A 124,782-nucleotide genomic window follows, 5' to 3' on the forward strand; every position below is an offset into this window, starting at 1 on the left:
AGGCTGTCTGAAGAGCCTATGGCAGGACCAATGAGCCTGCTGTGAGGAAGAGCAAGGGCTACTTGGTAAAGACAGGACAGGGGTCCCAGAAAGTGCGCAGCTCTAGCACTGAGCTGAGCCTCAGGAGATGAGGAAACACAGGCTGGGACTGAAGGTGGATGCAGGGCCATCTGATGGTTAGTGACAGGACTTTGAGGAGACGCGGTTTGCTTCTAGACTGGGAGGACATGCTAGAGGCCGTAGAAGCCAGACCGTGGGACAATGCAGAGGGTCATACCAGATTTAACCTGTGAGGGTGGAAGGAACTGGAGTATTTTTGGTCTGGGCAGGGGCAGTGTTTGTTGGGGACACATGGGTGAGAGACAATCCAGGCTTGGTTTTTCGTTATAGCTAGGTGTAACAAGCCAGAAGCTGGCTTATGGAAAGGGTGATCATAACTATGGTATAATATGATGCTGGTGGAGGGTGAGGTATGTAGGTGCCGTGTGTTCATGTGCTTGCCCTTGGTGGTATTATACCGTGTGGATCCAGCGACAATGGTGTGGCTTCTCCACAGAGCGCCCGCTACACTTTGCGGAGAAGGTGCTGCCCATTGTGCACGGGCTGGGCATCGACAGCCACCTGGTGGTGAAGAAGCACCAGTCCATGGAGGCCATGCTGTTGTATCTGGGTAAGTAGGACCTGTAGGGGATGTAGGGTGGACAGGGCAGGACCTGGTGCCCCAGGGTGGAACAGCTCAGATGGAGGGAACTGGGGGGGCTTTCATGGAGGCTGGGACATGACGTGGGGCCCTGAGGTTGGTAGGTGGGGTAGTATAGCCCATGCCCACTCCAGTCCTCCCCTAGCCAGCCGTGTGGGGGACACCAAGCATGGCATGATGAAGTTCCGGGAAGACCGAAGCCTCCTGGGTCTGGGGCTGCCCTCGGGTGGCTTCCACGATCGCTACTTCATTCTCAACAGCAGCTGCCTGCGACTCTATAAGGAGGTTCGGGTAAGCCCTGTGATAGACACTTGTGTCCCACGTGTGCTCAGACACCATATGCAAACATTGCGTTGGCACTCATGGTCTCCAAGAGTGCAGTCCCCATCTGAGGGTCTCGGCAACACAATGGCTGACAATAGCTGTGTATTCTGCTGTGGCCCCATGAGGCCTGGGAGTGAATGGGATTGCCATGACATCATACACATGCTCCCATATTGTGTCCGTGGTTTGTCTCAGCTCTCACAAGCATATGTTCCGTGACAACAGTCCTAAGCTGTGGCCATGCGTCCTTTGCCCCTCCTAGGACACAGCCCTCCTGACATACCCTACCCACATGCCAGGTGTTGTGCTAGACCAGACCCCTTGGGACCGCCATCTTACACACACACACACACACACACACACACACACACACGCCCTGCCTGTACCCCCTCCCCTTTCCCTTTGCATCACCTACATAACCTGTTCTGGCTTTAGACTGGGCTGATGCCCTTCATAACCCTGCTCCTCTATCAAACAGAGCCAAAGGCCATGGAGCGGGGCCCCCGAGACCGTGAGTAGCTGTGGGCCAGCTGCTTTGCCTTACACCAGCTGGGCCCAGGCAAGCCGGGTAGAGTTTAGGGATGATCAGAGCTCCCAGTTCTCCCCAAGCATGGTTCCCTATCCTCTTTCCAGTGGCCACTGGCCCTACCCCGGAGTACACCTGAACTCCACTTTTCATTCCTAGCCCCAAACTAAGAGCTTTTCTGCAAGATAGGGTCTCTAGTTGGTGTGATACTAGAATTTTCCATAGTACATGGAGAAGACATTTTGGAGCCAGCAATAAAGACCCAAGTTTGTATTAAAATTGTTTCACTTGCTCTGCTGCTCTCAGAGCTGCCCCCCTCCAAACCCAAAGAGCTGCAGCTGTCTGATGCCCTTGACAGAGCAAGAGGCTGTAAGACTTTCTTCATCAGGGAGGGATGTGCCCATCTAGCCTCCTTAGTTAGTGGCCAGCTTTCTTTGGCCACCCAAAGGGGCCCTCCACTTTCCTCTTGAGGCTGCCCAGCCTGTAACTTCTGCCAGGGGTGGGGTGGGGGGGTTGCCCCTGGCTCAGGTTCAGCTGAGAATCTACTTTCCATGGTACCCTTAGGGCACATGGAGTGTGGGTGGTTATGCGGAAGAAAGGAGGAGGTGCGATGCCAAGCATAGTGTTCTAGCCTGAGGTCCTGCAGTGATTTGAGCACAATCTCCAGCCCTTTCTAGTCCCTTGCATCCCCTGAGCGCATGTGAACAGATTTGCTGCCATGGAGGATCCATCATTTGGTGAAGCATCTCCTCTCTGTGTCTTTGCACATTGTTCCTCTGCTCATGAGGCCCAGCAAGCACCTCCATTTGTCTTTTTCTCCTTACGGGTTCTTACATTCACTTCTGAGCCTGATCACTCCCGCAGTCAGTCCAGCATGGTTCTAAGACGTTATCTCTCCTGGCCATCCTAGAGGTGCTTCCTTAGTCTGGCAGGGCAGAGTGAAGCCATCTGTGTGGGTAGAAGGGGAGAGGGGTGCTTGAGACACCTTGAAAGGCAGCTGTTGCTCTCTTGGCATGGAGAGAGGGGCCAGGTCTGCTGGCTGTTGAGCTGGACTTAGCACTAGGCCTACTTTCTAGAGGAGGAAGTCACCTTTTTCCAGGGTGAGAAAGGGCAGAGGGGCTGGCTCAAGGGACTTTGCTCACTGGGGTCTAGGATGAAGGTCATTGTGTTAGGGTTTGAAAATTCTGGCTTGCATCCTGGCAGGTTAGAGCTCCAGGGTATAGCCAGGAGGCTGTCATTGTAAGCAGGCAATGCTGTCAGCACTGCAGGGCCTCTGCCTGGCAGAACTAGCCCATGTGGCTAGGCCACTGAAGTACTGGTGATTCTGACATCAGTTGGTTCATGGGGCCACAGGAAAGACTATTTGAAATTAGGGTAGTCTCATACAAGCAGACTCTGTGGCCTCTCAGTCCCTACCCCAAGACCTTCTGTTGTCTAGACCTTGGAGCACGTGAGAAAGGCATATTCTAGAAAAATCATGGCACCAGCGTGCAGTACCATGAGCATAAATTTTATTCCTTGCCCATGACCTTGGATATCAGCGGAGCCCGAACCCGGGACTGCTTGGAAGTGCAAGTCCTATAGGGAGAGTCTTGGTGCCTCTGCCTCCTACCCTCTCAGACCTGAAGTATGTGTTTTCGGGACTGCTGTGCACTGCTGTGCACTCCATTCCTTCTTCTGCCTCCTTGTGTTCAAGTTGACTTTTTCAGTGTCTCAGTTTTGTCTCTGCCTGTTGGGGAGCAGGTCTTCCTCCCTGCGTTCCGCCCATATCCCGTTTTCTACCACAACCTTAGCTTCCCTGTCCACCCCGTTTCTTGATTCCCACACCTGTAGCCAGGTGAGTTCCAGGATCTTTGGAAGATGTTGTGATTGTTGAGTGAGGTGCTCTCTAGAGAGGAGTTGGGGCTCCTTCCTGAGGCCCTGGATCATACAGGAGCTCTGGCCATATCCCTGAGGTGACACAGAAGGACCCTCTGGTTCCCAGCCAGATCATCCTCTCTCCTGCAGAGGAGCCATGCCTGGGGACAGCTGGGAGCAATGATGGGGACCCAGGTGGGGATGGCTCAGTTTTGGAGCCCCAGTTGCATACTCTTCCCCTACTGCCCTTCCTGATGCCCTGCTGGCTGCAGGGGTGCCTGATACGGGGAGGGCTCTAAGCAGAGGGCTCCCAGAACAGGAGGAAGGTCATTGACCTTCAAGCAGAAGGTCACTGCTCCTATCCCCTCCCCTCTGCCTTTGAGCCAGCCTGCTTCATCCAAGCCCAGACCCATATATGCAGAGGTGGGGCCCAGGCAAGTGTTTCAGTAATCTGGTTCCCCACCCTGGTGTATGGGTCTTTTGCTTCCTGTCTCAGACCACTGGGAATTCCTCCCTCTGGCCTATCATACAGAACAGCCATTAAGCTTCAGCTTGAGACATTGGCCTTCTGAAGGGGCCAAAGTGATAGCGATTGCTGGCCCCCAAGCTTCGATTCACAGTCAACCCTGGAGCCTCTGTGGGTTGGGAGGAAGAGTAACCTGCTTCCACGTGTTGTGGAGGAGGGCATTCAGATTGCCTTCCAGCTGGTGGCGGTGTCCGGCCTCTGCTGTGAGCCAGGTAGCAGGGGCTGGGAATGGTCACCCTGGCCCTCCCAGCAGGAACGCTACCTTGAGGACTGAGGGTTGACTGTCTGACGCTGCTGCAGAGAGTGGCGCCTGTGGCTGGACAATGAACAGGAAGGGCTTTCGTGAGAAAGCTTCCTGGACCGCCTGGGTGCTGGGGTGGGGGAGGGCAGTGTGCCTGCAGAAGAGCCACTCCCCCACTGTACCCACCTGACTGATGAAGTGTCCTCCCAGAGTCACCGGCCTGAGAGGGAGTGGCCAGTCAAGAGCCTCAGAGTCTACCTGGGTGTAAAGAAGAAACTGCGGCCACCTACTTGGTAAGCCAGGCCTGTGGCTAAGACCAGTAGAAGGCAGAGCTGGGGTTAAGCTGTATGGGTGCTCGGGCTCTTCTTGGCCAGTAGCATCACCCGGGCATACCACAGAAGCACAGATTGTCAGGTGTTACCTTGGACCTCCTAGTTTGGGGTTCTGTGAATAGGGCCCAGGACTCAGTGTCTCCTCAGATGTTTGGGTAACAGTGCTTGTTCATGTTTGAGAATCGCTGGTCTGCTTTGTTGAGAATGAGTGTATGAGGTATCTTGGGGCAGGCTTATGTGTGTGTGACGCTGCCACTGAGCCCCTGACTGCATTTGCCCACGCATGCTCACATGGAAGCCAGAGCAGGACTTGGGGTGTCCGCCTCCCTCACTCTCTGTGTCATTGCCTTGAGACAGGGTCTCACTGAAGCTCAGCATCTGGGCTAGGCTGGCTGGCCAGCATGCTTTGGGGATCCACCTGCCTGTCTCTGCCCCCCATTGCTGGGGTTATAGACACCCATAGTCATACCCATCTTTTTATGTGATTGCAAGGTTTCATGCTTGCAGAACAGGTGTCTCTCCAACCCTGCGTATATTGTTTCAGTAAGTCGAAAAGTGATGCATGCCACTGTGGCTGTTAAGCACTGCAGTCATGTGACTTCGTTTTCTAATTTTCTCCTCATCTGTTGGCTGTGTCTGGTTGACTCTGGCTCTTGAGTAAGCTTGGGCAGGCATCAGTACAATTGGGTGGTTTTTTGGGTTTTGGTGCTGAGGGTTGAACTCAGTATCTCCACCATGCTAGGCACACAGCATCCTCATCTCAGGCCCAGGGTTGGGGTGGGGAGGGCGAGAGAGGTGGTGGCCTCAGTGTGCTGCGCCAGGGGAAGCCTCGGCTCTGCCTCAGCTCTGCCCAGGTCTTGGCAAGTGTCAAGTGGCAGCTTCTCTGGTTCTTGTTTGCAGCTGGGGCTTCACGGTGGTGCATGAGACGGAGAAGCACGAGAAGCAGCAGTGGTGAGTGGTGAGCCAGGGCCCCGCTCTGAGGCTGGGCAGGAGATGGGCAGGAGATGGGGCTGGCAGAGGCTCTGGGCAGTAACCCAACTTGTGCCTTCCACAGGTACCTCTGCTGTGACACGCAGATGGAACTCCGGGAGTGGTTTGCCACCTTCCTCTCTGTACAGGTACCAGGTGCAGGGGCTTCTCCAGAGGCTGCACCAGGGAGAGTGCCAGCAGCAGAGATGGCATCATAGGAACTAGGTCTCTGGACACAGGGAGATTCACATGGAGAGGAGTGGCAAGGGCAGAGGAAACAGCATATCTAGATGCCTATGGGTAAAAAAGATAAGGAAGAAAGCATTAGTTTGGGGGCCTCACAGTTCCACAGGGTTAGAGTCTCTGATTGCTGTGGTACCTCATGTATAAGCAGAGGAGAGAGAAAGAGAGAGGGACAGAGAGAGAGGGAGGGAGGGAGGGAGGGAGGGAGGGAGAGAGAGAGAGAGAGAGAGAGAGAGAGAGAGAGAGAGAGCAAGCTAACTGGAAGTGGCATAGACTTTTGAAACTTAAAAGCCTCTCCCCCAGTGACATACCTCCTCCAGCAAAGCCACACCTCCTAATCCCAAACAGTTCCACCAACTGGGGATCAAGCATTTGATATGAGCCTATAGGGGCCATTCTCACTCAAATGACCATATTCAACACTTGCAAGGGGAGAAGCCCGGCGTGCCAGAGGTTGGCCTGCATTGGTCAGCAGCAGATTGTAAGAGCTTTGAGACCACACTCAGGAAGCTGAAGTAGACCTGGAGTTTCGAGTGAGCGAGAGTGGTTGTGTAGGAGTGGCTCCCTCAGCACCTGCGGGCCACACCCACGCTGCAGGGGTTGGGGGACCACCCCTGAGCCAGAGCAAGGCCAGAGGCTGCTTAGACGGAAACAGATGAGTTAGAACAGATGTTCTACAGAATTCAGAACTGTTTAGGGAGAAGAGATTCAAAACTACCAGGGCTCTGGGCTGAACTCTTTCTCTGCAGTTATATTATTTTAACTGGGAGCTTCCTGATAGTCAAAGCTTAAATGGAAACAATGGTTTCTGCAGTTCTTGGTTGGTGAGAAGGGGAGGCACGGACAGTATCTTCTGGGGGAAATGATTTTCTTGATGTTGCATTCTTCGGGAGGCTTGTGGATCCAGACTTGGGAGTCATTGAGTAATCTGGCTGACTGGTTTGTGCTGGGATACAGTCATCTGCAAACAGCTGCTTCTCATCAGCCTCAAAGCGGAGGGCGCCAGCTCAGATCCTAGCTGGAGGCTTTTCCGAGAAGGGTGGGTGGATCAGAAGCCAAGCCTGCAAACTGAGATGTGGCCCAGACCCTAGCACTCCTTTCCTGATTGTTCCCTAGCACGAAGGCCTGGTATGGCCCTCAGAGCCCTCTCGAGTGTCCCGGGCAGTGCCCGAGGTCCGGATGGGCAGTGTATCGCTGATCCCTCTGCGTGGCAGTGAAAATGAGATGCGCCGGAGTGTGGCGGCCTTCACTGCCGATCCCCTTTCTGTAAGTGGCTCTGGGCCCTATGGGCCCTATGGGCCCTGTGGGGTGGGGGGTGGGGGGAGGAGGGAGGGGAGACCTGGTTGGGTTCCTGCCTTCACTTCCCCAATTTCTCTCAGAGCTCCTCTAGTCCCTTCCCTAGGTTTCTGGGGCCCCCTCTGGCCCTGGGAACCCCAGCTGCTAACATTTCCGCATCTACTCTGTTGCTAGCTGGTCCCTTTTACTGTCACAAAGCACTTATAGGATCTGGGCTTCTCCGCTCCTGCAGCTCCTCCGTCATGTCTGAGCTCTGGAACACCGTCACTGCCTCCTGGAAGCCTTCCTGTTGAGACACCTGCGTGCTCTGCATGCTTGGTGTGAGCCAGTGAAACACACGGGGAAGCCATACCTTCATCCCAGCATCCTGACTGCAACACAGGCTCCTTGGCTGGGCAGCGCGGGGCTGGCAATGAGATTTTCCTGGGAGGAGTGGGGCCCTCCCCTGCTCCCTCCCCTGCTCCCCATCCCCTCCCCTGCTCTCCATCCAGTCATGCAGTGCTCCTGGCCTATCTTGCTTACCCAGGGTCACTCTCCTTGAGTTTGTGGAGTTGGAGAGATGGGCAGAAATCAGGACCTCTGCCAGAGGGGCTGGAGGGCTTGGGATCCCGCAGGGAAGGGGCTCATCTGGGAGGGAGCCTATCCCCTTTCCATAGGCTGCTACTCTGAAGGAACTCCTAGGAGTCCAGGAGGGAGCTCTCGGGAAGCTTTACAAGCTGAAAGCTGGACTTGGGGATGTCAGCCCACTTCTGGTGTATGCTGCGGGGAGGCCCAGGCTGTGGCTGTCTGCTACCCTTCCCCGACTTTGAATACTTTTTTGATAATATAAATATATCTGTATATTTTACACTGTGGTGCTAGGGCCTGCAGTCGTCTGGGGGGTTGGCATCTTGGGCTAAGGGCACAGCTGGTTGTGAAGCTACAGGTCAGTGCTGGCGCTCTGGAGCCCGGAGCCTGAGTTCTGCTCTCTGCATGTTGAGGTCAGTGCTGGCGCTCTGGAGCCCGGAGCCTGTCTTCTCTCTGCGTGTTGAGGTCAGTGCTGGCGTGCTTGCTGAGCTGTCTGCTCTCCCTGTCCCAGCAGAGGCTGACCTGGCCCTCACCTATTTTGTCACTGTACAGGACAAGCCTGAGCCCCCATTCCTGCAGCCGTCTGAGCTGGGGCCTAGATCTGTATGCCGATGGCACAGCACAGCCCCTCTTAGCTCCTGCTGGAGATAGGAGAGCACAGCTCACAGACAGAGGCTTTGCTGAACTAGGAAGGTGGACTTCCTGTCCCTGGGCGCCATGCAGATGTCTCCAGAGTAGAGCCTGCCTCTCACAGGGAGTTGCCCTCCAAGGAAACTGTCTACCTGCAGAGGAGGTAACCAGCTATTCAAAGACAAACTGGAGACCCCCGGGAAGGTGTTACCATCTTGTCTCAGTGGCCTAGTGCTGGCGTTCTGTCCCGAGCCTTGAAAGGGGCTGAGCAGAGTGTCGTCCCCTCAGTGGGAAACTGGATGCTGTGAGCTTTGTACATCTGGACGTGGGTTGCTGTGGGTCTCATTTCTCAGGAAGGGGTGGGGTGTTTATCAGGAGACAGCCCTGCTGACCTGTTTCACAGCTGACCCAAAGTCTCCATCGCTTTGTCCTTGTGGAGCTGTTTCAGGCCATTCGACCATGCCCTCCAGGCGGGACAGGGCCCAAGATCTCCTTAGAATTCCTCCCTAGATTTGATGTATTTATTGTTCACCACAGTAAGGCAATGCAACAAGAGGTGCCCTCTGCTGGGCTGACCCTGTCATTACCCTAGCTTAGGGACTAGCTGAAGGAGCTGCATCCAGCCACTAGGGGGCGATCATGGACTGCTCATGGTTGCTCATTTTGAACAGGGTCTGTGTAAACACCCCTCCCCCCCTCGAGTGATGGTCCTGGCTCTGTCTTTGTTTTGCTGCCAGCTGGACCACTCAGCCCTGCCCCTGGCTGGGCCGAGGACCAGTGATATGCTGTCAGATAGCATAGTAAAAGTGCTTTGGCCTTAGGCTCTGGACGTGGGAGGAGGTAGAAGCCCTTTACCCAGTGCCTGCTGTGAGTCTGATCTTGAATCTAGAGAAAGATTCACTGCCTGACACTAGAGCCTCAGCAGTGATTTGTAAAGCAGGGGCCAGTGCCAGAAGGGAGGGCCGTGCTTGTACTTGTGTCTTTGGGTTGCTTGGGGTAGGAAGAGCCTGGATGTATGGGGCAGGGAGCTTGGAGGAGGAAGGGCTTCCTGAGGAGTATGGGTCCTAGGGAGGAGGACAGGGGAGGGGACCCTGAGAGGGAAGGTAGGTCACAGGTTGGAGGAGACGTGGAAATTCTTACCGGGTCCTTTGCTCATGCTGCTGTCTGTCCACAGTTCTGCTCTGGAAAGCGTGGCTGTGTGGGCAGACATCTCCTTAAGAGTCTGTGTGGCTATGGAAGTTGCTTAGGCCTCTGATCTGGGTTTTTCTGTGTCCTTTGGAGCTACCTACTAGCAGGTTCCTAGGAGGATTGAGTGAGCGAGTGAGTGTGAATTGCTAGAGCTGTCCCGTGACAGTGCCCCAGATGTGTCTGCAGAGACCTTCAGGCCGGCTGGGAGGAGAGTTTGGGAGGTTTGGGCAGCACTCATTGAATATTTACTGTGTTCTCATTCACCAAGTGCTTGTTGAACACCTGCTGTGTGTGTAGCAGAGGAGTGAGTGGTGTGGGGGAAGAGGGAACCCTTGAGGGGAGGGGATGCTGGGAGGGAGGGGATGCTGGGAGGGAGGGGCCCCCCAAGGGAGCCCAGACAAGTGCGCGTGACCAGCCGCAAGGGCTGGTTGTGGTAGGAGCTTAGCAACCCTGCACACTCCGGAGCCTCACACCCTCATCGCCAGACACCTCAGACACCCCAGGGTCTCCCCTCTGCACCCTGACTATCAGGTCTTAGCTCTGCCACTGAAGGACACATGGCCACACCCCTGTCTAATGAGCCCCTTGTCCCTACCAGAAAAAAACAGCATCATTCCTGCCACTTAGCTACTTAGTGACCTGAATGACCCAGACACTGCTCTGGAACTGTGTGACGATTTTTATCACACACACACACACACACACACACACACACACACACACAGAGAGAGAGAGAGAGAGAGAGAGAGAGAGAGAGAGAGAGAGAGAGAGAGAGAGAGAGAGAGAGACTAGAGAGAGGGAGAGAGAGAAAGAAAGAGAGAGAGAGAGAGGGAGAGAGAGAGAGAGAGCTGCTCAGAATCTCTCTGCCCCTCCTGTCTGGAAGTGCCTTTGGAATATTCTTTCCCAGTATCCACGTTCTATGAAAATATAAGGGGGACTTGTACTCAGCCAGCCAGGGGTGAAGGACTCGCTGGCCCTGGCACATCCCCTCTTCTATGCTACTTTCTGACTGTGGAAATTTCCGCACTTTCTCTGCCCTGGTTACAGCGCCTGCTGTATTTATCACCCTGGAGACCCAGTGACACAGGCACACACAGGCCACATGTACACACTTACGCTCTGCACACGTGTGCCTGCACACCTCAGCTTGCACTGCCATAACTGCAAGTGCAACACACACGCGCGCACACGCACGTGCGCACACACAGCACGTGGAGGAACACCCACACAAAGAGCTCTCTAGGAAAATTGTTCTCCTGCTGCTCCTCGCCCTCTTGTCCTCCCCCCCACCTCCCCCTCTGTTCTGTCCGCCCACCTCCACCCACAGACCATAGAGCTGGGCTGGACGGCACCTCCCACTCCTTGTCAGCTGGGAGGCACTCTGCCTGGTGACTGGAGTGTGGCTCTGTGGCTCTCTTCCCCATCCGGCCCTCCCCCCACCCCCACCCCGCTACTTTCCTGCAATCCTGTCTGTCTTTGCCTTGTGAGTCCCCTCCTTGTCACTGTTTTGACTCTGAAGTGGAAACTGTCATTCTTCCCTGCTTTTGTCTCCAGAGGTTCAAGTTGGGGAACCCCAAGGACTGATCTAGGCAGAGGGATAGACTAGGAGGGTGCCAGGGACCTTCATCTCCAGCTCCTGGTGCCCTCACTGCTCTTGACGAGGGGAGGGTAGTGTGCCTGGCACCATGGAGACCAGTGTCATAGCAACACAATCTGGGTGGGCAGCGCTTCCTCCTCCAGGGTTGGGGGCCATAGAAGGAGCCAGCACAGGCCTGAAGGTGGTGGGCCTTGTGCTGGTGCCCAGTGCTGGCCGCCATATCCTCCTGCACCCTGTCCCAGCTACCCCTCCTTGTCTCCGCGCTAATCCTACCTGGACACTGCAAACACCAACCCAGCAAGTCCTGCTCTTGCTCTTGAGTTTGGTCTTTTATCTTCCACCCATGTTGGTTTACTCAGGGCAGAGAGGGGGTTTAATGTGGATTTGGTCTTCCTGTGAAATCTCCAGCCAGCCCTTAGCCTTGGCAGCGATAAGAGCCCAGCTGACACCTGCTGTCCTGAGGCCTTGTGTGTGCTCTCACTTCACCCTTTGGAGGCCCGTGGTGGCCAGTAAGTGGCCTAGCAAGGACAGATCAGGCTTGAGGCATGGTACCTACCCCAGTAGGTTTCTTTTCTTAACAAAGGGCCAACTGTTTTCATTTGTGTCTTCCATGCTGGAGAAGGTTCCCTGGCAGGTTGTGTGGCTTCATCAGGATCTGGCCTTGGGGTGTCTAGAAACCTGAGAACTAGTTTCCAGGGGTGCGTTGCAGAACCTTCCTCAAGTGGTTAGATCTCGGGAGGCTTTGCAGCACCACAGTGCAGAGACTGACCAGAACCCACAGAGTCCAGGAGGAGGCCTTGGCTGGGTTCTGACCTCTAATCACGTTGCAGTTGCCTTCCTCCTGGCTTTATGTAATCATTCAAATAGAACAGCTGCCTTTATCCCACTGAGTCACACCCCCTCCTTCCCTTCCTCCTCAGGTGTGGAGAGTTGCTCAGGAGAGGTTGAGCAGGCTGAGTAGGAGGCTTGGGGACTCCAGGCAAGGAGGGCCTGGTGTGCTGGATTGGAGGGTGATTTGGAGAGCAAAACCTTAGATTAAGAGTCACAGGTACAGCCCCTGCTGTACCCGTCCTGGTAACCACATTGTGGGTGAGTGCTCCCTTCCTAGGTCTTGAGGTCTATCCACAGCCTTCTTTACTGAGCCTCTGTCTCTACTGGAGGAGAGACAGACATTTATGAAGAGGAGAAAGTAATCTGAGGAACAATGGCTAGGAGTTTCTGATCCGTGGTCCCGCTCTGCCCTTGACATCCTTTAGAACCTGGATATGTCCCTGGCCTGTATAACGAGGGGTTAGGCCTCCTGCCCTGACCTTTCTGACATGATATTAGCCTTGGGCACAGGCACCCAAGGGTCCAGTCCAGCTGCACTGCAGGCTGGCGTCCATCTCAGTCTTCCTCTGCACCACATCTGCTTATCTCCTTCCACAGGGCTGGGCACCCAACACCCTTTGCCTCTCTCCTGACTTTACATCTGTCCCACTGCCTCATCCCCAATAGTAGCAGGAGATAACTACCCCACCCGAGGTCACCAGCCCACCTCTGCCTCTGCCTCCATAGGCAGCTTGCTGCTTTGGGACCTGAAGCCAACCCATGACTCCTCAGCTGTGGACTCTGGACCACCAAAGTTACCTTCCTGGGATGGTGAAGAAGTTGTTGCATCCTAAAGCTGTTCTGTTCTGGGGGCTGTGGTGGCCTTTCACGTCCTTGTCAAAGCAAAGGCTTTGTTTATGGTGGGCCCCATGTTTAGTGCCACCTCTACTGGCATTAAGAGTACATTCTGGGGCTTTCTCGATGGCATACAGAGCTACAAGAGGCAACTGCCTAGCCAGAGGGGGAAATGCATTGTGAGGTGACTCTGAGCTACCAGTTCATCTCTTACCTGCCCTCATGGGTGCCTGTTACCAAGACCCAGGGTACCCTCATTCCATACCCCTGGCCCCAGACTCCATGGTGTCTCAGTTTCCCATAGATTTCATGGCCTGCCAATCACTCCCGTGCCCAGTGGAGAGCATTGCACAGTGCAGCATCAGCCTGCCCCAGCCTCTCCAGCCTCTTGCTCTTACTCACTGCATCAGGATCCTGGACTGAGCTTGGCTCTGATGGGCGCCGCCTCTTTCCTCTCTTCCATCTCTCTCTGGACTTCTCCATCAGCATTCTTCCTTACAACCTTTGGCCTAGAGGCTGGGCTGGGCTGGGACTTTCCTTGAGGAAAGCAGGATTCAGCAGATGAAATGAGAACCTGAATAGGCAGAAAGAGGAGGTGGGGCAAATGGCAAGGTGGGGAGAGGCAGTCAAAAGCAGATTAGCTCCAGGCCCCCATGAGTGCTGGGTGGGGTTGAGCTAGCCCAGAAAGGGTGGGCCAGGATTTGGGATGGTCATTAAAAAAAAGAGGGGAATTCAGGACCCTGAAGGATAAACCAATTATACAAAGAAAAGGAAGAAGGGATTGGAGAGGGGTGGGGCTGCCCCTTTACTACCTGGAGCTAAACGATTGAGAGAGGTCCCTGGGGCCAGGTTGGGGAGCTTGCCTTTGATCCTCAGCTTGGGGTGGAGGGTGGACACAGGAAGGCTTTTGAGGGGGTACAACATGACCACACATGTCAGGAAGCTGCTGCTAGGTGCAGCACAAATGGAGAATGTAGGGGCTGAACTGGATCTGGGAACTGGGGGACGACAAGGAGTAAAGGGGGGATAAAGGAACATGTGAACAAGAGTGGATGTCAAGATCAACAGGCTTCTGGGGATGGGGGTCCAGAGAGCAGAGGGGAGGACAGAGGCCAAGCTGTGACATTCAGTCTAGGGATTGAGAGTTTTGCTGGTACTCCACACGTGGGCAACAGTCAAGTTATTCATTATTTGAATTTCGGGCTAATGCAATGTTCTCAGAAACTATATGGCCTTTGGTGCTCCAAAAGAGGCCTGGGTGAGTTGTTGTGTCTTGGGGGAAGGAGAGTTTGGGGAATTTTGTTAGAAGCATCCACATTGTGGAGGTGAAGATAGGAGGGAGGGAGACAGAGGAGGGGCCACGTGGAAGGTGGGAGGGGACAGCGGCGCAGGAGGAGGCACGGGTTGGCGCTGAGAAGTGGTCTTCTGGGCGAAGAGAAGATTGCTGGAATCGGCATCCTGCAGTTCTCAGGAGGCAAGGAGTGGCGGTGCTGAGGTCAGCCCCAGGAAGACATCCTCCCATCACTTTCGACAGCCACCCTCACTCCCAATGAGCATCCTTCCTCCTCCCACTTGCTTCTACCGCCACCCAGTTAGAAAAACGAAAACAAAACAAAGAAAATAAATCAACAAAACAAATACAAAACCCTAAAACGGTCTCTGCTGACCCTGGTGTGGAGGGCCAGGGCCTTAGAACGCAGCAGCCTTGGTCAGCACGCTGGAGAGCGGCAGTGGGCAGGATCTTAGTGGGTGGGGTCTGAAGCTCGGCGGAAGATCTAAGATCTGAGCGATGGGGGTGGGGGAAAGATGGAGGGACCACACGAGGAGGAGAGTCTTGGGACTATGACACCTCCCCAATCCAGATAGTGCCCTGCAGGAGCCCCTGACCCAGTGTGTGGTGCTGTCACTTCTTGGACTCCATTCATTCAATTTGAACTGTTTACTGGGGAATTCAGAGATGTTCCCCCAAACTTTACAACTCTTTTTGTTTGGGACCTGTGACCTTGTCTTTCATGTGAGAAAATAAATTGGAGCCAGAGAGGTGAAATAACTTCCTTAGGCATATGACAGAGCTGGGATTCGAATCCCATCTGAGCCCTGGAGCTTACTTTAGATCTCCATTGTCCTGGACCTTGACCAGAATAATGGTTCCTGCAAGCCCTGTTCCTGGGGAGCTGTAAGGTGTGGGCTGATAGCTGAATGAGGGGGGACTGTGTTCCCAGGAGACTGCTGTTTCCAGGTGGGAGAGCACCCGCCCCCGAGGTGCCCTCGTTTGAACTCTCTGGTCCTAGCTCCACTGAAGGCTCCTCGGGTCTGTGAGCAGGTTGTGTACACAGGAGAGCTGTAAGAGTCCAGCCTTGGTCCAGGGCCTTGGGGAACATCTTCCCGTCTCACAGGCCTGGAGCAGCAAGGTCCCAGAGGTGGCTGGCTAAGTAGAAAGATACCAGTTCTGAGCTGGCTCAGCTGGCTTTGAACCAGCCTGGCCCCTGCTCCCTCTGGGTGAAAAGTGCTTTCTCCAGAGATTTCAGTGACTTGAGGTTCTATCTTTGGGGTCCCAAAAGGGAAGCAAAAGCTACCTCAAATCCCCCCCTGGCATGCCTCAGGCTATGTGTCTATAATACAAAACTCTGCCTGGATAGGCTACCTGCACGAGCTGGCTCATTCCTGTTCGTCCATGCCTTTAAGCTTGGGTTAGGGCTTCTCTGCTGGGTCCTAGTCTGGGGCCGGTGGCACTCCTCCCAATGACTTGAGAGATATCACTGGTGAGACTCACTGCAGCACCCCCCCCCCACCACCACCACCTTTAAAGACACAACACAGAACCTCCACAGAAATGTTGCCAATTTCCTGTTTGGGTCAGGGTGGCACAAGGGCCAAAGCCAGTTTGAGTCCTAGCTGGTGGGGCTGACCAACAGTGGGTGTTTGTAAATGGAGTCCCCCTCCCCATGCCCTCTTCATGGTGTGGTGCTTTCTCTTCCACACACAAAAGAAGCTCTGCCAGGACAACTGCTTACCTGACCCTTTACTAAACACTCCCTTCTATTGGGCTAAAGCTTTATCCTAAAGAGTTCTGGGAACAGGACAGAGATGCAGTGGGCCTCCCTGATGCTTAGAGATGTGACCACTGAAGATGGGGGAGGGGCAGGTCATAGCCTGGGTACCCACAACTCCTGAAGTTCAAGCATCAACTCCCACAGTGGCCCAGGTAAAGAGTCATCAAAGGCAGGCTCTGGGACAAGGCTGAGGTTACTATGTTAGGGTGCCCAGGAGGGATGGCAGCTGATTCTGCAGCAGAGGACAATGATGTGTTCCCACCCCGAGGGATGAGTCTGGGTTGTGTCCCCCTCTCCCTGGAGTACCCAGTATCATCCCTGCCCTCATAGCTTTGTTTCTTTCTCTGTGTGTCTCTGCATGTTTTTCTGGTCTCTGTATTTTCATCTTGATCTCTCTGAGGTGCAGCTCCTTCTCTCTTTATATGCTTCTCTCTCTGTCCATGTACCCTGTATCTCTCAGTCTCTCCATGTGTGTGTGTGTGTGTGTGTGTGTGTGTGTGTCTCCCCTCTTACTCTCCCTTTCTGTCTGGGCCTCTCTCTGTTCCTCCTCCATGCTCCCTCCCCCTTCTGCATTATCAGACTTGCTCTAGCCTCCTCCCATAGCCAGCCTAGCAGCAGAGGCAGTAGCAGCCTGAGAGGCAGGCGGAGCAGAAGCCGGCAAGGCAGCAGAGCTGGATCCGGTGCTGAGTCCAGGCAGAGTCAAGAACCAGCCATTGCACTTGCTTCCTGTGCCTGCTGGGAGTGCCCCAGCAAGAACTCCGGACAGGGCGGAGGGAGCAGGGCGAGGTGCCACTTTAGTCTGGCTGGGGAGGCAGATGATGAGGAGTGATGGGGCAGGCATGTGGCCACTCCATCCTCTGCAGGAGCCAGCAGTACCCGGCAGCGCGACCGGCTGAGCCGTGAGTACTAGCAAGGGAGTCTGGGGTCTCGATAAGCAGCAATGACAGGTACCACCGATGGGGCCAGGAAAGTCCCTCTAGGAACTGAGGTTGACATGGAGCTCAGCCACGTGGGAGGATCCTTTCTGCTGGGACCTGGCTGCAGGAATGCAACCTAGTTAGGGGTCTCTGTGCAAGGGAGGGATGCCTGGCATCCACTCATGAGGTGATGAAGCTAGGGTCCTAAAGACACGTTCCTGGCTGGGGGGATGGGTGGTGAGGAGCCTGAACTATGCTTGGGGTGGGGTGCTGGAGTTTGACCAAGGAGTTTTTGGGAGCTCTGGTGGCTGAGATAGGATGGTTCAGCACCCTGGAGAAGAACCATCTCTGTCAGGAGTGTGTCTATGGGGTGTGGTATGTGTGAGAAAGATAGAATAAGGATATGTATGAATAAGTGGTCCCAGAACAAGAGAGGACCAGGGGTTATTGGTAATGTGCTTCATAGAACCAGGAACTAAGGGTTCTGGATATTACATACAACTTTACCTCAAATCATCTGTCCCAGGATAGGTAGAGTCATTGAGCAACAGCTTTGGGCTCCACTGTGAGAGGTGGCAGACAGATGACAGTGTATTTGTGTGTGTGCATGACCTGTGGAGCGTTAGGGATATCCTGGGTGTAGAGAGGTCTTGCGGGTTCTGGGGTACCTGGAGTTGGATGTGGTTTGTGAACACCAGCGTGTGACTGTGGGAGGAGCCTGCCTGTGTCTGAGTGTGAGCACAGGCTGGTGTGTGTATAAGGTGGTATGCATGTCAAGTCGTTCGCATATTGCCCGCATACTAACATGTATGCTCTGTCTGAATGACTCAGGAAGTGTGTTGTTTGCTTGCTTGAGCGTGCATTCACATCTGTGTGTTATGCTGGAATAACTGCTTTTAAAGTATGTGTAGGTGGAGCTGTGTGTTTGCCTAAGTGTTCTGGTGTGGGTGTGTGATCATGGGCCTGGTGTGTCTGAATATGTATGCATCTTGGTCTTTGTGTGATTGGTATACATGTGTGTGCCTATTTATGTCCATTTATATGTGTAAGTTTCTTTTCTTTGATGGTTGAATACACAGTGGGGCACTTTGGCCTACCCATGGAGAGAGGGGGTGGCTGAATGTGTGACCACCTCTGTGAGTCCAAGACACTTCATTCTATACCCTGTGGAGAGATGCAGAAAAGAAATAGGCAATAATGGCCCTGCCCTCTGGGGCCTCTTAAGCCTCACAGACACAAAATAGCTTAAGAATAACGAAGCAATAAAGAGCAGCATAAGCTAACAGGTGGGTGCATCCTGGGAATGGCTAAACAAAGCCTGTGAGGTGTGATTGGACCGAAGAACAGGGAGGAAGCTGTGTGTGTGTGTGTGTGTGTGTGTGTGTGTCTGTGTGTGTCTGTGTGTGATGGGAAATGGATGGGGTAGGCAGAAATCACATCTTGCAAAACTTTGAACTATAAATTCCTTGGGCTTTGTCTGGGGACTCCAAGAGAGCTGTGGAAAGTTTTATGCAGGGGAGGGATATGAATATTTGGGCAGAGAAGGGATATGATTATATTTGGGTTAGAAACCTGCTTCAATGGCACTGTTGAGGCTAAGCTTGTTTAGGGAGCTGGGTCCAGAAAAGGAGAGCAGGGACCAGGCCAATTCAAGGAGCCATAAGGCCTGGGACCAAGTCAGCTAAGTCAGCAAGCGGCAGATGAGCATGGAACTGAGAAAGAAAAAGAGAGAGAGAGAGAGAGAGAGAGAGAGAGAGAGAGAGAGAGAGAGAGAGAAATAAGGTGCCTGGTGGCAGAAATCAGTTGCCTCTTGCTGGCAACTGGACCTCAGCAGCCTGGTGGCCTTCTCCTTTGGACTGACCTAGAAGCTCCTGGCTGCTGTGGGTTAGCTCATCTGGGAGTAAACTGCTTTATGCGCCCTACAGCCTAGCCCCAGCTCCCCCTGCCCACTAAGCAGCTCCTGCCACTCTTCCTGCTTCCCACTCCAGCTCTTGTCCCCAGAGACAGCTGATGGCTTATCTGGGATCTAGCCAAATGGTGATGGGGGGGCAGAACTCCCATCAGTATCCCACTCAGTCTTAATGGACTGGAGTCTCACTCACGGAGAGACTTCTGCCAGGCTTGTGTTTCCCAGCTTCTGCTGCTTGGGCCTATAAAATATAAACCCTCAGCCTGGTTCCTTCACTCATTCATTCATCAACAGGGACTCCTGAGCCTGCTTTGTACCTATGACCTGGTCATTAGAGACACTGACCCAGTCCTCACACTCAGAGCATGCTCAGTGTGAGAGAGACTGGAGTGGAAACTGACACCACCCTGTTCCAGAGCTGTGTGGGGAAGAGTCTGAGAAAGACAAGTTTGACTGGGCTCCGAAGGCTGCTCCCAGGAAGGAGCAGCAGAAACAATGTGTACAGATTGTAGGGTATGGGAGTTTCAGTGTAGTAAGGGACAGAAAGGACATGGAAAGAGGTAAACAGAGCCAAAGGGGTCAGCTTTTGTGGGGTCTCCAATGTCACCTCCATGAGCATAGCTAGGGAAAGGTTTTCAGATAGATTGTCTCTCCTAGGGAGCCCTCGTAGACTGTCACTTCCCTCTCTACCCATAACCCACCCTGCAGTTTTGATTGAGAATGTGGCTCAAATGCAGCCTTGTGACGGCCCTGTGAGGCCTTAACCCACACCGACCAAGGAGTTCCTTAATGGCAGATTGCCCCATCACCCCACCCTACTCTACAAGGTGTCTTCTCCAAATCTTGGGTGCCACAGCATTCTGTAGCAGTGCTACAGCTTCCGACTTGCACACCCCCAAAGACACTCATCCAGAGCAACCCAAAGTTTTTACTCTGGGGACTTGGCTTTATGTCCATTCCGCATGCTTGGGTCATTGTCCTGATCCTAAGCTGGTGCATGCATGGACATTTATGGTCTAGGAGGAGCAATATCCCTGGTGGAGTGAGGGAAGTGAGCAGTGAGCTGAGTGGAGGGCCCTAACTCACTCTTCTTTAGAAACCGTGATAAAGAAACAAGCATGGCCTGGAAGGGAGTGAGGATAGACAATAAGAAGAACTTCCCACCACCACAGAGGGGTTGTAGAGTTTCCTGGCTGAGTGAATGGGCCGATGGAGAAGGAAGTGTCCCAGGATGGGAAAGAACTGGAGTTAAGTCTTTATCTGCCTTTGGTCCTCCCTCCGGTGACCAGAATCAGCCAGAGAGAGAGAGATGGGACTGAGTGATGGAGGACCATTCATTCATTCATTCACTCATTTCCTGGTAATGGTCCCCAGCTGAGCATTGCGTTCCTAAGAAGGAGATGGACCGAGCCAATGGCCATGATGGAAGGAGGAGCCACCTCCCCTACCTGTGCCAAGGCCATTGGTGCAGCCTTGGAAGGAAGAGCAGACCTGAGAAGAGAGCACACAGGGGGCAAAGGCTGTGGTTCAGAGTAACCTAAGTATGAAGTGCATTCTGGGAGGGAAACACAGAAAGAGGAGCAAGGGATCAAGGCTAGACTACAGGTAGCACTTACAGCCATGAAGGTGGCTCTGACATGTAAACACTCTTGTAAATGGGTGACATTTTTGGTTGCTCCTAGTGCCCCTGTCCAGGGCCTGTCAGAGGACTCCATACGGGTTGGGAATGGGTGTTCAGAAAATAAGCAGAGACCCTAGAAATGAGGGCAAGTCAGTGTTTGAAGAATGTGAGCCCTGCCAGAAAGGGGCATGCAAATGAATGCAAAGCAATATGCAAATCAGCCTGTTGTGTGGGGCAGTTTAGACTTTGAGAACAAGATGTCACCTGCTTCCACGCTGGCTTCCCCTTCCCTCTGCCCCAAACCCAGGCAGGCAGTGGCCTCATCTCTGACCCACAAGACTACGGCCTCCAAGGGTCAGTACCCAATGCTCTTGGGATGCTGATATATTTAGCAAAGGGGATCTTTTCACACCTTTGTCTCCCATTGCTCAGCTGCCACTCCCTGGGAAAGGCCAGCTCCCTAGGGATGCGACCCACTTCTTGAAGTCCCTGCGGTCACCCTCTCATTGCCCTTTGTTTGAGGCAGCTGGAACTTGGTGAAAAACTAGGAATCTGTGTCTGCTATCTGAGTGGGTCCGTAAGAGTGCTCCTGAAGTACGTGAAGCCTGGGACTTCTGGTGTTCCTCATGGTGACTCCAGGTCAAGAAAGGAGCTTCGAAGGCAGGGCCCCGGGAAAGTTGCTCAGCTTCACTCTGATCTCAGACTGTGTGTGAGCAATAATCTTCCTGTCCTCACAGCATAGCTATGGAAAAATCTAGAAGCACAGAAGTAGCGCTAGGAATACAGCGAATGTTCATGCAGAGGCCGCTGCTGCCACTGTGGAACACCCACGCTCACCTACACTTTTAGACCACGGCTAGGAGCCCAGAGAGTGTCAGCGTGTGGGAAGACAGGAGGCGGTGGGTGTGGTGAGGCACACATATGCTCCGTGGGCAGATGGAGTGTCTGATGGACATATGACCACCTTGCGGGGCTGCACCTGCCTGGCCTGAAGAGAGTACAATGGAAGAAAAGGCTCACTGAGGAAGGGTTAAGCCTATGGCCACACCCATGGCAGCCTATGAGTCATTCTGGGAATTGTAGTTTGGTGTGAGTTTGCAGTAAGTATAATTTGTCCAGCCTCCTTCAAGCCAAATCTACACCCTGCTGCTGAGGCTGGCTGTTGGCAGGCCCTAGTAGGAGTTGGGGGTTGGGGAGCTCAGAGATAAAGTAGCCTTTACCCTTTCCTTGCTCCCTGCCAGCTTCCTGTGTGCTGGAGTGTGGGGGTAGGAGCAGGGATCAAAGGATTAAGTCATAATGAGAACTCATTGCACATGCACGAGGAAGTTTACAGCTGCCTGAGCCTGGTTTCCACAGCTATGATCTTCTTTAATCCCCTCCACAAACCCAAGAGGCTGCTGTTTTCTGAATGAGGATGCAGAGGATTTAAGAAGGGACTGAATTGTGCACCAGGATGGGTGGAGCCAGGCTAGGAGCACAGGGTCCTCAGGCCCCCAAAGTTCCTGCTCTTTTCATGAGTTATTGGACCAGACAGCAAAATCCTTGCCTTGAAGAACAGGAAAGATATGGGTAACTCAAGTTAGAGATGAAGCATCGCAGCAGAGGACAGGGCAACAAGAGCTACCTGGGGCAATGAAAGCAAGAACTGCATTCTGTGGGACAGAAGGCGGGTGGGGGGCCGAGAGGTAGGCGGCCCAGGCTTAAAGACCTGACCTCAAGCGGAGAGTCTGCGGATGTGATCCACCAGGACTCCCCTCTCGCGTCCCAAGGGTTTTGAGTGAAGGTCAGACATGGTCAGTGTTGAGCTTTGGGAAAGCCTTGACTGGATAGCTTGAGCGGACAGACCAAGGCTGCCTGTCTGGAGCTTCTGAAGCACCCAGCACTTTGTTTCTCTTCCCCTTTTCTCCCCAGGCTGGAGAGTGATATGTACACCAGAGCTGTGCTACAGTGTCACACAGACCCAGCAGGGGGCGTTACATACTCCATTCCACCCTGGTCTGGGATGTTGGATGGGCCAGGACGGAAGCGCGAGCAAGGGGCTTAGACGGTGGAGAGTCTAACCCAGTGTTCCCCACTTCCTTACAAATGTAGTGAGGGGTGAGGACAGAGAACAGTTGGGACCTCGAATAGCAGGGCCAGACATGCTGGAGGAATGAAGGAGGCTCAGAGATGAATAAGGTTCCCCTCACAGTTCCGGGTCTGGCTGTTGGGAAATGGGCTTAGGGTGACCGTGCACTTAGGTTTAGGTTTTTATTCTATTTATTATATCACTTGAAGTTTGTCTGATGCAGAATGATATTAGCTGGTGTGCGTGTGTGTGTGTGTGTATGTGTGTGTGTGTGTGTGTGTGTGTGTAACAAACCCAGAGGAAGCTGCCACTAGAGGCCAGCCTTCCAGCAGGAAAGGATTGAACTTGAATCTGAAGGGGCAAATAAACGATGGGAAAACAAAGTCCAGAGAGGGCAGAGACTCGCCCATGTCACACAGCTGATCTCAGAGTTGGTAGCAAAACTAGGTCCAGCCTTCACATGCCTGCTCTCACACTGGCTTTGGCCTTCTGGGTGTTTCCTGAGGGTACCCATATGCCCATAGTTGGCTGCCATCAGACTGAGAACTTCTTCCTGCCCTGCCTGGGAGGGGGCTGTTGAGAAATGTTCTTAGTATCCAGTCTTGAGCTCTGTACCCGACTGTGCCGCCTCCCCGAGCCTTTCCGCCATCTTTTTTTTTATTTTTAATTTTTTTAAATGTTTTTCGAGACAGGGTTTCCCTGTAGTTTCTAGAGCCTGTCCTGGAACTAGCTCTTGTAGACCAGGCTGGCCTCGAACTCACAGAGATCCGCCTGCCTCTGCCTCCCGAGTGCTGGGATTAAAGGCGTGCGCCACCACCGCCGGGCCCTTCCCGCCATCTTTGATGATGACCAGGGTACTCTACCTGTGTCCTTCACCCAGGCCATCGAGATGGATCAGATGGTCCTTGCCCTGCCCTGTGAGCAATGGAGTGGTTGACCAAGATGCTTCCTGCACAGTGACACTGGGGTTGACCTCGGTTCGACAGGGATGGGGTGACAGGTGCAGGGCTCTGGGGCAGGAGAAAAAGTGTGGTGATAGAGAGGTAGACATGGAATCCTCGCTCCCATCAGGAAGTAGGGGGAGGCCTCAGTGAGGTCAGGTGACGTTATTCTGGGCTTATGTGCTTTAGGAGGTCAGAAAGGGGGTGTGAGGTAAGAAGTCCCCCTGAGGAGTGGTTGAAGACATGTAAGGTGCCTAAATAGGTCAGAGGGGTCATTCCAGCACTACCCTGGCTTACAGACCTGAGCTGCAATCTTGTTTCTTTGATACCCCCAATCCTCCTTTAGGGACAGCCCTCCCTGCTTCATGCTGCCTGCACTTTCCACTCTCGTGACACCCATCAAACTTTACTAATGGACCACTCTCCCCAACTCCGGGAACAAAGTTGGGTCACTGCTCTTCATCTCTTGATTTACACTGTGATCCCTGAAAAGCCAAGTCCATACTAAGTTCTCTCTTGGAGAGCTTCCCCCTAGCATGAGATCTCCATCCTTGTCCTGAGCCCCGGCTTTGGGCCGTTTTGGGAGATGAGTCAGTAAGGGTGGTTCCCTCGTGATGCTGAAGGGTTAGGGACTCCAACCTAGCCTTCTCACCACTGCCACACACCAGTGGGAAAGCACTTTTGGCTTCTGGTGGGCCTTGAGCCTTGACTCATTATTAGCGATAATTAACTATTTTCAGCCCCACTCAGTGTTTGTCACTAGGTGCTGTTGTGGGCAGCAGGGTTCTTTAGTTGCAACACCTCTTGATCAGCTCATTCCTCTAGCTCCAGCTGATGAACTAGATATCACGGTCACAAACACACAAGGCACAGAGACCCAGACAGTCCAGGCCTAGGAACACAAACCCCGACACAGGTTCTCAAAAGATGCCGTTCTTTCTACATGAAGAAGCTCACATCGCACCATGCACATGGCAGTCATGGCTTTATGGTGCAACAGACACAGGCTCGGCTCAGACTGATCTAGAACCAGGAGAAGTAGAACAACCAGAAACATCCATGGACACAGTGCAGGCTCACCGACCCAAACAGCATGGGTGGGATTCAGCTCATGCATGCTGCACCCCAGGAAATCACTCATGCTTGGCCTGGACATGGCACTACCAAAGTCAGACTCAGTCACTTGGTTCCCACGGTGGCTCCCACCACTAGGGAACAGACCATTCCGGTTAGTGGAAAACTTTCCTTGATGATCCCTGTCCTTTACTCTGATATTGGTCTCCCCTCTTTCAGGGAGCTTCCCAAGACTTGATAGGACATGCACAAGCACACATGTACACACACATGGCTTGATTGGCTTGCTTTTGGAAAGGCCTTGTGTAGGTGACCACTGCTGTTGTAAACTCATGGGCCTCGTCACGTCTAGAGACAGCATTCACAGCGTTCCTCCCCAGCCTCCGGCTCTTACTTCTTTCCTGCATTCTTTTTTTCTCCATGTTCTTGGGCCTTGGGGGTGGGTGTTGTTAGAGGCCCCATTTAGGGCTAAGCAGTTACAGCCACTTCCTTTTGGCACTTTACAGTTATGTGTCCCTACACTAAAGGAAAGCCTCTCTGACCGAGGCTGGGAGCAACACAAATCTATAGGTATAAGCATAAATATTTAGACGGCAGCTTGATAATATGCTCACTTAACAAAACAGCTATACTAGGTTGTTCCCTGTGGCCTCTGACCTCCCCAACCATGGGCTTTTGAACAAGTTATACAGTGTCAAACATGAATGCCCTACTGTGGAGCTGGCCTCAAGGCCGTCAGAAAGCAGTTGGCTACCCCATAACACCCATGCCAATATGCACCAGAGGCCACATCTTGCCTGGCAAATTGATGTTGTAGCGTGCAGCGTCTGTGCTAAGTACACTATTGATATCTTTTCTCCCCAAGTGGCCTGTATCTGAATACATTCTGGCAGTGTGAGAGCTAGCCAACAGGGAGAAAGCTTCCCAGTCTGTTCTAGGTCAATTTCTCTATGTCCTGTAACCAAAATGTGTGCTGTCCTCAGCAGTAGGATCTCAACCAAGAGAAATGGTAATACCCTGTGATGTTCTGGGGGTTCTGGGGCCTCCCTGACCAAAAAAATCAAAGGTGGTACCCCAGGCCTGGTTCTAAGATTTTAACTTAATTATCACTATCTTTTGGGAACAGGATTGTTCACGGATGTAGGGTTCCTTCATTCAACACCCACCCCCACCCCCTTCTGAGATAGGCTCACACTCTGTAGCCCTGACTGGTCTAGAACCAGCTATGTAGACTGGACTGGCCTTGAACTCACAGAGATCCGTCTGCCTCTGCCTCCTGAGTTCTGAGATGAAAGGCGTGCACCATCACCCCTGGCATCAAACTCCTTAAAAACATAGGGACAGAAGATGACGCAGCAGTTCAGAGCACCTGCTGCTCTTGCAGAGAACCTGGGTTCTGTTCCCAGCACTCACATGCTGACTCATAACCATCTGTCACTCCAGTTCCAGGGGATCTGTTACTGTCTTCTGGTCTCTGTGGGCATCATGCATACACACAGTGCACATTCATACATGCAAGAAAAATACTCATATACACATAAAATAAACAATTTCCAAAATTATATTTTTAAATTAACTTATAAAATCCCAGGTTTCTGTAAAGTTGTTCCAATTCTTCCTTAGTTTCGTTACCCCAGCCCCACCTTCTCCTTACCCCCATACCCTCTTAAACCTTTCATCCCCAGTATTCCCCTCTTCTTCAATATGAAATATTTTCTTAATCCCTCCCTCCATGAAGGCCTCCTTCCCTCTTGTGGCCCTTACTTAGTAAGATCTTTTTCGTGCTCCCCTCCCCACAAACCTTGATGGTATCATTAACTATTCCCACATCACTTTTGTCAAGTTTAGGGTGAGGGATTTTTGTTGTCCCTCCCCCCCCATGAGATAGTGACAATAGGCATGAACAGCCCCTTAGAACCAGGAACTGGACAGAGGCTAATCTGAAGGGGATGAGTCACTAACAGCATCAAGGGCCCCTGCTGCTTAGGGCCCAGAAGGCAGTGGATCCACAATGTCCTTGTTCTCTTAGCCGCTGAGTTTCTTTTATGTTTTCCCCAGGCTTGCTGCCGAGCCCAGTTCCCTCCTTCCCAAGCTGGCCTTGCCTCTCACCAGGGCTCTGAGCTTACACATGCTCACTGAGTATGCTTGGGCTCCCCTCTCCTCTTCCCTCCCTTCCACACCCCTTCTCCTTGTCCTCTCTTCTGCTCTCTCCCCAACCCTCCTCATCTGCTCACACTTTTCCTTCTATTATTTTTATTTGGCTTGGGCCAGCGTCTTTCTCTATAGCTCAGGCTGGCCTTGAGCTCACAATCTGTCTCCATCTCCCTCAGTTCTGGTATTACAGGCAGGCACTACCACATTCAGCTTCTAAACCCAGGGACGTGCATTCTGCCAAGCCACAGGCTCAGAGAGCGTGTCCTCCACAGGCAGCTTCCTAAGGCCTGTAATTTACAGCCTCCAGGGGGAGCGGTGGGAGGTGGTCCCTGGCACATCTTAGTGGCAGACCACCTTTGTTCCTGCACCTGTAGAAGAGCAGGCTGGCGGCACCCGCCTCGTTAGGGCGGCTGTGAGGGTGCAGTGAGACCGCGGGTAATGTGCCTGGCACCACTTGGGCTCCCTTGTGGGCTGTGCAGAGTGGAAAATGAGCTAATGAGACCAAGTATGTGCAGGTGCACACAGGAGGTGCCCGTCGACCTCGGCAATTGGTGTGGAGCAAACCAAACATCTCCACCATGAGTACCCACTAAGCACACACAAGCTTCTCAGTCGTGCCCAGTCTCAGCAAAGCTGTTCCTGCTGTGGAGGCCTGGAGCGTGGGGATGGGACTTCCCTTTTTAAATGTTTAAAGCATGTCTTTTTTTTGAGGTATAACTTACATATAATAAAACCTCTAATTTAAAGAATGTAACGAATTTTAATACATCTGTAGTCATGTAATCACCAATGAAATCAAGAACAATTTTTAAAAAGATTTATTTTTATGTTATGTGTATCAGTGTTTGCTTGCACATATACAAGTGTACCACATATGTACGTGGTGCTTGCAGAGATCAAAAGTTCCCCTGGAACTGGAGTTCCAGGTGGTTGTGAGCCACCACTTAGGTCCTGGGAAGCAAACTCAGGTCCTTTGCGAGAGCAGCAAGCACTCTACAGAGCCATCTCGTTATCCTCTGAATGTTCCCTTGTGCCCTCTGAACTGAACTGTGTGTGTCCGTATGTCTGTGCACCTCTCCCTCTGTATATCTCTGTGTGTCTGGGTTTTCCTTGTACGACAACTCTGTCACATAAATCAAGGCTGCCTGCTGTGTGCTGGGCAGTGCTGGAGAACCAATCACCCTCCCTCGACCTGGATTTCTGCTGCTGGACAAGGAGGGCAGGCAGTGTAATGCATACTTAGGGTGTGGATCACGATGGCAAGTCAGAAAGGCGTAAGGAATAGCGTGTGCACTCCACAGCTGTTCTCTAGGGCTCTGGTGGCCACATGTGGGCCCAGATTAGAGTGGGACCAAGTATAGCTCTGCTTCCACCACAGGGGCCACCAGCCCCGTTCTTTGGATACCAATTCCCTGAAAAGAAGGGGGCCACTTTTGCTCCTCGGTTCTAGAACCAAATATTAAAGCAATTATGTAACTAGCAATAAATTACTTAAAGTAGTGACTCACTCAGCTTAATTAGAGCAAGAGCAGGGAGGGATTAAGGTATTTTTAGAGTGCACACCTCACTCCCCATGCAGGGTAGGGGAAGGCCTAGTGCAAAGTGGGGGTGGATTAGGGCTAGGATGCCTGGAAGCACCTCAGGTGATGAAACCTGATCCCCCACCCGGCTGAGTCCCTAACAAAGAGCGGGGGCTGTCTGTGCAGGAGGCTTTCAGGTCAGATTCAAGCATCCTTGCAGTGGACTCCATGACCGCAGGGCAGGGCTGTGTCTGACCCCTCTTCACTCAGAGGCAGACATATCTTGATTTTAAGACTTTTGATGGTCAGTAGCTCTGTACCTTGGCAAGCCCCTTTGTCACCCCAAGGTTTTCCGTTTCCCACTGTAAAATGGGGTGCATTTTCTACTTGACTTGAGTGCATATTGTAAGGTCAGTGTGTGTGTGTGTGGGGGGGTGGGTGTGTGTGTGAAAGAGAGAGGAGAGAGAGAGACCCAAGTGTTGACTCCATCAGATCCAAGCCTCCAAAGAACAGAATCAGATCTGCTTTGTTACTACTGTTTCGTGGGCTCATTATAGAATTGTACATCCTAGGTGCTCAATAAAAGCCTGTGTGACTGCATTCTGGTTTTGTACACATTCTTCTGCTCCAAATAGATTCTTTCTTATTGATTTATTGATTAGTTAGTATTGCATGTATGTGGGGAGATGTGCCACATTCTGCATGTAGAGGTTAGAGGGTAACCTTGTAGCATTGCTTCTGTCTGCTACCTTCTATGTGGTTTCCAAGAATCAAACTCAGGTCGTCATGTTTAAGCAGAAAGAGACTTTACCAGCTGAGCTGTCTCTTTAGCCCCTTCCCGAGGTTTTGGGAATGCAACAAGTGGAGATCACATGGGGGCCGCATGTGTGGGAGCCTGGCCTCGGTTCTCTGGGCTGAGAACTAACTGGCCGATGCCAATCCATCAGCAATCCACTTCCAAGGTAGATTTCTGGTGAGGACAGGCTAGGAGGGTTCAGAACCACGGACAGCTCCCACCTGCACTCCTGAACCTGATCACCTGGTTGCTCCCAGCAGCGTACCTGAGGTGGGAAGATCTCCACCACTCATGGTAGGAGAAGGAGGAGCCCCAGTCCAGTACCCTATTATGGGTACTTTCTCAAACTCAGGATATATGAGAGTAGTTAGGGCATCCTGACTCGGAGAGAGGGAACATCAGGCTCTTGTAAAGGGGGTAATAATTTTGACCATACATGTTCTCTGAATTAAATGAGTAACGTTTTAATAGTCATCCATTGGAAACTGGGCATAACATATGACCTTGCTTTTTCTCTTCCTCTGTCAGCCTCAGTGACATACCGAGAACACATCCTTTGCCTTATTCAGTGGTGTAGGTACCCAATCACAGATGCTGAGGCAGCAAGGTTCCCACCACCACCTTCATTGAACTAAGTTGGACTGAGCTAGATATAAAGTAGACGCCACAGTAGACTGGAGAAATTCTGTGTTCCTCTTCACCTGGGTTTGTAGGGGCAAGGGGAGGACACAGCTGGACTGGGGTGGAGTTTAATGCATGCCCTCCCCAAAGCCTGGAGTTCTGATTGGCTCTGATCAGCATTCCTCACACCTCATGGGCTTTGCAAAGCTCAGGAGATGAATTTGTGATGACAGCATTCAGCATTGCTATGACAACCATGGTATTAGCCTCCATTGGTGCAGAGGCCGAGGCCAAAGACCCTGTTGGCCCTGGACCTTTGTAATTCTGTGTTTGGCAGAGGCTATAGCTCGAGGGGCAGCAGAGGAGGGGGATAGAGCCTGGGCCAGGGCATGGGGATGGGCTAGAGTTGGTGAAGATCGTGAAAGCCGGAGGGACCTTGGCCACAGTTATGGCTTTCATCTTTTTCATTCCTACCTCACCTGCCATTTCTCTTCCTTCTACTTTCTTTGAGCCCCTGAACTAGATGCCTCGACCTTGTCTGCATTCTGGGAGCTGAGTGAGATGGAGGGACATCCTGTTGAGAGATCTGGAAAGGTGTGTGGTGCCCAAAGGAGGGTCTAGTTGAACTATGCCAGCACCTTGCTGGGAAAGGGGTACTTTTGAGAGGAAACTATGATCCAGAGGTGGAACATGGAGGGATGAGGAGCAGCCTGAAGGTAGGGTGTGGAGTAGAGAGCCCAGGAAAGTTCACAGAAGGGAAGCGGTGAGCAATTTACAGTTTGTAGCATGGAAAGGGACCATGTAGATTTTCACTGTTGCTTGCTTAATTTTTAAATGGGAGGGTTTGTTTGAGAGATGGAAAGATGATTCCCAGAGGCAGAAAGTGACTTGTCCAAGCTTGCTTAGATTACTAGCGGTAGACAGCCTTTTAGGCTACACTGGGCTCCAGTTGGGAGCTCTTGCCCCAGTCTTGTTGACCACCATTTCCCCAGGTAACTGTTACCTCCTTAGGCTTGGCAGGATTTATGGGTCATTTTGCTCTTGGTTTGAATAAAATTTGCATAGATTAGGTCTGTGCTGAGGGCCTTTCCTGCCTGTGTCAGCCTGGGGTCAGGCTGGGTTTGTAGATGGTGACAGCAGGGCATCCAAGGCAAGGTCTGGAATTCAGAGCATTTGAATCCTGAATGGTCAGGAAGGGGCAAGGGCCAGAAATGGAGCCTGGTGTGGTGGTGCATGCTTTTTGTCCCAGCATTCAGGAGGCAGAAGTTGGGGTCTGTGAGTTTGAGGTCAGTCTGGTCTACACAGGGTGTTCCAAAATAGCCACCATTATATAGAAAATCCCCATCTCAAAACAAACAAACAAACAAACAAACAAGCAAAAGAAAACACCCCACTTTGGGTCTTTGGGATGCCAGCTCAGGACCTATGCGCTCTCTCCTTCCTTGATTACTCCTGGGACCTTTGACTAAACTGGTCATTTGTAGGAGATGAAGGTGGCCCTGTGCTCCTTACACTCACTCTCCTTATAGTTCTTTCTGGACCCTGACCTGATATTGAGCCGAGAGAGTACAGAAAGAGTCCTTTTGCCCTATTGTCCTGATGAAAAAACCGAGCTTTCAAGGTAACAATGCCTCATTGTGGGTTACACCACAGCAGGGGCTGGGTTGGGCTTGGCTTTCCAACCCTGGTTTGTCTCCACTTTCGCCACCTTACAGCTCTCTTTTCCCTCCCCCATCCACTGTGTAGCATTCTGGGCCTGCCAGCCTTGATGGATGGCCCTCAACTCAGCTTCACTCCCATTCCTTTCTGGATACTGGGCTGTGAGCCTTCTAATCACTGGTCTTGCCTGGTGCCTCCTGAGCCATTCATCCCCTACAGCCTTGCTTTTAGCACAGGTTTGTGTTGTTTTGTTTTGTTTTTCAGGAGGATGCATAGCAAGTTCTCTTTTGTAGTTGGGCCCCAGTTTAGAAGAACTAGTACTTAAGGAACATTGCCTACACCCCTTTGCTTGGGTGTTAGAAGATCTTCATGGGCCTCTTAAGGGTACCTATGCATGTGTACCAACCTACATACATAGCCACACTAATAAAAGCTTTTGTGTATCAAAAATATATGTCAACAACGTGGCTGAACTTCACGTGTGTAGACTAATCATTATCCCTTCTATACAGATAAGGAAACTGAGGCTCAGACAGGCTAGGTAACACGGATAACACATATATGTAAGAAACAGAGGAGGCAGGATTTGAACCCATACCTGCACAGCTAACATCTTGTGTTCACAACTCCTGCTCTTCCAGTTTGTTTGTGCATACATGTGCGTGTTCATATGTGAGCTTGTCTACCGCATTGGCCCTTGGTCCTGAGTAGTGAGAGTATTAAGCTGTAGAGGAGAATGAGGTCTGCTCATTGTTCCAGGCTGACCCTAGGCTCTCAACCTGGCGGGACACTGACTGACTGTTGGCGGGGTGGCCGGGGGGGGGGCTTCTTTATGGACAAGGCCACCTGCAAAGCAGCAGGAGAGGAGGCCTGGAGACAGATCGATCATCCCTTCAGCTTCGCCTTCCAGGAACTGCGGCCCAGGGGAAGCTGGCGCCATGGGTCGATTTTCTGGATTGTGGCCCAGATTCAGTGTAGGGTGTGTGGGGTGGAGCTGCTGCCCCACCCACCCCAACTACAGAGGGGAAAATAACCTCCCAGTTCCCAAATCTCTTTGACACCTGCGGCTCCATGGCTCACCTTGCCTCAAAGGCAGCTTTTGGGGGCAGGGGTGGGGGGAAGCCATGAGGTCTACCTGACTGTGGTAACGGGGAGGGGCACTGCAGGGAGATGGGGCCAGCACAACTGGGGGACACAGAGTAGGCCCCTAATCAGTCTTTATCTTGGTCCTCCTCCAGGAGTTTGTAAAAGAGGGAGACTGACGGAACATATGGGTGCCTCCTGAGTGCACCATGCTTCCAGAGAAGTCTGTCAGTGCCTCCACAATACTAATTAGAGAAACATTACCACAGGTCCTGGTAAAGGTTAGACTCTGATAGGGAATAGCTAATTACTGTCACATCCTGAGGAGATAGGACTCTCCCCAGGGAGTAGTAGTGGCCTTAGGCAGGGCTTGCCTTCTCCTTCCTGGGAGGCACCATGAGCAGACAGGGTCATCCCCTTCCTGGACGTCCCTACTAAGACTGCCCAGGCTCCTCCACTTGCATCGGCTTCCTAAGACTTGGATTTGAGACCTGACTCAGTGCCTGCTGGCTACTGAGGAGGTTAAGGCAAATGGCTTCCCTTTAGAGGTTCAGTTTCCTGTACCTATACCCCAGGCACAAGGTGGACTAAATGAGATGCTCCCCGCCAGGTGCTTGCCCCAGGAGGTCAAGCTACTTTGCCTTCCCTGGCCACAGTCTGAGGGGGGCAGCTGTGTTTGTTCCTCTATAGCTGCCGCCTTGCCCACCGTCCCCAGTGCCCTGCAAGAGTCTGTAGTAGAGGAAAGAAGGACGCAGGAGGTCTGTCTCATTTTAGTCTATGCCTTCTCGTTCAGCCTGTAGGGAGAAGCGCCTGCCTTGTCTGGAAGCCTCGGGAGGCGCAGACACAGGCAGGGTCCACAAGCCTGACTGCCGGCTGTTTCTGATACTGCTGTGCTGTGTCCCGACATGGACAGGACAGACACGGGCTGGTCAGTGTCCTTGCTGAGGGTTTGTGTCTAGATGAGTCTGTGTTCAGGGAGAGACGGTAGCGAAGTGGCAGCAAGAGGCTGTTGACGTCTGTGTGACCTTTGGGCAGATGGAGAAGGAAAAACCCAGGACTGGGGCCAGCTCAGGACTCTGCTGGCCTCAGTGCCCTTATCCTCGTATTTCTGCCATCTTGTCCCCACTGCTGTCTGCTCTGCCTCCCAGTCTGGTCCTCACTGGCCTCTCTGTCCCCAGCTCTCTCTTCCTTTATTACTGTCACTATATTGCCTCCTGCCTCTGCTCTGTCGTGAGTCCATCCGTCTCTGTCACTCCTCAGAGATTCTCTCCCACTCTGGCATTCAGACCCAGAGCTGTGAAAGCTGGTGCCTCTCCATCACTGGCCTCTGTCTCTGTGTCAATGTGTTTGCGTCTGCTGCCCACACCCGTCTTCCTGACCATGCCTCTGCCTTTGAGTCCCTGGATTCCTTTTGTCAGGCTCTGCATGTTTCTCAGCTCTAATCTTTGGGTCTTGTCTCTTGGGTTCTGTGTAGGCTTCACCTCTCTGCCTCCTTCCTCCCCTTACAAGCCCTGCACAGTGGCAGGTCCAAGCCTCCAGCTTGAGAGTGGATGTAGTCTGCTCTCTTGCTGGCTGCCTCTGAAACCTCGACAATGCCCTCTGCCTCACATCATGCCTTGTTGCTAGGCCTTGGGTTGGCAGCACCTGGCTTCCATAGCGACGGGTGCTTAGAAACCAAACACCACATCTCTCAGTCCCAGTACGGGAGTCTATCGAGTGACTTTGGATCAATCAGGAAGTGTGGATGCTTCCAGCTCAGGAAAGCAAGAGAAGAAAGGATCATTGCCTTTACCTTCCAGAGCCTGGGGACCACTGGGGTAGGAGCAGGAGGGTGCCAGGTGGGAGGCCTTTGTCTCTTCTCCCAGAAGCCAGTTTGCCCCATGGAACAGGTGCTTGAGAGCGGGAGACAGCTGCTTTTAGCTGGCTCTTCCATCATTCCTAGCTGTGTGAATTTAGACAGTGATCTCAGTCCCACTGATTGTAAAATGGCACCGTAAAGATGAAACAAGCGTTGGCCTGTGGTCACTGGGGTCCTTTTCTTCCATTTTTAACTGGCAAAGAAGAGCAAAGGTTCCCAGGCATGGGAGATGGTGCAGGGTGATCAGAAAGAACCAAGAGTCATATCTGGAGATAGTCCTGCTATAGAAGCACCACAAAGGAGGGACTTGGCCTACTAGCGGTGATGGCGGGGCTTGCCAGGTGCAAAGCTTAGCTCGAACAAATTCTCTTCAGCCTTCAAGGCTCAGTGGAGAGCCAAATGTGAAAACTATTCTCACTCCTTGTCACTGGGCCCCACGAATATGGCATTGACTGGTTCTTCCTGTCAAGATCTTATAGAGGCCACCATGGCCACATAACCTAAATCCTGGGCTATAAACTTTACCGAAAGCCCCACATTGTCATGGTAGTTAGGAAAAGCCGAGTGTCGGGATGAGAGAGATTGATCCTGTCCTCACTTTCTCCTCCTACCAGGCATGCCTTTAAAACTAAGAACTATAGCCAGGTGGTGGTGCACGCCTTTAATTCCAGCACTCGGGCAGAGGCAGGCGGATCTCTGTGAGTTTGAGGCCAGCCTGGTCTACAATAGCTAGTTCCAGGACTGGCTCCAAAGCAACAGAGAGAAACCCTGTCTCGAAAAACCAAAAGAAAAAGAAAAAGAAAAAAAATCTAAGAACTAAGAACTATATGGGGCCGTGGGATGGGGAGTGAGGAGCCAGGGTGGGCTTTGAGGAAGCCAAGACCAGCAGTTCTATGCCAGCTGGGCATTGGATTAAATCTCTTGTGCCTTACCCATGGACACTGATCCTGCCAGGGAACTGTGAAGCCTGCTGGAGAAGGAAGACAATGACAGTGTGTGCCTGGCTCTGTGCCTGGCTCGTGAGTTCTCTGCATGACCTGAGGAACCATCTGATCCCCTGCCTGGGAAATGAGAAAGGATTGTTGGTGCTTATTGGAGTGGGGAGGCTGGGCTGACTCACACTGGCCCCGTTCCTTCCTTGACCCCTTAGTCTAGGGCTTCCCATAGCTCTCAGCACTGCCTGAGAGGGGTGTCATTTCTAAGGGCCTCTTTAGAACTCTGAGGACTCCAGGGCTTTGAATTCATAGAGTGAACAGTACAAACATTGAAATTTTCTTAGAACACGAGGCTGTGCAAGTCCTTGGAACCTTGAAGCCATAGACCGAGGCCTGCTGAAAGGTTTCTCAGTTGTCTGAGAACGGGATTTTGGATCTCTGTGGCTTGTATTGTCTTGCCTCAGTTTCCCAAATAGAATCTTCTCTGAAAAAACACATGGAAGGGTGTGTATGGATGAGGGACAGGTTGTCACCTGTGTGACACCTTGGGAGCAACTATGTAGATGGGGTTGTACAGGCTATGGACAGCCACCTCAGTTGAGAACCAGCCTGTCCAGCCAACATTCTTGCAGCTTAGCTTCAGAAAGCCATATCTTACGTGGTCCTCTCCTGGGGAAGGAGTCAGAACAGTCCCCTGTTGTAGGAGGGAGGAGAAGGAAGGGGGCCTTGTCTTCGTCTGCATGGACAGGGATGTGGTGAGGGTGAGCTTAGTAGGGCTTAGTGATGGGCAGGAGGTTCAATAAAGGGTTAAGTGAGAAGGCAATGGAGTCCAGGGGAGATTGTCCAAGGATTTCTCTTGGCTGCCTCTGTACTTCTGTCAGGTTCCCAAGACAATGGGTGGAGTTGGGTACCTGATAGGTCAGAGCTGAGAGCTCCTTCTTCCCTCGACTGTCCATGGACAGACGATGGAATTACTCCAAAGGGGTCTGCCTCCTCTCCTGCCTGGCCACTTCCCGATTCCCTTGGGAAGCTGGACCTCAGGAGAGCCAGGTGACATGTGATGCTCTAAGGGAGCGGCCATCTCTCCCACACAGCTGGGAGCTCCCTGGGAGGATGCAAGCAGGGGTGGAACGGCTAGGAAGAGTGAGTTAGAAAGATGGTCCAGATGTTCCAATGGGAGGAGAAGGCAGCCTAGAGGGTTCTGGGGGCGACTGGACTTTGTGTAGTTTATTCAAGCAGCCCATCTTCCAGACGACCCTGAATCTCATAGAGGGGCTGTCATACCCTGGGTTCTGCTGTGCCCAGACTGCTTGGCCATGAGTTTTTGTCTCTGCCTCAAGGAACCGTATCTGACTGGAGTGGCACATGGGGACGCAGAGCTCAGCAAGTCTCACTGAGGAAGGATGAACAGACTGGGAAAAATCCTACCCAGTTCCTGGATGTGATTTTGAGCAATACTAGACCAAGCCTTGTTCTTGAAACTGAGGTCACTATAGTGAGCAAAACAAAGAGCCCCATCATAGGAGCTGACGGCATAGTGGGGGAGGGGCACAGCCCCTCCACAGTTAAAGGAAAGGCAGAAGGCAGGGGGCACCACAGGGCACAGCTTCACCTGGGCTTGGCAGGGATTCCAGCTCAAAAGCAAGGCATCCTCTATGTCCTGTGGGCAGCAGGGATTCCTGAGTGAGACCAAGGTTGAGTTGGATAGGAGAGATGACCACAGCAGGGTGGACACTGGCACTGGCGAGACAGAGGCACTGAGATCTGCAGGTGTATGTGCATGTGTGTGTATGTGTGTGTGTGTGTGTGTGTGTGTCTGTCTGTGTGTTGTGTGTATGTGAGTGTGAGTGTGCGTGTGTGTGTGTCTCTCTGTGTGTTGTGCGTATGTGAGTATGTGAGTGTGCATGTGTGTGTGTGTGTGTGTGTGTGTGTGTGTGCAGCAACTCCGAGAATGTGTACCTGAGTCTGTGGAAAGGCTGATAGTGCTTGGGAGTGTAGGGGTGTGTGTGGGGGACCCCAGAGCAACTTTGTGTAGAGGAAGGCTTGTGTGGTTTATGGATGATAGAGAGAAGATAGTAAGATTTTGGGGGTCTCAGCTGGGGTGATATAAGCTAGCAGATTCATGGGTTCCCTTCTTCACGGAAGACCACCTGCTGCAAACAAAGCAAATGTGGATGCAAATGACATGGAAATGGATGAGACTTGTGGCCGACCCACCCCAAGTGTCAATCATACATTCCCAGCACTTGTCTGTGATCAGATCCTCTTTCTGCAGGAGCTGCTCTACATCTGCAGCCATAGCCAATGGACACACAGACCTGGACATGGAATCCCTTCTGTCAGGCATGAACTACAGATACATACACACGTGGACACACATTTGTACATACATGCTTTCACTTTACACTTGTATATATACACAAATGAACACATGCAGGCATGTAGACATACATGCTTGTACACAGACATTTATTTTTATACACACATACTCCTGTGGATAACACATGCATAACCATATAGATATATACACAGAATATATGTCAGGTATATAAGGTAGAAGTATCATCCCTTTGCAATAGTTTCCTGCTTTTGTACACACTATGCTTACCCACCTGGATGCAGAGCTTCACATCATGCACACGTACACATGCACACACGCACGCGCACACACACACACCATCCATGTGGCTAGGAAAGAAAATAATAAAGCTTGAGGTATCTTCTTTTAGCTCATGGGCTCTGTCCCAGGTCATAGCAAGACAGTTTCTCTGTTGAGGAAGCGCCTGTGTTGGCAGCTGGTCCTTGTATACTGTCGTTGGCCTGGCACACCTGGGCAGGAAAGTAGCTTTCTGCCTTTCTATGTCTGATTGGGTCTGACCTTCATTCACCTCAACCTCCTGGGCCCTCAAGAGATCCAGGCCAACTTGGTTACTCTTGAGAAGTCTGAGACAAGGGTCAGAGCCCTGCCTGGGTTACCCAGGGAGCTGTCATTTGAACCTGTGCCTCCATTGTCTGGCCACAGCCCGCAGAAATAGATCATGACTGGCAGCAGGCAGGCCCGTGATGCAGGTCCTGGAGATAGGAGTAGATATGGGTTCGATAGAAGGTCCGTCAGGGTCAATTCTGGGAGATGAAGAGATGTTGGAATGGAAACCACCTTCTGACTTAACTAGACTCCTCTGAGCGCTTCCCATTGACCTGTGGAGCCCCAGCAATCCCTGCCCTTACTTGTGGGAGCGCTGAAAAGTTAGAAGGCAAGAAGTGGTATCCACTTGGGTCATCTTGGGGGATACTTCTCAGCGGGTGAGAGTTTTCTGCCTCTGACTGGGGAGCACTGCTTTTTAAATTTATTTATTTACTTTTTAATTATGTGTATATGTGTGTTGGGGGATATGCAATGGGTACAGGTGTTTAAGGAGGCCATTTTTTAAGATTCCCTGAAGCTGGAGTTAACAACCTGAAATGGGTCCTGGGAATGGAACTCAGGTCCTCTGGTACATGCTCTTAACTGCTAACCCATCTTTCCAGCCCCAAGAGCTGCTTCATCCTCAGTACCTAGCACGGAATAAGTTCTCAACCAATGTTTGGCCATAAGTAAGTGAAGAGACTCATCATCTTCACAGGCAACTTGACCTTGGGAGGGCCTTGAACAGCGATGGAGAAGGGGCTGGGTAAAGTTTGAGGGGAAGCCACTAGCTCTGGATGGGAGAGGAGGTAAACATGGCCATACTGAAAGTCCAAATGCCACCCTGGAGTCTGGAAGCCTAGGGAAGAGGTATGTGTGGGCAGTGCTAGAGTAGCTATGCTTGTGCCATTGTTCTGCAGGCACCGAGGCTCATTCAAAATGCTAAAAACACTGAATGTGAACTCTGTGTGGCTCCTTGACCACCTGAACCCTAGGAATGGCTACGTATCTGGGAGCTCCATTTTTTTTAAATGTACAACATGAGGCTAAATCAACACCTCAGGCGTAGGTCCTGGGTACATACAGGTCCCAGGCACTGTCAGCACTACGGACACAAGGCAGTGCAGTCCCATAAGAGGCTGAGGTCAGGGGGGCCCAGGGTGACAAGCTATCAGCTGAGTCACCTTTTCCTTAAATATACTGTCTATGACAGGGGTTTGGAGGAACACCGTGTATGGCTGAGTGGGGCCTAAGGTAGGGAGATAAGAAAGAAGACTGCACTCTTGGACACATACCCAAAAGATGCTCAGTTATACTACAAGGACATTTGTTCAACTATGTGCATAGCAGCTTTATTTGTAATAGCCAGAACCTGGAAACAACCTAAAGGCCCTTCAACCAAAGAATGGATTAAAACATGTGGCACATTTACACATTAGAGTACTACTTAGTGGCAAAAGCAAACAAACAAACAAACAAACAACAACAAAACAATGACATCTTGAAATTTGCATGCAAATGGATGTAACTAAAAAAAATTCATCCTGAGGTAACCCAGACCCAGAAGATGAATATGGTATGTATTCACTCATCAGTGGATACTAGCTGTAAAGCAAAGGATATTGAGCCTATAGTTCATGACCCTAGAAAAGCTAAATAACAAGGTGAACCCTAAGAAAAACATACACAGATCCACCTAGAAAAGGGTAATAGACAAAATAGCCTGACAAAATTGGGAGCGTGGGGGTGGGGGAAGAAAGGAAGGCGGAAGGGGAAGAAGAGTGGAGGGGGGAGGAGAACTTGAGGGAACAGGATAGTTCAGATGGAGGAAGGACAGAGATGGAGAGCAAGGAAAGAGATATTGTGATTGAGGGAGTCATTATGGAGCTAATAAGAAACATGGCACTAGAGAAATTCCCAGGAATCCACAAGGATGACCCCAGCTAAGACCCTAAGCAATAGAGGAAAGGGGGCCCAATCTTTACTTGCCCTGTAGTCAGACTGATGAATATCTCAAATAGAATCTTCATTCAGCAACTGATGGAAACAGAGGCAAAGACTCACAGTAAAGCACTGGACCGAGCTCCCTAAGTCCAGTTGAAGAGCGGGAGGAGTGAGAATATGAGCAAAAAGGTCAAGACCATGATGGGGACACTCACTGAAACAGTTTACTGAGCTAATGGGAGCTCACCAACTCCAGCTGGACAGGGAAAGAACCAGCATAGGACCAAACTAGTCCCTCTGAATATGGTTGACAGTTGTTGGCTGGGGTAGACTGGGGCTACTGGCAGTGGCACCAGGATTTATCTCTACTGCTTGTACTATTCTCTTTGGATGAATACCTTGTTCAACCTAGATATAGTAGGGAGGGCCTTGGACCTTCCCCAAAGCAATGTGCTTTACCCTCTCTGAGGAGAGGATGGGGGGCGTAATAGAGGGAATGGGAGGAGGGAAGGGAGTGGAACTGGGATTGGTATGTAAAATGAAAAAAGATATTTTTTTCTTTTTTTTTAAAAAAAGAAATTTAAAAAAGAAAAGAAAAAAGTCAGTGAATTGAGATAAAAAAGAAAAGCAGACTGCAGAGTACATCTGGGGAAGGGACTCCTGGTGTCAGACATGAGCAGAGGGTGGAGGCACTGGGAGAATGGGATTCTCAGTCACTGCACTGTTGGGGGTGAAGGTACGCCAAGTCCGGTTTTCTTACCTGCCATTCCTTGAGCATCGAGCGTGAATTTAAGGTACAGATGGTAGGCAGCCAGGGATTGAAGTCTGGCTCCATTGTTACCAGCTGTGTGCCCATAAATAATTTACTCAGCTTCTCTGAGCCTTAGTTCTCCTTATCTGTAAAGCCTGGCTTTAGGACTGGGGACGTAGAGCAATCAGTAAAATGTTAGCCTCACCAGCACTAGGGCCTCAAACTGATCCCTAGAATGGCTGTGAAAATGACGGTTGTGCTGGTGTTCTTGTAATCCAGCATTGGGGAGCTGGAGTTGGGAGGATTCATGGGGCTTTGTTGATGGACCAAGGACCTAGCCTAATTAATGTGCTCCAGACCAAGTGAGAGACACCATCTCAAAGGAGGTGAACAGCATTCTGTAGATGCCCCTTGAGGCTATCCTCTGGCCTCTGTACGCAAGCACTCACCTGTGCACACAAATTTATACAGATGCTTACACACATACAGGCACACACATCAGGTGTACGTCATGCTGGAGAGAGAGGGAGAGAGAGAGAGAGAGAGAGAGAGAGAGAGAGAGAGAGAGGGAGAGGGAGAGAGAGAGAGAAAGAGAGAGAGATAGAGGGAGAGAGAGAGAGAAAGAGAGAGAAATAGAGGGAGAGAGAGAGAGAGGAGAGAGGTGTTGAAGCCACCCAGGCCTAGATGTACAACTCAGATCTTAGAGACTAGTCCTCCTGACTCTTGCCTTTGTGGCACAGGGATCAGCCAGATTCCAATCCTGGGCTTCCAGACCAGGAAGTACATTAAAATTGCAAGGGAGAGTCAAGTACTGGATCAGTGACTGCAGAGAGAGAAAACCTGGCATCTAGAGGGAGGCCAGGGGAACCAGACTTAGCCTTCGAGCAGCATTTCTTCCTAGCCACGAGAGTTTGGCAAGGTCCCTTCCCTTTGCAATTTGGCAGAGCCTGGGTTGTCCCAACTGAAAGGGATCTGGTCAAGGAATTTGAGGACTTTGGGTGAAGATGAACCCTACCAAATGCTAAAAGAGGTTCATTTGCTTGTTTATTGAATCTAGGCTTGTTAGTATTTCACAAATAGGGCAATGAGGTCCAGATAGATATACTGGCTACGGTCATGCAGCAAGTTTATGACCCAGTGAATTCTCACCCAGTCCCCCTGAAGAACGCTTGAATCAGAACAACTAACGCACAAAGAATTGAGGGAGACTCTAAGTCCCCACAGTTGGAGAGACTCAGTAGGAGGCAAGTGCTGTGGGGATCCCACCTAAAGGTGGCGGCTGTGTCAGACTGGGGTTGGCTCTTGACTGCAGAGCTGAGCTGAGGTCCCCTGAAGAATTAGTAGCGCCGATACCTCCTGAGCACATGTGTCCCACCCTGGGACAAGCCAGTGACATGTGACCAGGATTACCAAGCAGTTTGTATACTGGGCCTGGGAATAGTCATGATATTGACCTTTTTACACAGGGGGAACTGAGGCCAGAAAAGGAAGGGAGGGTATTTGGGAGAGCAGGCAGAACCTTTACATGTCTTAGCCTTCAGTGTCAATATGTAGGACAAACTGCCCTATTTTGAAGATGCAATAAAACACATGGACTTGGCCTAGATCATGTCCTCAGCTCCCCAGATGTGACCCCCAGGAAGTGCCCCCTAGACTACTGAGGTGGCATCCAGAGAAGGACTTCTAGAGCAAATAGCCTCTGGGTGGCTTCTGAATCCAGGGATAGGGTGGCACAGGACAGACCAGCAGGGTCGTTCAAAAACAAGGGACAGGAGGTGCCGGAGCCGGTTGACAAGCCAAGGCTGAAAGGTCTGTAACGCCAGATGAGAGATTTAGGCTTTATGGTACTGGAAGGGAGCCACTAAGGGTTTTGGGCACAGGAATAGGCAGACTCAGAGCCATGCCTCAGCAAGGAGGGAAAACTCCGTGTATGGATGCTCTCACCCTTTGTGCTACTGGGAAAGCTAGGACATTTTCAAGCCTGTCCCAGGTGCCGGGACCATGTCCAGCACTGAACTCAGTGACTCAACACTGAGGAAATTGCTCCCTAGGAGGAAAGGACCCAGATGAATCACATCGGTGAGGTGGGGAGGCTAGGGGCTCACCGAGTCACCTCCCAAGGGCACAGGGAGAGGGAAGTACAGAAAGAGGGGCAGTAGTGCAAAAAGGAGGACCAAGGAAGGTCAAAGTGAGGTCTGTCAGAAGTCTGTGTCTGTCTGCCTCACCATCGTTCAACTTTGAGTTTTCTGACAACCCTGTGGGACAACTGAGATGCAGCAAGATGGGAAAGGGATCTGGCTAAAGTTATGCTGGCAAAATCAAGTAAGACGCAAATTCACCCTTCAATCTAGACACATCCCATGCCTTAGCCCCTCTTATGGCAAGCAGAGGCTAGAAAACAGGTTGGTTCAGGCAAGGAGTTTCAGCAGGTTGCATGCCACTAAAGTCCCCTCATCCCTCCAGCCAACTGCGCATGGGGTCGGGGTGCACCGCCGCTATTAGACACCAGGGGGCGCAGGAGCGTCACGGCTGCCGCAAGAGCCTGAGCATAGAGGCCGCTCTGCGGAGAAATGCGCTCCCAGCTTGCGGGGGGGGGGGGGGGGGGGGTGTCCCACCGCGGAATTGCGGACTACAGGGCTCTGGGGCTTGCAACCTCTTCACTCTCCCGGAACGGCGATGCAGACCTACCTGGTGGCCTTAGAGACCTAGTGCCCTCACCCCATACTTGGGAATGGTGCGCCTGTGTGTGTCAGGGAGCACGTGTCTCATTCACAGATCTGCCACCGCTTCAGGGCTCGCCCCCTTTTGGAGCGACCTCTAAATTTCTCCCTCTACCTCTACCTTCTGCACTGGAAGGAGAGAAGGGACCTCAGGGTTCCTGGAATGCGACCGCGGCCCTCTCCCTCCACTGCTGCTGGACTCGGCCTTTGGGCTCTGGCTAGGCTGCTGAAGTCCAAATGATGGGGAGAGAATGTGGTGCGGCAGTGCACGGGACTCTGGGAGGTGCTCTGCCAAATAGGAGGAGTGGCGATGGGACAAGCGGAGGACAGCAAAGGCTGAGGAGGCGACCGAGGAGAGGGGATCCCCATAGCCGACTCGCTGGAGCAGTCTTGGGAGGGTGACGGCCTGGCAGGGGCGAGTCGGCCGGGATCTGATGGGGTCCGATCTTCGGAAGACGTTGAGGTGCTGTCCCTGGTGGCAGAGACGTAGGAGGGGCCTGGAGGCCTGGGGCGGGGCGGGGGCGGGGCGGGGGCGGGGCGGAGCGGGACCGGGGCGGACCCTCGGGAGGACCGGCGAAGCTGTTGCGGACGCGCTGACCGGGCGCAGGGGGCCGGCCGGGCTGGCGGGGCGGGCGGGCGTCTGTGAGCATGGTCCTGGTGTTGCACCACATCCTCATCGCTGTTGTCCAATTCCTCAGGCGGGGCCAGCAGGTCTTCCTCAAGCCGGACGAGCCGCCGCCGCCGCCGCAGCCATGCGCCGACAGCTTGCAGGTAGGGGGGGCCCCCATTCTGGGTAACAGGGAGAATCGGGTGTCCGGGGAGAGTCTGGCCAGGGCCCGGTCTTTTGAAGAGCTTATAGTCGTCTGCCTCATGATCCACCCACTCCCGAACCTTCCTCTAAGAGGGGACCTCAGTTCTGAACCAGTCTTACAACAAATGGGACTGCAGCCATACCCAGAAAGGGGTCCTTGATTCTCCAGCTCACAGCCCAAATGTCACTCTAGTTTCTGATTCCTCCTTGTATCTGGAAGCCCTCCATCCCAAGTCCTCAACTTTCATTCCTCGGTGGGACCCCCGGCCCACATTGACAGCTCTAAACTCCCTCCTCAGGATAACTGGAACCCCTTCCCAAGACTCTGGCCCTGCGTGTCAGATTCCAGGCACACCCAGACCCCTGAGTCCCTAACAGCTAGAGCTCTACCTCATGAGAAGGACCTCCCACCAAACCTGTAACTTCTATTTTATAGCCTTGCCCCCTTCTAATCATCTAGACTCTCGTCCCCATCTTCAACCCAGACCAAGGGTCTCTTTGCCCCCAGCTTCTCTCTCCTCTGCCAGATTGCCCCCCTGCACAGTTTCTGTCTCTCTTACATAGTCCTTCCGTCTCCTCCTGTTGCCTCCTGACCCCTCGGTTCTCCCCATGTGTGATGGTCCCACATTCTTCCAGTTCTAATTCTTGAGCCCCTTGTCCTCTGCCCCTCTGCTGTGTTCTTGCATGGCGGTCTCTCCAGGTTGCCCACCTCTCTTGGTCTGTTCAGTTCTTCGATTTCTACAGGTTTCTGTTTGCTCTAGGGTATTTCTGTGACCATGCCTTCCCTATATATTTGCCTCTACTTTGGGCTGAGGAGGGGACAGGCCCAGAGGACAGAGCTGGCGTATCTAGGACCTCCACCACTGCCTGTGTTCTCAGGCCTGGCATGGGGTGGACTCAAGTACAAGGTTTTAAACATGGAGAATGTTGCTCCCAAGGGTGCTCAGGGCATGAGGTGGGTAGGGATCATGAGGTGGGATGCTGGCACTTGTGACTCATAACCCTCTTATTTCTGCTGTCCTGGTTGTGTCTGGGGCAGTTGGATTTGCAGATGGAGAAAGAAGTAGACTACAAGATGATGTCCCTCACCTGTGGTGAGGGATGGGTGAGTCTGGGGTGTGTGTGTGTTCGTGTGAGTGTTCTTGAATGTGTATAGCATGTATTGGGTGTGCCTTTTGTGTAAGCATGTGTGTTGTGCTAAGTATGACTGCATCATTTGAGTGAGATTCTTCATGGGGGATTACGGTATGGAAATGATGGTGTTAACCTGCTGTGTGTGGCTACAGAGGCAGAATTGTGGGTGTGGAGTTGTAGCACAGTGTGTGACTCTTATGTGTGCATGTAGTTATGTCTGTCATGGCAGTGTGATGTTGTTGTAGGGACAGCTTGCATGTTGGTGACTGAGCATGTGACTGTGGATGAGATTTGGCTGTAGTATGCAGCCAGGATGAGTCCTAGTGTGGATGTCCCGTGAGAGAAGCGTGGGGGAGGTTTGTGTCTGGGTGTGCTTGCAGGCTCCTTGATAGCTTAGGATCACATTGGTACATCTTGGGTTTGCTTGGGGTTTATATTCGGACCTATGTGTTGGTGTTTGAGTGCCACGTGTCTGTGGTGACTGTTGATGCAGCTCTGAGCAAGAAAGAGTGCAGCTAAGACCAAGAGATTTGGTTGACCAGGTTGGGGTGGGCAGGAGGAGGCAGTTTGCAGCCTGAGAGATTTGCATGTCTACAAATGTGTGATATTTTGGCGTGACATTAAGCATGCATATTATACATATATGTCTGCATGTGCCTCTATGTCTGAGCAGTGGTGTGTGTGTGTGTCTAATTTAATTGTATGCATGCATCTGTGGCTAGGGAGGTGAGTGTGAGGTGTATGAGGTGCATGATGGGAGATGGAATCTGAATGTGGTTTGAAGTGTGGGTGGGTGTGAGCCGTGTGACTTTTCAGTGTGAGCTGTGGGTTCTGTGATCTTTTTTTCCCTGTGAACTGTTTGCATGTAGTGAGAGTGTGAAGCATGTACGGTGAGTTAGTATGCATTAGGGATGCCTTGGGGTGGGGCTGAGGTCTGGGGAAGGAAGTGTGTGCATAAGGTGTGTGGTGTGAAGAAAGGTCTATTATGTTTGGCCATGTGTGGAATACAGCAGGTGCCCCATAAATGTTTGTGCAGTGACGTATGTGTGCAAGGAGGGCTTGGCTGCCTTCCTGTCCTTGCTTTCCTCCTAATCAGGTCCCTAGAGACACCCTTGCCTGCCCTCCCAATCCAGTCTGCCCCTACCCTTTGCCCTTCATCCTCCTCACTTTGACCAAAGCCTTTGTCTTGAGTTTCCTGCTGAGCAGGCGCTGGACAGGCGGCAGCGGGTGATGCTGTGGTCAGAGAACCTTTGTTCTTTTCCTCTAACTTGTCTCGTGTTTGGGGCCAGGGTTGGAAGGGGTGGGGGAAAGGATATATGTGTCAGCAAGTCTACTCTGTTTACTACAGCCTGGGCAAAAGGGAAGGTCTAGCACTGGCCAAAAACTTGGGTAGTGTCTCTGGAGGTACCTCTCTATGCAGAGCAGCCCAGACTGGGCTTGCATTTGACCAAGCCTACCAACTGTACACTGTTAGAATCAGGATGGTCCGGTGTTTTTTCCGGGTCATATCACCTCAGTGATAATGAGCAGCCACCCCCCTTTCCAGGCTCCCCTTTCCTCTTCCCTTCTCTATGTCACCACAGGGAGACAACAAGAAATATCTCAGTCTGTGTCTGCCTTTGTTGACCCCATATCAAATGGAGAAGTCACCACTGTCCTCATAGAAACTATTATCAGAAAGAACTGACCTGGTTAAGCTTTGGGGGATCCTTTAGTCTAATGGCAGAGGTCCCAGGCACTAGAGACTCACGTCACACTCTCCAGAGAAGGTTCTGGGAAAGCCTTTGTGGGCATTCTCAACAGGCATTAAAAACATTCTGGACTCTTAAGGTTGGAGGCAAAGAGGCATCCCAGTTAGCCAGAAGCTGGCTAGGGTTTCTGCTCCAGCATTACCTTCTGGTTTCTAGATGATGCTTCAAACGGGTGAGCGTAAGCTGGAGCAGGTAGGCAGGGAACTGAGGTGACAAAAGATTCTGCTTTTAGCCAACTGCAAGAGCATCACGGCCTGGCTTTGGATCGCCAGCCCCGGCCTCCAGCTTTTTGTCACTTTTGTATCCATTGTCTTTGGCTGAGTCACTGTCATAATTGTCATCATTGTCATCATCTTTTAGCCAGTTTCTTCTAACTTCTGGGCTCGCCTAACAGGTTAACCACGCAGTTGTCTGCAGCACTGATGGAGGCCCTGCTCTGTACCACACGGGTACAATTTAAAGTGTTAGGATCATTTTGTGGAATGCTTACCTTCTGTGTGCAGCAGCCCTTCCCCTGCCTGGGTCAGCTGGTTCCTTCTTCCCTCAACAGTTCCCAGACGAAATTGCACTTGGGTCCATGGAGCCTTCTATGTCCACCCCCATCGGGCTCTGGCTTTCTGTGTCCCTAGCTAGGTCTGTCTCCTACTTGTCATGGGATGTCCATGACTGTCCTGGAGAGTTGGCAGAAACTGACGCTCTGAGCACGAAGGGGACCTAAAGCAGCACCCTCCCCAGAATCCTCTCCTTCTGACACTCGCAGAAGAAAGAGATGAGATGGCCGAGCCAGGGCTCATAGCACGTGGCAAGGCCCATACCACTGTCCAGCTCTCCTGGCCACCAGGCTGGGCTCTGGCCCCAGCATCACGCTGCTCCTTGGCTGGCCTCTGAGCTGCCTGTGGCTGGTAAATGATTATTAATGACCCCCCCCTGGCAAAGAGACAGGAAATGCTTCTCAGTCACAGCTGGGCACTCTTGCCTGCCAGCTTACCAGCCGTGCCTGCCCTGGCCATGGTGTGAGCATCATGCTATGTCCATTCTTCCCCGCCATCCTCACTCCCCCTGCCCCTCTCCCAGGAGTATGGAGTAAGCAGAGACAAGGCTTCCTTTTCCATATCCTTGCTCCTTCCTCCCTACCTCTCATTTTTACCACCTTACTTTTATCAAACAAGGAAGAAGTAACCCCTCTTCCAGGAAGCCTTTCCTGAATGCTTAGCCAATTCTTCTAAGACCTGCTCTCATGAGACTGAGAAGCACTTGGTCTCCAGCATGGTAAATTCAGTCCTTACTCTCACGGCTGCTCTGATGGCTGCAGGGCTGGGCTGAATGCTCTCTGTAGCCTGTCCTCGTCTCCTGAAGTCTTTAGCTCAGCCTCCTGGGCTTCTCACACCTCCTGCTCTGCCTGTCCTAAGCATACTCTGTTGTACTACTTGACTTTTGTACGTGGATGCTATGCCAATAGGAAGGGTGACTGAGAGATGAGCGAGAAACTGGCCGTCACGTGCTCCATACCTTCCCTGACTTAGCCTGTGGTGGGTGCTAGGACTGAGGAGGGAGGGGACCCAGACAGAGGCTGCTGTGATTAAGGCTGTCACCTGGGGCCCTCATTCAGCTCCGCGTTAGAGGAAGGGCAAGCTGGGAAGCCTTCAGAAAGAAATAAATCTGATAGCTGAGAATAAGCCTGGGGAAGATTCTGGACAGAAGGGAGGATGGTAACTGTGACAACTTGGTGGCAGACAGAGGGAAGAAGGCTGGCTCTCTCCAGTCCCGTGTCCTGCTTGTGGAGCTGGAACTTGGACCACCACGGGAAGGGTGGGGGGAGGCGCAAGCTGAATGGATGGAAGGCTGGGGAGGTATTTCAAGAGACAAGAGATGTGGCTTGTGAGGCTGACAGGACTTTCAAACATTTTTAGGACTTACAAACCACGTTGAGGACTCTGGATGTTTTCCAGGGAGCCAGCATGAGGGGAAGGGGGTGGAGAGGGTGCAATGTCAGGTCTCTGTGCACACACAGCTCCCTGGAGTGGAGGCTGCGGTTTAGGCTGCCTTGGTCCAGGCCGGGGATCATAAAGCCTGGACAGGGAAAGGGTGGAAAGGAGAGGACCCTGTGGAGGAGGAGGAGCTGTGTGGGGTGGCTGGGTGGGCTCCGGAGAGGAGACAGTGGGCATGGGAGGGGAGAGCCTGGGTTTCCGTGGTGGATGGAAAAATCTCAGGGGCTCATCCCAGGAGGCCACCACCCCTGAGGCTAAAGAGTGAGAGGGCTTCTGGGTCCCCACCTGTGTGTATGTGGGCAACTGGTGTTCTGCCCTGGGCAGAATGTTCAGAACTGGAAAAATTAAAACAAGCTGCAAAAATTAATAGAATTCAAATCCAAAAATGTATGAGTATAGAAATGCTAATTTATGAAAATGAGAAATGTACACGATCCTTCTCATGTAAATTGTAAACTACTGCTTCCCTAGACTTTAGCTCAGGCTCCCCCAACCGTCTCAGCCCTGGTCACCCCCCCAGGGCCCTGGCCTTCCTGTTTTGAGAAGCCTGCCCTTCCTTTCCAGCTGGTGCCTGGGGTAAAGGAAGACATTTTGCTATTCCTGTCCTTTGCCCTGAGGGAATTAGCCCAGTGCACCCCCATTCATATTTGGGACACCCAGGGTGGGCAGCGGAGAGGGTGGGGTCAGGCTGGGGTTATACAAAGAAAAAGAAAGAGAAGAAGCTGAAGCCACAGCTGACCTCTCGCAGACATGGGGACTTCAGAAACGCCCATCTCTACAGGTCCGATTTTGCAGACCCAATGCTGGGCACTGCTGTTTTCCTTGCTTTCTGGTACTCCTGCACCATTTTCTGAGCTGTATTTTCTCACTTGTAAAATGAGGGAGTTAGCAGCCCATAGCTCTGAAGACTGTGTGAGTACTAGCTCCAGAGGGGTGTGATTTGAAAATCTGGGATTGTCAGCTTGGGGCTCTCACTAGGATGATGCTAGCTAACCTTCCATGATCAGCCCAGGGCTGGGGTGGGGGGTGAGTGTGGTTGTGTGATTCCGACATTCTGTGACTTTAAGATGCTGAGACTCTGGGAGCCCAAGATGTGGACATTCTGTGCATGTAGAATTCTAGAATTTGATGATTCAATGATGCTAAATGGGGCTGCTGGGAAGAGCTGCAGCCACCTGCCTTGTTAATGTCAATGTTCAGTTATTAAAAACATAACAAGACACAATGGAGACAGATAGCTTGGGATGGGATGGCAGCCCCACCCCCACGTGAAGGAGGGGAGGAGGAGTGCCCTGACAGCAGGGGAGATAGTGGACCCCTTTAGCCTGCCACAACAGATGGCGCGTGTTCATGTGAGGGACCTGGCACTTTCTAATGCTTGTATGGCTTGAGAGTCAACCCACCACCCACTGCCTCCATCTCCCAGCCATCTTAGCCTGTGACCAGAGACCCTTTCCCCATCCCAGCCCTCAAGGTGTCTTCGTGGAGCTGTAGATGGAAGTGGAAGGAGGGGCCTGCTCACCCCTTTCCTAACAGCTGCCTGAGGGGAAACAGGGCATGAGTCCTTCCTGGACACAGGTGTGATGCAGAAACCTTTGCCAGTGAGGGCTGGGAACCTAGAGAGCAACTAGAGGATATTCCCTGCACTCCCTACACACTTGGCTCTTACCCTGAGGGTCAGGGGGCCTGGAAGAACTGACGGAGTTCTCCCTGAGTCTCAGGTACACTATGCAATTTGGCACAAGGCAAGCCCAGTTGTCTAGTATCTCCTGCTCCTGGATCCCTCCTGAGCCTCAGTACCCAGGCTCAGGGAGAAATCTTGCTTTCTAGAACCCAACCTTGGCGGCCCCAGAGAAGCCTATCATGGCTGCATATCCAGAATTTCCCAGCTTAATGGGCTGCCAGATCAAAACCAGTCCAAGTCCCATTGCCCAGCAGGTCTGGTATGGAGCTTCCTGGTTCCCTGCATGCGCCAGCCTTTCCTTTCCCCTGGGATCTCAGTGGAGCAGGAGTGGAGTCTGGACCCAAGTTCAAGGGCAGAGTCCCTGTCTGCCACCTCCAGTTTTCTCCTTCCACAGGCTACAAGGAAGCAGATGGGTGGAGACAGCTGTTCTTCCCTCTACAAGGCTCCATTGTTGCTACCTCCTGTCCTGGACTCAAGGGTAGGGTCCTCTGCAGGGAACCTCTCCAGCTGACCTCCCCAGGCTCTCAAAGAGCCTTCCTGTGGCTCCCCAGCAGGGCTTTCCTCTCTCTGCTCTGCATCCTCCTGTCGCCTAGTTCTCTCTCATAGTCATGTGCCCCAGGTTGGTCTGTCTGTCTGTCTGTCTGGCTGTCTGTCTCTCTCTTTCTGTCTCTCTCTCTCAGTGTGTGTGTGTGTGTGTGTGTGTGTGTGTGTGTGTGACACTTTCAAAAACCATCCTAGGAAAAGTCCTGGAAGATCACATCCAACCCTTTTCTCCTTATGAAGACCAATGAAGAGGGGTAGGGGCAGGCCCTGCCTGGGGTCACACAGCAGGCTGTGGCAAGCTCTGTGCTGTGCCTCTTCTCTTCTGAGTAACAGGCACACCCTGCCCTTGGCCTCAGGTATTCGGGGTTTGGGAACTGACCATGATAGATCTGGTGCAGAATTTATAGGTCCCTGCCGAAGCAGAGCTCAACTTCTCTTAGCCCTATCCCACAGCCCCAAATTGCCATCCCATCCCTCTCCTTTGTTGGGACCCTTGTCTTTTTCACTGTCTGATTTCTAGATGGCCATTCCCTTTGGCAAATCTTCACCTTGTGACTCAGCAGTGGCTCATGCCTCCATGCCTAGTATGGGCGCTCATGCATACAGACAAACAGATGTGTGCAAAGATATCACAAACACAAACAAATCTCACCGCAGGTGGGAATCTGACCAGATGGTCAGGTGGTTGCTAGTGTCTTCTCTTTGCTATGAGCCCCCCATGCGTCTCATGTGAAGCCCTTCAGGGTCCTGTAGATGGGCTCTACCTCACTAGACCCTTAGTGACAGCTCTCCAAGCCCCCTCTGCCATGAGGTCCCTCTCTCCTGTCTCCAGGAGCAACTCAGCTTCCTTTGATTGAGGGGAGACCCACAGAAGTCCTAGAGGACGGTGGGACAATAAAGAGGAACCAACAGGTTGAGACTTGGCATCTTCTCAAAGCAGGCTCCACCTCCTTTTGTGACCTCCCTACCTGGTGTCTGGGCATAGCCTTGCCCTTTAGTACTAAGAGTTTTGTGTGCCCTCTGAGGGCAGGTTCTTAGGATACTGGCAATGCACTGACAGGTAGATACATACTCACAGAACATGGAGGCAGGGATGTGTGACCTGGTCATGGTGGGCGAGTAGGGAAGTGCTCAGCTGGTGAGGGCTTGTGAATGCCCAGCTGAGGGTCTTCGCTTACCTAGTTCCCCATACTTGGGGTTCAGTAGAGGGAATCAGAAGGGAGGGAGGGCTGGGTGCGTCTCTAGGAGTCTCCCTAGAGGCTCATTGCCACTAACTGTATTTCCCTGGAAGAGGAGGGCATTCAGGACTGTGGGGAAGAGGCGGCAAATGTTTTATGCACAAAAGGGATAGCCCCTCGGGTCAGACACTTATTTCAGCCCACGTCATTTCCTGTGCAGGACAAGGCAGGCAGGGTTAGTGGGGTCATCACACAGAGGGAAGGGATGGGCCAGAGACAACATATGCCAGGCCCTGTAGCAGCCAACACAGGTGACCTTGTCATGCCCTGGGTCTGTAGAGATCATGCCACTGTCAACTGGGGAGATGGCCGCTGACACTCTGAGGGACTCTCAGGACTAGCTGTGTATGTAGCAAAGCAGGAAACCCCACAGGACACAAGTGACATGCGAGACAAGCAGACACTTGACAGTCACTCCACACACCAGGTGCAGCTACCACCACCTCCCCCATAGCCCTGAGGGCCAGAGAATCCTGTAGCCATTGCCTGGGTGGGAAGAAGGGAATGCCAGGCAGGGAACTCAGCTCCTCTCCATGCCAGACTGTGTCTCCCCCATCCTGCTGAGTGCCTGCCTGAGGCTGTTTATTTCCTTTCAGGGATGGGTGTCTTGTCCCCCTCCCCCTCTCCCCACCCTGTCCCCACCACACACTTCCGAAGCTGCCAAATCAAATCAGTCCCTGCACCCGCGCTAGGCTGGCATGGAGGCCAGCAGCTGACGGGAACGAAGCCAGGCTCAGAATATCCCACCGCCTGTCCGATGCTGGGACATGCTTGAGGGTGGGGGTGGGGAGGGGCAGGAGCCTGCAGCTGGCCCAGGACAGTGCTTGTTAGAGAAGCTGGGTGGTGCACCTCTGAGAACAAGTGAGTGGGTTCCCGGTGTGTCTGTCAGGTGCTGTACCATCTAGTTAGCAGCGCTCTGGGAGCCAGCCGTGAGACAGTGCTGGGAGATGCGGCTGGAGGCCCAGTCGAGGCCCAGAGGGTTCAGTGCACACTGGGGGTAGTTGCTTGCACATGAAATGCAATGTCTTGGGATTTTCATCATCTCTGGACTTTGAGCTCCCAGTCTGGAGAATCACTGACTGTCAGGTGGATGTTCTGATCTCCTTTTACAGATAGGGAAACTGAAGTTTAGGAAAGGTTGAGGAGGTTTTCTGGAGGGATCAAAGGATGAGTAGAATCATGTTCATTTCTCTGCCTTGGGAGCACAAGGCCGAAAGGCAAAATGTTCTGAGAAAAAAGCAGAGACGGAAGTGCTCAGAGAACAAGAGGGTACAAGGAGGCAGGGCTACCTGGGGGCTTGTTGGGGGCTGATGGGAGGGAGGGCAGGCTGGGGAGGCCTCAGCCCTGGGCCTTCTTGTCTCTGCAGCTGGCCAGGACCCCCTTGCCCAGGAACCAGAATCCCCAGGGAGTAGAGACGAGCGACTGGAGGTGAGAGCTCAGCGGAGGGAAGAGAGGGTGGGCTGTGGGCGTGGGGTGCAGGATTTGGAGGTTGGAGCTGCATCTCAGACCCCTTCCATCCTAAGGGCACACACGCCAAGACCCCCTTCTCAGTCTGTGCCCAGCTGGAGGGCGTCCTGTCTTCCATTCGACTCCTCTCTGGTCCCCACAGCCTTTGGATTCCCTGTGCATTGCTGAGTTCCTCTCCCTGTCCCATTCCTGCACTGGTCATCTCCCTGACACGCACTGGCTGCTGGCTTCCAGTTGTTCCTATCATCCCCGTGATTGCTAAAAGGATCTTTCTAACAGACAAATTTGAGTTTGCCATTCTACTCAGCATTTCTCCTTGCTTCCATCCTCTTGACCCTCTGAAGCTCCAGCCTACCACAGTCTCCCTCAGCCATTCTTGCTTCACCAACCACCTGCTGCTGACATCCTAAACGCTTACAGGCTCTGCAAGAGCCTCCCTCTTCCAAGATGGCCTCCTCCCACTCTCTATCAACTCCAGCCCCTGCTGGCTCTTGCTTCCTCCTCTGAGCTCTCCCACCTGGCAGTTGGGTGCCAGAACATTCTGCTGTCTTTGGTCCACTGTGCCGTAGGACCCTGTTGTCTTCATCCTGTGACTCTATGTACGTCCAACTTGTCCCCTTCACTATGAGTTCCCTAAGCCTGGGGGCTGTGTTTCTGTCATTCCTTTCCTCCACTGATGGGGGGGCTGCCAGCCCAGCTCTGACCATGTCTTTAGGGTGCCTTGAATTAACCTTCCATGTTTAATGAATAACAGAAATGGGGGTGAACTGTGGATTTTGAAGATTGACAAGGTGGTATGTGTGGGTGTGTGTTTTATGCACGCACATGCATGCATGTATCCTGGTTCATGTGTCTGCCAGTGTGCCCAAGGGAACTGAGAGGAAGTTCTTGCCTGAGCCAGCCCCCTTGGCCAACACTTTGGGCACATGCTGTCGTTCAACTCTTAGCATAACCTATGACTTCTGTGTTTGGGGGAAGCCAAGACTCAGAGCAGGTGCTGTGGTGGATCAGGGTGGAGCTGGGGCTACAATGCCTCCCTGCCCATTCATCAGCTGGGGCAGGGGTTCAACAGGGCTTTCCTACTGCAGAGGCTCGGACTGAGAGTGCCCCTTGCTTTGGGACTGGGACCTGGTGCGAGGAGCTGACCAAAGGAAGAGGGAAGATTGGAGTCATTATTAATTTATTTATTAATTTATTTATTGCCATGGCATTCCCCATGGGTGGGAGCTTCCTCCGGAGCTGGGACAGATGGTGTTCCTGGGAGCCAGCAGTTTCTCAGCAGCCTTGGCCACCTGCCAGCAAAGACCGCATTTGTCACCCACCCAGGAAGCCTTGAGGGGAGGGATTTGGAGAAGCTGAGATCTCTAGGGTTGCGGAGGCTGAAGGAACCTGGCTCTAGGTTCTGTGTCTCTGTGCAGACTCAGTGCCTCAGCCATTGTCCCTATGTCTGCATACTCACAGACAGTCCCTTCCCCATTCTACCAACCTCACCCTCTCCAGGGCCTCCTTGGATCAAGACTTTACCCCTAGCCTCCCCCCACCTCTTGTGTTTGGGTCCTGTTGCCTTCTCACTCCGATTAAAGATTCTAGCCTAGGACTGTCCCAGCTCCGTTCTGCCTACAACCCTTCACCCACCTCAAAGGATGGTCATAATTAGCTTTGTCTTCTGAGAGAACCTGCTCTGGGTCTGGGCCTGTCACTCCCGGTGTGTGACCATAGCTGTCATGTAGCTGTCCGGTACCCATCTTCCTCACCTGCAAGTGGAGGTCAGCTCTCCCGATGGATGTAGTTAAGGTTGATAGAGAGCTTGCTTAGCCAGAACAAGGCTCTGCATGAACCAGGCATGGGGCTGCATGCCTTTAATCTCAGAATTCAGGAGTTGGAGGCAGGAGGATGTAAAGTTCAAGGTCATCCTCAGATTCACATCCAGTTCAAGATCAGTTTGGGATACATTATACTTTGTCTTAGAACAGAACAAAACAACAGAAAACAAGCAAGCAACAACAAAAGCCTAAACAAACAAAAAGGTCCCCATCTTACTGAGACAGAAGTGCTGTTATTAGCATTACCACCTGGAGGGGCTGGAGAAGCTTCAGGGCACATGTGAAGACCTGGCCCAGGCCTGTGTGGCAGCAGCTTGTGGGACAAGCTTTCCTGCTCAGTGTTCATTAGAGTCAGACCTAAGCTGCCTGCCCTGCACCACACACTAGACAGTGCATGCAGCAGGGCTGAGGTGAGGCTGCAGAAGTTCTGTGGTGTGGGGAGTTCTTCTGGTACTGTCTTGGCAGCAGCAATGGGCCTTGCTGTCAGCACCCACCCCCCACCCAGCAGACACGGGTTCCGCATACTCTTTAGGGATAACTCCCTGGCCCTTCAGGCTGATCCTGGGACACAGACCCTGGCATCACTCTCGGTGAACTGAGTACACTGACTTGAAAACTTTGAGCTGGGACCAGCTGTGGCCTGGGAGTTCTAGGTGAGATGAAGGCTGGAACAGGTGCCGAGATGGCCACAGGCGTGGGCAACGGCACAGGTGCCCAGACCAAGTGCCCGGTTGGGCAGTCCATCCATTGCAGCTCCGTGGCTTCTCTGTGAAGTTTCCCACCTCAGGTTCGGTCAGTCTTCTCCCCTGCCCGGACGCCCACAGCTTTCAGGCTCCGCGAGGGCACCGCTGGGCAGCAGTTGCACCACACAGGTATCAGGCTGTGTATCTCCTCCCAAGTGGTTGGAAACACCTAACTCTATCTTCCATCTTGAGTTCACTGGGGCCTGGCATACAGGGGGTGCTTAACAAAGACTTCTTGCATGACTTCTTGAAGACTTCTTGCATAGGAATGAGATAGTTCTAAGAAAGAGGCTCAGTTGGTGGATTAGGGAAATCATGGAGACTTCTGGGAGGCGGTCTTGAAATAGTGAAGGCTGCAGAGAGTCAAGGCCAGAGATCAGCTGGGCTGTTAGAATCCACGTGGTCAGCTCTTGACAGAACCAACGAAGGGAGACAGGAAGCAAGGACCCCTGGGTAGAAGAGTATGAAACTCAGCCCCAGGTGGGGGGAGCCCTCAGGAGGTAGTGGGGTGTGGTTTGAGAGCTAGGGACAAGTGGGGGGCTGCAGAGGTGGATGAGGGGCCCAGTACTGGTTAACAATGGGCAGAGCTGGGAGCCAGCAAAGCAAGATTGCTGCTGTGACGGAGAAAGGCTTGAGCGAGCACAGGTGGGCAATGAGGACAGCTCCCCATGCCAGTAGGGCACAGGTCCTGGGCAAAGAGCACCAGGATGAGGCTGGAAGGGCCGCAGTAAAGGCCATTTTCCAGGCCTAGTTGAACATTCTTGATCAGGCACTCTTGTTGCCAGCTGTTCCGCTTCCTCCTGAATTCTCATGTCAGGCAAGTGGTCTCAGTGTTGTCCTGTGGCCCTTGGGGGAACTGCTGCCAACAAGTTGGCTGTAGCATCTGGCATCCACGGGGGCCCTGAGACCCTGCCATCTGTCTGTGCCCACCTGTCAGGTTGCACAGGCCCAGGGCATGTAGGGCCTTGGGACTAGAGAAGGGTCTCAGCTGTCACCCTAGCCTGTCTCCTGTCTGCTCATCCATCTGTCCACACTCTGAATGATGAGAGAACAGTGGAAATGACATTACAGGCAGGTCAGAAAAACATAGTCAGAAGGGAGAGGTGTCGGAGAAGACACAAAGACACAGGCCAGGCTGCAGGCCAGCTTGGGCCCAGTGAGAGATCCGGGCTTCTTCAGAATCCAGAGTCAGCTCAGACAAACAACAGGGACGGCCTGAGAACTGCACAGCAGGCCCACAGTGGTGTCTGGACAGATGCTGAGGGCCCAGGCATGGGCTTGAGAGATGAGCTCCCCCCTCCTCATCCTGCTTGGCCCTTGGCTGTAAACACTCAGAGAACAAGTTCCGTTTCCCGGGAAATATTTATCTCAGGCCGTGTGGAGAGCGTGTGTGTTGGCCTGCTCGTGTCCTTCCTGCAGGTTGGCCCAGGCAAGAAGTGAGGGGCCTTGGCAGCCTTTAGGGCTATAGGGCCACAGGAAAAGCCAGGAAGGAGGGGGTGTACCCTGAGTTCCCTGACTGGAGCCTGAGTCAGAACCATGCTGGCCTGGGCTGGAGGAACCTGTGTTTTTATAATTCCACAGTGTGACCTCTGTTCTCTCATCTTCATCCTTGGCAGTCCCGGCCCTGCCAGGTTCCTGTCTCTACAGCATTTTGCCCCTGTCTGGTTCCCCAACTCTAAGCCTTTTCTTTCTCTTCCTTCATATTTCTCAGCTCTCAGAGGCTTCCTTAGGGGCGACTGACTTCCTCTGGGATAGGATTTCTAACTCGCTGGCCTTCTGACCCTTTGGCATCTACCCTCCTTCCTCTGTCAGGCTTCCAGGCTGAGGCCTGCTGGTCTTGTCCAAAGTCAGTCAGACAATGTTTGTCATAGACTGCCAGGAGTCTCACTAGGAAGCAGAGGTCTGGGCATGCAACCTCCAGCCTGATCGATGGACAAGGCCCAGTGAGTGTCTCCTGTGCCCCTCTCATGGGTCCAGGCACTTGAAGAATTTGGGTATATTGAGGGAAGACCATGAAAGGCCCTGTGAGCTCACACAGAATCAGCAGGGAGACGGAGGAGCCCAGAGTTCTTGCTGACTGGCTTCAGGTTTTATGTCCCAGACCGGCCAAGCCCGACTGAACCCTGACAACAGGAAACCCCTGAAGGAGCAAGCATCAGCTGGGGCCTCTGAGCACAACAACAGGAAACAGTGTTGCCAGGAGGCAGCAGCTCTGTGACTTTGCCCAGCAAAGGCGTGTGTGTGTGTGTGTGTGTGTGTGTGTGTGCTGCAGGTGACCCAGGGACACTGACTGGGACAACGGCTGTTCTATAGGGTGTGTAACATTGGGCCCATGACATGTGATACTAAGTGTGTGATAGTGATCCTGGGATACTGTGTGGAGAGTGACGTGTGACACGGTTGTGTGGCACTGACAGTAGGCACCTTGTATGCGGCTCTGAGGTTAAGGATGGGCGCCTAGCAGGCGTGATGTCACGAGAATCCGATACACAAACGTGGGGAAATGACACTGTGTGATAACAGGTTGTTCCTGAGCTTGTGGCTCGAGTGTGAGACCCAGTGTGTTCCCCAAGGGTATGATGCAGCAAAGCTGCATGTGTGAACAAGGACGTGACATGAAATGACATCGAGTGTGAAAATGGTCGTGATGCATGCAGCCTCCAGCCTGACAGTGAGCGTGTGATGTGTAACGGCCATAGCAAAGTGAAATGTGACACACACGCTGAGTCTGACGGTGCTGTCGGAACACAGCGATGGCGTGAGGCAGGAGGGACCCAGCAGGGAGACTTCTCGTGGGCAGGGGAGGCTGATAAGAACCACTCAAGTGGGCAGGGAAGACAGCTTAAGTGGGAGAGTGCTTGTCCAGTCTGAGGTTCTGTGTGTGAGCATCCGATCCTCCCACATAAAAAAAAGCTTGTGCAACAGCCTGCACTTGTAACCCCAGTCCTGAGGAGACAGAGACAGGAGAACCCTGGGACATACAGGCCAGGCTGAATGAGGGCCACAGTTTGTGAGAGACCCTGTTGAAGAGCTAATATGGAGGGTGGATGATGAAGACAGCTGAGATCAACCTCTGGCTTCTGACTTCTATGTACACTCACACACACACACACACACACACACACACACACACACACACACACACGCACGCACACCTCGGTGATAAATTGAGACAGAAGCCAGGACAGCATGGTAATATGAGCAATGACATACGTAGCTATGCAGAGGAGGGATGGGTTCATGCATGGTCAAGGAAGACAAAATTTTTATTATTATTTTTTTTATTGTGGAACTTTTTAATTTAATTTAATTTAATTTAGAGACAGGGTCTCACTATGCAGCCCTAGGTGGCCTGGCACTCACTATGTAGACCAGGCTGTCCTCAAACTTATATAGATTCACCTGCCTCTGACTCTGCTCCTGAGTGCTGGGATTAAATGTATTCACCACTACACCTGGCTCCAAATAAAAACACTTTAAGCACAATACCACCAGGAAGAGGAATAAGACAACCTGCCAGGGCGCTGGATTCAGCAGGTGAGGAGATTGAGGAGATGTAGTCATCACTGTGTGGCTCCTTTTCCCTTTTGCTTTCAGTTCTCTCTGGTTGAGCTGAGAAACTGTTTACTTGTGGTAAAATACACATAGGAGCGCTTTTGGTCCTTAAATGTGTTCACATTGTTTCTAAGCCAGGCTCCAAAGTTCATTCTCCCAAACAAAATCCACTTAAGAAAAGTCTCTGCCTCCTGCCGCCCACCTGTCTCCTGCAACCTCCCTCCCATTTCTTCGTCTCTAGGCGGCTCGTGTAACGACTCATGTGGCATCTGTCTTTTGAGGACTGGCTTTTATGTCACTGAACATACTGTCCTGAGGTTCACTGTGCATAGCACATGACAGAACTTTCCTCCTTTTCTGGGCAGAGGATACTCCAGAGTACGCGTTTTTGCTTATCTGTTTGTCCATTCATGGTCACGCATGTCGTCCCCACTGTTTAGCTGTGGTGGATGTTGTGCCTGCAAACATGGATGTGCAAAGATTCATTTAAGACTCTGCTCTCAGTGATCTTGGGTATATATTAATAATTACTTTTCTGAACCATGCGGTAATAATCTCCATTGATTTTCATGCTTTTCTTTCTTTCCTTTTTTTTCAGTCTCTTAAAAAAATTATCTTTTCTTTAGTGTGTGTGCCTGTGTCCAATTGCCTGTTTGTGTCGAGGCTGTGGCTCGCGTGTGGAGGTAGAGGCCAGCGTGCAGGGGATGCCAGGAATGGCCCTCAGGGTCGGGGCAAACACCTTCAGCACCAAGTTACTGTGCAGGCTGTTGGTTTTGAGACAGTGTTTTGCCACGTACCCCGGAATGGCCTTGAGCTCAGTCTTCTTGTCCCAGGTATCCACCAGCTCCCTTGGCTGTGCTGGATGTGTTTGCTTTAGAAGTGGCCATCCTGTGTGTGTCTCAGCATCTGCATTCCCGCCGGGTCTCATCGTAGAAGAGTTTCTGTCCCTTGACACCTCAGCCACCCTTCTGTTTTCTGGTTTTCTTGGACAGCAGTCGTCCTGATGGGTGTGACATGTCCTCTCGCTCTGGCTTTGCTTTGCTTTTCTTTCTGTGGTTAGAGATGTTGAATGTCTTTCCACTTGGACATCTGTGTATCTTCTCTGGGAAAATGTCCACACAAGTTCTCTGTTCCTACTTTAGGTTTAGATTGGTGCTGGTGGGCTATAGGAGTTCTTGATGTATTCAACCTTTATTAGATGCAGTATTTCCCCCTCGTTTTGTGGGTCATTTTGCTGAAATATTTTATCTTATTTCATTTAACTTGGCAGGTGTGCTTATGACATTTTCACTTATACTTAACTTTTTTGACTCCCCTCACCCCACCCTTCTACTTCCTTATCTCCTTGATCCTCACATCCCCTCTTAAATACTTCTGTCCAGTATTCCACCTGCTACTTTCAAATTGCTTTTATTCCTTTATTTATTTATTTTGGAGCCTGAGAGGTGCTGGGTGGCATCAAAATGAGACAGTGTGACATAGAACCAGCATGAAAGCTTCACCCAACGCTGTGAAGGGTGGACAGGGGGTCAGGTGTGATGTGTAGGGCCGAGAACGTGAGACACCCTGAGTGAAGACGATAGTCAGGAATCGCTGTGTGACAGCCAATGTGGACACTGGAGTGACTGTATCATTGAGCATTTGGGACCTCTGTGAGCAGGTGATGGTGACTGTGTCCTTGTGTGCTATCTTGGTGTGACAAAGAGCATAACACTGCCTAGGAGTGAGAGGGACTGAAGATGTTTTGTGAGTGATGGTGCCTGAAGCCAGTCCCAGTCTTACCTGCTGACCATCAGAGGAGGATGAGTATTATAGTCTGGACAAGAGAACTTCTCATTTGGGGTAGAAACGGTGTCTGTGAGCTGGTGTGAGGAGCCAGTTCTCACCAGGGGTAGAAATGGTGTCTGTGAGCTGGTGTGAGGAGCCAGTTCTCACCAGGGGTAGAAACGGTGTCTGTGAGCTGGTTTGAGGAGCCCTTCCTGCTCTGGGCTGACTTATCCTGGAACAAGAAGAGTTCTGAGACTGAACAACCTGACCACGAGCAGTGTCCTAGGCTCTAACTGAAGCTAATTATTTTATTTATTGAGCCTTAGCTTCCTCAAGCACCACATACGACTGTTGGTAGAATTGTAGGAAACAATTTCGTTTCCTACAAAAAGGTTTCGTCCCTTGCAGTACTTCCCCCTCAACCCTGGAACTCCAGACATTAGCAGACTGGAGCATCCAGGGAGCACCACTGAGAGACGCTCTCCTGCCCTCAGCCCTCTTCTCTCTCTCTTCACTCTCTCCTGTCCCTGGCTCGGCCTTGTGGTGATATCCCTACACCCTTACTTGTTCCTGCCTTCCTTTCTCCCAGACCGCTGCTGTCCTCACCAGTCCATGAGATCCCGGCACAGGTTCTTGAGGGCTCATTCAATTCAGACCAATGCAATTTGCTCATGGAAAAAAAAAAAACCCATAATGTGGTTAATCACACCAGTATGGGATCTGGGCCTGATGGGGAAAAAAGGAAGTGCAGGTGGCTCATTCCAACAGCTGAGGACATAGGTCTCCACTGCCCAGGACCCTAGCCGCTCCCTCAGGCTCTTTTTGGAGCCTACAGGGTCCAAAGCTTGGGTCACCCCAAGCCTCACTAGAGGCCCCCCTGTTTTCCCTGGTTGAGTCCCCACCTGATTCTAGACCTCTTTCCTAGGCAACCAAGAGAGTTGGGTTGGGGGCTCTCAGAGCTCCCAGACTGGGTTAGCTGGGCCCAGCACCTCAGCTGTAGTCTGACATTCTCCTGAGCCTTGGAGAGGAAAGGCTCAAAGCAAGGTCATGGGGTAGAGTCTTAGAAGTTCGGAAGGGCTGGGTTGTCCTGCAAGCCTCCAGTGAAATGTGGCACTCTGTTCCGGACTCAGGGTCCCTCCAGTCCCGGGCTGTCCTGCAGTTAGGGCAGAATGGGACCTGCCATTGCTTGTTATCTACAAGGCCTCTTAACCATGCATATTAGCTCTTGGTCAAGGACTCCAGGGAAGTCCAGAGCTGGGTGGCACTGAATTTGGGCCTTCTCTGTGCACCGAGACCTGCCTTTCATGGCAGAAGGCTGGGGTCACTTCTTTTTCTACTTTCCCAAACGTGGTCCCATGTACCTGGAGTCAGCTTAAGCAAAACATGGCTGATTCTAGCTTCAGCTTAGACAAAACGTGGCTGATTCTAGCTTCAGCTTGGGCAAACCATGGCTGATTCTAGCTTCAGCTTAGGCAAAACATGGCTGATTCTAGCTCTGGGAAGGTGCCATTTGCAGAGAAGCCTGATGAGACTGGGTTAGATTTGTTGACTCTGTGTGGCATGTGCTGGAGCGGAGTGGTGGGTTCTGACCCCAGGGAGGTGCTGAAGATGGTGCACTGTACACGGTGAGAGGAACCTGACCCATGATGCCAGCTACAGGCTCATTTGCTCTCTCAGACCCAAGACCAACCACAGGCCATTCATGGTCTCCCAGATAGCTACATACTCACTGCACACACTGGACTCATGCCAGCCTCAATGACCTTATTCGTACATGCCCAGACACACGTGAAGGTCACCCATAAATACAGACGGCCACATGGGTCCAGAAGATTTATAGACACGTGTATTTTAGCCTCCCCAGGCTTCCATAGAAGTACAGATCACATACTTTCACACAGATGTTTCTCTCTCATGACCCAAGGGACATGCTCAGCTGTGGTCATATGACGGTCCTTAGAGACATGCCATTATGGATGGCATGTGCTTAGGTCACCAGTAAAGTGAGAGCCCCCAGTTCCCCAGAGAGAGAGAAAAAGCCAATTCTGATGAATGTACTGAGTTTCACAATGAGAAAATCCTCTCAAATGCTATTAAAAATTTTCTTTGCAAAATAAAATTTGTTTTGAATCACACAGAAGGTCTGAGGTTCTGAGAGGAGGCATTTTCTCCCAGAGAACTCTGACTCATAATTACCCAGTCCTGGTGTGTGCGGAACTGTATGAGCATGTGTGTGGATGAGCACATGTATGTCCTGGCCTCACTCCCAGGCCCTGGGGATATGAGAAGGAAGAGTGAGAGAAATTCTCCAGAATCCGGATGTTTGTTCTCTGGCTTCTGGGTCCTCCAAAGGCAAATAAATAGCTTTGGATGCCAGCCTGCCTGCTGGGTGGGACTGGTGAGTGTGTGAAGATCCTGCTTCTCTGTCCCTGGAGCTCCGCCAGCTGGGATCCTGTGCAGCAATGGGCAGTGATGGAGGTCCTGGCCAGTTTCTGCTGTGCCTCTCTCTGGGGATTGGTTCTTGCAGCTGAAAATGAAGGTAGGGAGAAGGTGAGGCTAGATGGGCTTCTCTTGGAGGCCGAGATAGACAGTGAGTCTTGGGACCTAGTACAAATGAGAAAAGACGGGGAAGAGACAGAGCGGGCAATGAGAGCACAGACCCAAGACATGGGGTCTCAGAGCCTACAAGGTCTCCTACCAACTCTCTGGTTCACTGGAGGAGGTGCTAGATCTCTGAGGCCTAGACCCTGCCCTGCTGTAAATGGGAGGGACAGCCAGGGAGCAGAGCTGGGCTCCTAGAGGACCAGACCAGGGTGAGAAGAGAAGATGCTGGGGTACAGGAAATGGGGAACAAAGATGTCAGTGGGGGAGGGTAAAAGGCAGCTGTTGAGCAGAGACCTGAGTTTGAAGAGACTGAAAAAGAACTCAAGTGACAGTGTCCTCCAATCTTTTTGCTCCTCTGGAGGTGGCCACGGGAACCTTGCCAAAAGCTCCTCACTGCCTAGGAACTCAGAGCACATTGGGATTTGAGGAGCCAGGGCCATTCCACAGGGGGGACTCGTGGGTCTCACTTCTGTTTTGGCAGGGTCGGGGAGCCCAGCGCGGAACACATCCCAAAGGAAGGGGCATGCCTGAGATGAACCCTGTCCAGACAATCCTTCACCCCAGCCCCCAGTAAGAAGGGCTATTTTTAGGAATAATAAAAGTGCTCACACATTCCAGCAGGGGCAGGGAGAGGGAGAGGAGGGGCAGGAGTCAGCGCAGAGTGTGTGGGGAGGGTGGGGGAAGGGGACTTCTCTGGTTCTGCCTTCAAGGGTTTCCCTAGGAGGAGGGGGTCATCCCTGACTGCCCCTCCAGTCCTGTCTCCAGGGTCCCCTCCTGGTTCTCCCGTGTTTCCCTGCTTCTGAATTGGTCTCTGTCCCCACCTTTCTCATATTCCCATTTTCCTGGGATTTGGGGAACAGCTGGGACGGGCTAAGTTGTGAGGATGAAGCCAAATACAGTCACAGGAGGAAGCAGTGTGAGGCTGTGGGATCTACAAACACCAGAGAGACACACCAAGACAAGCAGACACAGAAGTCCCTGGAGAGGTATTGGGATGGCTGGAGACAGAGCCAGGACCAACCCCAGGCAGGTACCATGGGACAGCCCAGCATTAGACCCCTGGTTAGCCTTTCCTTCCTGCTTTCTGCAGGCCACACATCACTCTGTGTCAAGCCTGTGCCATTTAGCATTTATCATCTCTTGTGGACACAGCAAGGAAGGGGACGGTGGAAGAGTGGGAGACAAGAGACTCTACCGAGGCCTAGATAGAGACACCAGATCCATTCCACACTGGAGAGGTGACCAGTCTATCCCTTGACCAAAGCAGCACTTGAGAGGCCCAAAGCCACAGAAGAGAGGGGCCTGCTCGTGCCTCTAGGGGAGAACCTGACTAGTCTTTTTGCCTCCTTTGGACTTCCATACACCCCATACCAAACTGTGAATTCAGTGCAAGGACAACTGAGGCCTATAGACTCTGGTCCCAAATGGATTCCCATGAGGGCTGGGGTGGGGACAATGTCAGTATGTAGGAAGACTTTCTAGAACAAGTGATTGCTCTTATGGGGGGTCTCGATCCACCAGCCTTGGGATTTTTCCCATCTTGAGATGATCCTGAAGAGCAAGCAGGTCTCTTGGCTTGCCAAGATATCTTGAAAATGCTGTCAAAAGTTGCCAATGAGAAACACCCTCTCATTTCATAGACTCTTCCTCTAGGACTCTCATCATCGGCTCCAGAGACTTCTACTGTCTCCAGGCCTGGAGCCTCCAGCAGAACTGGGGGCCACCCTTCTGCTGAGGAGTGCACAGGCCTCCTTTGGGGGCCAGCTCTTCTAAAAGCTAGGTGGGAGAGAGTGGATGCGAAGGGGGCATCCACTATGTAGGGTCCCATGTGAGAGGACCACTCACTGGCTTTCTCACTCACTTGGCCTGTCATTCATTTGACACCTGTGTCTTCCTGACACTGGTCCAGCTAGGCACTCAGCATCCCTTTCTCCTGATTGGGTCATTATGTCTGATTTTGGGAGACTTCTGGACTTGCTGTGTCAAGATTTTAACTTACCTTCAAGGGCACATGAGGAGTGGGATACAGACATTCAGGCTCATGGAACCAAGAGCTGGAGCTCAGTCTGCCCACCAAGGCATTTTTTTCAGGGCACTGATGCCCTCGGGCCCCTTCTTTCCTGTACACTCTGGGGGACAGTGTACTCACCTCCTTACTATCTAGGCATCTCCCCAGGTGCAACTCTGAGTCACCAAATGCTTACACTGGCTTCCGTTGAATGTCCCACTGTGCTCAGATCAACCCTCATGGTCATGGAGATGGGAAGCCAAGACGGCTTGTTGGTAGTGGCAAGGAGGTTATGGTGATGTGCTCAGGAGCTGTGCTGTGCTGGTGAGAACGCCAGGGGCTAAGGGGACAGGGTCCTACTGTGAGGAAGAGGCAGCTGAAGGTAGGGAGGGTGGCAAGAAGCCAGAACCTGTCCTATATCAACATGATCTTATATCTTGTAGGTAGGGTCATCACCTCCTACCATACTCAACTCTTGCCTCTCTCCTCTTCCCATGTTAGCTATTCCCTTATCCCTCTCATCCAGACTGGAAAGAGGACAAATTGGGAGAATTAACAGCCCCTGCCTTCCCCTCCCAGCTCCTTTTTTCTTTCTAACACCACACCTTGCCCTTGATGGGAGAGGGACAGCGGTACGTCCTGGGATAGAAGTTCACCCTGGCTGGGACAGAGTGGGAGTTACGGGGAGAGGGAGGAACTGGCTAGGGGTGTGGGATGAGAGGATCCAACAGAAAGACTGAGTGCCTCCCTCGGGGAGTGGGGATTCCCTCGGGAGGCGCCAGGACAGGCGCAGGTGTATTCTACAGTGCACGTGTCTCCAGTGTGGCTCAGAGGCTGGAGACGCGGCCCTGTTGGAGTAACAACTGAAGCCAGAGTCTACGAAGGGTGGTGGGCTAAGGGAGAAGAGGGCATGGTAGGGCAGTGGAAAGGCGGGAAAGGGGGAGGAGAGAGAGGAGAAGAGAGGACAAGGGAGGTTCTTCCTGTAGTACTAGGCTCTTGAGTTGTCAGTGACTCCTTTCATGTCCCCTTCTGTCACCTAATCACCCATGGCCATAGTACATTCTCCTTTCTCGCTCTTCTGCCTTCCCTCCTTGGGGATCTTTCTTGCGGAGTCTCTCTATGCTTGGGCATCATTCTCATGTCATCTGAGCTGCCCTTTAAAGGGCAAGGATCCACCTTCTCTCCATCCTTGTCCTTAGCACACTGCCCCTAAAGAGGAACGAGGAGAAACAGCTCTCAGGGAAGCAGCAACAGCAGCCTCTGGGAATGGGGAGTAGGGGATGGTGATGCAAATTCTTGGACCTCTTCCCAGACCAGCTGAGTCAGAAACTCTGGGGGTAGAGCAAGCACTCTGTATTTCAATAGCCCTCCAGGTGATTCTGGGGCATGCCAAAGTTTGGGGACCACTGAGGGACAACTTGCAACTACAACCAGTACCCGAGAAAGCTACCTCTCCTTCTCCTCGGCTAGAGTCATCTGAGCTAGCCCACCTGTCATTCGCGTTGTCCAGTGTCACCTAGCCTTCTTCATTTCTTCTGCCTCTGGCCCAGCTCAACCTTGCTATGGGGAGGTCTACGGATGCGAGTGTTAGCACACAGGCAGCTCTTGTTATATTTCAGGCACCAGGTTTGCTGGAGGCAGCTCTTTGGGCAGGCCGCAGGTGTGGGCAGCTAGGGAGGGAAAAGAGCCACCTTGTCCTGCTTCCTCTGTTTCCTGATTTGGTGGCTGGGCAGCTGTAAGGAGCTCAAGAGAAAACGTGGGGCGCCGGGCTTGAGTTTGGAGCTTCTCTACTCTGAATTTCAAGGAGTACTCCTGGATAGTTCTACTAAGTGCTCTAGCTAAGCCCTGGGAGTTGTCAGTGGCAGCCATGTACTAGACACGAAGATGGACACACTTCCCTCTTCCCCTGGAAAGCTTAGGAAGTGTATGTATTGCTTACTAGAACAGGAGGCCAGACACCAAAGGGGCAGGTGGTGTTGGCTCTGGACTTCTGATTTTCCCCACTGAGGCCACTTTCTAGAACCCCCATTCAATGCTGCACTTCTTTCGTCAGGTGTTTTCTCCCCATGTTCTCTAGATGATTGCTTTGAGATCTGGGGGAGGTGTAGGCAGGAGAGACAGGAGTGGTGGGGGTGGGGAGGATACAGGGCAGGGAAGGAGAGTGGGCAGAGAAGCCATCTAGGAGGAAGAGCCAGGATGTGGAGGTGGAAACCACGTGACAAGATAGGAGAGCAGCGTGTGACAGATGAACGTCGACTAGGCACTGATGGGGAGAAGCAGAGAGGCACTCGGAGGGACCAGGAGAGCCTGGCCCAGAGGGGAACTCCAGGGTCCTGGGGGGACTTCAGTCTGTGAGGATGGCCCCTAACCTTGCAGGCAAAGAGGGGAACTAGAGTCAGCGAGATTACATGAATCGGTGGAGATGGTCCCAGGATACAACTTGGGTCATGACTTTCTTGTAGGGGGTCCAGGTGCCAAGCTGTGGGGAGAGAAGTTGGAGGGTTTGTGGAGGGGAAAAGACATGGAAAATTATAGAAGTGAAATAAGAGACCCTCTTAAGCCAGTGACCTTTGACTCAAGGCCGTCTGTCCCTGTGGGGGCTCCAAAGCGGAAGAAGACCAAGGTCTCTGTTTTCATATAATCTTGATCTTTGCGAAGGAGTTAGAAGCAATTCAGTCTGGACCCTCTGCTCTCCCCAAATGAGCGCAAAATTCTGATTCAGGCCCAGGTTTCAGAAAACTAGCAACCTCCCTGGTTTCAGAGAAACCCTGGTACCCACAGCCTCCTCTTTGTTGGTACCGGAAGAGACCGGTTTTTGGACGTGGCGCTGTCTGCGGTGCTGAAGGCAGTCTCAGCCCACAGCAGCAGGTGAACAGCAGGTAAGGGGGCTGCAGAGAGCCAAAGGCTCTGTTCATCCTCCCACCCACCATCCTCCCCTTACCTTCCATTTGTTTCCCATCTTCTCATCCAGTTTGCCCACCCACCCATTTTCCCACCTACCCGTCTATCTACCATCTAACCACTCACCCATCCACTGATTTTCTCACTCACCTGCCCGTCTGCTTAAGCATCCACCATCTCCCCATTTCCCATGCAGTCATCAGTTTACACATCCATCCACCCATTTCCCTACCCACCACCCATCTGCCCATCCATCCATCTGTCCATCCATCCGCCCACCATCCACCCACTCTCACCTATTTTCCTAACCACTCATTTACCCATCCATCCACCATTCACCTGTTTTTCAGCCTACCCACTCACCCTTATCAAATTAAACCATAAAGCCTCAGAACTAGAGGTAGCAGAGTGGAAAGACCCATTTATGTTAAGAAGGAAACCACGACTCAGGGTTGTGACAGAAGGCCACAGGGAGCTTCTGTCGTCAATCTGGGACAGGACTGGAAATCAGTGCTCTTGACTATACACCACAGGTTCTCCCCTGGGGTCTGGAAAATTGCCTGGTTATTATGCTGATATTTACCCTGGTGTTTGTTCACAAAAGCTGCAAGGACAGGAAATATGACTGCCTCCACCCACCCTGAGCCAGGGCTCTTGTGTATGTACATATGTGCTATGTTCTCTCGTGCGTGTGTGTGTGTGTGTGTGTGTGTGTGTGTGTGTGTGTGTGTATGAGGAATCCACGTGCAGGTGTAGGCTAAGGCACAGGGGCCTGTGGGCAGCGATGCCTGTTTTTCCTTTCCTCTTCTTTTGATAGTCCTGGGCTGTTAGCCCTATTGGGGGCTGGCTCCCCACTGTGCCTTCACTTCAGGGATTGCCCCATTTCCCATTCACAGCTGTGTCCCCCAAGGCTGCAGCCCTTTCCTGTGAGTGCAGGCAGGCACTGAACTCAGCTTCCCCTCCCCCACCGGTATAGTGGTCTGAGGTGGTCCATTTCCCTCAGCGCTTCCTGCATTCAGCACCCTACAACTGGGCAGGTCAGGCCTCAAAGCAGATGGAGAGATGGCTGCCAGACCTGGAGCCTCAACTTCACTAGGCTGCATCCTACTTACTCAGCCAAGGATGGAGAAACCCTCCTTGCTTGTGGTCCAACTCTCCCAAAGTTTTCTCACCTCACCCCCTCCCCACTGCCATTGTCTTGCCCTTGGCCTAAAGAAGCACAGAAAACTGGTCAATCAGAACAGAGGACAGACAAGAATTGGATTAAAGGACAGCTCAAGGTGTCCACCAATTGAAGCAAAGGGCAGGTTGAAGAGCTGGCCAATCAGAACAAAGGACACATTGATTTCTCTAAGCCCCTGGGGTTTGAGATGGAAGTTGGGTGCTGAGTATGCTTAGATATGGTGGGAGATCTGGAGGTTTGTGTGACCTGTGACTTAGCACAGATGGTCACTGTTTCTCTTTTAACCTCGGTTTTCCCATCTCTTAAATGGGAAGACAGCTATCTGCAGCTGTAGTTTTCTCTTGCATATAAGGCTCACTCCACTGCTTTGGCAGCACTCCCTTGCTTTCCTAGCACACACATGGCAGCTGTCACCAAAGTCAGACCCTCTCTGGTCTCTTAGTGATCCTCCTGCCACATGCATCCCTGTCTTTAAAGCCCCAGTTTGGAGAGTGTGGGTCAAGAAAATGAATTTTTTTTTTTTGAGATTTCTCTGGGTTTGGCATCTTGCCTTTGTGGTCTTCAGCCTTGATCTTGAGATCACACAGTAGCCTGAGACAGTGCTGTGCCAGCAGGTGATGGGAGGGGAGTGGCTCTGGTCTGTGCTACATGAGGGAGTAGCTGTTCCCATGAGAACCTAGAAGGGTCTGACGTTATTGTCCTGGGTGTCTTCGGGGATGGAGGGCTCTGTGAAAGACCAGTGTTTGGACTGCCCAGGCTGTGCCCAAGCAAAGCTGTGTGTGTGTGTGTGTGTGTGTCCATGGCCAAGGAAACTTGGCCATTTGGCTCATCCTTCACCACCCTTCATCTGGTGGTCCCAGCCTTTGCAGTGTGGCTGTACTGGGAAGGCCTATGTCCCACGGGATGGTGCCAGCTTCTTGGGAAATCCTTTGGGTCCCCTGGTCATTCAGTGGCCGCAGAGTTCAGTCCCCCACTCTAGGGTGTCTGAGGATGTGAAATTTGGAGACAGAGCTTTAAGCTGAGCCTCCCTAGCAATCTAATCTTAGCCGCATCTTAGCCGCATGCGAGGTTTGGATTCTAATGCCCACCTTGAAGGGGTCGTATCATTTGGATAAATCTCATCTTGTCCTCTGGGACACAAGAAGTTGAGGATGGTTTAGCCACATTACAGATCTGAGGAGTTGGCACCTCCCCTGTTTGAGCTAACAACATTCTATGAATATAACTCTGGTATTTCATTTTTATCAGCTCTGTGCAGTCTATGGGGTTCACTAAGACCCTCACCATGACATCATTTCAGAGTCATGGCTTTCTGAACCCAGATCTACAGGGAAGGCATCAGGAAGGACTTCCAAGGGTTGGGGAGAGGACACAGCTGAGTGCATAGTGTGAGTCACCATTCTGCCTTGGCCTCACTCCCCTGTTCCGTTACCTTTCTCTTTGATCCCCTTGGCTCTGGCCAAGTTAATGGAGCGAGAAGAAGGGACCTTTGTTGTCTTAGTTCCTGCTCTCCAAGGACGAGGCCTGTTCCTGGGAGGCGGAGGCTAGGAAGCAATCAAGGCTGACTTTGCCTTCCCGACTTGTAGTGGCTGCTGCTGTGCTTGCCTTTTGTGCTCACCACCCCCACTCCATGCTTGCTGCTTTCAGCCCAGCCCTAACTCAGCTAAAGCTAGGATATGGCTTTGGTGCCTGCAGCACACCAAAGAGGCCCCCTTCTTGAAGAGAAAACCGCCTTCCTCACTCACTGTGAGGCCTTGGCTAGGCCTCTGGCCCATCTCCAAGCCTCAGTTTCCCCAAATACAAGGTGAGGGAACTCGGACAGTCTATGGCCTTGGTACTTACTGCTGGAGTCCGATGCTTAAGACTCAAGTATCTAAGTCTTGGGCTCCTCTGACAGACCCTGGGCCTGGAACTCTGCCTGAGCCACCAGGCAGAATGACCCATGCTCTTTCTTCTCTTCCAGGATGCTTTGCTGAGCCTGGGTGCTGTTATCGACATCGCCGGCCTGCGTCAGGCTGCCAAGGATGCCCTCTCTGCCGTGCTCCCCAGAGTGGTAGGTGTCTGCCCTCACGTTTCCTCCCTGCCCTCCCCAGCCTTTGTTCCAGTTCTGAGCTGCACCTCGCCTTGCCCAGACTCTCACTTGGATTTGGGTGTATGGGTAGCAGGAGAGATTGAGGACATACGCGAGAATCTCCCGGATGTCATGTCTTGGCAGTGCTAGAGGACCTGGCTGTCCTGAAGCTCACTCTGTAGACCAGGCTGGCACTGAATCACAGAGATCCACCTGCCTCTGCCTCAGGAGTGCTAAGATTAAAGGCATGTGCCACCACCACCCAGTGCCATTGCTCATTCTTTAAGCAGAAGGCTGATGAACCGGCCCCTAGGAGTCAAAGCAGCAGGGTCCCAGATGTGACAGATGGGGTTATACAGGGGACTTTGGAGTATGGAGAATAGGGTTTGAATCAACATAAGGAAGATGCAAGACTTCCTGGAGGAGGAAATATCTAAACTAAGTCCTCTTGAAATTCTCTCCCTTCTCTGCACATCAGCGGAGGCAGCTTTGGCTTCAGGAAACACAACCAACTCAGGATGCAGCCTCCCCACCCCACTAAAGCCTATTGTCCCTGACTCTGAATGATAGATGAACCTCTAGAGGCCCAGAGAGGGAGGGTATCTCACCAAGGTCACACAGCACGACAAAACAAATGGGCTTGGCATCTAAGCGCTCCTATTCCGTCTTCAGCTCTGACTTCCCCAAACCTCCTAGAAGTTCAGCACCCAAGAGGAGGGCTAATGACTGAGCTTTATTAAGCATGAAATTGGTAGGAAGTGGGTGGTGTGTTGGCACCCAAAAATAAATCCTTTGGAAGAGGGTTGTGACTGAGACAACATCTGCCCTGGGGTGGAGGAACATCTGGATGGCAGGTCAGTGACTGCGGACCTGCCCTGCAAGCCTTGAGGGTGCGTGTGCTGCAAGCATGTGTGTGCTGTATGTGCACACACATGTGTGCATGCGTGTGTGCGTGTTTGTATGTATGTGTGTGTTTGTGTGTACCTGGCTTGGTGCCTAGCCAACTACAGCCTAAAGCCTGGGCTTAGATGACAGCTGAGGTTACTCAAGAGGCCCATGCTGGGTTGGGGGAGCCCAGGCTTGACTGTAGAGATGCGTTGGGTCCTGGGAGGTGGGTGCTGGGAGAGGAGAAGGCTGCAGCACCTGGCTTCCTCATCAGCACCCATTGTGGCAGGCAGCCCCAGTGCAGATGGTGCTGATGTGTACAAAACGCAAAGCAACCCTCCTACCCAGGAACTCGGCTAAATTTAACCAGCATGGCTGGGAGTGAGAGTGGGAGGTGCAGGCATGCAGAAGTAAAGGGTGGCCGCTGCCCCAGCCACCCCAGACTGCCCACCTTCTCTGTGGGGGGTGGACTCTTGGCCACGAGGCGCCCTGCTTGAGGAAAGAAAACAAAAACAAACAAACAAACAAACAAAATACTGCACCGCTCCAGACTGGACGACACCGGAGGAGGCTGGTGGAGCGGAGGGGAGTCCACTCTCTCCAAGGGGCTCTGTGTCTCTGGGCATGGTGGGGGCTTATACTTGTGATCCCATGATTTGGGGTGGCCAAAGCAGGACTGCCACAGATCATCCGAGGCCAGCCTGAGCAACATGAGAGACCTTGTCTTGAAAACAAAACCAAAAAGCCTCAAACAAAACTCCCAGTTCAAGCTCAGACCCTCATCACCAAGGGGGATCTAGATTGCTCCAGAGTCTGCCCCTACCCTTCATCTCCTGGGCCCTGGAATCCCTACCCCACATGAGGACAACTGAACTCAGCTCAGAGTCACAGGAGGCCATGATAGGGATCTGTGGAACATCCAAGGCCACAGGAACAGCTGGTCAGGTTGCGGTGGTGGGGTTGTGATTTCTCACAGTGCACTGTGGACCCCGTACTTACTGAGGGGAGAGCCTTCAGTAGCTCCTCCTGACCTCCCTGTCACCCTCGGCAGAGAGGAGGCTTCCCCAGCTTCCTGAAGAGAGAGTGTCCAGCAGTCATGGGGATTGGCCAGGGCCTTTAAGGGTCCCCATGTGGGGAAGTAGATCTTTGTCTGTGAGACAGCAGCTTCTGCCAGGACAAGGCCTGCAACCACGGCTGGTCTGTCCTAGGTGTAGGGAATATTTCTTACGACGAGCCTCTTTGCTAGCACAAATAATTCCAATCAGACCAAGTTAGACCGAATAAAAGATGCCCATGATTAATGCAGCGCTCCTGTGTGGACGGGAAAAGCATGGCGAGGGGAGGAGAGCAAGAAAGACCATGCAAAACCAGAGACCACGTGTTCCCTTTCTGGGAGGCAGCCTAAATAGCCTGTGGGAGTGGTTCTGACCCTCCCTGGGGAGGGGCCACTGCTTGGCAGGCTTTCCCGGAGGCGGAGTCCAAACCAAGGCAACTCTCAGGGGAGGGGACCCGAAATGGATGCCAGGGGCCAGGGGCTGGGATGCTGCTTTCAATCAATCATCCCAGACTCCTTGGATATAGCGGTGTCAGGCGGCTGGGTTCTCACTTTTGACCAAACACTAGGGAGAGAGAATTGCTGAAGTAAAGACCTGACAGGCTTCCAGCCAGTACTTCCAGATAACTCTGAGCAATGGTTGGTCTAAAATGCAACTTGCTGAGCCTGTTCCAGCTGTTTCTAAGGCCTTTCAACCCCAGCCCTGCCCACTCCCAGCCGGGCGCTCTCTTGTACCCCTTCACCCCATTGTCAGGTCTGAAATGCTTCTTGCTCTCTGAACCACTTGGCCTACCTGTGTCAGTCAGTTCCAAGTGGGTCCAGTCACAGCTAAAGGACTGCTTCTTTTGGGAAACCCTCCAGGGCCCCATAGAGTATGGGCACAGTGCCCTGGCTGTGGTTTCCTGGCTAGGATCATGGCAGTGTTGAAAGGAGAGAGCATCCTAAGCGAGTGTGGCTTGCATGCCATACCAAGTATGGTTTGCCAAATGCCTGAGGCTGGAGTTCAATGTGGGGTGATTGGCTCACACCTTGGGTTTGGGGTGATAAGTAAGGAAAGCAGTTGGTTCATCGATCTTGCCTGTCCAACTCCTTCGCAAACCACCAAGTTCTAGCCCCCAAGGTCCTGTGGCCTTGCCATGGACAGACTAGGGCTGGGCAGTCTCTCTACAGGGTCTCACAAATTGCTTTTGGTCCTAGGAGACTGTCTACACCTACCTGATGAATGGGGAGTCTAGGCTGATGAGTGAGGACCCCCCTCATGAGCTGCCACAGGAAGGAAAAATCCGGTAAGTCATTCTCTGCCTGTCCTCTGTCCTCTGGCTCTAACAAGAGGTCTCAGGGTTGAGGCACCTTCCAAGCTCATCTGATCCACCTCCAACTCCAGTCTCCCAGCTAGTGTGGGTCCCCAGTTCAGGAGATGGGGAATAACACCCATCCTATGTTGGGGAAGTAGTGAGCAGGCCAGGTTCTCTCTTCATCTAGTCTGTTTCCATAGTTCTTTTCTCATAGAGGTTTGGTTTGAATACAAAGTCTCACCATGTAGCCCGGGCTGGTTTTGAACTTGCAGTGAGCCTCCTGCTTCAGCTTGCCAAGTGTTGGGGTTACAGATGGGACCCTTCATGTACAGCTCCCATAGAGTTCGGGATTGTTGAGACTGCTCAGAGTGGGGTCAAGTGGTGGTGTGAGGGGCCGCAGTGTTTCTCAGTCCCCGTCCCAGCATGCCATGAGCATGACCAAGCACCTTGGGATCCCAGTATGTGCCTGCAGGAACGAACACCCTGCACCTAAGATCAGAGAAAACAATCTGCAGAAGTTTCTGGACTGCTACTACCTAGATTCAAACCTCACCTCCCGATGTGACAGCTGCATGTATAACCTTATGAAAACCAGACATCCTTTGTCATTTCATTTTATTCTACTCTTTAGTGACATGGTGATAATAGCAGTACTTAGATGGTTGTTGGGAGGATTAAATGATTGTGTTTAGTCTGTCATGGCTATCAGAATCCAGAGCTCAGCACTCCAGGGTCCCTGATACCTCTGAGCTCAGTAAGTTCAGCTGCCTCATTTTCTCAGAAAGGACACTCTAAGAGACATGTTTAAGAACACAGGCCAGGTGTGAGGTCAAACTGAGACACAGTTCTCAGTGGGAGCAGGGAACACTGGGTCAGGAGCAGAGGGCACAGTGGGCACAGTGGGCACAGTGCAATGGAGCTGCTTCTGGAAGGCAGTATTCTTTCGGTCCAGGCATGCAGCTCTTTTTACCTGGGCTTTTACCCCGGCCACTCTTTGTCACAGAAGTCCTGGGAGAAGTCTCCCTGGAGACACCAGCCTCATGCTACCCTGGGCTGTAAGATGGTGACTTGTCTCCTTGTGTTCCCCTTGTGGGCAGAAGGAGCTGGCTCCTCCCCCATTCCGGAGCCCTTTCCCTGGTCCTGTTTCCCTTTCAGTTTCTGCTCTCAGTGTCTCCCTGGAGGGCTGCTGTGAACAGAGCCACAGACCCCTCTAGCCTCTATGTCTTATCTAGAGGTTCTTGCTTTGGACCCTCGTGTGGTATTGGCATTACCATTGGCAGGATCAGACCCTTCCTACTTTTAAGCAGTATTGACAGTTGAACACAGGGACTCATGCATGCTGGGCAAGTACTCTGTTGGGTCTCATCCCCCAATCAACGTGTTTATACTTTTGATTTTGTGACGGTCTCACAAAATTCCTAGGCTGGAATTCTCTGTAGCCTCACATATCTTCTCCCGATCTAACCACCAGGCCAGATGGTCTATATCTTAAAGATAAGAAAAGTTGTAATTTCCCTTTGTCCTCTGAGCCAGCCCCTCCCATAATTCTTCCTTTGATATTAGCTCACCTCTTCCAGGAAGTCTCCCAGCAGCCTGGGAAGACATTCCTGGGATTGGGAAGAGGTGTACAGAGTGGCCGACTCAGAAGGCAGGAGGGGGCCTCCAATGGAGCTTGCTCTCTGTAGCACGCCAGGCTCCGTTGGGGAGTTGGTGGTATCTGTATGTGGGCAGCTCTGACCTTCTGCATCAGTGGCCTGTTCAGCATCCTCTCTACAATAGCTGCATATCCAGTAAAGCCTTTGGAAAGGAGAAGAAAAGGATTAAAAGTGAATGTCCAAATGCAGCTAGGCCAGAGCTCTGTTGTAAGAGTCCTCTTGTTCATTTCCCAGATACTCAGCCCCAAAATAATCACACAGAAACTGTATTATTTAAATCACTGCTTGGCCCATTAGCTCTAGCTTTTTTTTTTTTTTTTGCTAACTCTTACATATTAATTTAACCCATCTGCATTAATCTGTGTATCACCACGAGGCTGTGGCTTACCTGATAAAGTTCTAATGTCTGTCTCTGGTAGGGCTGCATGGCTTCTCCCTGACTCTGCCTCCTTTCTCCCAGCATTCAGTTTAGTTTTCCCCACCTACCTCTACTCTTTTGCCCCATCACAGGCCGAGACAGTTTCTTTATTAACCAATGGTATTCACAGCATACAGAGGGGACTCCCATAACAAAACTCCATGGAGATGGGAGGCTAGTCCCTGCTGGGACAGAAAAACCAGGGATTCCAGAAGGCAGAAAGGACAAGAGGATGGGGTATTGGCATCTCAGAGCACAGAACGTAGCATGCAGTCAGGCCATTTAGGACTAGGGGCAGAGGCTCAGACCATGTGTCCATTAGGAATATTCCTAAAAACGAGCCTTTCCGCTGATGCAAATAATCCCAATTAGATCAAATCAGACCAAATTAAAAGATATCCAGGTTTAATTGGATGTCTGCCCTCTTGGGACCCGAGAGGGGAATGGAAAGCCGACAGACCACCAAAGAGGAAGAGGGAGACCAGATGTTTATTTTCTGGGGAGCAGTTTAAATAGCCTGTGGGCATGGTCTTGACCTTTCCTGGGGAGAGGTCAAGGTTTGGTGGGCTCAGGGGAGGGGGCTTTCAAAGAGGGAGGCCAGAGGCTGGGATTACAGTCCAGAGTCTTTGTATAAGGGGTGACAGCAAGTTGAAGTGATACTTATGACCAACAGCGTCCTCTTCTGGAGCTGATTCTGCCTGACCACACTTGTGTTTGGAGACTGAGTAAGTTCATGTCCACCACTAGGGTTGATGGGCCCAAAGGTGGCCTGGGCTCTGTTCTTGATTGTTTCCAGCAGACATGTGAAAGTCAGATAGGCCTGGATCCCAGCCTCATCCCTGCCTCTGTGTGTCCCACCCTAAGTGCTTCCCTTTTGGCTCAGTAGGCTAGTGAATGGCAGGAATGGCAGGTGCTTAGCAGTGCCCAGTGATTGCTAGCTGTCCTATCCCCAGCCCAGATGAAGACTAACCTCGGTTGACCTTGAGAGAATGAGTGTCCCTTGGGCCTCACTCTCTTTATCTGTGAAATGGGTGGACTAGGCTTCTCTCAGGGGTAGAGGATGCATGCACTGCCTGTGAGCAGCTCTGTGGGGAGGGGTTGGGGAGGGGTGCTGGCAGCTGCTGGAGGACAAACAGCAGCAGGCATGACTGGAGACTGGATCATAAAGGCAGATAAGGCTGAGGTGATGGGCCCACTCTGCAGGCGCTCCAGTGTGGTTTGCCTTTGTTTCTTCCCATGCTTGCTTGTGTGCTCTTTGCTCCCTTTCCTGCTCATTGTCAGTACTTCATGAGACACGCACAGGGATTCCCTGCTGCTGAGAAAGAGCCGATCTTCATAAAGGGGGTAGGTCACCGTGGCTCCCCAGGGAGAATCTGGCCTCAGAGGAATCTGGGACCGGAAAGCAGGAGACTTGGGCTCCAGATGCCGCTGCAGTGACCATCCCTTTGCTTTGTCCCTGGGACCCCTTTACCCCTAGTTAAGATGGTGAGGTTGGCTCAGGTTCAACAGGAACCCTAGACTGGAAAGGAGAGAACCCTTGAAGCTCCCCATGCCCATCTCCTAGCCTATTTCAGACCCCAAGAAGACAGCTTCCTCTTAGCATCCGAAAACCTCAGATTCCCCACTGTCAGGGACAGGAACTTCCGGCCCTCCAGCTGCAACTTTGTCGTATCCTTGGCTACATTTGCAGTGTGCTTTCTTGGGGCAAACCTGGTCTCTTATCACGGCAGAATCCCATTGTCTATTTGGTTTGTCTTGGAGGACACAGTGACCATCTGTTCCCATTTCTGGAGTCTCATATTCTGGTGGAGGAGAGCCAGGTGCTGGCCTAGATCATAATTTGTCTTCAAGGGAGAGATGAATGGTCAGAGGGAGAAATTAATGCTCAGTGGGCGTACAGGCTGAGGGATGGAGGCGTAGTGAGGAGATGGAGGATCAGTGAGAGGTCGGGGTTCAGTGAAGGCATGGGGTTCAGTGAGGCCTGAGTTTCAGCGCGAGACCCCTAGCTGGGACTGAGCCTGGTCCCACAGCATCCACTAGTAGGCAGTGAAGAATGAACACTCAGCCAGCTTTCTTCTTTCTGTTCAGTCTGAGATCCCAGCCCACAGATGTGCTCTCCACATTGAGGATGAGTTCCTACATTAATGAACCCCATATGCATGCCCAGGGATTTGTCTCCAAGGTGATTCCAGGTCCTGTCAAGCTGAGAACCAATATGAACCGTCACAGAGGCTGAGGGGTTGAAATCAGTGGGGGATCCAAACTGAGTTAGGGCGTTGAGGATAAGTTAAGTTGGGCTCTGTGGAGCCCTGAGTTCATTTCCCAGCAACCACGTGGTGGCTCACAACCATCTGTAATGAGGTCTGGTGCCCTCTTCTGGCCTGCAGGCATACACGCAGATAGAATATTGTATACATAATAAATAAATATTTAAAAAAGGAAGAAAAGACTCAACAAGGGGCACAGTGAGGGGGTGGGACACAGCGAGGGTGTGGAGCACAGCGAGGGGGTGGGGCACAGCGAGGGGGTGGGGCACAGTGAGGGGGTGGGGCACAGCGAAGGGGGTGGAGCAAAGTGAGGGAGTGGGGCACAGTGAAGGGTGGGGCACAGGGAGGGGTGGGGCACAGTTGGGATGTAGGATTGGTAAGGAGAAAGGGTCAAGGAGTTGAATGGGTCAGTGAGAAGCTGGAATTTGTGGGAAAGGGTTCATTTGAGAGTGGGCTCAGTATGACGCTTGGGTGCTCAGTTAGGGTGGGGCTCAGTGAGGGAACAGGCAGGGGCAGGTGTTAGGGAGGAGGAGACCGAGAAGGACGCAGGAGCTCTGCGGAGGTGGAAAGGGCCTGGACACGTGGCCCCTTTCTAGGCTGTTGACCTTACATGCACACCGCTTTCCCATCTTTCTCCATTAAACAAATAGTCGTTAAAGGAACGGAACTGTCATAAACTCCACACCCATTCCTCTCTGTGCCCATCTGTCTTTTCCTTTAGTGGAGTAGGCCATGGCCACCCTGGGTCACTGAAAATCAGTCTGGGCAGTTGGACTTGGGGGATTGAGTCCCCTACCCACAGTCCTCATCATCAGCCTGAAAGATGGCAGGGAGGGGGTGAGAAGAGGCAGGAGGCTCTCTGAGGGAAGGCGAGGGAAGAGCTTGGGGTCTGGCAATCTCACCATCCTTCTTTATAGTCTGCGAGCATTTGTGGAGCCTTCAGGTGGCACCCATTCTGGGAAGGGTGTGACCAAGGAAATGGAGGGCCGTGGGGTGTGTATAACATGCCCCTGCCTGGAGCCGTGTGCTGCGACAGGACCAGGGAGGACAGAATTAGCAAGGTGCCTAAACTTCCTAAGAGTTCAGGATTTTAGGAGGCGCTGATGCTTGCTAAAGGCCTGGTTCCAGTCAAAGCTGCTCTTTCTCAGCCTGCCTTTCCTCTTTGGTCCAAAGGCCATTGAGACTAGAGAGAGTTGTACCCAACTAGACAACTTGAAGGATCTGCAGCCAAACTCAACCATGTCTTTTCTGGTCTGCCCCAGGATCAAGGCCAGCGTCCCAGGGCCACAGCTCTCGCTGGCCTTGCCTCCCGCTCTCCAGCCATACCGACTTTCCAGTAGGCGTATGCTCCTCTCCCTTTTGAGCCTTCATGCATTCAGTTTTCTCTGCCCAATCATCCTAGTGTATCTGGCTGGATGACCTCTGTGTGTCCTTCAGGACTCAGGCATCTTCTTCAGAAGCCTTTTCTGACCCCACTTCCATCCCACATGTCACAGTCTGGAGTCTAACTCCATTGCGGATCGTTCTCTACATGGTGCTGGGATCCCTGAATGAATGACACATGCTACACATATTACTGAGGGGGCCTGAGGAAAAGAGAGACGTTAGAACAGTTCACAGGTGAATCCCAGGAGCTACACTGCTTTGACAGGAAGGTGGTGGAGAAGATATATGCAGGCTGAAATAGCTCTACTGCACTTCAGGAACATCCAGGATATCCCGGTACCTCCAGGTAGCCTCTGGGTTTCTCGAGTCTGGAGCTGTGAACCAGATCCAGAGACTCCTGAAGCTGTGGGCACAGGATTCTGGGGGTGGGTACAGTTGGCTCTAGGAATAGGAAGCAGGATAGTCCAGGCTAGTGGGCGAGGTTTCATAGTTTACTGAGCAGCAATGCAGGAACCTTCACCCCATTGTAGCTTCCAGCATGTCTGAGGCCAACCAACAGGATGGAGTTTGAAATTCCCAAGAAGCGCCAGCCTTCATCAATTTAGTCAACAGGAAAAGTGGCTCCCATTGCCCTTCTGCCATTCTTCTTTCAAGCAGTTGGAGCAGCCAAGAACTGGTTCCCATCACTCAGGGGCCTCAAAGGCTCTGGGTGTGAAGGACAGCAGACGGGAGACACACTGGCTCTTGTAGATTCAGAATACTCTGTGACCTTGGAAGAGATGCCCCACCTCTTTGGTCCTTGATTTCTCCAGCAGCTGTGACCTCCTGACTTGGTGACTTGCAGGCCACCCCCTCCCTTTCCTCATCTGATCTGGGTTGTATCCCCCTAATGACCGCGACTGCATGCTCCGAGGGCCCAGCTTCTCTTCTGTCTGCGCCAGGCAGTTCTTATAAACACAATAAGGGGAAATAGCATGAGAGATGAGGAACCCAGGGAAATTAATCACCAGGGAGTGACATTTGGTGAAAAATCAGGTACTTAATTAAGCAGGAAGAGCCAGCGGCCTGGGGGGAGATGGTGTGTGTGGAGGGCAGAGAGAAATTTGTTCTTCTTGCACCGAACCTCTTGCCTGAGTTCCTACCTCCACATACGCCAGACCCCTGCTTGAGGCTCACACTCCACGTCTTTGGGATTGTCCAAGCATAGTGACTAACCCAAATTCTGGGACCAGCTGCCTGGATTCAGAGCTTCACTCTACCCCTTATTAGCTACATGACCACAGGTAGATCGCTTAGCCCGTCTATACTTTATCTTCTCTACTTAAAAACAAAGATGACAACCATTTTTAATCCCTAGAAATGCTAGGGATTCTGAGTTAATATGCAATGGTTAATCTTCACTGCCCGACTTTTTTGGAGTTGGAATCACCTAGGAAACAGTGGCGGATGTGTCGGTGAGGGTGTTTCTGGAGAGGTTTAGCAAGGAGTGAAGATCTACTCTGAATGTGGGTACCACCATCACAGAGGATGTGTGAGGGGGATGGATCAGTGGGGGATGGAAACTAAGTTAGGGCATGGATAAGGGAAGTGGGGGTCAGAGGGGTGGGTTTGGGAGAGAAAAAATCAGTGATGGACACAGTGAGTGGGCAGGACATAGTGAGGGGACGAGTTTCAGTGAGAACGGAGGATCAGTAAGGAGAAGGGCTATGGGATGAAACCCTGCACAAAATATGAGTGTGAGAAAGCGCTGAACATCAGCATTCACCTTCCTCAGCTCCCTGACTATGATACAATGCAACCAGTTACCTTAAATTCCTGCTGCAGCAAAATGGAGCTGCTTCTCCACACCTGCCCCCCCCCCCACACACACACATAATAGCTGTGCCATCAAAGTGTGTGCCAAAACAAACCCTTCTTTCTTTAAGTTGTTTTTCATGGGTATTTTGTCACAGAAAGGAAAAGAAGTTCATATAAAAATTGGTACCAGAAGTGGAATCATTGCTGTAATAAACCTGATCATGTGGTTTGTCAGTCTTTAGAACCGCTCTGTGGGAAGCACGAGGGCTATTTTTGGAGCTGGGGGTTAGAGAAACACTAGAATATTCTAATAGGAGCTTAACAGATCATGTGTAAGGGACTTGTGCAAATGTGTAAGACAAGAATCCCAGGAGAAATGTAATCAATGAAGTTTTGTATCACACAATTTCAAGTAGGAATGAGGAGTCTATTGGGAACTGAACTCCTTTGTTTTGTATCCTATAAATAATCTGGAAACATTCAGGCTGTGGCATAGTTATTGCTCACTGCATTTATGGAGGTTTAGAATGAGAATTCAAAGCAGAAATATATGAAAAATGTGCAATCTATCAAGGAAAGGAATGTGAATGTGGTGGTAAAGTTATAGACAGTGGGTGCCGACAGGTGTCTACCAGGTTAAGAGGTTCACATCATTAAACAGAACCATTTCACTTTGCACCGAGCCAATAGGAAATGTGGTCTGAAAGCTAAACCATACCTACTGTAAGCTCCAGGTTTTAAAGATGCAGAAGGGAAAGTGATTGAATGGAGAATGCTGCTGAAGGGTTCTTGGCCAAAGAACACCTGCACAGGGAAACATTTTCCTGACTGAGCCACCAAAGTGCACAAAGGTTAGTTACTCCAGCTGTGGTGGAAATGGACCAGACTATGTCATCAGCAGATATCAGAACTTCAGGGGACATCCATATTGTGTTAGTCTGCCACGTGTAAAATATAAGAGTCATAGGACCATGTGCATCTGAACCAAGGTTCCAGAAAGCCTCTGAGTTCAGGGTCATATTCCCTGCAAGAGGACTCAAGAGGTCACTGCACGGATTCTGAAAGTGAAGCCCATGTCTTAAGGAGACCCTAGGATGTTGAGGATGCAAGGAATACCCACCAAAAGCACCAGTCATGAAGTTGAGCCAGTTCAAGAAAGAGGATATATGTGCTACAGGTGGCAGAACTGGAGGGGCGAAGCTACCCAAACTGTTGACACTCAGATAGCCCCTTTGATGCTGGAGCGTTGAGATCTGGGCCTTGCTCTGTTGATGCTCCGTCTCACTTTGATCTGACTTTTTCTTCTATGCATCTAGTCCTTCTTTTTGGAATGGGAAGGTTTATTTTGTGCTGCTGCATATTAAAAGTATATGACTTGCTTTTTTATTTTCCAGTGGCTTACAGTTCAGATATTGCCTCAAGTCTCAGATGAGACTTCAAATTTTGAGTTTTTGAATAATGTAAGGATAGTCAGAATTTTTGAGGACTCTCACATATATTACATGCGCTTTCCATAATGAGGTGGTCTTTGAGGACCAGAGGAAGAGTATTATGATTTAAAGGGATGCACTTTGGTAGCAGGTGGCTTGTTATGGCTAATCTTCACTGTCAGCTTAACTGGATTTGGAATCACATAGGAGACCCACCTCTGTATAAGAGGTTTAATTAAGGGGGGAAGATGCACCCCTTGGGCTCGGGTCCCAAGTTGAATTTTAAAAAAAGAAAAAGTGGGAAGTCAAGTTGAACATCAGTATTCATCTCTTTCTTCTTCCTGACTGTGATGCAACTGCCCCAGGCTTCTTTGGCCACAGCCGCTCTCACTGCTGTGTCTTCCCTGTCACCATGGGCTGCACTCTCAAACATAAACCAAAATAAATCTTCCTTTCTTGAGCTGCTTTTGTCAAGTGTTTCGTGACAGCATCAGGAAAAGCAGCGAGTTCATTGTGTTGGATTGCTTGGTGCCATCTGACTGTAATGGTTCCGTGGCTGCTGGGCGCTTCCTGTGCATTCTCCCTCTCATGCTTAGCACTGAAGCTTGTTCACCAGATGGGATATTCCTCCTTGGATGCCCAGGGAGGGTAGTTTGCTCGCCTAAGGTCAAGTAGCAAGGGTAGGCTATGACTTGACACCGCTGGCTGTGAGCCCTGCTGTCCCTCTGCTTTGTTACCCAAGGATCTGCCCTGGGTCTTTCCCACATCTGCAAGAGACGTTGGAAGGCTGTGACATGGGGTAGGGGTGGGGCAGGGTCCCACTCTCATTTTGACCCTCATTATGTCTACCATGAGACAAATCATCTAGATGCTTGCATGTGCTTAGGGTTCAGCCTGTTTGTATCCTCCAGGCTGCTGGGGATGGGTCTTACTCCTCTTTGATCCAGGGCCTGAGATGTGAGCCCATATCTTATTTTCAGAGAGGCTGTGATCTCTGGGAAGCGGCTGAGCTGCAATGGACTGGGCCCCTCGGACCTTCTAGGAAAGCCCCTGACTAGGCTGCTGGCTCCGCTGGCTCCTGGCACCCAAGGTAAGGGCTGGGAATGGACAGGGATGGGAAGGCTGTGGTTCTTGTCTGCTCTCATCCTGTCTCCCATTGCTCCACATCTCTAGCCACCTACTTCTCTAACACGTTGCTAATCTCCCCGCACCTCAGTTTCCTGACTGCAAAGTAGGCCGGCAGTGCCTCTTGAGGGGATGTTCTGAGGCATGTGTTAAGGGTCTGGCACCTACCAGGTTTCAGTGACTGATGACTGCTGTCCTATGTGCTTGCGCCTGTTGCCAGATAGGCTATAGTTGTCACGCTCTCTGTCGCTGGCTGTCCGTGTCTGTTTTTTGTCCTCTCCATGCCCCCTGTCCGCCATGTCTCTCTAGGTCTCTGTCCTCTGTCTCGATGTGGAAATGCACAAGACGGAGTCAGGAGGCCTGACTTGCTGAGTGATCTTGGGCAAGTCACTTCCCCTTTCTGGACCTCAGCTCCCTAGAACAGGATGTTCAGCCTTACCTGCCTCCCTCCCACCCTCTCTCCCAGGGTTTATGGGAGAACCACAAGAAAGTTGTCAAGTGAGGGGGATTTCCTTCTATTTAGGGGTTGTCGCTATGGTTATTTTTGTCACTGACTCAGGTCCGCTCTCTGTCTCACCAGGCCTCTGGGTCTCTCTGTGTCTTTGTCCCAGCCTCTCTGTCTGCATCTTTGTCTCCTTCCCTGGGTCCTTACTCAATATCTCTGGGCCTCACTGGGCCTGCAGGACCACCTCATTGCCCTCTCCCCCCTTCAGTGCTGATCATACCCCTGGTGGACAAGGAGGCTGGAACTGTGGCAGCTGTCATCTTGGTAAGAGCCTGCCCAAGTGGCTGGGTTGTGGATAGGATGGGAAGAGGAAAGCAGGGGGAACATCTGTGTCTGGAGCCTGCCTCTATGTGTGTGTGTGTGTGTGTGTGTGTGTGCGTGCGTGCATGCATGCGTGTGTGTGTGTGCACGCGTGTGTGTCTACGTGTGTGCGCGTGCGTGCATGCGGGTGTGTGTTTGTGTGTGTGTGTGTGTGTGTCTGTGTTTGTGTGTGTGTGCATGCGAGGGAGAGGAGTGCTTCATCAGAGCCCAGATAAACTTTATAGCTCAGTGCTGGGGCTCACCCTGGCAGGAAGAACCCTCTGGTGCACTGGGTAACCCAAGCTTTATTGAGACCTAGCCTCAAACTCTGGATGGGTTATGGGTGGTGTCTAAGACGACAGGGACACAGTGAGGCGAGTGACCAACAGACACTGAAAGGGCACCGGTGAATGTGATGCTGCCACCAGTGGAGACACAGGCAGTTTAAGTATCAGAACTGCTGGAGCTAGGGACTTAAGGAGAGGTGGTGTCCCTGGGGGAGCTGCCTGGGTGACAACCAGGAACCAAGATGCCCCTTGAAGTTGTGAACTAGATGAAAGAGAAGAGGCCTCCCTTAGTCTCGGAGATGCATGGAAACTCAAGGGGTTGTTTCCCTGGGCTGCTGGCTGCTCTCCCTGTCACAGGTCTCCCAGGATCCTGCTTCACAGCTCCTTGGAAAGGTGGCTGGGCCAGCAGGTGCTCCTCTCCTTTTTTGAGCTCTTTTCCCATGTGGAAATAGAAGTCAAAATCCTTGTCCTATCCCAGGAAAAGGTTTGCACCCCAAGTCACAGTTCTGGGAATCTGCCAGCGTCAGCGTGGCGCCGCCTGGGACAAATAAACTCGGCACCAAGGGACTCCTCCCGAGCTCATTAAAAGGGAATTAAAGGTTTCCGAGGCGCCTGACCTTTCCTGAGCTATAGGGCAGACAGTGGGAGTGGAGGGGCAGCCACCAACTGGAATGGGGTGCCGGGCTTGACTTCCTGCCACTAGGCCCCATCTGCTTCTGGAAGGGAGCTCAGAACCATTGCCTACTGATCTTCCCAGCGTGTGCTCCCCTGACCCCACTTCTTACCCTGTTTCTTGGGGAGTCTGACAAGAGTAAGGGGCATTACAAAGGTTGGCCGCTCTAGCCAGGAGTGGGGGCGCAGTGACTTCAGCACACCTCTGTAGACAGAACAGGGTCTAGGAGGTGCCAGACTCCTTGCCAGTCTGCCTGTCCTCACTTCGATACAGTGAAAACTGGGTGGAAGAAAAGCATCTCCCCAAGGTGAAGACATTCAGGAAGTTATTAATCGTGGTGACAGGATGCCTGCCATGTTCACCTTGGCTGGCATTAGCCCAGGAATCTTGTCTTTAGCTTTCTGAAGAGAGGAAACCCTTGTGTCAGCTTAACTCAGCCAGCCACCGGCTGGGTGCTGGAACAAGACATGTCTACTTCTTGGAGCTTTCAGTTTGGGGACAGGCAGAGACACCTTCAAGCCAACACAAGCCAAATGAAATAATTGCTGCCAGCTGGTGCTCTGGTGGCAGAAGCTGGAGCAGCAAGGGGAGTCCCGCAGTGAGGGAGCCTTTGAGTGAGGTCTTGGGTGTAGGTAGGAAGCAGAGAAGGGGAAAGGCAGCGGGAGCAGCATGAGGAAAGGCAAGTGGGGAGGAGGTGGCGCTCAGGGAGGCTGATGTGTGGGGTGTTACCTGAGGTACAGATGTTTCTGACAGACATCCCTTCATCGCCCCAGGTACTCTGACAGGGAATTGAGAGCATTTCGCTGTCCAATTCTCCTCCAAGCCTGGAGCTTCCCAGTCAGAAACACACTTCTTTGGATGCCTGCTCCCCAAGGCACACACATCTGACAGCTGCTCCCACGGTCACACGATGTTTTATCCTCCAGTAGCCATGGGGTACCCAGCTGCTACCCAGTCCTGAATGTAGCGGGAACAGAAGGAAGAGGGGGTGCAAATCATCACTCCCTCCTTGATAACTCCAACTTTTATCTGGCTTCTGTTGGTGGTGCCCGCTGTCATCACACATACACACACATGCATGCACGCACATACTAACGCATGCACGCACGCACGCACATACCCATCCATCCAAGACCTTTCTATTAGGTGTCAAAAGCTGTGTGCTATGTCCTGGAAAACAGAAATGACCGAAATAGACCATCAGTTCCTGCTTTGAGCCCTGGAGGGCATGTCACAGGTGCTGAAAGTAAGGGGAGAATTGAAAGCGCGGGTCGGCTCTAGCCAGGAGACCAGTGAGTCCCGTGAGGAGCAGTGGACTTGCTAGGAAATGTGCAGTCTAGGTGCGCGTGTGCGGCCGTGTGCCTGAATCTGAGCTTTCACAGCTCAGTTCAATCGCCATGATTGCAGACTCTTGATGTGGAAAGTCTCTTACTCTGTTTTTCAGTTCTGGGATAACAAGTTCCTTTGAGAAGTGGGTGGCTCTTGGTTTCTGGCATATGATGCATGATTTGTGCCTGTTCCCCCTCCCCGAGCTATGCCTGTTAGCTCCTTGCATGACAATAGGGCATTCATGCCATTAGTCATGTTGAACTTGATGAGGGTGGGCCTGGTAGCCTGGCCAGGTTTTTAATTCTTTCTAAACACTGGTGCCCACTGATCAGTATTTCCCACTGAGCTCCAGACACCCACCTTAACATTAGCATTTACAAGCGTAAATGCTACCACTCGTCAGTGTGTTGGAGATTAACTGGCTTGTGTTAGGAGATGTTGGAAGTATGGGTGTGGGTGCTGGTATGAATGCAGACATGTGGATGGTGTGGGTAGTGGAGGTGCAGGTGTGTGTGTGTGTGTGTGTGTGTGTGTGTGTGTGTGTGTGTGATTTCCACGGGAGAGTAAATGCAGGTATGTACATGTGAAGGGTCTTTAGGTTCTTCCAGAGAGTACCTCTGTGTGTCTGAGCACATGCTGAGTGGGTGGGCTGAAGCAGCCCACAGTGAATGCTGGGATGAGGGAACATCATGGTTTCTTCTTTTCCCTCAGCATTTTCAGACCCCCAGCTCTGCATCTGGGTGAAGGCCTTTGGAAAGCCAAGGAGCTGGTTTCCCCCCAGCTCTAGAAGGTTATCAACTGCCCCTCTTCCTGAGAGATGGGTACAAGCAGAGGCATCGAAAAGGATGCTGCCCTCCGTATACTAACCATAAAAAGCCAGCGTAATTACGGAAAGCATATACAGGCTGCCTCAGATACCCTTAGACTCCAGTCCTGTAGGAAGGAGCCTCATTCCCAGCTTAAGCTTCAACATAGCCCTTGTCCCCCTGGGTCACTTCCAGGTCTCCCTAGCTCTAATCTTGTTTCCTGACATTTACCCTTCATCCCATAGATGACAGGTGTCAGATGCTAAAGTTTGCCATGGCTTCCTAAATCCCAAGTTTAAGGCCCTCTGTAGCCCCTTGGACATTTCTGCTCCCCATCTGGGCCTCATCTCCCTACATACCTCCCACTTAGCACCTAACCTGGGGAGCCTCTGGTCTACAGTTCCCTCCTGTCTCCTCTCTCTCCTCTTCTGCTTGTACTTCCAATTTAGGAAGCCTCCCGATCCCATCCCCTTTGAGATTCCTAGCCCAGGTTGTCTGTGTACCCCCAACTCCCTCAGGTATAAGGTCCCACACCCCCTCACAAGTGTACCCCAGCTAGACATGATGCTCCTCTTGGCCAGAACATGAGCTTTCTGAGAACCTGCTGGTCCCCTCCTCTCCATCTGCTGCTGGCAGGGGACCCAGAGCAGAGAGGCAAGCAGGGACTGCTGGGGCAGGGGAGACAGGATGAACCCCCCACACTCAAACACTGTGGGAGTCCACAGGTGGCAACCGACTTTGAATAAGCAAAAGAAGTTGAGAAAGCAGGTGGGGAGCCTTGCTGGCAGACCACAGTGGGTTCCTAGACCGCCATCCCTCCTTCCCCTCCACACTTCCTCTTCAAACACCCAAGCAGGGTGGAGGAAGAGAGATTCCCAGAGCATGGAAGATGTCTGAAGGGAGCCCTGGTAACTGGCACAGGAGACGGAGAAAGATGACAGGAGGCGGAACAAGAATGAATCTAGAGAGTGGACGTGTAGGCGTGAAAGGGGGGTGGATGGAGTGGTTCTAACTGCCATCTTCTGCTTGGTGACTTTGGATAAGTCCCTCACCCCTTCTGGGTCCTGGCTCATCTGCAAGGGTATATCTCATGGTGGTGAGGATCACATGTAGGCAGAAGGCACCCTATCAGCCCATCCATGTCAGCTACACACCCTCCCTGCCAGAGGTCATGCTGGGCTCCTCTAGTCCAGATGTAAGGGCAGATCAAACCCCACCCAGAAAGGATGGAGCTGGGAGGCTGAAGCCAGATGCTCAAATCCTCTAATCAGGGTCTGAGGTACTCCATGTGTGGAAGATGGAGAAGGATCTAAGGCCCCCCTTCCTGACACTATACACCTGGAATGTCCCCAGGAAGGGGACAATAAGCATGGAAAGTGATGGGTCAGAAACAGAAAAGTCCCACCCTTTGCACCTGCCCTAGAAGTCTTCCTTGGGAAAAAGACTCCCAGAGTCTGCCTGGCCTGACATGGAGGTCACAGACTGTGTTGGTAGAGACTAGTGTGTACTGGCCATAGGAGGGGCACACTAGCAAAGACAGGCTGGGGAAGGTCACAGCTTGTCCCTTCTCCCTTCCCGCCAGGTGCACTGTGGCCAGCTGACTGACAGTGAGGAGTGGAACCTGCAGGCAGTGGAGAAGCATGTAAGTGGGGTGGGACCATGGTAACACGGAGCCTGCTGAAGGCCCTTATTCGAGCTGGTGGGAAGAGGACCTGGCTGGCCAGAGAGCTAGCCAGGCCTGGCTTCTGGTTCCAGCACTACCACCTTGAAGCTTTGGGACCTCGAGAAGTCATGCAGCCTCTATAAGCCTCCGTTTTTGCATCTGAAGATGGGGATAATGATAGCACTGACTTACCGAAGTTAGTGATGTATCAAATACCTTGTACATAACTCAGGCTCTTTTCTGCCTAAGATTTCAGACATCTGTGATCTTAATGAGGATGGTGTTAGACAGAAAAATCTGACCCTCTTTTGGAAGCCTTTATGAGCCGGGATGGAGACAACTATACTCTAAATGGAAGCAGGCTTCAGCGGCTGTGGGGACTCTCAGGAGGTTGAGGGGCCATGGCTTGAACTATTTTGGATCAGAACAGCAGTGGGCACTGGGCACTGTGGGGCCCGCAAAGGGAGCTGTTTGAGCAAAGGGGGAGGAGTCGTGTAGTGGCACCAGCAGCCAGGGTGGGACAAGGGTGTGCTTACCATTCTGCCTGCCCCAGACTCTGGTGGCCCTGCGGAGGGTACAGACTCTGCAACAGCACAGGCCTGAAGCTTTCCAGAACACTTCAGCAGCTGCTTCTGAAGATCAAAAGGATGAGAAGGGATACAGCGACCATGACCGAAAGATTCTGCAACTGTGTGGTGAGGGCCAAACTTGGGCAGGTCTATAGGACCTGACGGGGCTGATTCTGGAGGGGAAGCACCAGGGCCGGACCTAGGGAGTAGGAATGGCCCGAGAAGTGAGCTGAACTAAAAGGCAGCATCCAAATAGCACTTGGAAAGAGTGTGGGTCTTCTGGGTGGCCGGTGAGGCCTGAGGAGACACAGGGGAGGAGCACGGAGCAGCCATCGGTAAGACAGAGCCCTCTCTGATGTGACCCCTGCCCTTGCAGGGGACCTCTATGACTTGGATGCCACGTCTCTGCAGCTCAAAGTCCTTCAATATGTGAGTTCCTGAACATCCTCTCTCCTGCCCCATCTCTCTCCCTTGAACCTCTCATCTCAATTCAGATGGGGACATCCCATCCACTCTACTCTTCCAAAAGCTTGAAACCCCCCTGAGAGATGAGAGGCTAGAGGGTGGCCAAGCACACTCAGCCCGGCTTGCTCTGTCCCCTTTCAGCTGCAGCAAGAGACACAGGCGTCTCACTGCTGCCTCCTGCTGGTGTCAGAGGACAACCTGCAGCTTTCCTGCAAGGTAAGGGGCAGGTCCACTGTGGGCCAGGGTAACAACCTGTGTCTGCCTTTCCCCTCCATTAATCTTTCTCCATTACTGGGTCCCGCAGGTCATTGGAGATAAAGTGCTGGCAGAAGAGATTAGCTTTCCTGTGAGTGCCACCTCCGTCTTCTGCCTTGGAGCCTGCAGGGACCATGAAGTCCTAGCGGGACTGGGAGCCGCTAGAATATCTTGGTGGGAATAGTCCAGGTCTTGAGGTCCTCTTAGAAGTCTTACAAAGGAGCACTGTATCTCACGGTCAGGTTCCGGTAGGAACAATCTCTTACAGGGTAGGCGGAGTCTTACATGGGATCAGCTCTCATCCGTTGGAGTATTTCTAGACATGAGTCCGTTATAATCTCTTTGGAGTCTGCTTATCACTCTCTAGTTAGGGAAGATCTTCCAGTCCACCACTGGTTACTCTAGCCCTCCCTATTCCCCATCTTCCACTCCTCAGTGTTAGATCCATCCATTTTTTGAACTGTTCAAAGAGTTTGTTGAAACTTCCAGTCATGGACAATAAGGATGGGCTGAGATCCCTGATACAGGGAAAGCTGGGTCACCTGGACTCTCTTCACTCTCCAGTTGACCATGGGACGCCTAGGCCACGTGGTGGAAGACAAGAAGTGCATCCAGTTGAAGGACCTAACTTCTGTAAGCCATGGCCATGTTGAGCCAGGGGAGAGGGAGGGGGAAAGCCCTTGCATAGGTTCCAGGGTCTTCAGAATGGGATAGCCTAAAAAAATGGAAGGACAGACCGAGAGACTTCGTGGCATTCCCATACTCACACCATAGCAGATTGCAGAATGTGGTGGAGAGCTGGGGAAGGAAGCCCACTGCCCCCTCCTCTGCCTTGCCTCACCATCCCTTGTATCTATCTCTGCAGGACGATATGCAGCAGCTACAAAACATGCTGGGCTGTGAGCTGCAGGCTATGCTGTGTGTCCCTGTCATCAGCCGGGCCACTGACCAGGTGGTGGCTCTGGCTTGCGCCTTCAACAAGCTTGGAGAAGATTTGTGAGTTTGGAGGTGCAGGGTGTCAATAAAAAATTGGAACTGAGAGGCAGACCAGGGTAACAACGTGAGAAGGCAGAGGCGCCCCCAGTGGTGGTGAGCCTCAGTTCATTAGTGCTGACTCCCCATCATCCTTGTTTTTGCCACCACCTCTCCATCAGGTTGTGGGGGTGGATGGGTGGGGGAATCATAGAAGAGCAGGAGAACAGCTGGCTATCGTCTTGGCAAATCTCTAGTCTGAGGGAGGAGAGTAGCCTTGGTCTGAGTGACTCCAATCAGAGAAGGGAGATATGGCTTTGGCTTCAAGAAGCAATAGCTCCCTTGATGTGGTGACGTGATGGTAACTCCAGCTTCTAGGGAGTCTGAAGTGGGAGCGGGGGATCACTTGAGCAGATCACTAGCAGTTCTGGGTTAGCCACAACCCCGCCTCAAACAAGCAGAAACAAAGCAGTAGCCTCAGGAGGAACCCACATTTTGGTCTGAAGACAAGTAGAAGTTTCCCTGGAGAGAGCACTCAGCCTGAAGGGCAGGGAGTGCAGCTGTCCTCAATGTGAGAGAGTTCCATTAGCTGGTAGATATGGGCTTCCTGGCAGCAAGGAGGAAAGGAGACAGCCCATCTTGCCTCCCGTCTCCGGTGAACCCCTACTTCCTCCAGGTTCACAGACCAGGATGAACATGTGATCCAACACTGCTTCTACTACACAGGCACGGTGCTCACCAGCACCTTGGCCTTCCAGAAGGAACAGAAGCTCAAGTGTGAGTGCCAGGTGAGTGCCTGCTTTGAGTTTTTCCCAGGGACCAGCTCCAACCCTGAAAGGCTGTCCACAAGAGCGGATGTGTGCCTGTATTATCCGGGCTAATGGCAGCACTGCCCTGGTAACGCAGGTAACACTAGATAACCTAGTGACCTGGAAGTCTCTTAAAGAGGGAGGTCAGTGGGTCCCTGGGCTCTAGGCATTGTCTGTGATTGCCCTCTAGTGTCTACCGTTGGCACTACCACAACATCTGGGCAGAAGGAGGCAAAGGTGGTTGGAAGTCTGAGCTCCAGGGGCTTCCTGTTCATCATCACTTGCTATTCCTCTACTCTTTCACTTAGTAGCCAAAGATTTTCATTAGACACTTCAGTCTCCAGCCTATTCTAGGCGCTCTGGGGAAGGAATGAGGACAGCCCCGGGGCCATTGGCAGCAGGGGATTGGTTAGGGTGAGCCCTGACCCAACACTGTGGTCTTCACTTCCCCCTCCTTAGGCTCTTCTCCAAGTGGCGAAGAACCTCTTCACTCACCTGGGTGAGTGCCTGACTGTCTTCCACACAGGCTGTCTGGGGAAGGGACATGGAGAGCTTGCCTGGCATTCCTCAAGTCTCATGTGCTTCTCCTTACCCTCCTCTAGATGACGTCTCTGTCCTGCTCCAGGAGATCATCACCGAGGCCAGAAACCTCAGCAACGCAGAGATGTGAGCAGAAGTGGGCTGGGGAGGGAGACAGGCTTCAGTCCTCAGCACCTCTGCCCTGCCCCTGCCTCCTTGTCTGGCATTTCCTTCTGACTGGGCCCTTATTTCAGCCAGGACAGTGCTAGCTTTGCTTGCCAGGGGTTTCAGTGACACATACATAGTAGGAACTAAAAACTATACAATACAAAACAAACAAAAAGCAAATGGAGGAATGCTTGAAAATGGCCAGCCTCGAGAGGAGTATGTCAAGTCAGGACACTCCTCCAGGGCCTCAGAAATGGCTTTCTTAGTCATGCGTGATTGGAGGGGCCAACCACTTCTCTCCACAGCTGCTCGGTGTTCCTACTGGATCAGAATGAGCTGGTGGCCAAGGTGTTCGATGGCGGCGTGGTGGACGATGAGGTGAGGAAGTATGGACGCAAGGGCCCTGAGAAACAAGCCACATTTGAAGGTTGTCTATAGCCAGGCCAACTCTGCTTTTTACTCCATCCCTGTCTGGGCAGAGTTATGAGATCCGCATCCCGGCGGACCAGGGCATCGCGGGCCACGTGGCGACCACGGGCCAGATCCTGAACATCCCAGACGCATACGCCCATCCTCTTTTCTATCGCGGTGTAGACGACAGCACTGGCTTCCGCACGCGCAACATTCTCTGCTTCCCTATCAAAAACGAGAACCAGGGTGAGGACGCCTGGCCGCCGGGAGCGGGACCTGGAGGGGCGGGGTGGGGCGGGGCCAGGGCGGGGCATAGTGGAAGGCGGCCTTAGTTTCTTCCGATTCTTTAGGGTCCTGGAGTTGAAAGGGTTGGGGTTGCCCAGGCTTGAACCATTACTTCCAAAGGAGTTAGGAAAAAGCAGGTCTCACTGGACCCCTTCCCCAGCGGTTCCTATCCTCTTTCTCCTCCCAGAGGTCATTGGTGTGGCTGAACTAGTGAACAAGATCAATGGGCCATGGTTCAGCAAGTTCGACGAGGACCTGGCAACAGCCTTCTCCATCTACTGCGGCATCAGCATCGCCCACGTGAGGGAGCGCGACTGAGGCGGGGAGGGTGGCCTTCGACTCCCCACTCTTTGCTCTGGCCTGTCTGTCCACACACAGCGTGAAAGCTGGGTATACTGTTTTCAGTCCTGTCCACCCAGTTTAAGACCAAACAAACAAACTAGCAAACAAACAAAACGCCTAGATCTGCTGGGCTGGTGGTATGGGCCTGTAATCTTGGAACCTGAGAGGGAATAGCAGGAGGATCAGGAGTTAATTGGAGGCCAGCCTGGGCTACATGAGACACTGTCTCAACAAACCAAAAAAAAACCCAAAACACCCAATACACACATACAAAACCCTATTGCTAGAACGCCACCTCTTCTCTAGCAATTCCAGCCCAATGCATTAGTCAGTGTCTTTTTTTTTTTTTTTTTTTTTTGGCAAATATTGGATCTTTCTGCCCTGGCTTTTTGGCAGCTCTAGCCTGAAAATCCAGCCCAGGTTCCCGAGTAAATTCCTTCTGATCTTCTGCTCCAAGGGCTACCAGGTTCCATTACTGAAGTCTGGGTCAGGCTCAGCAGCCGCATGTACTCAGTGCCTCAGTGGTTAAGCAAATGGGGAAGGGCCAGTTAGAGCGCTGAGATGTGGGGGTGGAGCCTGAAGACTGGGCTCTTGCTAATGGCACACACTGGGCCTCTAATGGGACTTGAGGGAGGGCTTCTGCCATCTTAACCCTTTCTGGGCATTCTGAGGGTGTCACAGCCTCCAACTCCAGCCCCATTGTTTCCACTTTCTCCCCCAGTCTCTTCTATACAAAAAGGTGAACGAGGCCCAGTACCGCAGCCACCTGGCCAATGAGATGATGATGTACCATATGAAGGTGAGGCTTGCTTGGAATTTATGTCCTTCCCTGGCTCCCGGACTCCTCTGCAGCCCAGGCCCAGGCTGAGCTTTCTTATCCTTGGTTCTTGAGAATGCGAAGACAAACCACACCAGTACCTGGCCTCCTGCTCTGCCTGGGGACTGTCTCCCCTGCCTCCCATCTCCCATTCCACTCTCCCAAGCCTTTTCTCAGTCCATCCCCAGTCTGGAAGCAGCCAGCAGGCTTTCAGCCAGGGAACAATTTAGTTCTGACAGCTACCTCCTATCCCATGTCCGTTTAAGGAAGTCCCAAAAGCTGAAACCTTGCTCGGGGCTTCACACTACCACTCTCTATCCCTGCATGACCCCAATTGCTGACCCTCCAGTCCCATTCCCAGGCCCTGTTTCCAAAGAGCTACCTCAAGCCTTAGCTCAGAGTGTATGACAGTCACTGTTCACGAGGTCTCTCCTCTCACCTGTGTTCCAAACTTCGGGAACACTCACAGAGCAGGAGCAGGGAGGACTGAGATAGAACTTTTGAAAACTCCCCTCGAGAGACAAAAGGCCATCGCAGGTTGGGGTCTCACAAAGGGGGCATTCTCTAGCTTTATCTTTGGCTGTCATGCACGTGGTCATCTGCTCGTAAGCAGGAGACACAGGCACGTGGGCTGCTGTCCTGCAGTGATCTGTCCAATGATAATATGAAGAGTTGGACTCCAGCTTGATGTACGCTGGGCAAGGGAGCCCCCGTCTGCATGGGAATTTGATGGAGAGGCCATCGGCTAATGCCTGGCTTGTCTGCACTAGGTCTCTGACGATGAGTATACCAAACTTCTCCACGATGGGATCCAACCTGTGGCTGCCATTGACTCCAACTTTGCCAGCTTTACCTATACTCCTCGTTCTCTGCCTGAAGATGATACTTCTATGGTGAATTGGCTCTGCTCAGTTGGGGGTTGAGCGTGGGAAGTATAGATGTCAGTTAGATGTGCATCAGAACTTCCGGGTGAGGCAGAAACACCAAACAGGGCTATGGGCTCCTTCAGAGATAGTGCTCCTCAGGACCATGGGGCTGCCTGGGGGACAGCAATGGTCTGGATGGTGGCCCAAAGCTGCCCTAGGTGTGTGGCCTTGAGGCTTGCAACCCTGTCCCTGATCTAAGACTGTGTGTGAGCTTGCTGCTTCCAAGAAGTCTTAGCTTCCAAAGCCCTCAAATTTTGGATAGTTCACAGTTCATCAATTGAATTGTCCTTTAGTTTAGGGTTAGAGTTTCAAGACTCTAACTGTTTATTGTGAGGATTCAAGGGAGGTCAATAGTGCCGGTCCCTCTGACATCCCCTCCTGTGCTTACAGGCCATCCTGAGCATGCTGCAAGACATGAACTTCATCAACAACTACAAAATTGACTGCCCAACTCTGGCCCGGTATGTGCCCCGCACTACCCTTGGAGCAGAGCCTCTGTCTCCAGCTCAGATTGCTTCTGTCTTGCGTCCATTGCCCCAAGCGTTCTTAGGAGGGATCTTTTATTTTTTATTTATTTAGTTTTTATTTGATGTGCATTGGTATCGATGTATGTCTATGTAAAGGTGTCAGATCTTCAAGTTACAAACAGTTGTGAGCTGCCATGTGGGTGCAGGGAATTGAACTCGGGTCCTCTTGGAGAACAGTCAGTTCTCCCAACCGCTGAGCCATCTCTCCAGGCCCCAGGGAGGGATCTTTTAAAGATGCCTGGAAGAGGAGTGGATTTGTTGGGGTGGGGAAGGATCTGTGATTGAGAAGCCATTCTCAGATACTGGATCATGCAGAATGAAAGGCAAGAGAATGCAATGGGCAGAGTCTGGAGGGCTTCCCGAAGGAGGCGAGGCTGAGGCCCCTCTGCTGCCTCGGCTCCCCCAGGTTCTGCTTGATGGTGAAGAAAGGCTACCGGGATCCACCTTACCACAACTGGATGCACGCCTTCTCCGTCTCTCACTTCTGCTACCTGCTCTACAAGAACCTGGAGCTTTCCAGCTACCTCGAGTAAGCGGAGTCCTTCCCAAACCTGCCAGCCTCGAAGCCCAGCCGGGTTTCAGGTCCTCTACCTGACCACTTGTCATGTCTTCTTAGCTTAGCAGGGCACGCCACACAGCCCCACCTTCCGCAAGGGGGCTGCTCAGTCACAGAGAATGTTGGGCCTGATTCCCCCAGAGCTGGGGCACTCTTTCCGGAAGCTCCCGACTAGGTGGCCCCTGGGCTTCTCATCCAGCTGTCTTCTCTGAAGTGCCCAGGAGGAAGCTCGGGGTGACATTTTTCTTTTCTGCTTCCCCCTCAGGGACATTGAGATCTTCGCCTTGTTTATTTCCTGCATGTGTCACGACCTGGACCACAGAGGCACAAACAACTCCTTCCAGGTGGCCTCGGTGAGAACCTGCCCTCCTCACAATGGAGCCCCTCTGCCTTGCCCTTCTCAGCCTGAGGAGATGGGAGGAGGGAGCAATCACTTCAGTGGGAGGTGCAGGTGGGAGGGGTAACCCGAACCTTCCTGGACTGTTGCAGAAATCCGTGCTGGCTGCACTCTACAGCTCAGAGGGCTCTGTAATGGAGGTAAATTGCCATCCTGCCCAGCCCTGTCCTGAACCCTTAAAGGCCAGCAACTTTCAAGCTAGAGAGTTGTCAAGCCATGCTCTCCAGCTAGCTGCGGGACTTATGCCTTGTGGGCCTCGTTTCCCCGACACAGGTACAGGGTGGATCTGTGACTAGGGACACTGGGTCAGCCTGAGCCAGGCTTGCAAGGCCGGTGGGAACAGAGAAGCCCCCCTCCCAACCTGCCGGTCCCCTCAGGCCTGGGTCAGCGCCAATCCTGGAGCTGGTTTGCTCTCAGGGACCTCTTGAGTCAGGAACAAGACCCCCTGTGTAGGAACCGCATTTCCAAGGTCACCTTGCCCCAGGCTGTTTCCCATTGCACCCCCCCCATTTGCACCCTTAGAGACAAATGGCGTGCTCACTGTCTCCCAGGAGGCCCCTGGCAGCCCTGGTTCTACCCTCCATCCCCTGGGAAGAGCCTGCTCCTCCTCCAAAAGACAGCCCTTCATTCTCAGGAGACAGCTCCCTGCCCTCGCTTCCTCACTGCCTCCCCTTGTCAGCAAGCAAATATTTTCTGCATGAATTAGTGTCCAGGACATCAGGGGATCATTTCAGAATTTTCTTCCAGCCTTTGAGGCTCTTTGAGCATTCCTTATCGGGCCTCTTCATGTGGCAGCCGAGGGCTCTGAGTCACGGAGTTGGCCAGGGACTTACCTGGGGCCACAGAGGGTTCCAGTATGGGAACCCTCACGCCCCTTTCTGCTTGCTCCACTGAGCTCGGGGTCCAGGCCCTGCTGGGCTTTCCTGCCTCTCTGGGAGCCTCTGGTGAGGCATATTTGATCAAGAGGGACCTGTCTCTCGTCTCCCCACAGAGGCATCACTTTGCTCAGGCCATTGCTATCCTCAACACCCATGGCTGCAACATCTTTGACCACTTCTCCCGGAAGGTGATGGGTTGTGTGGGGTTTGCATGGTGGGAGCTGGGGACTAGTTGGACAGAAGGAGCAGATCTGCCTTGGAGTGGATGGGATGTGTGCAGCAGTGACCGTGATGCCCCTTCCCTGACCCTCTCCAGGACTATCAGCGCATGCTGGACCTCATGAGGGACATCATCTTGGCCACAGACCTGGCACACCACCTCCGCATCTTCAAGGACCTGCAGAAGATGGCTGAAGGTGTCACACCTCACCACTGGGGAGGGATGGATGGTTTGGCACCAACATCTGCCCACCTGAACCTCTGCTATGGTTCTGGTGTCCGCCCAGGCAGACCCAGTACTGGCCTCCCAGATTCCACTGGTGTGCTTTGTGCCCCACTGTGGGACAGGTTGTGGGGCCCTTGTTCTCAGAAGGGACAAGAGCCTGGACCTTCTCCTTGACTCCATTGTCCCTCCACCAGTGGGCTATGACCGAACTAACAAACAGCACCACAGGCTTCTCCTCTGCCTCCTCATGACCTCCTGTGACCTCTCTGACCAGACAAAGGGCTGGAAGACCACCAGAAAGATTGCGGTAAGAGCTGGCTATCCAACCTGAGCAAGTACAGGTTGTATTTTGGGGGACTTAGAAATACAGACCACCTCAGGGCCACCGATGAAGTAACCCAGAGACGGGCACCAGCTTATCCAAGGCAACACAATAAATGAGTGGGAAGTGGGCAGAATCCGGGCCCCGCACTCTGTTGTCAAGCTAGTGAGGACAGGCCCTGGGTGGGGCTGAGACACTCAGTTTGTCACCCTGGGAATAGGCTTAGGTGGACAGATCCCACTCGCAGGAAATGATGACAGTAATGTCTTCCAGGAGCTGATCTACAAAGAGTTCTTCTCCCAGGGAGACTTGGTACGCGTCAGGTGACCTCAGGGTGCCCAGGGTGGTGGTGTGAGGGGAGGTGGGGTGCTCCTGGCACGAGGTTTGGAGGGTTTGGGTTAGCTGGTCCTACCTGGTACCTGATGGAGGGGCAGGCCTGATGATCTGTTGTCTGCAGGAGAAGGCCATGGGCAACAGACCAATGGAGATGATGGACCGGGAGAAGGCCTACATCCCCGAGCTGCAGATCAGCTTCATGGAGCATATTGCCATGCCCATCTACAAGTGAGCTTGCGGGCACGGCTGGGACCATGTGGAGAGACCCCAGACCCTAGCAGATGGGGTCTTCATGCTGTACCAGTCCCCGGGCTTGGCATGGAAATGCCATGTCTGCTGTTTTCTGACCTCTAACCCCATCCCCTGCACCCCCAGGCTGTTACAGGACCTGTTCCCCAAGGCGGCAGAGCTGTATGAACGTGTGGCCTCCAACCGTGAGCACTGGACCAAGGTGTCTCACAAGTTCACCATCCGAGGCCTCCCAAGTAACAACTCGCTGGATTTCCTGGACGAGGAGTATGAGGTGCCGGATTTGGACGGCACTAGAGCTCCTGTCAACGGCTGCTGCAGCCTTGAGGCTGAATGACCCCCCCCTCCGGGGGGCACTCCCTGCCCAGCCCTCCTTCCCTAGCTCTCTTCCAGTCTGTCTGATGCATTGGGAACCAGAGCCGTGGGGCCTGGGTTCTAGGCCAGGGTGGCCCACGTGACCCGGTCCATGCTACCCTTCCCAGGCCTCGGCGTTCTCGTCTGTAGAAGGGTTCCCATTCTCAGGCTTGCCCATTTGTTCTTCAAGAGCACAGTGGTGACCAGTGGCAGTGGGCTGCATTCTGCACCTCTGGCCATACCTGCCCAGTCCTGCTCAAGCTGTTCTCTCTGAACAGTGTCACAGTTCCTTCTGTGATCCCTTTATAGCCCTACTAGGTCAATAGCCTTGTTTTCCTGAGGGAATCCCCGTTCCCTGGGGACTCAAAGATCCTTGTGGAAGAAACTGCTGAGTTAGCAGAGGACATTAAACAGTCACCAGCTAGAAGTAGCCATAGGATAAAGTATCCTGAGGACCTCTGTGCTTCTGGTAGGATTGGGACCGGGGAGGAAGCTGACAGCCAGGTAGCTCAGTGCTCTTGGGGAGGAAGTGCTCCTGTAGAAAGGACAGGAATGATGGGCAGGAAGGATCCTCAAGCTGGGATACAGCCCCTTATGTGTCCTTCAGGTGGTGTGGCCTGAATCCAGTTCCTTTCCTTAGCTAGGCAAGACCGGATTGGTAGACAGTCTGTTCTCTCTTTAGATCAAAGTCTCCATCGTGCTGTGGAGTCCCTGAGTGTCTGTGGCAGGCTCTGCCACCCTAAGGCACAGAAGGCTGAACCTTTCTTTTCCTCTGAGTGTGTCCCCTTGGCCTGAGCCCCTCTCCCATTCCTGCCATCAGGGAGGGGCCTGGCCTCACCCCGCAGGGCTTCTCTTCTGTTCTGTTCTGTGTGTATTGTGGGTGGGGGAGGGGCCGCCTGCCTTACCTACTCTGAGTTGCCTTTAGAGAGAGATGCATTTTTTCTAGGACTCTGTGCACCTGTTGTATGTGGTCCCGTGGGCTGAGTGCTTTGTACATGAGAATAAATCTATTTCTTTCTACCAACCCTCCCCCAGGAGGCCGCTGTGGACTCTGTGCATTAGGATGAGGGGAAACAGCTGGCACAGCCAGGCACTCTAGAAACTCTGTGACTCCTCTTGCCCTTGTGCCTAACCACTGTCCTGGGACACCATTGTCCTGGAGGAGGTAATTCCTGGGCCATGAGGGCTAGGGGTGGTTGGCCCCAGAGGCTCAGGTGTGAAATGGTGGGAGAACTCACTGGTTGGCAGCCTGGAGAGGAAGACTTGGAGGAGGTGACCTGTGGCTCTTTCTACACCTCTGCATGCTAGCCTGCCCTGGTCATGATGCCCATAGAGCCAGCTTTGCCTGCAAGGGTTGTCTGGGTAACCATCAGTTCTACATCCCAGTTTTTCCAAGTGTTACGGAAGGGGTCTCCCTGAGTGTGAGTCTCTGTGCTAAATTTGACACTGGTTTGTGTCTGTGTAGTTTGTCCCTGCTTACCCAGCTGCATGGGCATTTGCTGCTGGGATCAGTGAGGAGGCTCCTCCCCTCAGTTTGCCTAGCCCCTCCTCTCTACTTCCTTGTTCACCACATCCTGACCAATCAACAACAATCTGTGAAGATCCTGGACATTGCTTTCCAAGGGTGGATAGACTTGGGGGAGTCCTAGAGAGCCATCTTTTGACCACAGCAATGTCCTGGGATGCCAACCTCACCTTTGTGAACACAGAGCCTATCTGCTCTTAGGCTATGGTTTTGGAATCAGATGTCTAGACTGAGTGGTCTCAGGATGTCCAGGCTGGCCCCTCCAGATCTCTGCCCAGTCCTGTTTTGAGCTCCCCTAGGGTCTCTTCTTCTCAGAGTCCTGGGCTCCTCGGCTAGGCTAGGGGTCAGTGGCTAGCCCAGGGCTGGAAGAAGATGGCTAGCTTGCACAAGCGCTCCCCCATAAGCCTTGGACAACCTGAGTGTAAACCCCAGGAGCTCTGCTGCTCCCTTTTACCCGCATCCTGTGTCCATCCCAGCCTATGCCCTCCTCCGGGTCCAGGCTATGATATATGACCCGCCCCCCGGCCGTCAAATCAGGTGGGTAACCTGCAAGTCATGTCTGTGCATGCAAAGCCCCATGCCGGGCTCTGTCCTGACCTGATCTTTATTTGTGGCCTGAAGGAGGCTAGATGAAGGCAGTGATCGAGCTCATCCACAGGTGCCCGGGTGCCAGGCCTTGGTGTGCCCGTTGGTAGCCCAAGCCTGAGAACTGTTCTCCTGCAGGGAAGACAGGAGAGTCCCTGTGGTTGAAGAAACTGTTTCTGTGAAGGCACAGATGAAGGGCAGGTGACTTGGGAGGGAGTGCAGAGACAAAGGCGATGAGGCCCAGGAAGGGCCCAGATGCCAAGTGTGGTGCCTGCCTCTCTGGGCAAAGCTTGTCCCTTGCTGGATGTGTGTGGCCCTGAGAGTTGCTAGCTCACATGACTCAGTGAACAGTGCATTGTGGTTGCCGAGAGAGGACTGGAAAGCTCGCCCTACCCCTAGTGTGAGGATGAGAGGAGCTCGTGGCATGACCAAACTTTCTGATAGAGTGGTCAGGGCAGCTACCTGGGGATGTCCGGAAGAAGACTAGGAGCAGGGACAAGGTTAGGGGCAAGGGCTATCTTTGCCTAGAGCCTGCAGGCAGCTCTCAATGCCAGCCCCTTTGGCCCCTTCCAGACGTAAGGGCTCCAGCTGGCATTTTATTTGAACATCACAAGATTCTGTGGCATAGGTACCATTGGCCAATTGTGTAGCTGAGTGGTTCGAGGCTTGGAGAGGTTCTTCGCCAAGACTAGGCTGTGAAGCAGCCCGGCATGTCTGGCTCCTCCCAAAGTTCTTTCTGTAGGAGAGAAGGCCATCCTGGAGGGCAGAGCTGCGGTCTTGGCATTCTTGGCAGCACTGTCATGGGACCTGTGGGTGACAAGCAAGTGGTCGGGCCCCAGAGAAGGAACTTGAATGGGGAGGGAGTGCACGGCATCCTGTGATTTTAGCAGAGGTTCTCACCCTCCTGATGCTGTGACCCCTCTAATATGCTTCCTGGTGTGGTGATGACCCCTAACCTTCAAATCATTTCCTTTGCAGCACCACCAACGCAACCCTCTCTTCCCCAGAGGTCAGGGAATGGTTCCTGCTGGTGTGTTCAAGGGTTAATGTCTTTCCTGTTCACCTATAGAAGCCCCTGTCACACTCAGTCACACAACAGCATTCCCACACCAACACACACACCACCCAGACACACACACAGACACACACCACACACACACAGACACACACACACCACACAGAGACACACACTCAAACACACACCACACACAGAGACACACACTCAGACATACAGACACACACTCAGAGATACAGACACATACACACACACCACACACAGAGACACACACTCAGACACACACCACACACAGAGACACACACTCAGACATACAGACACACACTCAGACATACAGACACACACTCAGACATACAGACATAGACACGCACGCTCACACGCACACACACACACACACACACGGATGTCCATTCTGTTCCACACACTCATCACCACATGCAGACCCTGCACAGACAGCTCTCTATCCACAGCAGCCTCGAAGGTCTGACCAGGAAGACCATGAGTTCTGCCTGAGTGCTATGCCATATCCCTGGGGGAAGGGGTCTGCCTGCTGAGTGGTCTCTCTTCTCTCTCTGGCGTCCCTGGGGAAGGCAGGACAAGCTTTGTGGTCAGGTGTCTGGAGAACTGATACCTCCACCTCTGTCCTGCATGTGAACGATGGCAAGATAGCTCTGGAGTCAGCAGACAGAGCAGTAAGTCCTCTCCGTGCCTCTGAGGTGGGATAGGCAGGCGGACCCTGGGCGCAGGGGAGCCTTGAAGTTAGTTAGGTGGGAGGACAGGCAGGTAGGGGAGGAAGCTGCAGACATGCTTGTAGGGCGGGCTGGGAGGCAGAGAGTTGGGGCTTGTTCAAAGCCCCTGCGCTCATCGCTGCTAACCCTCTCAGCACTGGGTCTCTAAGAATGGAATTGGGGCTGGGCGGTGGTGGCACACACCTTTAATCCCAGCACTCTGGAGGCAGAGGCAGGAGGATCTCTGTGAGTTCAAGGCCAGCCTGGTCTACAAGAGCTAGCTCCAGGACAGGCTCCAAAGCTACAGAGAAACCTTGTCTCAAGAAACCAAAAAAAGAAAGAAAGGAAGAAAGAAAGAAAGAAGAAGAAAAAGGAGGAGGAGGAAGAGGAGGAGGAAGAGGAGGATTGTGGCAAGTGTGGCATCCTGAGTGGGTGAATGGAGGATGGTAGGAGGTGGTCAGACAGAGTGAAGGTAATTGAGAGAGTGTTTTACAGTCCTGATGTGAGTGTGTCTGTGTGTGTGTGAGTATGTGTGTCTGTGTGTGTCTGTATGTCTGAGTGTGGGTCTCTGTGTGTGTTTGTGAGAGTGTGTGTGTATGTGTATGAGAGGAACTGGGTCACCAGGGAGGTGCAGGCAGCCATTGCACGAGAGGCCAAACTCTGGGCAGCAAGTGGGGGGCAGGGATAGGAAGATGGGAAGGCAGCAAGGGCGAGGGTCAGATGAAGGGAGGCCTTGCCTAAGACAAGTTCCTGTCTGTGGGTTTCCTCCTGAAGCTGTCACCACAAAGACATAGCTGTCACCTGGGCTCCTGTCCTCCAGTCCTCCAGAGCTGTCCCTCCTCTCAGGGTGGGATAGGCACCGGATTCCTGGGTGTTAGCTCTCTTGTTCAGCAACTGAAAGGAGCCTTGCTGGAATACCAGGATGTAGGGGACCTGGGAGGGAGGCTGTCCCATGTCCCATGGGGAGCTGCATGTGTGTGAAATCTCAGTGTACACGGAACAACTGGGTTGTTCTGTGGACTACATGTGAGTCCGTGTAGGAAGCAGAGGGCGTTCTCATGTTGGGAGATTGCTGGGGTCAGGCGTGACAATCAGTGAGGGATGGCTTCCAGCCAGCATGGTGCCCTTCTCGATCCACATGTCATTTATGAAGAAGTGGGAAGTGTGGGAGCCTAGGACCAGAACACAGCAGCCCAGGCTGTGGGACATGAAGAGGAAACAACATGACAAGCCAGCATGAAGGGAAAGCACTGGGCATCCTCCAGGCTGCCCTGCAGACAGCTGTGCAAATCTGGGAGCCGTTTCCTCATGCTGCTGTCAGCGGGCTCCAGTCAGGAAATCCACAGCGTCCTGCTGTGGCCGTGGGGTGCTGGGAGCTCACCTTTACCACCTGGAGCTCTTCACCCCAAGGTATCCCAAGGCAGAAGAGTATACTGGTTAGAAGAAAGATGGAAAACCAGACCACACAGAGAGCTCTGAGGCAGACTTTCTGCAGCAGATGGGCCTGCTCTAAAATAAATGCTTTAAATTTACTCAACGAGATATGGGCAGATAATAGCAGCATGAAGTTATAGCAAGAAATCTTTATAAAAGAACCAAGCAGAAGAGTCAGGCATGAAGGAAAATGGTTGGAGTAGAGAGGCCATAGTGGATGCTGCTGGAGAGAGTTGAGAAATCTGGCACTAGCTAGACCAGCTCTTGACAAAGGCAGGGCGGGGACCGGACCAGGAGCGTGCCAGTGAGTGTGGCCTCGTAGAGGAAGGTGGAGCTTCCCGCTCCGGAAAACACACATAACACACAAGCAGTTCGGACAGAAGAGGGAAGAGGAAGTCGGTGGTGGTGCCAGGCTTTGCGGCTCATGCCTGCAATCCCAGGACTTGGGAGGCCCAGGCAGGAGGATTCTGAGTTCAAGGCCAATTTAGGCTACAAAATAAGTTCCAGGATGGCATAGCAAGAGCGTGTCTAAAAATATATGAGTGAAAACGAGTTAATGCAAATGTACTTTATTTAAAAAAAAAAAAACCCACAAAACCTGAGGTTAAAGGGGTTATATCCACCAAGGGAGATGGAGGGAGAAACCAGATACATTAGTTCAGGAATTTAAGATCACTGATACGAAGAAAGTTCCAGAAGCAAGACTGAAGCAGAATTCTCAACATTATTCACTGCTGGTCAAAATGCAAAACAGCACAGGCCAAGAGAGGCTACACACATCTTCAGGGCTCACGATGGAACACACTGTCTTCCTGCACACGCAGACTATTTGAGAAAGAGGCCACCTTGGGAGTCACACAGAGGCCTATAATTGACCTATAAACTACAGTGTTTTCTGACTTCAAAATAATAAATATAAACTTTAATACATATTGATAATAAAAAGAATACATTTCTGTAAGTTTGGGAGCTAAATTTATGTTATTCAGTTTCTTGTCCATTAAAAAAAAGTTTAACGAGTCTTACCGTTTAATTCTTTATACTACAAGGTTCTTAGGATTAGGTTGTAAAAACCCTTCCCCACATTGTAAAATGGCCAAAATAGTACTTAGTGAAATCTACATCTTTAAGGTTATTAATTAAGAAATAAAATAATTCAAAAAATGAGTGAAGTAAATGAGTTAAGCTTTCAACTCCAGAGGCTGAGTCATAAAGAAAGTAAATATAAGGCAACAGAACAGGGAAGATTGTCAAAGCCACCAGCCTGGTTCTTTGAAAAGATTAGTGAGACTGACCTCTGGTAAGAACAATTATTAAAATGAAGGGGCTGTAGAGATGGTTCACTAGATGCCTCTCCAGAGAACCCACGTTTGGCTCCCAGTATCCATTCCCTGGATACTCAAATTGCAATTTCCGTTCAAGGGGGATATGATGCCCTCTTCTGGTCTCTGCTGGTACTGCATGCATGTGGTGCATAGACATACATGCAGGCAAAATACCCATACATAAAAAAAATAAAAAGCAAGTAAATCTTAGAAGAAAGGTGAAAATATACAAAGTATAGGACAAAACGCAGAACATATTACAGATACCAAAGAATAAAAATCACAATAAAATATGGTAATAAGCAACTATAATTTTATAAGCTGAATGAGAACCCTTTCTTTTGCTATACTTTTGGTTTCATGAGGCACCATTTGTTATTGATGGCCTCATTTCCTGGAGGACTGAAATATTATTCAGAAAGTTTGCTCTTATGTCAATATCTTGAACTATTTTCCTTCTAAGTATTTCATGGTTTTTGTTTTATTTTGTTGCTGCTTGTTTCTTCCTTTTTTGGCTTGGTTGCACTATGTAGCCCCGGCTGCCTCAAACTTACTTTGTAGACCAGGCTAGCCTTAAACTCATAGAGATCTTACTGCCTCTTCCCCTTGAGTGCTGGGACTAAAGACGTGTGGTGCCACATTGCTTTGTGTTTGCAATTTAGTTCTTAGGTCCATTTGGCATTGGCTTCTATGCAAGGTGAGCAATGTTTGTTGATTTGCATGTGTTGAAGAGTCCATTCCCTGCTGGAATAAAGGCAACTTGATTGTGGTTTAAAACAAAACCGAGATGGAGCAAATCCATTTTTAGACAAATATAAAACTCACAGAACATACCACTCAAATAGGTAAATATGTATTAAAGGGATGAAATTATAATTTATAATGTCCTTTCAAAAATCTCCTCTGAGGGATGGACTCCCGAGACTCCACCTTTGCATGAGGAGCTTTTGGCAGTTAGTGGTTGCCAGGGGAGAGGGAGTTATTTTCTTTAGTGCTGTAGCCACTAGCAGGATGCCCATGTTCCAGTGAAGAGCCTCTTACACAGGCTCTACACGCAACTCTGACTGAGCTCAGTGAGTCTCTCTCTGTTTCTGTCTCTGTCTCTGTCTCTCTCTCACTCTCTGTCACACATACACAGGAAAGTGGGAAGAGGGCTGTCTGGGAAGATGGAGGAGTCAGCAGGAGTGGGAGGGGGAGGAGAGGGCTAAATATGACCACAACACATTGCACATTATGAAACTGGAAAAAAAACAGCAACATGCCCCCATCCAGTTAGCTTTATAGATGAGTTCACTAATCTTTAAAAGAACTATTAGCTTCTAATTCATAAAAACCATATCCCCAAAGGTGCCAGTCATTTGGGAAACTGTCCTGCTTTGGGTTTCCAAATGAGGTAGTCCTAACTCCAGACAACAGATACGAAACAGAGAGAAACATGAAGTGCGTGAATGGTGCCACCTCAGTTGTGCCTATGAGCTGCCACACTTCTATAGAAAGTATAGACGCCACTTGTACTGTAATCAGAGAGAAGGATTTCCCTAGGGGATGAGAGGGGGTCTTCACTCTAGGAAACCCAGAAGTGTAATTCGCCATTTCAGTAGGACTCATTGAGAAACCCGTGATGACTTCAGTCAGTACAGAAAAGGAGAGAATGCCTACCTGTGATTGAAGTGATTTTACCGAAGTGAGAGTAGATTGGAGACTGATTTGGAAAATATTTTAAAAATCTTCAGTCAACATCTGAGTCATTTTCAGTGTCCGTGCATGTAGATGGAACGGCGGGGCTGTGTCCCACCACCCGGCTAGCTTTACCCAAAATAATTACACGGAAACTGTATTCTTTTAAACACTGCCTGGCCCATTAGTTTCAGCCTCTTATTGGCTAATTCTCACATCTTCCTTTAACCCATATTTAGTAATCCGTGTAGCACCACGAGGTGGTCGCTTACCAGGAGAGATCTTAGCCTGTGTCCATCTCGGAGAGGAGAGGCATGGCGACTGCATATGGCGACTGCCTGAAGCGTCTCCCCAACTCTGCTTCCTTTCTCCCACAATTCTGTTCTGTCTACTCTGCCTACCTAATTTTCTGTCCTCTTAAAGGGCCAAGGCAGTTTCTTTATCAATCAATGAAAGTAACACATAGACACTCCTCCATCACGTGCATTCTCAGGTCTCTCATGACTCTGGCTGACCTTGGCTGTCAACCTGAAAAACATCTGGGAAGAGGGACCCCGAAACTGAGGTCTGCCTCTGTCACACTAGCCTGTGGGTGTGTCTGTGGAGCAGTCTCCATTACTGACTGATGTGAGTAGGGCCACTCCTGGGCGGTGGGCCTGGATGGCTAAGAAGGCTGACTGAGCACCACAGGAAGCAAGCGTGTGAGGCGTGAGAGCACAGCATCTGCTCCAAGCTCCTGTCTCGAACACCTGCCTTGGCTCCTATCTTAGTTTCTTTTCTATTGCTGGGCTAAAAGACCATGATCAAGGAAGCTTATAGAAGAAAGTGTTGGATGGGGCTTACGGTTTCAGAGTCCATGGTCATCGTGGCAGAGAGCGCTGGGAGGGCAGGCATGGTGCTAGAGCAATATCTGAGAGCGTGAGAGAGAGTGAGAGAGCGAGAGAGCGAGAGAGAGAGAAAGAGAGAGCACTAACTGGCAATGGTGTGGACTTTTGAAACCTCAAAATCCACCCTCAGTCACATACCTCCTTCAACAAGGGCACACCCCCTAATTCACCCCAAACAGTTCTACCAACTGATAGCCAAACTTTCAAACATTTGAACTATTCTCTTTCAAATTACCACAGCTTCTCTTGATAATGGACTATAATCCGTAAGCTAAATAGACCCTTTCTTCTTCCAGGTCAGTTTTGGTCATGGTGTTTAATCACATCAAGAGAAATGCAAACTAGAACAATCAGCAATACTGTTTAACTCAGAAAGCCTGATCCTGGTCAATGTTGTAAGAGATGTGTACACTTGGAATATGGGGGAAACTTTTTTCACAGGTGATGCAATTACTTAACTCAAAAGCAAACAGGTCAATAAAGCACTTCTAGGACTGAAAAAGTCCATTCGTGTTTCTGCAGACATTGCTAGTGGAGGACCCAGCCACAGGAAGCTCAGCAGGACCTGAGTCTCAGTAGCTTACCCTGAGGTGATACCTGGTTCCAAGGAAGACCACAGACTGAGACCACCTGAGCACCACCCAGAACAGACCATCCAGAGGACATTCCCAATGTTCCAACTGTTGTGGATAGGATCACCTGCCAGCACACACCCATCGCTTTTCACCAGGACACCCTAGACTAATGTCAGCCAATCAGGGGCCCTGAACCTTAGAAATCCTTCACCCCCACCTTTGTTACTACAAAAACCCAATCCTAACTGAGTTTGGGGCTCTTCGATCATTCCAATGTGTTGGACATATGAGGAGTCCAAGTTTGCAAACTTGTGTAGAATAAAGGTTCTTTGCTTTTACATATGGGATTCGGTCTCCTTGTTGGTTTGGGGACTCCGTGATCTGGGCATAACAATAGCAGCTCCATAGAACATGAGTATGAGAGCCCAGCATGGTGGTTCACACTCGTAATCTCAGCACTTGAGAAACAGGAGTTCAAGGCCAGCCTGGGCAGCATAGTAAGAGCCAATTCAAAGTTCTCTCTCTCTCTCTCTCTCTCTGTCTCTCTCTCTGTCTCTCTGTCTCTCTCTGTGTGTGTGTCTCTCTCTGTCTCTCTCTCTCTGTCTCTCTCTGTCTCTCGTGTGTGTGTGTGTGTGTGTGTGTATGTGTATACACATATAAAAGATATATATACACTCACTATATGTATCTCCTGGAGATGCTGAGGAGACTGGAATGGATATACGTCTGGGCTGGAGATGAAGCTTGGCCATAGAGTACTTGTCTACCACGCATGAGGACCTGGTGAAACTACCTAGAGCGAGTGAGAAGGAAACACGAAACACGCAACAAACCTGCTTAGGAGTTTATTAGGGAGGGGTGTACAGGCCTGGTGAGGTCAGTGTGCAGGGGGGAAGGGAGCTTTAAAAGCCTCTAGCTTTTAAAGGCTGCTTTGCACACGTGCACAGGGGGATGACATGGCTGTGTCATACACAGATAATGGGGCTCATGCATGCGTGCAAGGGCTTAGCTGAGTCATATGTGGATGATGCAACCACACCGCACGTGGGCCGTGCAGGGCCCTTTGACATCCCCAGGGCCATTAGGCACTTCTGCCTGAGGGCTTGTCCACACTTGCGTGGCCCTGGAGACTAGCAGGTTCACAGGCCCCAGTGAAGCTGCTGCCGCTGTTGCGAGATGAGCATGATGTGCCCGTCAGACCGCCTCCTACATAACATTTGTGTCCATAGACGGGCGCTGCTGCCAGCTCTGGTCAGAGAAGCTCCGTTTTGTAGTGGGCAGCTGTAACTGCAGGCACTCAGTTATGGTAAGAGCAATGAGGACAGATGATGGTTAATGCTCAGCCGAACGTGGGACATCTGTATCATTCCTGACACTCCAGGAACATCCCAGTGAATGACCAGGATAAATCCAGACCCCCTAGCAGGAAGAGTAGAGCCCAAAATGTAGGTTAGCCGGTTCAGTGATTTTGTTCCAGGAACATCCCAGGAGAGGGAGCAGAACGTGCATGTGAGTCAGAGGAGAGAGGGGACAGGGGGAATGCTGACTGACTCTTGACAGGACGTGGCCCTTGCACGCATGAATTTGCATCAGCTGTTACCTGTACAGGATTTCCGCGTGATTGAACCCACTAACTGTCTGTCACAGGGGCAGGGGCTCTCAAGGCCCTTCTCTCCTCTGAGGATTTAGAAGTTCCTGGTTGCTTGATGAGGGAGAGGATCAGTCAGAGTGGGGGGGGGCAAGAGAGAGTGATGATGGTGAATATAATTGATATACATCACATACATGTATAAAAATGTCACAGTGCAACCCACTATGACTAATTAATGTATATTCATAAAATGATGAAAAAGAAAAATAGTAAAGTTCATGAATATAAAAATGAGCTTTAAATGTTAAAGTAAAGAGGGGTATAATTGTAAGTGTCAATGTCAGAGACCGCTGGGCCAACAGAATAGAAACAGTGTTGGAGAGCAGCCCCTGGCCATCAGAACTCCACGATGCCACCCCCAAAACTGGAGCCAGTGTCTAGGGGAAACTCACTGTTGCCACAGAGAGGGACACTGGATCACCTTCCTGTGCTGAGTGGATCAGACTGACGTGAAAGGTGAATACAATGTAACCGGACACAAGGCAGCAAGGCATGCTGGTGCCCTCTGGAAGCAGGAAGATTAGGTATTCAAGGCCAGCCTTGGCTACGTGGTGAGTTCCTATCTAGATGATTAGGTATCCAAGGCCAGCCTTGGCTACGTGGTGAGTTCCTGTCTAGATTAGGTATCCAAGGCCAGCCTTGGCTACGTGGTGAGTTCCTGTCTAGCCTGGGCTGTGTGAAAAGAAGCAAAACAAAAATAAAAAGAAGAAAGTTCAGAATAGTTCTGTGTGAGTGGTGGACAAGCCATAAGCAAAAGCATTGGTAAATTCAATTACCCGGGAACTGTGGATTTCTGGTTGGTGACATGGATCCCAGATAGGTCAACAGAAAGCTGATGGGACAGGAGAAGTCATTTGCAATGTTTAAGGCTGACAAGGTGCTAATATCTGGGATACATAACAAACTCTTGCAAGGAAACAGCAACCTCGATAGAAAAAAAATAAAAAGAAGAAATCACCAGAACAAGATATTTATGGAAAAAGCAACGTAAAGTGTTTGGAAAAACTGCTCAAGCTCTTTGGTTTCCAGAGAAACAGAGAGGGCAGAAACAGCCATTCTGTACCTGGTAGACTGGCAGAAACCAGACAGCTAGATGATGACGTCACCTGCAGGTGGGAAGTGGAAAAGTCCACAGGAGTGTAGGCTGATGTTTTTCTAGACACCACCCTGGCAGCTGTTATTTAAATAGGGCACATGTGTATGCATATATGTATATGTATGTCCTATGATCTCCAGGGCCACTTCTGGGTGTGTATATAACCCTGAGCTGTTGGAACAGGATGTCAGTGTTGACGGATGCACAGTGCACTGCTGGGAAGACAGGGGTATAATCACCATTGAATGTTATTTAGCTGGTGAGGATAATTTATAGATTATGCACAGCACCACGAATCCTAAAAACATACAGGAGTTAAAAAGAAAAGAGAGAGGTTAAGATCTATCATACGGTTCAACTTACATAAATTTAAATCCAAGCATCCACATCTGCAGGATTCACTTCATAGTAATTCTTATGAACAAAAAGCTAGACATTAGGCCCATGATTACTCTTGAAGGAGAAGAAGGGTAAGGAAGAATGTGGATAAAGAAAACGCCTCAAAGAAGAGCAGGGCTTTGGGATGACAAAACAGACGTTTGCTGCCAAGGCCCCACGTGGTGGGAGGAGAAAAACAACCTCGAAAGCCGTCCTCTAACCTCCATACTGCGCTGCAGCACAAGCAAGCCTCCTCCTGCAAATAAATCAATGAAGGTTAAAAAAAAGACGAGGGCTTTTTGATGATCAGTGTTAGTGTTGTGAGCTGTGGCATGCTATTATCTTCGTTGTCTGGTGCCCAGAGGCACCTACCAGCCAGCGCTCCCTGAGGGCCTCCTTGTCTGAGGACCTAGCGGTTTCAGTGAGTAAGAGTCCCCTGATTCCTGGCCTGCAGAAAGCCTCCAAAAGTGCTTACCACATGAGGGAAGGAAGTAGATGGGTGGGCAGATGAATTACACTTGATTGAAGCCGTAAGTTCATGGGTGAATGAATCAGTGGGCACTGAATGAAGGGGCACCAGAATGACTGAGTGCATGAGAAGAGGTCAATGAATAGATGCTTGGGTGAGTTCACATGAATGAATAGATGAATAAATTCGTGCATAATGAATGGGAGAGGTTGGCCCACTTGCCCAGTCCTTAGAGAGCGATCACCTGACAGGCAGGCTCACTTGAAAATGGTTGTGTGTCTGTTCTTGCTCTAAAGAGCCTCGAGGATGCTTGCTTGGTCCCTTGTGATGTATCCTTGCCGAAGCTGACAAGGACAGACTTCATGGGAGAAATTGGTCTGTCTTGACTGAGCTTGAACAGAAACTCTGAGGCAGGTCTGCAGAAAGAATACCACAGCATCCCAACCCTGATGACTGATCTCCTCTGGCCCAGATGACTGGGGGTGCCCTGGTCCTTTTGGGGAGAGGCCCACAGCCTACCAAGCTCAACATGAAGGATGTCCACCCCTGGGAATACTGACTGCCTAGGGTCCCTGCAGCAGCCCCTTATCCCTGCATAAGGATCAGATAGAAATGACCCCATATAAATAGCTCCTGAGACAGCCACCTGCCCAAAGGTCTGGGTTCAGCTCAAGTTCTGGTGTTGGCTGACTTCCTGGGATTGGAATCTTGCCTGTGTGTATGTTACAGTGTAGGAAGAAAAAGAGGGGATGGGGAGAGGCAGGGTGTTTCCACTGTGAGTGCTCCGAGGCATCCTGAGCTGTCTCCACAGGCACCATCAAAAGTGTTTAGAGCCAGGGTCATAGAGGAGATTCGAAGTAGGAAGGAGGGAGGGGCTCTCACTGAGCAGCCTGTGTCTAAAGCTGTGCTGGGCGCTTTTCTGCATTTGTCTCGTTTACATGGGTGAGGAAGCAGATGTGCAGGTTGGTCATGTGACTACCTAGGGCCTCCCCATCAGGGACTGATGGGACCACGGGGCCTGGATTCTCACTCCAAAGCTTTGCTCAGATCCCACTCGGGAACAGGTTAGTAGGGAGAGCACTCAGGCCGGGAGGACATGTTGAGGGAGAGGTACCTGTAATGGCTGCAGTCAGGTGGCCACCTCCACAGCCTTGCTATGCTCTTCTTAGCATTGATTGGTTGGGGGCAGATTTCTCTCTTTAATGGGAGACTCTCCTAAAGACTGTCCCCTTTGTCACAAGGGAAATGGAGGTCTGGAAGCCGAGCCAGGAGGAACCTTCCCAGAACACAAGAGTTTAAAGAACACCCACATGGTCAAATGAGGAAACCAAGACCCAGAAAGGGGCAGGGACTTTGAAGTGCAAGCAAGGATTCAAAGGCAGAGAGTAGGTGGTGGCCCATGGTTCTCTTTCATGTTCTAGAGATGGCAAGCTTTGCCTCCCTTTGTGGGCAAGGGCTGTTGAGACAGACTTTCTCTGTGTAGCTCCTGGATGTCCTGGAACTCTCTCTGTAGACCAGACCAGGCTGGCTTCAAACTCAGAGATCCTCCTGTCTCTGGGTTCCAAGTGTTGGGACTAAAGGCGTGTGCTGTGGCAGCCACCCACACCACCTGACCAGTTTTTGTCTCCTAAATGGTCAATCTTAGGCCTCAACTTGGAGTTTTAAAATTGAAATGACATTTTCAAACTGCCCTATATCTTGGGTTTCCTGTGTGACCTATGTTCTCCCAAGAAGGGTTTCTTACAGATAGCGTATCATGGGCATGAAGGCTAAAGTGTGTAGATAGAATCACCAAGAAAGCAACTATTCTGAAATCTGTGCATCCTCATGGAGGAGTTTCTAATTTCTAGCACCTCCTGTGGGTGTCGAGTCACAAGCGACAGAATAGAGGGGAGGGAGCGTTGAATAGAGATGCCATTTCCACTGGAGTTCCAGAGGGGAGGGGACATTTGCCTGCCACACTGTCCCTGGTCCTGCTGCATTTGGGTGTGCAGAAGCGCTGAGCCTGCTTCTGTCCTGCTTTATCTTGCATGGTGTGCACAGCTAAGTTAGAGTGATGGCTGGTGCTGTTCTCTCCTGGATCCCATTGACTGTAATCAACTGTTCTTCACATCCAATCTGAGCTACTTGAGGGGGAGACTAAGATAGTTTCTTTCTTCGTCCTTATCACCCACACAGAACAGCAGACAGCACACACTCAGCAAAGAAGTCACTGAATGTTGAAACGAAGTATAGTCACTATTATTAAAAATTCAATCTGAGCAATTGTATCTCCTGGGGAAGCAGGGCCGGCCCCACATATCTTTGGTAATATCTCAATGGTGATCATGGCCATGTAAGAGTTACTTTATTAAACACAAGATAATAGTCTGCTTGGCAAACTTGTGTCTGCATGATGAACAGTCAGGTGCCCAGCAAAAGAAATCATGTTCATGGTAGAATCAGGCCTGTGTGACCAGCTCAAATGTCAATCAACACAAACTAGCTTCCAGGACAGCACAGGTTCCAGGATATTAATTTTTTTAACCAAAAGTAGGGCATATAGATGTGAGATAGGAAGCTAACTGGGTTAATATTATATTGCCATCAAGTCTATTTGAAAATATCACCAATAAAAACTCCCCCCAAACAAAAACTCCCCCTAAGTACCCATTTTCATCTATTTAGGTGACATTTTCCCCTGACATCTACTTGTTACAGAGAAAACAGGTGCCCATGCTGGCAAGTTGGCTAAGTGGTTAAAGGTACCTGCTGCCAAGCCTGCTGATTTGAGTTTGATCCTCAGAACCCACATGATGGAAGGAGACTACTGACTCATTCAAGCTGTCCTCTGACCTCTGCATGCATGCTATAGCACGGTGCACCCCTCACCTCTGCATGCATGCTATAGCACACATGCACCCTTCACCTCTGCGTGCATGCTATAGTACACGTGCACTCCTCATCTCTGCATGCATGCTATAGCACGATGCACCCCTCACCTCTGCATGCATGCTATAGCACAGTGCACTCTTCACCTCTGTATGCATGCTACAGCACATGTGCACCCCTCATCTCTGCGTGCATGCTATAGCACAGTGCACCCCTCACCTCTGCATGCATGCTATAGCACACGTGCACCCTTCACCTCTGCATGCGTGCTATAGCACATGTGCACCCCTCACCTCTGCATGCATTCTATAGCACACGTGCACCCCCACCTCTGCATGCCTGTTTTAACACACGTGAACTCCCCCCCCCACTAAGTAAATAAACAAATGCAGCACAAGCCAGGCTTCTGAGTTAGTTCCTTTCTTATCCTTTTCAAAGTTTTCCATGGTCCTCCAGGTGGCCAGGAATCTCTTGTGAAGAATGCGGTGGGGGCTCCAGCATCTGGCATACCTGGTTCAGACCCCTGCTCTGCCATTTCCCTGCTATGTTTGGGGCTGATTTTCTCCTTTATATGCAGAATAAACATCTGGGGGGCTGGGGTGGTGGCTCCATCAGAAAAGTGTTTGCTTTCTAGGCACAAGAATGAGTTTCATTCCCGTACTTTTTTTTTTAAGCCAACCATGGTGGTGCATGCTTTTAATCAGTGGGGATGTGGAGGAGACAGGTGGATTTTCCTGGCCACAGAGTTGGCCTAGGCTAATCATAATCTTCCCCCTCCCCAATAGAAAGTGGATGGTGCCTGAGGAAAGACATCCAAGGCTGTCTTCTGACCTCCATACGCATGCTCACATATGTGCATGTATACACACATGTGAGCCCAGCATATCCATGCCCATATACTTACAAAAGAGAATAAACCTGTGCAGGCTTGTGTCAATTAGCTGAGAAGAGGCCCTAGATGTTTCACAGCCATGACCTTAGCCTTTGAGCTCCACAACTGAGTCCACAACTTCTGTTATCTGGAGTAACAGAAGTTTGTGGATACTTGGTTTCAGTGGCCCTAGGAAATTAATTCGGTGGGAGAAGTCAGTGAGAACGTGGAGGTTACAGGGACTAGATGGAGGAAGAGAGACGGTTGAGAACCATCATCTCCAGCCGTGGGTTGCGTGGGCAGATCACCCGGGAAAGGAGTTGCAAAGTGGAAGCCTCTAGATTAGGGTGGCCTTGGGCAAGCCTGTGAGGGTTTCCTTAAATGGTTTAACTAAGATGGAAAGTCCAAGCCTGGATGTGGGCAGTGCCGGTTCACAGACTGGGTCCTGGTACAGATGAAAAGGCTAGAGTAAGCTGAGAATTGGCAGGCATGCATGAGCTCAAAGCTCTCTGCTCTTGATGATGGAAGCAATATGACCAGCTGTTTTGTCTTAGGAACAGGCAGCGAAACCAAGGCACTGCTTCTGCTGGCCTGCTCTGACTGCAAAGGCAAAATGCCGCCTTTTATGAGATGTTCTGAACATTCCTGTGCTGGCTAGCTTATGTCACTTGACAAATAGAGTCACTGGAGAGGGGGAACCTCAGTAAAGAGTATGCCTCCATAAGACTGTGCTCTAGGCATTTTATTAATTAGTGATTGATAGGGGAGGGCTCAGCCCATAGTGTGTGGTACCAAACCTGGGCTGGTGGTCCTGGGTTCTATAAGAAAGTAGGCTGAACAAGCCATGAGAATCAAGCCAATAAGCAGCACCCCTCCATGGCCTCTGCATCAGCTCCTGCCTCCAGTTCCTGCCCTGCTTGGGTTTCTGTCCTGACCTCCTTTGATGATGATCAGTGATACAGAAGTGTAAGCCATTTCCTTTCCAAGTTGCTTTTGGTTCACGGTGTTTCATCACAGCAATGGTGACCCTAATTAGGACCCTTATTGTAGTGGTTCATCTATTCTCAGTAATGTTAGTCCTGTGATTAACAATATGACTGCAATCTGAGCAGAATTTCAAGCCAGAAGTGATAAAATGAAGTGGTATATGACATCTTCATAATAAGCACAGTTGGAATGGAGGATTATTAAGTAGCTCAGCTACCTGTGCATCAACAAAAAATTAAGTAAATATAAAGGAAGACTTGAAGTTTCTGCCTGGCGATTGTGAGCAGAAATTGTCACCAGTGTCCTTCAAACATGTTCTCACAGGTGCTCATTTTGCTGCCTGTGAAGACGGCCTGGCCATAGTGCTGAGTCTACGTCTAGGGACCTAGAGTCACAGTATGGGGCTGGGGATACTGGATCCCACTGTGACCATGGGTCAGAGTGACAGCGGGCATGATGGCAGTCACTTTGAAGAAATTGGCAGTCTAGATGTTAAAGCAACAAACGTGATCACACTTTTAACATCGGTTACCCACAAATGTTCTGTCTGTCAAAGATGACCCCATGAGCACTCTGAAAGTGTATGTGTGTGAGTCTGCATGAGATTTGTATAAAAGTGTGTGGGTGAGGTTGCATACACATATGTGGGAATCTGAGTGTGCAACTGTGTGAGAGTTGGTTGTGTGTGAGGATATGAGCGTGTGTGGGAGATGTTGCTGTGAGAGTGTGCATGTTCAAGTCAGTGTGTGAATGTGAGAATGTGGATAGCGTGCGTCAGTGACTGAGGTCGGTAAGGGTGAGAAGACCGGCGAATGAGTGTGTAACCGAATGGGTGTGCTTCAGTGTGAGAACTGTGTTGGCATCAGTATGCATGGGTGTGAGACTAAATATGAGTGTGCATGAATATGAGAGCTTGCTGTGGGTGTGTGTGTGATTGTGTAAACTGTGTAAGCATGTGTGTTTGTGATATGAATGTACATATTTAAAAGCATGTACAAGTTTGTGAGTGGGTATTGCTATTAGTGTTTGTGAGTGTGTGCCAGTTTTTGTGTGGGAGTTGCATTCATGTGTGAACATGTATGTAAATATGAGTGTAAAGTCACATTAGCATATGCTTTACATATGGGCGTTATGAGTGTGCACATAATTGTGTTAGTACACAAGTACAATGTGTGTGAGGAAATGTGCCTGTGTGTGACAAGTTAAGTATGAGAGTGTTTGTGTGACTGTGGGGAAATGTGTCTGTGAGTGTGTCAGTGTGAGTGTGACAGAGTGTGATTGTGTGCCTGTGTGTGATTTTGTGTGTATCTGTGACCTGTGTTTGTATGGGGTATGTAACTGTGATAGTGCGGTGTAAGTGTGGGTGAGCATGAGTGTGGACACACTGAGTGTGTGATCATGCATGAGAATGTATGAATGCATATGTGATTGTGTTTGTGTCTGCCTTCGTATGTGAATGTCTCTGTGTAAGCATATGTATGTGTCTATGTGAGTATACCTGGCTGTGCATCTCTCTGTGTGTAAATGTGAGTCTTAGAGTAAGTATATGAGTGTAAGAGTAAGTGAATAAGCACATGTGATTGTGTGTGTGAGCATATGAAAATGTATGACGTGGTGTGTCTAAGTGTATGTGAGCATGCCGGTGTGAATCTGATGTTGTGTGGTGTTTGTGTTTGAACATATGTAAGCATGTGAGTATATGAGTGTGTGTGAGAGTATGCGTGTGTGTGTGTGTGTGTGTGTGTGTGTGTAAAAGGGCATCACACTCTCAGCCCTTGGTTGAGACCTGGCTCTGTTTCCCAGATGCTTGGCCTTGGAGACCTCACTTAACTTCTTTATGTCTCTGGATCCGCTGTAAAATGAAGCTTGCATTCCTGTTCCCTGGGACATTGCATGCTGTATGACAGAACACATGTGATGCCTTTAAATGCACAAATGCTTTTAGAGCAGAGCTTTGAACAAAGTAAGTGTTTAACAAAAGAGACTATTATTGGTTCTTATGTAAAGCATGTCATAAGTCATTTTGTCTAATCTTCACAGCAACAGCATGGGAGAATGAGTATATCTCATTTAATAATCATAACACAATTATAATGATACCTCATAATAATCACTTATGTTGATTGCATACACAAGAGTTTTCTCCCTTCTACTGCATCATAGGAAAGCACTTTGTTTGACTGCTCACAGGAAAGCTAACCTCTTCTCTGGCCCCTTTGGTGTTAATCCTGGTTAGTCTGACCTAGTCATGGTAATGCCACTTCTCTGTGGAATGACTGGTTTGGGGCATCCCATGGGCTATTCTTCCCACTGACCACTCTGCCCAGGTTTGCCCAAAAAGTCCTGGTTCTAGCCGTAGTCCAGTTGCCTCCCCAGAGCTCTTCTACCCTGGGCAAAGAGCGATGGACGGTGGAGTGCCGTGGTCAGAGTACCCCTGTGGGGAAGGCTGCGTCAGAGAGCACGAGGACAACATAGAGAGAAGTTCTGCTGCAGTGGGGGAGGGCGATGGGGCTGCAGTGGGGAAGGGCGATGGGGCTGCAGTGGGGAAGGGCGATGGGGCTGCAGTGGGGAAGGGCGATGGGGCTGCAGTGGGGCAGTGGGGCTGCAGTGGGGAAGGGTGATGGGGCTGCAGTGGGGAAGGATGATGGGCTGCAGTGGGGAAGGGCAATGGGGCTGCAGTGGGGCAGTGGGGCTGCAGTGGGGAAGGGCGATGGGGCTGCAGTGGGGAAGGGCAATGGGGCTGCAGTGGGGCAGTGGGGCTGCAGTGGGGAAGGGCGATGGGGCTGCAGTGGGGAAGGATGATGGGCTGCAGTGGGGAAGGATGATGGGCTGCAGTGAGGAATGGCATTGAGGCTGCAGTGGGCAAGGATAATGGGGCTGCAGTGGGGAAGGGGCTGCAGTGGGGAAGGATGATGGACTGCAGTGGGGAAGGGCAATGGGCTGCAGTGGGAGACACTCTACTTGGGACAGCAGTGTCTGCAGGCTGAGGTGCACAGGGCAGCATGGCCTGTGATACAGGGATGGCCTGGACAGAGCAGGCATTTTCCCCAGGCCATTGCTTTCAAAGGGTCCAGGAAGCAGGCCCACCTAATGAATGGCCTGGACCATTGGGACCAGGTTGTGTGCCGGAAGCAGAGGTGAAAGTGGTTAACAAAATTACCTAGTAAGGCTGGCTAACCGCTGTGATGGCCAGTGTTAATTTCAGCTTGACAGAATCTAGAATCACCTGGGAAACAGTCCTCCTGTCATGGAGGTGGGAAGACATATTCACTGTTGTTGACAGAGGTTTCTCTTCCGCCCAGTCCCGCAGCCGTCTAGCCCCAAATAAACACACAGAGGTCTACATTAATTAAAAACGGATTAGCCTATTAGCTCAGGCTTCTTATTAACTCTTATAACTTATATTAGCCCATAATTCTTGTCTGTGTTATCCACGTGACTTGGTACAGTTTTTGGTGAGGCAGTCACATCATGCTTGCTTTGTGTCTTGCTTCCTCTGTTTCTGGGTGATGATTACAGACTGAAACTTCTCTCTTCCCAGAATTCTCATTGCCCTGCCTCTACTTCCTGCCGGGTTGCCCCACCTATACTTCCTGCCTGGCTACTGGCCAATCAGCATTTATTTAAAATACAAGTGACACCAGGTAGTGGTGGCACACACCTTTAATCCCAGCACTCGGGAGGCAGAGGCAGGCAGATCTCTGTGAGTTCGAGGCCAGCCTGGTCAACAAGAGCTAGTTCCAGGACATGCTCCAAAGCCACAGAGAAACCTTGTCTCAAACAAACAAACAAACACTCAAAATCTAAAATCAAGTGACAGGGTACAGACCATTGTCCAACAGCACACCATGGTTGGCATCATTCCCTGAGTATGGTGGTGCCATCCCTGGTCAGCTGGGCTTGGAGTTATAGGAAGTAGCTGAAGGGGAGCCAGGAAGGAGCCAGTTTGTGTATCTGGGAGCAGTGCTTCTCTGTGGTTTCTGCTTCAGCTCTTGCCTTGAGTTCCTGCCCTGGTTTCCCTTGATGACGGACTGTAGCCTGTAAGCCAGATAAACCCTTTCTGTCACAGCAACAGGAAGTTGTTTTTATCACAGCAACAGAAAACAAACGAGAACCTTCCTAAATCCTGATCCTCTATATTCCTCTCGTCTTTATCTTCAGCTCCCATGTCAAATGTGGCTTTTGCTTCATGACAGCCATGCCCCAAATAGTAGCTTAAAGTCGAAACTACTTATCCAGCTCACATTTAGGTCGGCAATTTGAACTTAGAAATCAGTGTCCTTTTGAAGACATGAAAGGCGTGGGGTGGTAGTTCCCATCCACTTGCCACTCTGTCCTCGTGCCTACAGAGGTCCTGGAGGACATGGCTAGCCTGATTAGGTCAGTTCTGCTTCTCTCATGTGCCCTCAACTCTGCCAGCATGTCCTTTCAGTTCCGTTCCTAAGGAGACGGGCAGAGTAGTCACACATGTCACTTGTGTGTGTCCCAAGGCCTTGGAGTCCTCTGCCGTCCGTTAGGATGCAGCCAGCCAGTACCTCGGTGGCTCTGATGTCTGGTCCACCACAGTGACATCATGCCATTTGGGAAACAGGAATGCATTGTCATGTTGAATTTCCTAATGAAACACATTTGTGTGAGAATGTAGGGTGGGAAACCCTACAGCGTCAGGAGGTTTCTGTCTAGAAGGTTTTGGGGAATCTAGGTCTGGGACTCGCTGTGACATCCTTTCTGAGGTATAAATTATTGTGCTTTTGTTGTTAAGTGAGATAC

The 124,782-nt window shown here is 51.6% G+C and overlaps 2 protein-coding genes across 6 annotated transcripts in view; both read left to right on the forward strand.

Moving 5' to 3' along the window:
• Arap1 (ArfGAP with RhoGAP domain, ankyrin repeat and PH domain 1) overlaps positions 1–7,861 on the forward strand; it is a 60,955-nt gene extending 53,094 nt beyond the window's left edge. For all 3 annotated transcript variants that reach the window (XM_038321429.1, XM_038321448.1, XM_038321455.1), the window contains 7 exons: positions 557–670; positions 846–991; positions 4,385–4,467; positions 5,407–5,457; positions 5,561–5,624; positions 6,835–6,984; positions 7,247–7,861. In XM_038321429.1, coding sequence (XP_038177357.1) covers positions 557–670; positions 846–991; positions 4,385–4,467; positions 5,407–5,457; positions 5,561–5,624; positions 6,835–6,984; positions 7,247–7,264 — 626 coding nt within the window. In that variant the 3' untranslated portion in view covers positions 7,265–7,861. The remainder of the gene's footprint in view (positions 1–556; positions 671–845; positions 992–4,384; positions 4,468–5,406; positions 5,458–5,560; positions 5,625–6,834; positions 6,985–7,246) is intronic.
• A 35,906-nt stretch (positions 7,862–43,767) lies between these two features.
• Positions 43,768–102,962, forward strand: Pde2a (phosphodiesterase 2A). Of its 3 annotated transcripts, XM_038332602.2 has the most exons (31): positions 43,800–43,961; positions 53,706–53,767; positions 72,354–72,443; positions 75,598–75,686; positions 85,629–85,738; positions 86,487–86,542; positions 91,256–91,315; positions 91,890–92,031; positions 92,282–92,334; positions 92,512–92,586; positions 92,675–92,716; positions 93,190–93,258; positions 93,491–93,621; positions 94,274–94,385; positions 94,866–94,905; positions 95,009–95,072; positions 95,399–95,471; positions 95,573–95,750; positions 95,977–96,089; positions 96,853–96,930; positions 97,719–97,841; positions 98,265–98,335; positions 98,808–98,930; positions 99,223–99,310; positions 99,447–99,494; positions 100,346–100,420; positions 100,549–100,648; positions 100,872–100,984; positions 101,273–101,311; positions 101,457–101,563; positions 101,711–102,962. In XM_038332602.2, exons 1-31 carry the CDS (start codon positions 43,943–43,945, stop codon positions 101,919–101,921), a joined length of 2,754 nt encoding a protein of 917 aa, XP_038188530.1. In that variant the 5' UTR covers positions 43,800–43,942; the 3' UTR covers positions 101,922–102,962. The 3 variants fall into 3 exon arrangements, with proteins under 3 accessions (XP_038188520.1, XP_038188530.1, XP_038188541.1); XM_038332592.2 differs by lacking the exon at positions 53,706–53,767 and having other exon boundaries at positions 43,768–43,961; XM_038332613.2 differs by lacking the exons at positions 43,800–43,961; positions 53,706–53,767 and adding an exon at positions 71,760–71,778.
• Positions 102,963–124,782: the final 21,820 nt, after the last annotated feature.

This window comes from Arvicola amphibius, chromosome 1 (genome assembly GCF_903992535.2).
Source record: "Arvicola amphibius chromosome 1, mArvAmp1.2, whole genome shotgun sequence".
Lineage (NCBI taxonomy): Eukaryota > Metazoa > Chordata > Mammalia > Rodentia > Cricetidae > Arvicola > Arvicola amphibius.

What these genes read in the sequence shown, in the direction of transcription:
- Pde2a (XM_038332592.2), top strand. Translation starts at nt 43,839, where the DNA reads ATGGTCCTGGTGTTGCACCACATCCTCATCGCTGTTGTCCAATTCCTC. An exon ending in AGACCACCAGAAAGATTGCG is followed by an intron (nt 100,985 to 101,272) that starts GTAAGAGCTGGC and finishes AATGTCTTCCAG; the next exon opens with GAGCTGATCTACAAAGAGTT. An exon ending in ATTGCCATGCCCATCTACAA is followed by an intron (nt 101,564 to 101,710) that starts GTGAGCTTGCGG and finishes CTGCACCCCCAG; the next exon opens with GCTGTTACAGGACCTGTTCC.